At 47.9% G+C, this 144,179-nt stretch overlaps 1 protein-coding gene across 4 annotated transcripts; it reads right to left on the bottom strand.

Annotated features, from left to right (window-relative positions):
• Window positions 1-73,160: 73,160 nt before the first annotated feature.
• MISP (mitotic spindle positioning) lies at window positions 73,161-135,684 on the bottom strand. Of its 4 annotated transcripts, none has more exons than XM_066604641.1 (6): window positions 135,602-135,679; window positions 100,707-100,834; window positions 97,212-99,153; window positions 95,640-95,785; window positions 86,022-86,060; window positions 73,161-83,331 (listed from the first exon to the last, which is right to left on the bottom strand). In XM_066604641.1, exons 2-6 carry the CDS (start codon window positions 100,707-100,709, stop codon window positions 83,242-83,244), a joined length of 2,220 nt encoding a protein of 739 aa, XP_066460738.1. In that variant the 5' UTR covers window positions 100,710-100,834; window positions 135,602-135,679; the 3' UTR covers window positions 73,161-83,241. The 4 variants fall into 4 exon arrangements, with proteins under 4 accessions (XP_066460738.1, XP_066460739.1, XP_066460741.1 ...); XM_066604642.1 differs by having other exon boundaries at window positions 100,707-100,827; window positions 135,602-135,655; XM_066604644.1 differs by lacking the exon at window positions 100,707-100,834 and having other exon boundaries at window positions 135,602-135,684.
• Between the last annotated feature and the right edge of the window lie 8,495 nt (window positions 135,685-144,179).

Genomic DNA, 144,179 nt, shown 5'->3' with positions numbered 1-144,179 from the left:
CAGATCCCGCTGCGATGCAGTCCTGTGCCCCTGCAGAGGCCTGCGGCTCACCCGACTCTGAAGCTCTGTGACGTGCCAGCGCATGCACCGAGCGGAGCCGGCGGCTCTTCACTGACATTTCTGTGCGGGCCTCTGCGAGACCCACACATAAGTAGAACATGCTGTGTTTCCTAATTCAATCCTATGGCAACGGCCACGGGCGAAAAATAAATGATAAAAAAGGCAGCCGTCTTGTTGGTTGCATAACCTGAATTACCGACTGGCGTCTCCTTATATAGGTAGAAAGCAGTGTGAGTCACTATAGGTCTGTCCATGACTCCTCCAATGAGAGGCCTTTAGTGGGTGTGTATATTAGCATTGAAAAAGACCGCTAGTCAGTGGAAACACGTTGTTGCCGTGACATAAATGCTACTCTAAAATTTTAATGCACCGTCTCAAGCTTTTATGTAAAAACTTCTAATAAAGAAACAAGACTTTTTGCGCTACAAAGCGGGCTGCATCCACTTAATTGAAAGTAAAGTCTTCAGCTGTGCCAACTTGCAGCTAGCCAGACACAAGCAGAGCCCTCCTCCCAGTAACAGCAGCAGCACGTCTCTGGAAGCCCAGCAGACTGGGAAGCTCATTTTTTTCCTACATGTTGCAATGTGTATTAGTCCAACAATAAGGGGGAAGATGCATTAACGCGTTGTCATGGTATTACACTGTTCTCCGCCCCCTGTTGTCATAGAAATGATGACACTTACCATGTTCCATAGGTGACTAACCTCAAGTCGGGACATCCACTATACAATCCAACATCCCGTAAGACATGCAAGACTTTAACCCCTTCATGACATGGCCTATTTTGGCGTTGAGGACCAAGCGATTTTTTGGTATTTTTCCATCTCCATTTTTCAAAAGCCATAACTTTTTTATTTTTTGATGTACACAGCTCTATGAGGGCTTATTTTTTGCGCGACGAGCTGTAGATTTTATTGGTACCATTTTGGCGTACATACGACTTTTTTGATCACTTTTATTGCGTTTTTAGTGAGGCAAAATGCTAAAAATGAGCATTTTGCCTCAGTTTTTTAGCTTTTTTTTTAGCGTTTTTTTCGGTGCACAGTCAAAAGCATGTGCAACTTATTGAACGCATCATTACGGACGCGACAATACCAAATATGTGGTGTTTTTTTTTTTTTTTACCTTTTTTTATGCTAATCTGAGAAAAAGCATAAAAAATGGTTTTTTTACTCTTTTTTTTTTACATTTTTTTAAATTCATTTTTTAAATCTTTCTTTTTTTTACACTGTTTGTGTCCCTCTGAGGGACTTTAATCACTGCCCTGATGATCGCTGTCATAAGGCATGGCAGAGCTACTGCTCTGCCATGCCTTATCGCTCATACAGCGATCTCAGGCATAGGCAATACAGGACGCCAGTGTCTGGTGTCCTGTTGCCATGGTGACAGGCCGGGCTCTCGCGATGACATCGCGAGTTCCGGCCGGAGACACAGAGGGAGCCGCGCTCCCGCTGTGAACTCTTCCCCTGCCGCGATCTACTTAGATCGCGGCAGGGAAGGGGTTAAAAGTGGCGGGCGCATCTCCGATGTCCCCCCGCTGCTGCAGCGAGACGCCGGCTGTGACTGACAGCCGGCTCCCGCTGCGGGATAGCGCTGGATCACATATGATCCAGCGCTATCTCCAGGACGTAAGTTTACGCCCTGTTGCGGGAAGTACCCCGCTCCCAGGACGTAAACTTACGCCCTGCAGCGGGAATGGGTTAAAGAGAACCGTGCATATGTGAGCAGACGCGAGAAGTCAGACACAGAACCTAGTTCCTCTGACTTAGATCAATTCAAGGTAGAAGGCTCACGTACAGACGGGACTGAGCCTCTGCCTCGTCGTAATAGGGGCAGGTTTACCAACAGAGGTCAGGGAAGGGGAAATTTTTCTCAGGAGAGAGGTTTTTTAGGCCAACCAATAAGCCAATAATTTTTGACAGGCAGACAAAAGACTCAATTAAGCTAATGAATGATGGCACCATAAATCACCTTCAGGAAGAGGCTCCCTATGCAATGGATGCCACACAGGATGATAAGATGGGCATCATTAATATTTCTAGTCACGTGTTGTCCTCAGGGGAGGTTGGCGTTTTGGAGAGGTGGCTGTCCTTAGTCCCGACAGCGCAATTTGACTGCTTCATCTGGGCGAAGGACATCTCCCTCTACATGCACAAATTGAGATGGAAAAAATATTTCGCCATGCAAGACAGACTGAAGGTCACTGAGTTAGGCCTAGAACTCAGAGGTATGCCGGGTCTACAGACACTTCAAGATCTTGAGGAAGAAGCATCTAGATCAATTGGGGTTGGCCCCTTTACTGATTTCAAGCCTAAAAGCACCTCTAACCCTCCGTCAGTGTATTGCCTAGCCCTTGATATCAAATCAGAGCATAGTTATAAAACCCTCTGATAAGGGGGGGCAATATTGTAATTATAGACAGGGACAAATATATTGACATATGTAGGGACCTCCTCAATGACAATAATATATACCACATAGTGAAGGGTGACCCGACAGTATCATTTATGAGAGAACTCTACAATTCTGAGAAGAGCGCTTGACTTGGGATGTATTGATCAACCAGAGTATGACTTCATGCTCCCTAAGCATCCTACGATAGAGACCTATATTCTCCCAAAAGTCCATAAAAGGACTAACCCCCTGAGAGGAAGACCTATAGTCTCGAGCATTGACAACTTGACTCAGAATGTGAGCCTATATGTGGATAAAATATTAAGACCCTTCATCACAGTATTACCATCCTATATTGGTGACACGATGGATACATTAAGGCAGCAAGAGGGTATTTTAGTTAAATAGATCTGCATGCACTATTCTTATCCATATTTCATTTCACAGTGTCATTGTTGACACTAGTTACATTAAAGCCTCTATACCATATAGTATTAAACCAAGAAATCTGTCCAAGGGCTAAATCAAGAATCTGAATAAATATATCTGAACAAATAATGATGCATAGTGATGCTCAGTGCTGCTTATTCAGCTCCATAGAGGAGTAGTGGTGAGTGAGCTCCTCTGTGCTGGGTGTACTGCTACATTCCGTCGGAGGGGGTGGTGGTGTTCGCGGTGTCCCTGGATCTTGGGGAGCACATCCATAAGGCACAAGATTTGGTGCCTGCTGGCTTGCCTAAAGACAAACTTTTTGTTCTGCTACATTTGAGGTTTCAGGTACTTTCGGAAATGCGTAGCTCTGTTCTTGCAGGTCATCCTGGCATCAATAATACTCGTAAACTAATAATTAGAGCTTTTTGGTGGCCGTCTTTAAGACGTGATGTTTTTTGTTTTTTGTCTGTATGCAAGGTCTGTGCTAGAGCCAAATCGCCTTGGCATCTCCGTGTCGGTAAGTTGTTGCCTCTACCGGTATCGGAGAGACCCTGGACTGATCTGTCCATGGATTTTATCATTAACTTACCTTCCTTTGAGGGCAACACCGTTGGTGGTTGATTGTTTCAGCAAGATGTGTCATTTTGTGGCTCTGCCCGGCCTCCCTAACGCTAAGAAATTGGCTAAGCTGTTCATAGCTAATGTTATTAGGTTACACGGGGTACCATCTAACATTGTCTCTGATAGAGGGGTGCAGTTTGTATCTGGGTTCTAGCGTTTTGTGTGTCGCCAGTTAGACATACAACAGTTTTTTTCGTCCACTTACCATCCTGATTCAAAGGGCCAGACAAAGAGGTGTAACCAGAGTCTCGAGCAGTATCTGCGATGTTTTGTTTCGGAGAATCAGGATCGCTGGTCTGGGTACCTACCTCTGGCAAAATTTGCTCTGAACAACAGATCTTTAGAGTCTACAGGCACATCTCCTATCTTTTGCAATTATGGGTTCCATCCGTGTTTTGGTTCTTTTACTAAATTCATGTTGGAGGTACTGCAAGAGAGTGAATTTTCGTCCAGCCTCAAAGCAGTTTGGGAGTGGGTGCAGAGAAATATCAAGCGATTGGTAAGAAGCTATAAGAGGGTGGCGGATAGCAGTCGGTCAGAGGGGGTTAGCTTTCAGGTGGGTGACTTGGTCTGGTTGTCCACAAGAAACATCAAGCTTAAACAAACCATCTTTTAAGCTGGGTCAACGATTAATTGGTCCTTTTAAGATCACTGAGAGCATTAACCCGGTGTCCTTCAGATCGGAGATTCACAGATCACTAAAAATCACTGATACTTACTTAAGAAGGTGGTGAATCCCCGACTTGGGTCATCACCTCCTCCCCCCAGTGTTGGTCGACAGGAATCTGCAGTTCGAGGTCAGCCGCATGATTGACTCTCCTCGAGGCAGGAACTCGCTGCAGTATCTGGTGCATTGGCGGGGGTATGGTACTGAGGAGAAAACGTGGGTTCAAGCGGCTGAAGTCAATGCAGACCGTTTAGTCAGGAATTTTCATAAGTGGAATCCTGGTAAACCAGGACCTAAGCGTCCAGAGGCCCCTCCTCAGAGGGGAGGTACTGTCGCGGCTTGCTAGTCGCGACAGTGTTGTGGCATGGTGGCCTCGATGCAGGCCAAGACCTGTCACCTTGTTAGGCAGGACAAAGATTAATGCACCATGTGCAGCAACTGCTGGGTGCTGTATATATTTGCTGCATTGATGCATGCGGGATAAGTCATGCCTGAGAAAAGGTTGGAGGTGTGGTTCTCTAACTGCTCTGCCAGTCCTTAGGTGTAAAGTAGCTTTATACTTTCACCCCTCTCTTTGCACTGTGCTGCTTATTCAGCTCTATAGTGGAGTAGTGGAGAGTGAGCTCCTCTGTGCTGAGTGTACTGCTACTTCCAGTCATATTTCTGTTTTCATTATTGTTTTGCTTTGCTGTTCAGTTCATCTCTCCAGGGGCCTCTATAGGGACAATCAGGGCCCAGGAAGAAGACTGTGGGGCCGCCTCTATCGAGATGATTACTCCACTTCTAGGCAGGGACCCTTCACCCCCTGCTAGGTTAGGTACAGGTTTCCTTCTCGCTTCAGTGGTGCTGTTCAGCATAGCGTGGTGCACACTGTTCTACAGTGCATGGTATTGTCAACTGTAGTAGTTGTGAACATCACCCTGCATCTATGCTGTGCATGGTGCTTGTGTGCCACACGGACATGACACTGGCTATGAATAGTGAGCAAACTAGCTTCTAATGGTATGAACACAGTGAACTAGTGTGTGGGTAGTAGCGATAGTCACCTAGTGCTAACATAGTGAGCTTACTGTTATTGACTCAGTGAGTTACTGCAAGCCTATTAGCAATAGTCACCATCCTGATCTAAATATAGGGGGCGGAGGTCTAGTATTGGATGCCGGTTAATGGAATTTCCTCTAGTTGTGACTGAGGACTAGTTATCAACCATGCAGAGGTGCTACCAGTTGCATCTTTACAGTGAGCACCTGCATTTCCTACAGCAGATGCAGGGCGCTTCAGAAACCGAGGAGACTTCTGTATAAGATGTACGCAGTCAGATACGAGTACTGCTTCTACAAAATCTTAGAAACCTCTGCGGGAATCAAATATGCTGTTATCTAAAAGATCTGACTGGGGGGATAGAGGGCTTGTTATCATATATACCCACCCAGTGTCATTTTTTGTTCAACATACAGACCAACTTGTCAGTTTGGAAACCTTTGTAATTGACTCACAAGTGACATATCCCACCCCGGAGGTTCAAAAGACACTCCTGAGTGGGAATATACCTGGCACCCTGTAGGTGCTTTACACTTCCGGTAAATCTCCTCTCTTCTTCTTCACATCTAACCCAATATTATTCTTGGGTCCGGAGAGCGAAAGGAGGACATATCTCATTCCCACTAAACTCATTAGTAGCGGTTGTCTCATGTATCTATCTTGATATTTAATCTAGTTAGTATTACTAGATTGACCCGATGTTTGCTATGCGAACATAAAATGTTTCAAAAAATGGTGGTTGTGAACTTCTAAGTGATTCTTTAGAGCATGGGTGTCAAACTCATTTTTGCCGAGGGCCACATCAGCCTTATGGCTGCCTTCAAAGGGCCGATTCTAATTGCAAGACTGTATAGTAAAACTGAACCCCACAGTGGCCCGATTGGTAATAAGGTCCCCCATAGTGGCCAGTGGCGCACACTAATATATATATACAGACGCACACTATCACACACACACATAAACACCGACTCACACTATCACACACACACATAAACACAGACGCACACTATCACACACACAAACACAGACTCACACTATTACACACATATAACACAGATGCACGCTATTACAAACATATGCGCACTGACGCACACTATTAAGCACATATAACAAAGACGCACACTATTACGCACATATAACACAGACGCACACTATTACGCACATATGCACACAGACACATACTATTACGCACAGACGCACACCATTATGCGCACAGACGCACACTATTACGCACACATCCTCATAGACGCACACTATTACACACATATAACACAGACGCACGCTATTACACACATATAGCACAGACACACGCTATTACACACATATAGCACAGACGCACGCTATTACACACATATAACACAGACGCATGTTATTGCACACATATAACACAGACACACGCTATTACACACATATAACACAGACGCACTCTATTACACACATATAACACAGACGCATGCTATTACACACATATAACACAGACGCATGCTATTACACACATATAACACAGACGCACGCTATTACGCACATATGCGCACTGACACACACTATTAAACACATATAACAAAGACGCACACTATTACACACATATGCGCAGAGACGCACACTATTACGCACATATAACACAGACGCACACTATTATGCACATATGCGCACAGACGCACACTATTACGCACAGACACACACCATTATGCGCACAGACGCACACTATTACACACACATGCGCACAGACGCACACTATTATAAATATATACGCACAGACACACACATTATATATATACAGGTGCGTAACTATAGGGAATGCAGGGGATGCGGTTGCACCCGGACCCAGGAGCCTTAGGGGGCCCATAAGGCCCCTCTTCTCCATATAGGGAGCCCAGTACTACGAATAAAGCATTATAGTTGGGGGCCCCATTACAGGTTTTGCATTGGGGACCAGGAGCTTCAAGTTATGCCTCTGTATATATATATATATATATATATATATATACACACACACACACAAGGACACTTATGCCTTTTTATACTTACCTGCATTCAATATGGTCCCACTGGCAGGTATACCGGCTGCTCTCAGTCCTTCTTGGGCCCCTGATGTCTCCCAGGCCTGCAGCCATGAACAGATGGAGGGCCGGTGACAGAAGGTCAATGCTGACCAGGCTCTCACCCTGCAGCTGCTCCTCCTTAGCGTTGCTCTCCTCACTGCAGAGATCATGTTCTCTGCACTCTTCTTCCCTCCTCCGCGGCTGTTGTCAGTCTGCTATCGGCACACCTCTATTACTGTCTGCACTAGACAGTACAAGCCGAGAGAAGATCGCCTACTGACAGCAGCACGGAGGTGAGGGAACTTACAGCACAGCGGGCGCGCCACAGAAAATGAAGCGGCGGGCCGGATCCGGCCCGTGGGCCTTGTGTTTGACACCTGTGTTTTAGAGGGTCACTTTGCATTTGGAGCAGATTTCTAATGTAAAAATGCCTACAGGTCTCTATCTGTTTGTTTGTATGTCTATCTCTCTCTGTCTCCCTCTGTTTGTCTATCTCTCATTGAAAACAATGGGAGAAACTCCATGATCCTCCATTGTGGCTGTTGGCAATAGTGGAGGATCCCTTCTTCCCCAAGGTGATGTGAGGCTGTTTTGACATGAACACGCCTTGCATCTGTGGGGAATTCACATGGTGGAGAGTGCGATACGGGGGCGGGTTTCACGGTTCCATTTTGCGCTCGCCATTGTGAAGTTAGCCTTAGATGTAGATTTGCTGTGTGTTTGCTGCTGATCTTCCACTGTGAAGGATGGCAGTTAATATGCTCGTGTGAAGGTGCCCTTCGGATATGCAGGCATGGGACATAAAATTTGTGGATTCTCCATGTCGAATTTCAACTCCACACATCTGTAGAATTTGCAGTGCAAGCCATATGGAACAGACTTTACCAAGCGTTATCAAAATGGTGTGAAAATAATCTGTGTGGAATTGACAAGGGGGCGTGGATTTGAATCAGTGGCAGCTGTAAAACAGCCAACACCCAGGATCTATAAAGGGAGATCACCGTGCAATCACCCTTCATACTGTAACAAGAGGGCATCCGCTATATTTAGAGGAAAGCAGGTTTCATCACCAACACAGAAAAGGGTTCTTTACTGTTAGAGCAGTTAGACTGTGGAACTCTCTGCCTGAGGATGTGGTGATGGCAAAATCCTTAAAGGAGTTTAAAAGGGGACTTGATGTCTTTCTGGAGAGGAAGGATATTATAGGCTATAAATCTAAGATTATTTGTTAATCCGGGTATACAGGCAGGTAGGAACTATTAGGGGTTGATCCAGGGAACAGTCTGATTGCCATAAGGGAGTCGGGAAGGAATTTTTTCCCCAAAAGGGCTATTGGCTTATGCTCTTGGGGTTTTTTGCCTTCCTCTGGATCAACAAAACGGGAGGCTAACAGGCTGGACTAGATGGACATTGTCTTCATTCAGCCTTACGAACTATGTTACTATGTTACTATACACGTACTGCATCTTCACGGCGTAAAAACACTATAGGGTAGTCCCAAAGGGGTTAAATAGTCACTGATAAGTCACTGTCATGCAGTAATTTGGCATTGACATTAATGTCTAAAAACCCCACAGATTTTGTGGCTGTCGAAAATAAACAGTGATTCACACTCTAATACATTTCTGACTGATGGATTAGATTGATCATGTCGGTCAGATGTGACACAGTCCCTGACTGCTCATAGCCAAAACAATAGTTTCCAATTAGTTTCACAAAAAATTAGTAATACCGTGTTTCCCCGAAAATAAGATCTTGTCTAGAGATGAGCGAACCTACTTGGCCACGCCCCTTTTTCGCCCGAGCGCCGCGATTTTCGAGTGCTTCCGTACTTGGGCGAAAAGATTCAGGGGGCGCCGTGGGTGAGTGGGGGGTTGCAGCGGGGAGTGGGGGGGAGAGGGAGAGAGAGAGGGCTCCCTCCTGTTCCCCCGCTGCTAAGGTGTCTGAAACATTTTACAGGACATGTGAGGGCAGCAGTCCATGGCCTCAAGCTTATGACCGCTTATGTTGGTGATGCAAGAAGACAGTGACTCAAAGTACACAAATTAAAGAATGAGAAAACACATTTGCGGGGAGGAATGGTCGAAAATGTCTCAAGGTTGTACAAATCTTATTTGCAGCTACAGGAAACATTTAATGGAGCTGATTGCTGCCAAAGAGGAAACTACAGGCTATTGAATTCAAGGGTTCACAAAGTTTTTCTCCTTGCAGTGTGGGTGTTTGTTCATTCACCTAACATAGCGGCTGTTCAGTACTGAACGGCTGCTGTTTGCACTGAGCGATCATCTTTCAGATCATCGTTCAGGATTTTAAGTGGGAGGCCCAGAGTATAAGGGTGCCTTTCCACTAGCCTTTTTTTATCGTTGCGTTTTTTTTTCACGCGATTGTCAATGAGACTTTCTAATGTTAAAAACGCAATGCAATGCAATTGCGTTTTTGGTGCATTGCGTTGCGTTTTTAACATTAGAAAGCCCAATTGACAATCGCGTTAAAAAAATCTCAGCAATAAAAAAAGGCTAGTGGAAAGAAGCCCTAACTCATACAGAGATGGGAAATACCCCCTTGGGGTGCTTCACTTGCTGCTGACACGCTCTAGAGTTTTGTTCAGATCTGAAGGTCTGCCGGAGCCGGAAGCCCGCAGGGCTGTTAGGTGGAAGGCAGCATGATAGGGTTAACGGGGAGGAGGGGGTTAATTGTAGAGGAGGATGCTGGGAGAAGGCGGGGCCTAGCAGGGAGGGGGTTAAAAGAGCGGTTAGAGCAGGGAAGACCAGTGCAGCTGAAGAAGAGAGGAAGAAAGAAGCACAGAAGGTTAGAAGAATGAAGACAAAGGAGAAGCAGAAGATACCCCCGAAGTGCCAGCCAGACCTGAAGAGCCCAGCAGACTGCAGGAAAGCAGGAAGACCGGAGACCCGAGGTGCCCAGAAAAAGCAGCGGGAGCAGACTCTGAACATCAAGCGGGAAAGGAAGAGCCCAAAGACCAGCCACTTACCGGTAGAAGATGGAGGGAATCCTTGCGAAGATCCGGGCAGCGGCGGTGGAAAGGGGTCTGGACTGGCTCGAGCAGCTCTCCGGTGAGGCCCTGGGAGCAGCGGTGGGGTCCCCATCAGCGGCGGCAGACAAGGGGCGGCAGCAGGCCAAGGAGTGGCGGCGGGAGGTGCAGAGCCAGTCGGAGAGGTGCGGGCAGTGGGCCAAGTGTCGGCGATAGGTGCGGGGCCGGCGGCGGCAGCACCAGCGGGGCCAGCAAAAGAGCGGAGGCCGCGGAGGGTGCGTGCACCAGAGAGACTGAGCCCCGAGCACGCTCCCTCACGCAGGCAGAGAGTGCGGAGTTCCTCTCCGCCCCCTCCCCCCGTAGTAGGCTCCCCCCGGCAACACCAACAGGCAGGGAGAGCAAGGCGGGGAGGACTCCCGCCAAAAGAAGAGGTGCGGCGTCCAGCGCGAGGCCCCATGCTGAGAGGGGGGCGGGGCCAAGTGCTACACCCATAGCAGAGAGGCTGGAAAGGGCCGGGGGCTGCTCACCTGTAGTTGCACCGGAGGGGGAGCAGCCCTGCAGCAGTTCCAGAGATTGGCGGCCCACAGTACCTCGGGGTCGGTCGGCGGAATCAGCTGGAAGGCGTTCAGCGACGACAGAGGTGGCCCATTTCTAATCGGCACCAGGAAGATCGTCGGCGGCTGCGGTCCCAGCGGAGCGGTCACAGCCCGGCAGTAGCAGAGTCCAGGAGGAACAGCAATGCGACGGGACGGCGACTGGTGGGTACACAGCCCCTGCGCAGCCAGGTGAGTTATGCTCTATGTCTGGTGTGTCCAACAATGTTAGCCATTTAGCTTATGCGGGGAGTAGTATTGGTCAGTTTGCGGGGGGCAGCGCAGCGTTAGGTGGCGCGCTGGGTGTAGGCGGCGAGACAGGGGCATTGCTGGGGGTTATGTTAGAATTGTTAAGGAGGCAGGGGTAGGCTATGCCTCGCCGCCTGTCACAGCATGGAGCTCGCCATGCAGTGCGTCGTCCAGCATTGTGGACGGACCGCGAGGACCGTTGGCTGGTGGGACTGGGGTAGGACAGGCGGTTGGGGTGACGCAGCCTGGCCCTTTCGTGAGTCAGGCGTCAACGTGCTGTTCGCAGGCGGGTGCACAATCCACAGGGGAAAGTTCCTAAGTGGGGGGTGCTGCGGGGACCGTGGAGTTAGGTGGGACAGCCGGGGTGACAGTGGCGGTCCAGACAGAAAAGGGCGGAGAGGGGATTCGGTTAGACGATAAGGCAAAAGGCGAGGTCTACGTTTGCTTTGAGGGCCCCTGGGGGCCCACCTGAAAAAAGAGGTTAGGGAAAAGATTTGGAGGGACGAATATGTGGAGATATTCTCCCTCCTCCCCTTGGAAAAATTTAACTTAGACAAGGGGAAAAGGACAGAGTTCAAAAAAGAGGAGGAGGAAAAACGTAGGTGGCGCCTTATACCCCAGATGTTCGCAAACTGGCTGCAGGCGGTTGCCATTTTAGCGAGCATGATCGTCGAAAAAGCGCCGGACAATTGCTCCGGCCTTTTCTGCTATATGGACTCAATAGGAGAGGCATATCAGGTGTATGGGGGGCAGACCTGGCTGCGCTATGATGAGCAGTTCAGGCAGCGTAAAGCGGTGCGCCCATCTATCAGATGAGATCACAAAGATATAAGTCTATGGTTGAGAGCTATGGCCCCTGCGCGTTTTGGCCAGCCCTTTCAGGGCAGTGCCGGGTCGTTCGGCTCGGCCTCCAGTTCAGCGGGGGGACAGAGGAGTTCAGCGGGGGGGAGTAGGACCGGGTACTGCTGGCAGTACAACGAGCGTCAGTGCAAGTTCGGGGCAACATGCAAGTTCCGTCATGCCTGCTCCCACTGTAGCGCAGGGTCCCATGGAGCAGCTAGATGTTTTAAGAAGGGAAAAGGTCCAGGGGGTTTTACAAAAAGGGATAACCCCGGTGATTCTGGAAGAGATGGTACCTTATCTAAGTAGGTACCCGGATAGAGAGAAGGCGGAGTTATTGTTTTAGGGATCGTTTTCACATCCCGCCCCCGGTTCATGGGGTACCCTTTTCGTTAAAAAATTTGCGTTCTGCGTTAGAATATCCGGAAGTGGTGACAGAAGTTAATGAAAGAAGTTAGGTTAGGGCGCATGGCGGGGCCGTTTAAAGAACCGCCGGTGCATGATTTGGTGGTGTCACCATTGGGAGTGGTACCTAAGAAGGAGCCGAATAAATTTCGGCTAATTCACCATTTATCATACCCAAAAGGGGCGTCAGTAAACGATGGAATAGACCCCGAGCTATGCTCGGTAGTGTATACATCGTTTGATGCGGCACTTCAGTGGATTCGGAAATGTGGTAGGGGGGCGTTGATGGCGAAGGCTGACAGAGTCAGCTTTTCGCTTGCTCCCGGTAGCACAGGAAAGTGTGAGGCTCTTAGGGTGTTTTAGGGCAGGGAGCTATTTTGCGGATCGTTGTTTGCCCATGGGATGTTCCATCTCATGTGCGTACTTCGAAGCGTTTAGTTCATTTCTAGAGTGGGTAGTGAGGGACACGGCGGCAGTGCAGTCTGTCATTCATTACCTGGATGATTTTTTTGTGCGTGGGATCGGGGGGTTCGCCGGTTTGTGCGAACTTGCTGGGGAACTTGCAATGGGTGGCAAAACGTTTCGGGGTGCCTCTGGCACCTGAAAAGACGGAGGGGCCCACAACTTGTTTAAGTTTTTTGGGCATCACTATTGATTCAGAGGCAATGGTGTGCCGCTTACTGGAGGAAAAATTAGGAAATTTACAGGAGGAGGTAGGTGCAGCGCGGGTGGCGAAGAAGATCATGTTAAAAGGGCTGCAGTCACTGCTTGGCAAGCTGAATTTTGCCTGCAGAATCATGCCTATGGGCCGGGTTTTCTGTAGGCGATTAGCGTCGGCAACGGCAGGGATTCGGGCCCCCCACCACTTTATCCGTTTGGGAGCTAGTCACAAGGCGGACCTGGCAGTCTGGTCCGCCTTTTTGGAAAAGTACAATGGCAGGTCGGTAATTATGGGGGAGGTCAGTAACAACGTGGACTGGGAGCTCTATACAGATGCAGCAGGAAGCGCAGGGTTTGGGGCCTATTTTTAAGGTAGATGGTGTGCGGGGGAATGGCCGGAGCAGTGGAAGCAAGAAGGTTTAGTGCGGAACCTAGTACTGTTGGAATTATTTCCAATAGTAGTGGCTATCTCACTGTGGGGTAGCCACTTCCGAGATAGGAAGGTGAGATTCCACTGCGATAACATGGGGGTGGTGCAGGTAATTAACAACCTCTCGGCGTCATCCCCCCCCAGTGGTTAACCTGCTGCGTCAGTTGGTGCTAGATGCCTTGTCATTAAACATGTGGGTGGTAGCGGTGCACGTTCCAGGTGTCGAGAATTCAATTGCGGATGCTCTCTCTCGATTTCAGTGGGAGCGGTTCTGGACAGTGGTGCCGGGCGCGGAGAAACAGGGAGGGAAGTGCCCGCATCGAATCTGGAACGTGGTAAGCGAGCAGTGGGGGGCCTGATAGAGCGGCCACTGGCTCGGCGGACTAGGGCAGCATATTGCGCAGTGTGGTGCGAGTGGGAAGAATGGTTGAGGCAGTGTGGGGGGGGGGAGCGTTCAGAGGAGGATAGAGTGGGGTTACTGTTGAGCTGGTTGGGAAGGAGAATTAGGTCGGTCGGTGGCAAAGGTTAATCAGTTTATAGCGGGGGTGGCCTTTGGTTTTAAATTACGGGGGGTGGGGGACGCGACGAAGAATTTTCTGGTAAGACAGGCGCTGAAGGGTCTGAGGAGAGGGAATGGGAGGCAGGACACTAGGCGGCCGGTATCTTTTGATGTCTTGGAAAAATTAGGGGAAGCGGTCGATGTTATTTGCGGGAAGGAGTTTGAACGGTGGTTGTTTAGGGCGGCTTTTTCATTGGCGTTTTTCGGGGCCCTACGGGTAAGCGAGTTGGTGTCACCTAGCAAGGTCTCGGGGGGTGGCCTGCAGGCGGAGGATGTGCGGTTGGTGGACGGGAGGTTGGAGTTGCTTATCCGTCGGTCCAAGACGGATCAGCAAGGACGGGGTCAGGTGATTCGACTGGGTGAGGTGCCAGGGGCCAGTATGTGTCCAGTGAGTGCCTGGGAGCAGTACAGAAAAGGGTTAGGTTTTTGCACGGGCCCATTATTGCGTCATGAGAACGGGCAGTTTCTATCATTTTTTCAGTTTACAGCGGTATTTAAGAAGGCCTTGGAGGTGGCGGGGTTTAACAGTTCACAGTTCGGCTCACACTCATTTAGGGTGGGGGCAGCGACGGAGGCATCGGTAAGAGGCATGGAGGAGGAGGCGGTAAAGAGAATAGGTCGTTGGGAGTCAGGGCGTTTTAAATCGTACGTGCGACCCCACCTGCTTTAAGTTCAAGGCGGGGTTGACTGGAGGGATGTGGGGGACATTTTGGCGGTTATTAACGGGAGTACTGTTGTTGTTTTATTTTTGCAGATTGTCGTCCAGCCTTAGTTTGGATCATGGGACACTCCTATTTTTTTGGGGGAGCGGAAAGAGCGGGGGTACGGGCGAACGGTAGGCAATTGCGTTTACCAAGGAGCGAAGCAGTAGTCAGATGGATGGGGATTAGAGGTATGACTTGGGGTAGCGTATTGGAGGAAGTGGAAAGGAGGGTTAGGTGGGACAGGGCGCCGGATGTCTTGGTCCTACACGCGGGGAGGAACGATTTGGGGAAAAGGAGGTTCAGGGATCTGTCGAGAGATATAAGGCATGACTTTCTTAGACTACAAGCGTCATACCCGGGAGTAGTCGTAGTGTGGTCTGAAATAGTACCGAGGAAAGTTTGGAGGGGGGCACTGTCGGAGAAGGGCCTAAATAGAGCAAGGGTTAAGCTTAACAAGGAAGTGTCTCGATTCGTGGGAAGTAAAGGTGGGGTAGCGGTTCGGCATATAGACCTGGAAAAAGGGGTGGGCAATTACTGGAGGTCAGACGGCGTTCATTTAAATGACATTGGCATAGACTTACGGTTTGAGGGGGTGCAGGAGGGCATCGAGCGTGCTCTATTGGTGTGGCGGGCGGCGCAGGCTCAATGGGGTCGAGCCTCGCTTGCTGTGGCGGGGGAGGGGTCCTTGGAGCCCGTGTAGAAGGTTAGTGGGGGAAGGCAGGGGCTACATATCCCCTTCCCCCCCTTTTTTGTTATTGGTGAATCGTGGCCTGTCGCCTCCTGGGTTACAGGGCGGAGCCCTGGTAGTCGGTGGGAGAGGCTAGCCAGGGGTGGCTAGCCGGCCTCGGGGTCGGGAAAACAGCAGCGTCGCCTGAGTCAGCCAAGTTGCGGCGGGTGACCGGGATAGCTATTTCCTTGGTGGTGTGACGCGGCAGGAAATTTTTATAGGTGGGGGGCTCCAAGGTCCTCTTCTCAGGTTTGCCTTGGGGAAATGTTTGTTACGATGTTTTGACCAAAACATCTTCTACTGTGGCCAAATTTTATCCAAACAGATGGTGTCGGTGGTCTTTACGGGTAACGGTAGGTGGGGAGTTAAGGGGAGGGTCACAGCGGCGACGACTCCGTTATACCCGGGTCAAGGTCTGCCGGAGCCGGAAGCCCGCAGGGCTGTTAGGTGGAAGGCAGCATGATAGGATTAACGGGGAGGAGGGGGTTAATTGTAGAGGAGGCTGCTGGGAGAAGGCGGGGGTTAAAAGAGCGGTTAGAGCAGGGAAGACCAGTGCAGCTGAAGAAGAGAGGAAGAAAGAAGCACAGAAGGTTAGAAGAGTCCCGCCCCTGAGGAAATCGGGTGGGGGGGGGGACCAAGGGGTGAGCATTTTCGTCATAGTAGCGGGGGAGGGGTCCTTGGAGCCCGTGTAGAAGGTTAGTGGGGGAAGGCAGGGGCTACATAGCCCCTTCCCCCCTTTTTTGTTATTGGTGAATCGTGGCCTGTCGCCTCCTGGGTTACAGGGCGGAGCCCTTATAGTCGGTGGGAGAGGCTAGCTAGGGGTGGCTAGCCGGCCTTGGGGTCGGGAAAACGGCGGCCGGAGGTTAATTGGGAGTGTGGTTGGTCTCCCGAGTCTGCCGACCTGCGGCAGGAGGAAAGGTGTATGGAGATAGCGTCGCCTGAGTCAGCCAAGTTGCGGCGGGTGACCGGGACAGCTATTTCCTTGGTGGTGTGAGGCGGCAGGATATTTTTATAGGTGGGGGGCTCCAAGGTCCTCTTCTCAGGTTTGCCTTGGGGAAATGTTTCTTACGATGTTTTGATATATTTTAAAGGTTGAAATGCATTTTAAAAATTTGTATTAATGTTGTTTGTTTTAATAAATGGCTGCTGTGGCCAAATTTTATCCAAACAGATGGTGTCGGTGGTCTTTACGGGTAATGGTAGGTGGGGAGTTAAGGGGATGGTCACAGCGGCGACGACTCCGTTATACCCAGGTCATGGTTTTTGGAGGGTTCTGTCTGCAGACTTCTGGCTGTCTCCCATACATACCTCTGTATGTGTAGTATGGAGTGTGTGCCGCTGTACATGCTGATAGCTCATTCATTTATTGTTTTTCCCAGACGCCTGCATGCCACAACCCAACAGCATCTACCGTTAAGAAATAGAACATTTTAATTGCCATAATTAACCGCTTGTTCAAACGAGCGACTATGAGCAACTGTCAGCCTGTGTACCCGGCCCCACCAGGGCACTGTGCGAGAAGTCGCTCAGTAGTCGCTAGTCGTTCTCTTTCAGCAAACTTAAATGGAACAACTGCGGAGCGGCTTCTCGCTCGGTGTAAACAGGAGGCGTTCAGTCTTTGAGCAACTGCCTGTTCGCAGTGAATGGAGGCGAGCGGCTGGAAGAGATCTCCGTCCGCTCCACCTCTATGCTCTGATAGACTATCTCTTTGTGTAATTCATGTGACCACCAGTCGTATTGTGTAGAGGTACCTTTACCAAAGTAGAGAGCCAACAACCAAGAAGGACTTTCAATCCAGCTGACTCACCAGCCACTTATTACATGGTTACTCATTCATGGCATGGTTACCCTACGAAACCTTTTGGGGTGGATTCACACACTGGTCTTCCATTCGGATTTGTGTGGAAATGGTGTGAATACCTCTCCACAGAAATTCTGCGGCAAAATGCGCATGTAAGATGTGTATCTTTACGCCACGTGTAAATGAATGTCGTTAAGTGTGCACATTACAATACATGTACAGTGAATGTGCCCAGGGACAACATGGCATGGTCTCAGGAGCTGCAGCCACCCAATATGTGGCACGTGCTCGCCTGTATTTAATAGCTGACACCCACCTTCAGTGGTGAGGACCAGAAACAACTCCGATCTGACCGGTTAATTCCACAGATGTTGCTATAGGTCTAGCTGAGAGGTTAGTCCGAAGGAGCAGACTCTCTCGATGGTCCCCTCTACCACTGATGTGATCCCAGGGTGTCAAGTGGTCGTCATCATCATAGTACTTACACCTTGCCAGAGGTGTAAAAGCACACTTGTGAAAGCGGTTAAACAATCGCATGTTCAAGTCTCTGATGGTGCACTGTGATTTCCGAGCAGTGTCTGTCCTATTTTTGAGTGTTTAGCGCTCCTCATTAATGACGCTGCGGTCGAAACTGATTTCAAAGCAACTTTCCAGAACGCATGTGTGAGGGAGGCCTTATATAGGAAATTAAATAATGCCATTTTAAAATACGACTCATCCTGGAAAACATGAGCTCCCATGCGGCCCGGTCACCGGAGGCATTAAAGGTGAGGATGAAAAGACAAGAAGTTGTCTGTGTTCTCAAGGGGTTACTGTAAATATATGGCTAAAGGGATCTTTGCATGGAGCAAATCAGTCGTACGAACGATAATCTTGTGCTTTTGCACAGAGCAGTAATTGTTTGCCAAGCTCTCGTTCGTAGGGCATCCAAGCAAATCTGCTCATAGGTTGTGTAAATGCCAATGGCTGACATTACACCGGACATCTTTGGATCAACCAGCGACTATTTTTTGGTAAACTGAAACAAGCGGCTAGCGACTTCTCACAGTCACCCAGTCAGCGGCCATGTTTACACTGAGCAGCTAGCGTTTGAATTTGCTTTTTCAACCAATTATTTGGCAATAGTCGTCCCATGTAAAAGTACCTTAATAGCCCTTTTACACGAGCCAGTTACCGTTTAAATTAGCACACAAGTGAGTGACGTCACCGCTGATTCGTTTGCAGTTGTTCGCGCTCGTGCAGAGTGTTTAGACAGGCGGAGAATCGCTCACTTCCCGTTCAGTGATCACAATCCTATGTGAAGCACAGAGGAGAGCGTTTAAACATGAGGAGAAGTGAGGATATTTCTGCAGGCTATAACTGAGCAACCAACTAAAAGTGCAGGAGGGCTCGCCTTTAAACGTAGCTCCTATTGCGCACCTTCATTCCTTTGAGCGTCATTGTTACATGTAAATAGGTCTTTTAGGCAAACTCCATGAAAACTGCAGGGTAACAGGCATGTAAGAGGAAGGAGAAGTTCGAGACTCTAAGCCAGACCTGGAACAAGTAGATTCCTGTCCTGATGAGTCACAGTCCTTTTATATAAAGGTGGATTGTTACCAACCGTGCCGAATCTTCCTTGTTCTTCACACAAGGTTTGTTTGGTGTGTTTAAGGAACGATTGGAAATTGCTGTTTTTGATTAAATATGGCCAATGAATGGTAAACCATAAGACAGTGACACTGCTGCACTTAGGGTACCAATGACAGTGAGAGGTCGGTGGAAGGTTCTTAATGATTTTGGTGACTAAAGTCAGAAGCTTGGGGCAAGGACCTCAAAACTAGTGTTTCCTGAAATATTAATTGTACCCAGGGGCGTAACTATAGAGGGTGCAGGGGATGCGGTTGCACCCGGGCCCAGGAGCCTTAGGGGGCCCATAAGGCCTCTCTTCTCCATATAGGGAGCCCAGTACTATGAGTAAAGCATTATAGTTGAGGGCCCTGTTACAGGTTTTGCATTGGGGCCCAGAAGCTTCAGGTTATGTCTCTGTGCAGCATGGTTTAGGTATGGGTACAGGTACAGATACAGATAGAGGGGGGCCCCAGCTCGCCTTTTGCATCAGGGCCCCTGAGCCTTTACTTACGCCCCTGACTGTACCATAGGCCACACCAGAAAGGCGGTGGGTGATTAGGGAGGTAAACAAGTGGCTTAAGTGCTGGTGTATGACTTGTAAGCCCCAGCGGCTTGGGCTGGTACTGCAGGCTGAGTCCTGTTTAAGTGAAGGGACCCACCCAGGCCACTGCAGTATACGGAACTGCTAAGAGTGGAACAAGACTTTTAAGGGGAGTTTAAATTAACGCTAATCAATAGGATCGCCACTCGTTTAATGTTTACTTTCACACAGTCGAGAAAATCACACGTGGTTTGTGAGAGAGATGCACAAATCTCGCACGAATAAGAACCCCATTGTCGTATCTTTGGACGTTCCCTCGGAAAGTCCCACCTATTGTATTTAATAGGGCCGGAAAACAGATCGCGAGTGGGAAACATTTGCCGATCCTCCGACATGGCTTTCATGTGATGGAAGGCGTTTTTGACACAAAAACACTTTACATCCATGGAGATAAAGCACGAGCGTGCTATCAGGCCGAGTTTCATAGCCCGATATTGTGCTCGCACGTGTGAAATTAGCCTTAGTGACCACCATATTTTGCACCTTAACCCCCTTAAGGACACTGCCTATTTTGGGCTTAAGGATGCAACGATTTTTGGCGGTTTTTTATCTCCATTTTTCAAATGCCATAACTTTTTTATTTTTCCATTGACACGGCCGTATGAGGGCTTGTTTTTTACGTTGCAAACTGTAGTTTTTATGGGTGCCATTTTTGGGTACATAAGACTATATTGTACATTTTTTATTATTTATTTTTATAATAGCAAAGAAACAAGTGGTGAGGACAGCGCCTTGAAATAGAAAGTACAGGAAAAAGAAGCAAGCTTCTAGGGAGATCCTCTCCAAACCTCCTGTAATCCACTTCAGTGAAGAGCCGCATGTGTGGAAGAAAGTAAACCCCCCATCACAAGGTGGGGTGAAAGCCAGGTAAGGAAAGGGCAAGCAAATGCACTTAAAGCAAAAAAAGCCCAGAGGGTTAGACAGTACTCACTTGGGAGAGGGGAGAATGCCCAGTGGGTACTGGGTGAAAACTCCTCGCTCTAAATCCAGGATAGCCTTACTTTTATTCTGCAGGTCAATACATTGATGGCAATACCAAATTTATATAGTTTTTTAATGTGTTACTCTTTTTCTACAATAAAAACACTTACACATTTGCACATTGCATAATTTTTAATTACTTTGCATCGCCAATGTCCACGACCCTAAACATTTTTATTGTTTTGCCAAATGAGCCGTGGGAGGCCTTATTTTTGTGAATCGCACTGTGTAGTTTCTATTTGTACCTTTTTTGGGCACAGACAACTTTTTGATTACACTACTTCACTACTTATGTAGTACAGTGTAGAGTACTTCGGACGGATCAACAATCAAATCCTAAGGCACAGTCTGATAGGCTGGCAGACTCAGATACCTTGATCAGACTCCAACTGCCATGGGAACCCATCAGTTTAGCGGGGTGTAGATGGATGATAGGGTGAACCCCCTGCCCGTCATCAGCCTACATGCGATTGCTATTGATTGCAGTATGTGAGAGGTTAAGTGTTGGGACTGGAGGTCAATCTACTCCTGGCAATTAGGACCTATGCTGGCCATAGATTAGTGGACCGTAAAACTGCAATTGCCTAGCTTAAGGATCCTTAGTGACTGCCATAAAACCCTATATGGTTGGTTACTAAGGGGTTAAATTCATAATAGTAATGACAGATAAATTGCAGAAGCAGGTGATGCTTGAAACATAATTTTACTTTTCATAATACGCTGCAATGTACCCATGGGGAGTGACACTATTTCTAGCCATTATATAACTTGTAGCCATTATACAACTTGTATCCGTAGAGTGTACACCTGATTCTCAGTTCTCTCAGAACTGGTGGGAGGAGCCTGCTGATTTAATGCTGTGGGTGCTGTGTTCTATAGACTGTACACAGAGAACTGCAGCTCCTGCTCTGTTAATGTCTGTAAGACACACACACACACACACAACATCATGTTGTAGGACAGTGTTCAGCAAGAGTGAGCAGTGGAGATGTGATATCAGTAGCTAAAACAAAATAAAGAGTGACTCTGTGAGCATGCAGGTAATGTGTAAGTCTCTCCCTCCCCTCTGTGCAGGATGACTCATCCCCCTCCCCCACCCCTGTTCTAACATCTCCATGTCTCCTGTTAATCAATTGAGAGCAAATAGTAGACAGCAAGTTAGGAGGAAGGGAGACGGCACTTTAGAACGATCTTTCAGAAAGGTAAAAAAAAAGAGCAGTTTTGCTAATTATCATATAAGCACAGGCTGTGGGAAAGGCTAGGGTCCCTTTAAACTCCTAGTGCCGTGAGCATCAGACGTGGGTCTAGTAACTGCAGTAGTTGGTGGGTCGAAGTAGTAGAGAGCTGTGACTTTCTGAAACGTTTTCTGTGTTCCTTTCCGGCTGCGGTGGGGTTAATTGCTCCTGCGCCTGCTAGTAATTAACTTCTCATATTGTGAGACACAAACGTCAGTATATTTCTGTGCAGCAGAGAGGCTAAAAACTGCATGAGAAAATATGCAAGTGACCTTCCACCTGCACCCAATGAGACTATATCCATGTCTTTGCTCCTCCTCTTCTTTCCTCTTCGGCTGTTCCCCCTTCCTCTGGCCTCTGCTTCACAAAGTGGTTTGTCTCCAAACCTTGCAAAATACTTAGCATTCTCTGGCTTGGAGTGAACATTAATTCATACAAGTAAAGTCTCTTGCTCTTCCTCTTCATTCGAACGTCTCACGTATTCCCCCTACCATCCCCAGTTCTGAGATCTTACAGGCAGGGATCCTAAGAAGAACAAAAGGAGTATGTATGCCTGCTGAACTCTATAAACAGCCTGTATGTATCTTAAGGGTGTGACCTTTATACTTGGCTTCACATTCCTTACTTTTACTTTCATAGTTTCACTTGAAATAACTGCAGTCATATGAGGAAGTGAAACGTTCTGTAAATGCACGAGCCCCAAAAGTTCTAGCTCTCCATATTAGCCGAGCTTCTTATATACTGGTGACCCATCTGGTTATAGTGTAAGCTGTACCCCGTTTTCTTAAACTTAACCTGACTATAAATGAAAACTACCGTATATACCGGCGTATAAGACGACTTTTGAACTCCGAAAAATCTGCTCTGCAGTCGGGGGTCGTCTTATACGCCGGTAATACAAAAAAAAGTGTAAAAAAAAAATCATTACTCACCTCCCCCAGCGTTCTGTCGCGCTCCGGCAGGATGTCCCTCGCTCCTCGTCCCCGGCGCAGCATTGCTTTCTGAATGCGGGGCTTGAAATCCCCGCCTCCAGAAAGCTAATACACACGCCGTCAGCCAGTTACAGCCATTCAATGACAGCATTGAATGGCTGTAATTGGCTGAAGGCGCACGTGTGTTAGCAATCACACCCATTCAATGATGTCATTGAATAGTGTGATTGGCTGAAGCCACATGTGTTTTAGCCAATCACAGCCATTCAATGATGTCATTGAATGGCTGTAACTGGCTGACGGCGTGTGTATTAGCTTTCTGGAGGCGGGGATTTCAAGCCCCGCATTCAGAAAGCAATGCTGCGCCGGGACGAGGAGCGAGCGACATCCTGCCGGAGCGCGACAGAACGCCGGGGGAGGTAATGATTTTTTTTTTCTCCACTGTATTACCGGCGTATAAGGTGAAAGTTGGGGGGTCGTCTTATACGCCCTGTCGCCTTATACGCCGGTATATACGGTAAGTCTCATCAGTGTTTTACGAGTGCATCGGTCGCAGAAAGCTGCATGTGACTACATAGACAAGTAATGGATCTTCTTCAGGTCTTTATACGATTCCTTTATTGTGCATCGATAGCTATCCATTAGTGTAAAGGCACACCCCGACTGAATGACAAATGAGAATTCATTTTCTTCTCGTTCAGCATTCAGTTTCTGCATGCAGAAAAGTGAACAATGGATCGTCCCTTGTAAACAGGCAGCCATTCAGTTATGAACAACTGCCTGTTTACGGTGCATGGAGGTAAGCGGCAAGCATCTCCAACCCACTCCGCCCTCATTCACTGAGCAATGCTCATTCCTGAGAAAGCACAGGTATAATTATCACTGGGACGAGCTGTTGGGCATCTGCACTTGACAGATCATCTCGGGCCCTAATTGGGCAGAGACCCGATTGCATCAACCGACGAACGACCAAATGGCTATTCATCAGCTGAGCAGCCCGTTTATGCGAGCAGAAAAATGTTTGCTGATTGGTGGTACGTCTCCCCATATGAACAGGGGTTGTAGAGCTGTCATATGGGGACGAACAATTGTATTAGAGATTATCTCCATAAGACAATTCTCCATAATTACGCCGATGCGAGTCCGCTCATAGCCGGAGCTTCATGGCTGTTATTGAAGTCATTTAGAACCTTTTAGGTTGTACTTTCTTTTAGCCATTAGCCTCTGTGGTGGATTTTTGGTTCCCATTCACATACCAATTCGCAGACTAAGAATGGGAGCAGCAAGTAGCGGTAGTTTTACATCAGTCCTGGAATATCTGGGGAAGAAACATTTTTAACCCCTTAACGCCATTTGACGTAAAGTTAGGTCCTGAAAAATAAACGTTATTACCAAGAGCACTCGAATCAAGCTAAGTCTAGCGAGGCGGTCCATACACAGGCACTGGTTAGAGGTCTGAACCCCGATCTCAAAACAAGTCCAAATCAATAGAAAAGTAGTGGCAGCATCAATGGTGAGGTTTTAGATAAAAAAGAGCTTGAAAAAGGCCATCTGTGGCCGAAATGTAGATTTTTTAAGGATGGAATGAAAAGGCTCTTTTTTTAATCTAAAACCTCAGCATTGATGCTGCCACTGCCTTTGTATTTATTCTGGTAAGGTTACGTCATGTCAGCGGGGCACTTAATGCAACATGACGTGACCTTACGTCATGTGGATAGCGTGAGATCAGAAGAGATAGCCGGCCTTCCTCTGCAACAGCGGGAGAGCATCAGGGCAGCGACTCCCGCTATTAACCCCTTACATCTATGTAGTCATACAGACTCCTGTGTACCTCTTCATTTCCCTGACAGCTTGTCCCATGTAAATGGGGCTTAAGTCCCTAAAAGTGGTTCCCCTTTGGTCGATAAAAGGCTCTGGGAGGCTCCTTGTGTGCAGTGACCTCTTCTCCCGCTTGTGTAGAGCTTGTTGACCACTAGACGCCTCTGAGAGGGGACGCATTATTGGGATGTGAGAAGCTGGATGATCGTATTGATGAATTATCCCCCACCCAGACCGTTCTGACCGCACTGTTAGGGGGTGTTGGGACCAGTGGATGTGTGAGAGTACATAAGGTGACCGGGCTCAAGACGCCCCCTACAGACCACCAATAGAGAGGAGCGTCTGATCGTCCGAAAAGTACCAGCAGCTCCATTCGGTCCACAGTTGCTGTAACTAAGCCTCCAGATCGTACAAACTCCTAGGGTGTCGACGTTGGCGTTGACAACTACTTCTAGTGGCTTGATATTTTTTTGACAGAGAGTGTGTGTGTGTGTATATATATAATATACATGTCAGACGAGTGAGTTCTCTGGAAACAAGATTAATGCTCAGCGTAGTCAGTGGCTAGACACAATCAAGGTTGACACGAACATAACTGGAAAATCTGAAGGAAGCGGCCAAAGACAGGGAAGCATGGCATATGCCGATTCACAAGGTGACAAAGTCGGCAATGACTGAACGGATAAATCATCATCATCATATAAATATAGTATAGATGTAATCATATACCATAGAGAATAAGGAAACCAATGCATAATGGTATATGTACCACATGTTGAATGTTGCCAAAGTCAAATCCAAAAAAAGTTATGGAAATTCTGTTTTCTTTCCATCCCCCCCTTAAGAGGTCGGTCACTAAAGGGGTTGGGTGTTTTTTTTAAATAAATAGTTGCATTCTATGGTTTAGATTAGGATATCAGCTGCAGTCTTGTTTCTGGCTTCCTCCACACCTCCCCATATTGTATGCATATCTGGTTAAGGTCTCCTTTTTGTTTTGTGCCATTGTGTATTTTGTTTACACGTGACAACCTTTATTTATATGGCCTGCTGCTTCACAATTTAACCCCTTCACATCACAGCCATTTTCATTTTTTTCTACACTTAAAAAAAAAATCATAGCTTTTTTTATTTTCCCATTGTATTTTTCAATGATACCATTTATTGTACCATATAATGTATAAGAAATGTTTTTTAAAGAATGAAGTGAAATGGAAAAAAAGTGATTTTCCCATGGGGGGGGGGGAGGGTGGCGGTGTTTATGGCATTCATGGTGCTGTAAAAACGACAAAAAAAGTAGTAAGTATGACTGACCGCATCAAATCACTTTTTGACATTGTATAGCTTAAAAAAAAGAAATTACTTTCTGTTGCCATATTTTGAGACACATGGCTTTTTGATTTTATTGATTGGGCAATGCGAGGACTCGTTTTTTGCAGGGTGAACTGTAGCTTCTAATACTACCATTTTGGAATATATATGACTTTTTAATCACTTTTAATTCAGTATTTTCTTGGAGAAAGAGTAACCAAAAAAGTACAACTCTGGAATTTTTTCCCAGACGGCATTCACTGTACGAGATAAACAATGTAATATTTTAATGGACCGCACTTTTACCAATTATATATATATATTGTTAAACAATGACTGGGACAAGGAGTTTTTTAAACTTTTCAAATTCTTATGTAATAATTTACTAAAAAACTTTTTCTACTTTTTACATTTTTTTTTTAAGTCCCACTATAGGAGTTGAACTTGAGATCGTCTGATTGCGTGTACTATTATCATGGAATAAGATTTCTTGTAAAGGAGTTTAGTGAGACAATGACCCTGGATGTTGATGTGGATCACCTATGCTAGATGGAATATTGGCAGCCCTAGGAATTCATTTTGACCTCAAAAATGCCAAGCTGGTAACTTGTTCCCCCATCACCAGCTCCTCCATCTGTCTAATAGCAAGTGGGTCATCAGAAACCCTCCCCAAGTTCTTCCCAAGGCTCCACTGGGCAAACAACACTTCGGCAAAAATAAGCAGAGTGGATTGGTTGGGAATGGAAGGGCTGTATTCGTGTGTGGGCCCTTTAAAGGCGGGCTGGGCAAGTGCACTCTACGGGCAACAGTGATAGGAGCCCTGCCATAACAGATGATGTGATATCTACCTCATATGACAACTGGCGGAAATCAAGGACTGCAACCAGCCCACCAACCATAATACTCTATTTTCCAACCTTTGTGGTCGGTAAATTATTTTAACAGGCCTCCTACAGGGTATTATGTAATGTATATGCCCCAGACTCCTCACAATTGTCCTACATGAAATGTGTTCCTCCTAAACTCTCTCATCTTCTCCAATCCTCTTTATTTTAGGCTTGGACTTTAATTTATCCTTTTCTGAAATTGTTGACAGATATTTGGTATGACCTGGATGCTCCACCACTAACCTTACCTAGAAGCGCACCATTCTTCACACAGCAATGCACAAACACGATTGTTCAATCTCACAGCTGGACAAAATAGCTTTTCTTCTCACCCTCATCCACCCATATCCACATCGATTACTACTATTTTCTACAGTTGAAATTGGCCAGATTTCCTGTTCGGACCATGCGCTAGTCCTTCTTGATCTGCACCCTACCTCCACACCTGTACAGATCTGCCAATGGAGGTTGAACAATTCCTTCCTTCAATCCCCAACTCATGAAAAGACAATTAGGGAGCACAAACTTATTTTTCACTGAATAAAGATTTCATCCCTCTACTTTCTACAATTTGGGAGGCCCATAAAGCAGTTATAAGGGGAGAATGCATTTGCATAGCCTCTTACCTGAAACAACACATGGAGCACCAGTTTGCTACCCTCTTGGGGTAATCATCTTGCCGTGTAATGCACACAATGATTATCGCTCAAAAGACATCTTTTGAGCGATATTCATTGTGTCTAAATGGGCCTTAAAGGGGTTGTCCCGCGGCAGCAAGTGGGTCTATACACTTCTGTATGGCCATATTAATGCACTTTGTAATGTACATTGTGCATTAATTATGAGCCATACAGAAGTTATCAAAAGTTATTCACTTACCTGTTCCGTTGCTGGCGTCCTCGTCTCCATGGTTGCCGTCTAATTTTCGCAGTCTAATGGCCAAATTAGACGCGCTTGCGCAGTCCGGGTCTTCTGCTTTTCTCAATGGGGCTCCGTGTAGCTCCGTGTAGCTCCGCCCCATCACGTGCCGATTCCAGCCAATCAGGAGGCTGGAATCGGCAATGGACCGCACAGAAGCCCTGCGGTCCACCGAGGGAGAAGATGCCGGCGGCCATCTTTAGCAGGTAAGTAAGAAGTCACCGGAGCGCGGGGATTCAGGTAAGCACTCTCCGGTGTTCTTTTTTTAACCCCTGCATCGGGGTTGTCTCGCGCCGAACGGGGGGGTTGAAAAAAACAAAAACCCGTTTCGGCGCGGGACAACCCCTTTAACTCTGCATGATTCAGCAGAATGTTAACTAACCACTCTCATTCCCATGAATCATCCTTAGGTACCTTGCTGTCCCTCCCCTCCTTGCATTCTGGGATGCGGCCATTGTGTAGTGTGTGGTACAGTGACCACACAGGTGCAGGTGGCCCGCAGGTTTCTCCCTATCCCTGGGCAGGTGTGGCCTCCAGACGTCTGATGTCCTATGTGTGTTTCAGGGCTCCTATCTGTGTGATGGGTGATGCTTGACACTGTTCCCTATGTCAGCAAGGTGGCTGTCTCTATTCCCATGGAGTGAGGACACTTGGACTGGCTATGGTTTACCATCTGTATGCATGTGAGCTCTGGGTGGGGTTCCTGTTATGTTGTATGCACAACCATGTGTGTTGGTGTGAACAGTGACTTGTGTGGTATGTCTGTGCTGGTGGCTAGACATGAGGTGTGAACTGTCGTGTTCTATGTGGTATGTGTTACACTGTATGTAGATGTGAAAAGCGACATATGTTAGGTCTGTGCAGGGTGCCAGACATGTCCTTTATGTGTAGTCCTGTTCTGTGATTAGTGTGTGCGAACAGTGTTGTTTCCTGTGTGTTTAGTACTAGAGATGAGCGAGCACCAAAATGCTCGGGTGCTCGTTACTCAAGTCGAACTTTTCGCGATGCTCGAGGGTTCGTTTCGAGTAACGAACCCCATTGAAGTCAATGGGCGACTCGAGCATTTTTGTATTTCGCCGATGCTCGCTAAGGCTTTAATTTGTGAAAATCTGGGAAATTCATAAAAGTGATGGGAACGACACAGAAACGGATAGGGCAGGCGAGGGGCTACATGTTGGGCTGCATCTCAAGTTCCCAGGTCCCACTATTAAGCCAAAGTATTGGCAAGAGTGGGCCCCCCCTCCCAACAATTTTTACTTCTGAAAAACCCTCATTAGCAATGCATACCTTAGCTAAGCACCACACAACCTCCAACAAAGCACAATCACTGCCTGCATGACACTCCGCTGCCACTTCTCCTGGGTTACATGCTGCCCCCCCCCCCCCCTGCACGACCCAGTGTCCACAGCGCGCACCAAAGTGTCCCTGCGCAGCCTTCAGCTGCCCTCATGCCGCACGCTGGCCTCATAGCCACACCACACTCATGTCTATTTATAAGTGCGTCTGCCATGAGGAGGAACCGCAGGCACACACTGCAGAGGGTTGGCAGGGCCAGGCAGCGACCCTCTTTAAAAGGGGCGGGGCGATAGCCCACAATGCTGTACAGAAGCAATGAGAAATCCAATCCTGTGCCACCTCCATCAGGAGCTGCACACGTGGGCATAGCAATGGGGAACCTATGTGCCACACACTATTCATTCTGTCAAGGTGTCGCATAGCTCAATCCACACTGCAAGGGGAAAGCCGTCTGCACTCTGCCCCCTACCCAAGTCAGTCAGTGTCTTTGTGCCAGACAGGTCAAACACCGCGATGGGAGCTAAGTTTGCACCAACAGCATAGGTGGGTCCTAGGAAACCCAAGACATGAACCAAAAATTGATCTGACCGGCCAAACATGGCAGACTTGCACCGCGGCCACAACATAGGCCTCGGCCCCCAGCTTCTGCAATCCTAGGCAGGAAGCGGACTTTCACTGCACCCAGGACATAGGCCTCTGCACAAACCCTCAGCAATCACGGGCCTACAGTGGACTCCAATGCTAGCGTAGCTGTGCACGTCTCATTAGCGCTGTATTGCTCCTGTAGTTTGTCCCAATGCAGTGCCCTGGATAGTAGAGCTAACGTCAGATTAAATACCGGTGGGCTTCGGCCCACACTGCATGCCCCAGTCAGACCGGGGTTTTTTATAAATAGTCACAGGCAGGTACAACTCCGCAATGGGAATTCCGTGTGCACCGACAGCATGGGTGGCTCCCTGGAACCCACTGGCGGTACATAAACAAATCCCATTGCAGTGCCCAGCACAGCTGAGGTAACGTCAGGTTTAATGCAGGTGGGCTTCGGCCCACACTGCATGCCCCAGTCAGACTGGGGTTCTTTATAAGTAGACACATGCAGTTACAACTCCGTGTGGACCGACAGCATAGGTGGGTCCCAGGAAGCCACCGACGGTACATAAATATATCCCATTGCAGTGCCCTGGACAGCAAAGCTAACGTCAGATTAAATGCAGGTGGGCTTCGGCCCACACTGCATGCCCCAGTCAGACCGGTTTTTTTTATAAATAGTCACAGGCAGGTACAGCTGCACAATGGGAATTCCGTGTGCACCGACAGCATGGGTGGCTCCCTGGAACCCACCGGCGGTACATAAACAAATCCCATTGCAGTGCCCAGCACAGCTGAGGTAACGTCAGGTTTAATGCAGGTGGGCTTCGGCCCACACTGCATGCTCCAGTCAGACTGGGATTCTTTATAAGTAGACACATGCAGTTACAACTCCATGTGGACTGACAGCATAGGTGGGTCCCAGGAAGCCACCGACGGTACATAAATATATCCCATTGCAGTGCCCTGGACAGCAAAGCTAACGTCAGATTAAATGCAGGTGGGCTTTGGCCCACACTGCATGCCCCAGTCAGACTGGGGGTTTTTATAAGTAGACACAGGCAGGTACAACTCCCTATTGTGAAGTCCGTGTGGACCGACAGCATGGGTGGCTCCCTGGAACCCATCGGCGGTACATAAATGTATCCCATTGCAGTGCCCAGCACAGCTGAGGTAACGTCCGATTAAATGCAGGTGGTCTTCGGCCCACACTGCATGCCCCAGTCTGACCGGGGTTTTTAATACATAGACACTGGCAGGTACAAATCCCTAATGTGAAGTCCCTGTGGACCCACAGCATGGGTGGCTACCTGGAACCCATCGGCGGTACATAAATGTATCCCATTGCAGTGCCCTGCTCAGCAGAGCTAACGTCACATACAATACAGGTGTGCTTCGGCCCACAGTGCATGCCCCAGTCAGAGTGGTAATATGTACCTTAACAGTAACCGCGTTGGTGGGAATGTGGTGGCGACTGCGGACCTAGTAGCGCGGTTTTATTTAGTTGGTTTTCGGAATGTGGCCAGGATTGAGTGGGCCGTGGCGGGGGGATGGTGGGGGGGGCTCTCTTGTTGTGACGGTAAAGGTGAAATTCTTGGACTGCCACCAGACAGACCAATGCAAAGGTATTTGGCAAGAATGTTTTCATTGTTGGAGGAGGAGGGGGATGTTTTTGAGGCACTGCGTGTCCTCTCCACGTGTCCGTGGTTATATGCACCTTAACAGTAACCGCGTTGGTGGGAAATGGCCTTGCCACCATCATGTCTTTGGGAAGCCTCCGTTTCCACACCCCAGTGACATAGCATTAGCAGCGGTATAGGCAGAGCCCAGAATTAGTAACATTTCAGCGGTAGCATTAGGGACAGGCCCCAGTAACATATCACTAGCAGCATTATAGGGGAAGCACAGTATTAGTTCCATTTCAGTAGTAGTAGCAGTCAAGACAGGCCCCAGTAACAATTCCGAAGCAGCAGTATAGGGGGAGCACAGTATTAGTTCCATTTCAGTAGTAGTAGCAGTCAAGACAGGCCCCAGTAACAATTCCGAAGCAGCAGTATAGGGGGAGCACAGTATTAGTTCCATTTCAGTAGTAGTAGCAGTCAAGACAGGCCCCAGTAACATTCCCGTTGCAGCAGTTTAGGGAGATAACAGTCTCTTTCACATTTCAGTAGTTGCAGTATAGACAAGGCCCCAGTTACATTTATGTAGCAAAAGTGTAGGCCAACCCCACACACCTTGCTGTAGCATGAGTGCAGGCGAAGCCCATAAAAATTACTAGGATTACACTGTAGGCAAGGGCCCAAAAAAATTGGTGTACCAACAGTACTAATGTACCTCAGAAAAATTGCCCATGCCCAACCAAGAGGGCAGGTGAAACCCATTAATCGCTTTGGTTAATGTGGCTTAATTTGTAACTAGGCCTGGAGGCAGCCCAGTTAAAATAAAAATTGGTTCAGATGCAAGTTTCAACGCTTTAATGAGAATTGAAACGTATAAACATTGTTTACAAAAGTCATATGTCTGAGCCTTGTGGGCCTAAGAAAAATTGCCCGTTCGGCGTGATTACGTGAGGTTTCAGGAGGAGGAGCAGGAGGAGGAGGATGAATATAATGCACAGATTGATTAAGCTAAAAGGTCCCCGTTTTTGATGGTGATAGAGAACGATGCTTCCATCCGCGGGTGCAGCCTACGTATTGTTTAGGTATTGCTGCTGTCCGCTGGTGGAGAAGAGAAGTCTGGGGAAATCCAGGCTTTGTTCATCTTTATGAGTGTAAGCCTGTCGGCACTGTCAGTTGACAGGCGGGTACGCTTATCCGTGATGATTCCCCCAGCCGCACTAAACACCCTCTCTGACAAGACGCTAGCCGCAGGACAAGCTAGCACCTCCGGGCATACAGCGCGAGTTCAGGCCACGTGTCCAGCTTCGACACCCAGTAGTTGTAGGGAGCAGAGGCGTCACGGATGACGGTCGTGCGATCGGCTATGTACTCCCTCACCATCCTTTTACAGTGCTCCCACCGACTTAGCCTTGACTGGGGAGTGGTGACACAGTCTTGCTGGGGAGCCATAAAGCTGGCAAAGGCCTTAGAGAGTGTTCCCCTGCCTGCGCTGTATATGCTGCCTGATCTCCGCGCCTCCCCTGCTACCTGGCCCTTGGAACTGCGCCTTCTGCCACTAGCGCTGTCGGATGGGAATTTTACCATCAGTTTGTCCGCCAGGGTCCTGTGGTATAGCATCACTCTCGAACCCCTTTCCTCTTCAGGTATGAGAGTGGAAAGGTTCTCCTTATACCGTGGGTCGAGCAGTGTGTACACCCAGTAATCCGTAGTGGCCAGAATGCGTGTAACGCGAGGGTCACGAGAAAGGCATCCTAACATGAAGTCCGCCATGTGTGCCAGGGTACCTGTACGCAACACATGGCTGTCCTCAGTAGGAAGATCACTTTCAGGATCCTCCTCCTCCTCCTCCTCAGGCCATACACGCTGAAAGGATGACAGGCAAGCAGCATGGGTACCCTCAGCAGTGGGCCAAGCTGTCTCTTCCCCCTCCTCCTCATGCTCCTCCCCCTCCTCCTCAACGCGCTGAGATATAGACATGAGGATGCTCTGACTATCCAGCGACATACCGTCTTCCCCCGCCTCCGTTTCCAAGCGCAAAGCGTCTGCCTTTATGCTTTGCAGGGAACTTCTCAAGATGCATAGCAGAGGAATGGTGACGCTAATGATTGCAGCATCGCCGCTCACCATCTGGGTAGACTCCTCAAAGTTTCCAAGGACCTGGCAGATGTCTGCCAACCAGGCCCACTTTTCTGTAAAGAATTGAGGAGGCTGACTCCCACTACGCCGCCCATGTTGGAGTTGGTATTCCACTATAGCTCTACGCTGCTCATAGAGCCTGGCCAACATGTGGAGCGTAGAGTTCCACCGTGTGGGCACGTCGCACAGCAGTCGGTGCACTGGCAGATTAAACCGATGTTGCACGGTCCGCAGGGTGGCAGCGTCCGTGTTGGACTTGTGGAAATGTGCGCTCAGCTGGCGCACCTTTCCGAGCAGGTCTGACAAGCGTGGGTAGCTTTTCAGAAACCGCTGAACCACCAAATTAAAGATGTGGGCCAGGCATGGCACGTGCGTGAGGCTGCCGAGCTGCAGAGCCGCCACCAGGTTACGGCCTTTGTCACACACGACCATGCCCGGTTGGAGGCTCAGCGGCGAAAGCCAGCGGTCTGTCTGCTCTGTCAGATCCTGCAACAGTTCGTGGGCCATGTGCCTCTTCTCTCCTAAGCTGAGTAGTTTCAGCACGGCCTGCTGGCGCTTGCCCACCGCTGTGCTGCCACCCCGCGCGACACCGACTGCTGGCGACGTGCTGCTGCTGACACATCTTGATTGCGAGACAGAGGTTGCGTAGGAGGAGGAGGAGGGTGGTTTAGTGGAGGAAGCATACACCACCGCAGATACCACCACCGAGCTGGGGCCCGCAATTCTGGGGGTGGGTAGGACGTGAGCGGTCCCAGGCTCTGACTCGGTCCCAGCCTCCACTAAATTCACCCAATGTGCCGTCAGGGAGATATAGTGGCCCTGCCCGCCTGTGCTTGTCCACGTGTCCGTTGTTAAGTGGACCTTGGCAGTAACTGCGTTGGTGAGGGCGCGTACAATGTTGCGGGAGACGTGGTCGTGCAGGGCTGGGACGGCACATCGGGAAAAGTAGTGGCGACTGGGAACCGAGTAGCGGTTGGCCGCCGCCATCATGTTTTTGAAAGCCTCCGTTTCCACAAGCCTATACAGCAGCATCTCCAGGCTGATCAATTTGGCTATGTACACATTTAACGCTTGAGCGTGCGGGTGCGTGGCGGCGTACTTGCGCTTGCGCTCAAACAGTTGCGCTGAGAGACATTGCTGGATGGGGCCGAGGACAGCGGAGGTGAGCGTGTGAGTGCACGCCGGGAAACGGTCATGCCTGTGTCCTGAGAGGGGTGTTAGATCTCAGTGGCAGGTTGGGGCACAGGGGGAGAGTCAGTGGTGCAAACCGGAGGCGGTGAACGGCCTTCGTCCCACCTTGTGGGGTGCTTGGCCATCATATGCCTGCGCATGCTGGTGGTGGTGAGGCTGGTGGTGGTGGCCCCTGGCTGATCTTGGCGCGACAAACCTTGCACACCACAGTTCGTCGGTCGTCTGCACTCTCAGTGAAAAACTGCCACACCTTTGAGCACCTCGGCCTCTGCAGGGTGGCATGGCGCGAGGGGGCGCTTTGGGAAACAGCTGGTGGATTATTCGGTCTGGCCCTGCCTCTACCCCTGGCCACCGCACTGCCTCTTCCAACCTGCCCTGCTGCTGCCCTTGCCTCCCCCTCTGAAGACCTGTCCTCAGTAGGCTTAGCAAACCAGGTGGGGTCAGTCACCTCATCGTCCAGCTGCTCTTCCTCCGAATCCTCTGTGCGCTCCTCCTTCGGACTTAATGCCCTTACTACTACCTCACTGATAGACAACTGTGTCTCATCGTCATCGTCCTCCTCACCCACTGAAAGCTCTTGAGACATTTGCCGGAAGTCCCCAGCCTCATCCCCCGGACCCCGGGAACTTTCCAGAGGTTGGGCATCGGTCACGATACACTCCTCTGGTGGGAGAGGAACCATTGCTGCCCAATCTGGGCAGGGGCCCGAGAACAGTTCTTGGGAGTCTGCCTGCTCCTCAGAATGTGTCATTGTAATGGAGTGAGGAGGCTGGGAGGAAGGAGGAGCAGCAGCCAGAGGATTCAGAGTTGCAGTAGTGGACGGCACAGAATTCTGGGTGGTCGATAGATTGCTGGATGCACTTTCTGCCATCCACGACAGGACCTGCTCACACTGCTCATTTTCTAATAAAGGTCTACTGCGTGGACCCATTAATTGTGAGATGAATCTGGGGACCCCTGAAACTCGCCTCTCTCCTAATCCCGCAGCAGTCGGCTGTGATACACCTGGACCAGGAGCTCGGCCTGTGCCCACACCCTGACTTGGGCCTCCACGTCCTCGCCCAAGTCCACGTCCTCTAGGCCTACCCCTACCCCTCAGCATGGTGTATTACGAGATTAGCAGAAACAGAATGCTGTAATTAAATGTGCCGCTTATTGGCCTGTGGTTGGCGGCTGACTTCGCGTACGTAACGCACTGCAGAGGCAGGAAACAATTATGCGCAAGGCTGGGTATTAATTCACCAACTACTACACCCAGCAGAGACGCCGTAAACAGAAGTCACTGACAGGCAGGCCAAATCTTGCATATTTTTTAACTTCGTGGGAACAACCACACTGCCTGTGATGTGCACTGTATTTCGATTGCCCTGTTGGAGGCTGACTTCGCGTACGTAAGGCACTGCAGAGGCAGGAAACAATTATGCGCAAGGCTGGGTATTAATTCAACAACTACTACCCCCAGCAGAGACGCAGTAAACTGAAGGCAGTGACAGGCAGGCCTAATATTGTATTTTTTTGAACTTTTTGGGAAAAAGCCCACTGCCTATATAGCCAGTATACCTCTTTCCCTGCCTCACCAGTACTGCCCCTATACTGAGTAAAATGACTGCAGACTGAGGACGCAATGCTCTGCACGCCCGATATACAAAAAAAAATAATAATTGTGCAACACTGCTAAAAGCAGCCTCAACAGTACTGCACACGGTCAGATGTGGCCCTAAGAAGGACCGTTGGGGTTCTTGAAGACTAAAATAACACCTAACCCTCTCCCTATAGCAGCAGCAGCATCAGCAGCACTGTCCCTGATCTATGTCAGCATGCATCTGTGGCGAGCCGCGGGCGGGGCAGATTTAAATACTCGGGTGTCATCTGATCTCCCCAGCCACTCACTGTAGAGGGGTGGTATAGGGCTGGAACGTCACAGGAGGAAGTTGTAATGCCTTCCATGTCTTTCTATTGGCCAGAAAAGCGCGCAAATTTCTCAGAGATGAAGGTGAAAGTTGATCGCACATCGCGTGGTGCTCGTCTCGAGTAACGAGCATCTCGAACACCCTAATACTCGAACGAATATCAAGCTCGGACGAGTATGCTTGCTCATCCCTATTTAGTACCTCTCTCCCACTCCCTGATCAGGGATAGCCAGGTCCTAGAAGAAGACAGTAGTGCCGACCTTATCAGGATGATGACCCCGCTTTCAGGCAGGCGTTCCCCACTTTCCCTGGTTAGTAAAGGAGAGGGGTCCTTCCATCATTGCCTGGAGAGATGCAATTGGTCTATGCAACACTAAGTGAGTGATTGCGGTTTGAAAAAGGGCACAATCCCGCGTCCGTTTGGAGGAGTGGCGCTTTAGTGCGCCCAGTGGACGTAACAGTCTGCAAATCTGATTTCAAGTTCTATATGATGCAACCATTATAGCCAGTGATTCTGAACTGTGGTTGTCTGCTGGAAAGTTGCACTATTCCCTCTCTCCCCTGCAATAAAGAGTTAAAAATTGCTTTTATCTAAAGACTGTCTGCTGGATTACTTCCCACCATCTGCAACAACTACACTGAGGTACCACACAACTCTACAGGAATGTAAGGACTACTACCTCCATTTTTCTTTGTTTTGGGATTATTCCCGTTTTGTTTTCTTTTCATTTATTCTTGCCTGGCATGGGTCCACGTTTGGTCATGCTCGCTGCACAATGTGTTCATTATCATGGCCTTAATATATTCTACTGGGGGCCGATGCTCACCTGCTTCTGTGTCCCACACCTCCTGCTGCATTCAGTGCCCACATTGAAGCACCGCACAGGAACACTTGCCTCTTGGATCAGCAGCTCCTGAACTCTCCGCGTAAGTGGATGCATTACCTTCCGGGGACGGGCTACCTACCAGGTAGAGCAAACAGGATATGAGAACCACAGGATGGCATTCATCTGGATGGGCACCTGTAATACAACATTTTCCCTGCATGGAATTAGGCCGGCTGACAAGGCCTCCCGCTCATCGGTGCAGCCACTGCAATCTGGAAGGAGTTCTGTACAACAAAATACAAAAAGAAAATATACTGCACAGTTTTTTCAATTGGAGACAACAGCAAATGTATGTAAGTGCTGCTACGTCTGAGGCGTGCAATCAGCAGAATGCTTCAACATTTTTTGCGCAGATTAGGGCAATAAATAAACAAGTAAAACACTGCTGTCCCACCTCTAGGATCTGCACCGCTTTTATGCACTTGTAGTGGCTAAGTACGTCCATTTCTGGCCCCCTCCATTATGTCATGTATGTCATGTATTATGTTGGTGCGCTGTGCAAAAGTGTCTAGTCATTCTGTTATGTGTATTGCACAGCTGCAGCAAGTGAGGAGTTAAAGGGGTTGTCTCGCGGCAGCAAGGGGGGTTATACACTTCTGTATGGCCATATTAATGCACTTTGTAATGTACATTGTGCATTAATTATGAGCCATACAGAAGTTATTCACTTACCTGCTCCGTTGCTAGCGTCCCCGTCTCCATGGATCCGTCTAATTCTGATGTCTTCTTGCTTTTTTAGACGCACTTGCGCTGTGCGGTCTTCTCCCCTTCTCCTGGGTCCAGGCTCCGCCCCCTCCTACGTGTCATCGCGTAGCTCCGCCCCGTCACGTGTGCCGATTCCAGCCAATCAGGAGGCTGGAATCTGCAATGGACTGCACAGAGCCCACGGTGCACCATGGGAAAGGACCCGCAGTGCATTGTGGGTGAAGATCCCGGCGGCCATCTTGGTGAAGGAAGAAGAAAGAAGAAGGAAGACGTTGCAGAGCGGGGATTCGGGTAAGTAATATGTTTTGTTTTTTTTTAACACATCCCTTGTGGTTGTCCTGCGCCGAACGGCGGGCCTATGCAAAAAAAAAAAAAGCCCGTTTCGGCGCGAGACAACCCCTTTAAGTGTTTGCAAAAGCCTGAAGATTGCCTGTGAATGTATCAGTTGTCCTGTCACGTGATATGAGTGTGATGATAAATAAGAGTGTCTGAGAGCGGGAAAAGGCCCATGTCTTCCAGGTTCCTGACCAAGAGTGCCAGCTACATGAGAATACCTTCAACCCTCATGTAGTGAAGAAATGAAGAGGAAGAGAGGTTTCCTGGATTGACTGTTCTAGCATGAGAGAAGAGTGAGCCCCCAAGTGGAGAGAGAGTGTAAGCAAACTGTAAGCGAGTTCTTCCGAAGGCCCAGTGCAGAGGTACTTGTCTTTAATTCACACATCTGGCGTCCTGAAATCTGGGACCGCCGGGTGGAGGTACCCATCTTCAATTGTTCACACATGGTCGTTCTAAAGTCAGGGATCACCGTGTGGAGGTACTTTTACTCAAGTCTGTCTTAATGCCTGCACTTGGAACATTGTTTATTCTGACTTGTACTATTGAAGTTTATTAAAGTAAAGTTGTTCCAGGCCCTGACCGTTTCCAGATAGGTACATTATATGTATCTGCGGCTCCTTTATTCTCCCTTGAAGGTCATTCCGGTGTGTAGCGGAACAGTGGCGTCACCCGTGACAACTAATATCCCTGTTCTCCAGTTTATTGGGCGTCCCTCTTCTAGGAGTGTCCAGAAGAGGCCCAGCGCTGCCCTGGTTGAGGCTGGAAGCAGCAGCTGGAGTGGGGCAGGAGTCATGGAGAATGGCGTAGCACAGCCCACTTGGCTGTTTACATACCCCCAGCTGCTGTACTCCGCGGAGTATTGAGTTCTCAATCATGATTGGCCCAGACGGAAATGACCCTTTATAGGGCTTATCTGACTTTACAGAGAAAAAATGAAAAAAAACAGCTGCCATTTCGGTTAAACTAAAAAAGAAGTACCAGTACTTAACTCTTGCTTCTCCTGATGTTCCAGCATTGCAATTCTGATGGCCCTGGGCTGCTGATTACAAGTGAGCAGTGGCGACATTCTCTACTGCTGCTGACCGCTGCAGCCAATCAGTGGTCACACGCTGTACTCCAGGCATCATGGCTTCCATCGCTTAAGCTGCTTTTACACCGAACAATTAGTATTTCAATTTCCACAATCCAGTGAAAATCTGAATTATAATCCTTTGGTGTAGGGGTCCTCCATACGAGTATCGCTTTAACGCTCAGATAACTGCGCTAAAGCTGCGCTAAAACAGCGCGGCTATCTGAGCATTTAATCGGGCAAACTAATAGCAGCCGCAAGCACGTCATGACTGCTATTAGCGAGTATGCCGCTCCCTTTCCCTGGACGGCTCCCATAGGAGTCTGCGAGAGCCGCCAAAGCTGTGCCATCAAATGATAGGACATGTTCATGTTGACGGAGAGAGATCTCTTTTGACGCACGATTTTTCTCGGCAACAGATCGGCCGTGTGAACAGGTAGTAGCACATATGAACGACTGCCTGTTTACTGTGAATGCAAGCGGGTGGGGCAGAACGAATCCCGGAGCTCCGCCTACATTCAGTCAGTGATGCTCTTTTTGCCCCGAAAAAAACTGTTTCACATAAACGCACTGACTGGAAACAGATTGCTGGATCGGCGGGGTAGACGATAGGTGAGGACGGCTTTTTTTCTTTTGACTTACACAAATGGCAGCTGTTTTTTGTTTTTTTTTGGAAAGTTGGATAACTCCTTTTTTTCATGATATTTAATGCCAAGTATAAAATACAGAGTGTAACCAGATGTCCCAAATTTATCTTCAGTTTTACATACTTGAAAAAGTCACACAACATCCTTGAAGAATGTGACCCTCGCTGAACGCTCTGATTTGTACATACCGGTTATTAACCTCATATTCAGTTTTTACAGCTGTTTATGGTATTTAGATCCAGCAGCGCTCAAGAATTTCTCCTTTATTGAATTCCTTATGTGAGGTTCATATGTTCAGATTTCCTTCAATAAGACAGACTTCCAGATAATAAGTTATCTAGACCTCCGACTGAAACATGCAAACATACAGCATATCACAAGGAAGTGACTGAGAGTGCTTTTACACGGGACGATCTGACACCCAACAGATGTCGACAGCTCGTCCCTGCAATAATCCTTCCTAAGCTTTTACACAGGAACGAGCATCGCTGACTGAATGGAGTTGAGCGGCCGGGGATCATTCCTGCCGCCTCTATTTCTAGCAAGCAGTCCGTTGTTCATAAGTGACTAGTAATTATTAGGAAATTATAGTACTAGTGCTTCTGGTGGCGCAATGCACCACACAGCTGTGCTACATGCACGTCACACACATACAGCTCTGCTACATGCACCTCATACACACACAACTCTGCTACATGCACCTCATACACACACAACTCTGCCACATGCACCTCACACACACAGCTCTGCTACATATACATCACAAACACACAGCACTGGTACATATACATCCCACACACAGCTCTGCTACATGTACATCCCACACACAGCTCTGCTACATGTACATCCCACACACAGCTCTGCTACATGTACATCCCACACACAGCTCTGCTACATGTACATCACACACACAACTCTGCTACATGTACATCCCACACACAGCTCTGCTACATGTACATCCCACACACAGCTCTGCTACATGTACATCCCACACACAGCTCTGCTACATGTACATCACACACAGCTCTGCTACATGTACATCACACACAGCTCTGCTACATGTACATCACACACACAACTCTGCTACATGTACATCACACACACAACTCTGCTACATGTACATCACACACACACACACAGCTCTGGTACATTTATATCACACACACACCTCTGCTACATGTACATTACACACACAGCTGCATGTACATCACACACACAGCACTGCTACATACATTCTTGATCCCATACAACAGGGATCACAAGCAGCACAGCACTCAGGATGAAGGACCTGTGATTACATCACTGTCATGCTCCGCCCCTGATCACTTGATGGTGACGTCATCACAGGTCCTTCAACCCTGTGCAGATTACGGGTGGACTACATCCACTACAAACCCCTTGCAGCCTTAATTGATATGGAATACTAATGGACACCCAGCCGGACAGAAGCTGTGTGCGTACATGACCTGTGATGATGTCACTGTCATGTGATCAAGGGCGGAGCATGTAACTCACTCACTCATGGACGGACAGCTGGTCATTAGTATTTTGATACTGCCTGTAAATGCATGCAGAAACTGAGCGATGAATGAGAAGTGAGAGATCTCTCGTTCATTTGCTGCGCCTTTTACAATGAAGGATTATCGATAAGATTCTCGCTGGATTGCCGGACTCCGAACAATAACAATGTGCAACCAATTGTAAAACAATTTTCATAACAGAAGGTAATTGATACGTTTCTGTAAAATTAAAACCTGCTGATTCCACCGCTAAAATTGATTAGCGGCACCTCTCATTTTCAAGTTATTTAACCCCTTAGGGACAAAGCATTTTTTTTGTTTTAAAAAATCGTAACTCCAGTAGTGAACGGCCGCTGTGTTATCTCAATGGAGGGGAGCGGGGGAACCAGAGGAGAGAAATCTCCTGCACTGCCCTGCGAGCCAGCACCAGTAGCTTCCGTGTGAAAGCACAGGAGGGCGGACACACGGGGACAAGTGTCGCGCATCATTTGCCTGACAGTCATTCGTGTAAATGGACCTTGACTGATGAAACTCGCCGGTGTGGCCACACCTTCATAGATTAACACCTTGTACTGTAGAGAAAACTTTTCAGCAGTTATCTCATGATGATCAGGGGCCAGATTACAATGATGACTAAACACCTATATATATAGATAACAGATGATCCAGCAATCACAACAAGCGACAATCACAGCTTACCTACTGTCCTTCCCTGCATAATGACTTGACGGCGCATTTCCTGCAAGCTGGCTGCACGCAATAGCTGTGTACGCTCTATAATGCTTCCCCCAACAGTTGCTGTCAGAGAGCAGTAGGCCGAGTCCATAGATAAGGGATTGTTGGTAGGATCCAGAAGGATGGATCTCATGCTCATGGCGGGCTTTACAATTTGTAGTGTTGTTGCACTCCACCAAAGAAGTGTTCCACCCCTGCAAAAAACAACTCTTCTTTCCCCCTCCATTCCCGCAGCACCCGTAGAAGCCTCTGAGGTGCACCAGGGTGCCATTACAGTTGTACCCTACTAGACTGCAGTGTAAAATATGTGATAAAATGAGTGAATTATCATTCATTGTTCCTTATGTCAGGTTCTGCTCCTGGGATCTGTAGTTCTAGAGGATGACACTGCTGCAGGTGTGGTGGATTGGGCTGGCTGATGGTGTGGAGGTGTCCAGCCAGCCAATCACCACCGGTCTGCTGCATATAAATACCAGCCGCTCTTACTGGATGGTGTCGGTCATTTATACCTTTAGCATTTCCTAATGCACCTGGGAGTTGTGATGCATTCAGTGAAAATTTTTGTTCTGTCCGTCCCCTTTGTGGTCTGCATGCATGCGGTTCAGTTTGGTTTCTGTCTGAATTCTGTTCGATTTCGGATCCACCCGTCTGTTGGAAGTCAGACGCCGATTAATGTTTTTGTCCTACCTGTCCATTCGTGGGTAGACGCCCCAGCCTTGTCCTGTCCCCTTCATCTGTTGGTAGGCGGATGCTAGGGCCCTGCTCTGTCTGTAGGTGTGCAGACGCCTTGTGTAAACTATGGCCTGCTTGTTGGTTTGTTATCTTGTTTGTATTTGTTCTGTTCCGGCCTGTTACCATTTAGAACGAGCCAGGCCCCAAGGTCCCAGCGTGGGACCGTCCCTATTGGGACGATCGCCCCACTTGCAGGCAGGACTCCTGGGGTTAAGTTGTGAGAGTAGGGACTCACAAGGCAATGAGGACTCTTGATGTTGTCTTGTAAGCTTTTGTACTTTGGCCAAATGACTAATACCTTGTATGTATTAGCTGTTCCATCTGTGTGTTGGTAGTATGGGTAAGTGTTTGGGGGTCTGTCAGTTGTTGTTGGATGTCTGCTTTACTCTTCAGTTAGTTATGGTGTCCAGCGTGTATGCATGTTCCCCTGTCTCAAGCCTTTCCCTCCTTTCCCTCCAAAATCTAAAATTCTGCTCTGTTAGGGAACCATACCACAAGTGATTGTAATGATCGTTCTAATAAACATCACCCCAGTAAACGGCCCTTTGGGTGCTAGTACACCACAATTATTGGCCGCGGGTAACTCGTCTTAAAGGGGCTGTCCCGTGACAGCAAGTGGGGTTATGCACTTCTGTATGGCCATATTAATGCACTTTGTAATATACATCGTGCATTAAATATTGGCCATACAGAAGTTATACACTTACCCCCTCCGGCGCTGGCGTCCCCGTCTCCATGGCGACTCTGAAGCCTCTTCTCTGGTCGCACGAACAGTCGGGCTTGTGCACTGAAGGATTTCTCTTCTGTCTCCCTCCGGGCTCACGAGCTGCGTCCTGGCTCCTCCCTCTTCTCAGCGTCATCATAGCTCCGCCTCCATCACGTGGTGCCGATCAGCCAATGAAGTGGCTGTAATCGGCAGTGGAACGCAAGACTGGAGAAGAAAATCCACGGTGCACCGTGGGAGAAGACCAGTGGCGCCATCTTTGAAAGAAGAAAAGAAGAAGCTGCAGAACGGGGATCCAGGTAAGCGATTTTTTGCTAATTATATCGGGCTGCACCTACCCAGCAGGTAGTGGTGAGACATGTAGACAAGCTTTGTTGCATTAAGCCTCACACATTGTAAAGTGAATATCATCAGATAACACTTGCCGCCACGTACAGATGTCCACGAGTTGTGAAGAATGGTGGAACAAAGGCTTACACTGCAGCAACCTGTTCTTTCCTAAAGATTTAGCGATGGGATTTGCATATTTCTTTCAAGTTTGCTTCATTAAAGTTAATTAGTCTGTCTTACACAGGGGAGAGGGTGTGAACACCTCTCTCACTAGGGCCTCTCTAGCTACACCCATGTGAATGTATTCTACCTCTCTCCAGACCTCTGAGGGACCGTTCACACAGGCCGACTTTTTCTGCCGCTGTGAATTGAGCACCAAAATCTGCAAGACTGATTGTGGATTTGATACATAATTGCCAGCAGAAGTCAGCTATTCTCATGGCACATCAAAATCTGCACAGAGACATGCAGAATGCACCGCGGCTTACGGTGTGAATACTTACAAATTCCGTCCATGTGAAAGGTGACTTACAAGTGCACTCAAAATTAGCGCAGAAACATTTGTAATTGACGATGCCAGTCAAGAAAAAACACACTATGGGGACGGGAATTCACAAACTTTCACTTCAAACATCCAACCCGTAATTATTTTAGTATCAACTGTAGTATAATGAATCCTAAGTCTAGATAGTGGGCGGAGGAAAAGGACTTCTAAATACAAATATCATCAACCCCCTCATTAAAATTTGAAAAACTCATTTTTTTTCTATAGTTCATGGTATTCCGTTTACATTGGATTTTGGTGCAAATTGCACAGATTAAAAAAGTCACATCTGTAATTGGACCAAATTTGCGCCATTTCTAATTTTCACAGCAAAAAAACAAAACAGATGAGAAAAGTGGACACGGTCACGCTGTAAGGGTGAAGTCACACGAACGTATATCGGCTCGGTTTTTACGCCGAGCCGATATACGTTGTCCTCGTGTGCAGGGGGGGGAGGATGGAAGAGCCAGGAGAAGGAACTGAGCTCCCGTCCCCCTCTCCGCCCCTCTGCGCTATTTGCAATGGGAAGAGGCGGGGCGGGGCGGGGCTAATTTCCGAGAATTAGCCCCGCCCCCATCATACCTCTCCCCATTGCAAATAGTGCAGAGGGGCGGAGAGGAGGCAGAGAGGGGGGCGGGAGCTCAGTTCCTGCTTATGGCTCTTCCATCCTCCCCCCCCCCCCCCCCCCCCCCCCCGGCACACGAGGACAACGTATATCGGCTCGGCGTAAAAACCGAGCCGATATACGTTCGTGTGACTTCACCCTAAGGCTGGGTTCACACAGTGCGGATTTGGTCGGAGAGTTAACAGGTGAATACAGGGAGACCCTGTGGCATTCTATCCCATTACAGTTCACTCTCATTCCTGCAGTTTATGAGCTAGTTATCGCTGTCGATGGAGCCACAACGCATGCACTTCTAATTCAGGGCTCATTCACATGGGCGTGAGTTAGCCACGCAAAAAAACCCCGCTATCAAGTCTCAAGCTTAATTAGCGGAGTAATTGCCCATTCAATGATTGGGAGCTACGTGTTGCTGAAAAAAGCTCTGCTGCTTCGGGAGGAGGGAGAGAGATGAAGGAAAGCCCCGCGGGGCTTTTTTTCATCACTGGGGACTCCCTTCATCTCAGCAGGTATAGAGGGATTTTCCTGCAGGGGAGCTAGAGGGATATACTCCCTGTGGGGAAATCTCTTCATCTCCCCTTTAGGGGAATCCCTCTCTCCCTGCAGCGGGGATATCCCTCCAGTTCCCCTGAAGGGAAATCCCTCTCTCCCCGCTGGGGGTAAATCCCTCCAGCTCCATGGAGATGAAGGGAGTCCCCAGCGATGAAGGGGGTTCCCCAGGGACTCCCTTCATCTCAATCTCTCTCTTACCACTGCAGGGAAATCCCTCCAGCCCCGCAGAGATGAAGGGAACCCCCGGTGAGTCCTCTCATCCCTGCAGGGACTAAAAGGAGCATAGGAGTCTATGGAAACTCCTGTGCATCGCGCACCAAAGATAGGTCAGGTTGTGTCTTTTTACGTAACAGGGTATTTGAGTTGCGTGAATTTCAGTCACTGACGTCCCTTCTTTTTAGGTGCGACTTTCCATTGGTTCTAATAGTCACAATTTATTTGCGCATATAAGTTAGCTGTGTGAATCCCCTCCTGTGAATGAGCCCTCCAGGTACTTTTGTTAATTAAATACCCAATGGAATTAGAATAAACTTTCAATATGAATGGCAGCGAGACTGAAGCAGAATAGTGAGGCTCCTGTTAGACCGCAGCATCTCACCAACTTACCTTCATTTAAGCAATGTTTTGAATGATAACGTCCCATCTAGAAGCACCCTAAGGCCTCCCTCAGGCCTTAGTAGTAAACACAGCGTTTCTCAATGCTGCGTCTACTGCTGTTTCAGCAGCGCTGGCGTGCGTTATGCCAGTGTTTTGGCTGTGGGTTCAACACAGCTGATAATGCAGCCAAGGAAGCGGAAAAAAAATAAAATACAATTGTCACCTAGTGGGCGCCGTCCGCCATCCCTGCAGGCTTCCAGGCACTTGTCTGTGCCTGCAAAGCATCTGTTGCTGGTAACGGGGTTTCAAGAGCACACCTCCAGCAAGAGATTGCTCTGATTGGCTGAGCCGTGAGCCAATCATTCATTCCTTTAATGGCTGTGATTGGTGCCTCCAGCGCTGGATTAGCCAATCAGAGCAATCTCTTGCTGGAGGGGAGGTCTTTAAACACAAATAATCCTCTGAGAAGTGCCCGGAGCCCCGGAAAGCAGCGCCAGGTACCTGACAGCGCCGGCATCAGTGAATATAACTTTTATTTTTTGGTAGTGCAACTAGCGCTGCGCTTACCGCTGCCCATTCATTTCAATGGGCGACGCAGGGCTGAAAACGGTCAAAGATAGAACATGCATCACTGTCAGAGCGCAGGGTTGAAGAACAGCCCCCTTGAAATGAATGCGAGCCTTGTACAGCTTGAAAAAAAGGCAGCGCTAAACGCTGTAAAAAACCGCCTGTGTGAGGGCGGCCCGAGGCTTCCAGATTTCCTGCAAGTATTTACATCTGAATTAGTCAACCTAGCTTGGTGACTTCTCTGCATCTGACCAAAAAATGTAACTCTAAAGTGATAAACCTGTGAAGTAACTACTTCCCGAATATCTACTAGACTACAAGCAATATGGAAGGACTAAACCGTATTTAATGTTACTGATAAAGTGCTTTCTCCGTTAGTCAGCGGCACTTCTAGCGGGGAGACGCTTTAGATGTCGGAGATCCCCGTAACTTTGACATCAGCAGAACTTGTTATTTTTGTGATAAGCAGTTCTCTACAGAAGTCCCACACAATTAGCTCCAATTCTCCCCCACAGTTTTTTGAATTCATGTGACACAAAAATATTTACGTAATGAGACGGAAGCTGACGGGACCACCGGGTTACTGTTCTGTGCTGCAGACCGCTGCCAGTTCCCAAATGTTTGCTTGCATGAATAACTTGCAGGAAGTTTGTACAAGAGAAGTGAGAAGAGAAAACTTGTTTGCAATTTTTGAAAGATATTTGTGTTACATTTTTATTATTTATGACCAAAAACAAACCATACACAAACACAATGTGGATATTTACTTAGAGCGGGGCTTCACATATGTGGGGGGTGAGATGCGTCTTATGTATTAAAGGGGTTGTCCCGCGCCGAAACAGGGTTTTTTTTTTTTCAAACCCCCCCCCCCGTTCGGCGCGAGACAACCCCAATGCAGGGGTTAAAAAAGATCACCGGACAGCGCTTACCTGAATCCCCGCGCTCCGGTGACTTCTTACTTACCTGCTGAAGATGGCCGCCGGCATCTTCTCCCTCGGTGGACCGCAGGGCTTCTGTGCGGTCCATTGCCGATTCCAGCCTCCTGATTGCCTGGAATCGGCACGTGACGGGGCGGAGCTACACGGAGCCCCATTGAGAAAAGAAGAAGACCCGGACTGCACAAGCGCGTCTAATTTGGCCATTAGACGGCGAAAATTAGTCGGCACCATGGAAACGAGGACGCTAGCAACGGAACAGGTAAGTGAATACCTTTTAATAACTTCTGTATGGCTCATAATTAATGCACAATGTACATTACAAAGTGCATTAATATGGCCATACAGAAGTGTATAACCCCACTTTGTTTCGCGGGACAACCCCTTTAAGGGCTGCACACACTTCTTGTATCTTTGGCTGTCCATGCAGCAATAGCTGAAAGATCTGCACTATAGATTCCACCAACTTCTGGCATAAACTATAGTAAATCTGTTGGACTGACGTGGGTGCCCAGACCTTCTCAGCGAGCCACGTTCACCTTTCTTTCCACTTTCCAAAAGTGCAGAGGGAAGTAAATAGTTGCGCTTTTTAGGGCACAAAGGACATGTGCAAAAATCTGCAACTTTTCCACTCCTGAAAAATTAATGATATTTCTTTTTTTTTTATTTGAAGAGGCTCTATCACCACCAAACATACCTGTAAATAAATGAGGTAGAAGCCGATTTTCCGCATTTAAAGGAAAGAAATTCTTTCCTGACTCCAATCTGTCTCACTGCTCTGACAGTAAAAAAAAAACCTTCTATGTTGCGTAGAAAGCTTCTTTCCTCTAGATGTAGAGAGCGCCCCCTTGTTACTGATCACAGTTCTGGGTTTAATGGATCTTGGGAGAGATCTCTGTACAGCGCCCTGATATATCTTTAGATAGTTATTAGAGTGCCCCCTTCTTACAGTCCTGTGTATAAATAGATGATGGGAGAGATCTCTGTACTGACCCCTGATATATCTATACATAGTTATTAGAGTGCCCCTTGTTACAGTCCTGGGTATAATAGATGATGGGAGAGATCTCTGTACTGCACCCTGATATATCTATACATAGTTATTAGAGCGCCCCCTTGTTACAGTCCTGGGTATAATAGATGATGGAAGAGATCTCTGTACTGACCCCTGATATATTATACATAGTTATTAGAGCGCCCCCTTGTTACAGTCCTGGGTATTATAGAGGATGGGAGAGATCTCTGTACTGACCCCTGATATATTATACATAGTTATTAGAGCGCCCCCTTGTTACAGTCCTGGGTATAATAGATGATGGGAGAGATCTCTGTACTGACCCCTGATATATTATACATAGTTATTAGAGTGCCCCCTTGTTACAGTCCTGTGTATAATAGATGATGGGAGAGATCTCTGTACTGACCCCTGATATATCTATACATAGTTATTAGAGCGCCCCTTGTTACAGTCCTGGGTATAATAGATGATGGGAGAGATCTCTGTACGGACCCCTGATATATTAAACAAAGTTATTAGAGCGCCCCCTTGTTACAGTCCTGGGTATAAATAGATGATGGGAGAGATCTCTGTATAGACCCCCTGACATATCTATACATAGCTATTAGAGCGCCCCCTTTGTTACAGTCCTGGATATAAATAGATGATGGGAGAGATCTTTGTATTGCCCCCTGATATATTTATACATAGTTATTAGAGCGCCCCCTTGTTACAGTCCTGGGTATAATAGATGATGGGAGATCTCTGCACTGACCCCTGATATATCTATACATAGTTATTAGAGCACACCCTTGTTACAGTCCTGAGTATAAATAGATGATGGGAGAGATCTCTTTTCTGACCCCTGATATATTATATGTAGTTATTAGAGCGCCCTCATGTTACAGTCCAGGGTATAAATAGATGATGGGATAGATCTCTGTATTGACCCCTAATATATCTATACATAGTTATTAGAGCGCCCCACTTGTTACAGTCCTGGGTATAATAGATGATGGGAGAGATCTCTGTACTGACCCCTGATATATCTATACATAGTTATTAGAGCGCCCCCTTGTTACAGTCCTGGGTATAATACATGATGGGAGGGATGTCTGTATTAGAGGGGGGGGGGGGGGGCACAGGAACAAATAGAAATCTCTGTACTAGAGGGGTGTCAGGCTCGAAGATAGTTTTCTGATCGTATTGGGGGGATGATAGCAGTTGACATGTAGCAGATTATTGCGATCAGTTTTAGAAAACAAATCTGTCTCCAAACGAATCCCCTGTTTTATACCCAATACGTCAATGAACTGTAAAGTCTCACCTGAAGAAGGCAAGGTAAACTTTAATTCCAGCAGGAAACCATTTAGCTCATGGTGGAACGCTGACAACGCCAAATGAAAAAGACATCATCAATATACCAGGGGATACCGCGAGAGGAAGTGGAGATGGCGCGCTGACACGGCAGAGACGCCGGTGGTCTGTGGCGGTCCCAGGTGACCATTTGATCTTTTCTCACCCGCTATCATCATTTGAACTACCTATCAGGGATGTCTTATTTGGTGCATTATAATTGTATGTCATGTATTTAATGTGCAGTCACTCAGTAGTAGTGCATTGACTAACATGGTGTACTGGTTATGTTGGGGTTAGGTGTGAGGTCATGAGCTCAGAGGCAGTGACTGATCACATGACGGTGACATCACAGGTCCTGTAAGCACACGGCTGCTGTCTGGTTCAAACTGTAAGACCTCCCTCACACAGGCGTTTGCAGAAATGCAGCGTTTTTCAACACTTCATTTACTGTGGTTTCAGCAGCGTTGTCATGCATTTTTGACAACATTTTGGCTGCGTTCTCAGCACAGCTGAAAATGCAGCAAAGGATGCTGAAAAAAAAATCAATACTCACCTAGCTGCCGCCGTCTGGGACTCTCCAACTGTTCTCCAGAGCTCTGTGCAGGCTGCCGGGCACTTGTCAAGCCGAAAGAGGATCTTCTGCTAGTGACGGGGATTGAAATCCCTGCCTCCAGCAATAGATTGCTCTGACTGGCTGAGGCCGCTAAGTGTCAGCTGGCTTCGTCAATCACAGCAAGTGCTGAATTGGCTGTGATTGGTGCATCTAGCGTTGGCTGTGATTGGTGGAGCCAGCTGACACTTAGCGGCGCTCAGCCAATCAGAGCAATCTCTTGCTGGAGACAGAGAATTCAATCCTCGTCACTAGCAGAAGCTAGGTGAATATCACTTTTTTTAGGTCGTGCAGCTAGCTCTGGTGTTTAGCGCTGCCAAAAACGTGGAACCAAGTTGTGCCACGTTTTCAGCAGCGCTGAAACCACTGCCCATTCATTTCAATGGGCGATGCAGGGCTGAAAACAGCTAAAGATAGTTCTATTTCTGGTTTCGGCCGGACCTACCGCAGCGGATTGGCCGTCCCATGTAGACGAGATTTCTGAGAAATCTCGTCCACATGGCTGGCTAATCCCGAGATTAGCGGCCACGGCAAATCCGCCCTGTGTGAACCCAGCCTAACAGTTTCAGTGTTGACCATATCTGTCTCCGCTTGGACTGATGATATGCGCCATGTTAGATGACATGTTAAATACAGTAAAAGTACAGCAGATACAGGTATGTAGAGCAGCGATGTTCTCACTGTGCTGTAAAGAACTTTGGAAAGTTCCTCTCATCCACTGGCAGCACAGAAGGAAGGATGCGGCACGCCAATATTATTTGTGATAAGGAGTTGTAGTGGATGCAGAAGCCATGAAGGTTGGGTGACACAATAGCTGGTAATTTCCATGATAGAACTCCTTCCTGCAGACTGCAGACCTCCATTGTAAAGCAGCAGGTGTGCGGAGCCGGCAGCAGCTAAGTGGAGCAGTCATACATTATTGCTGAGCTCTCAGTATCCCCTCACCTGTCAGGTTACAGGTATCTCTTCATGAAACATGAGCTTGTAAACTTCCTTTGTTCCCGGTCTTGTGTTTCTAACCTGGATAGTCTTTGTTAGCGGCACAAGGGCGGCTCTGGTTACACCACTGCATATTGTATCCGTCCCAATACTTGCCTCGAAAAGACCACTCTGCTAAAATGAGAAAAGATAATCAAATATTATTAGGTGAAAGTATGTTGTCTCAGCTCAATTTTGTGTTCTATAAGACTGCATGCACTCGGCCACAGCGTGTGCGGTCCGAGACTTCTGGATCCTGGCCGTGTGCGGTCCGAGACTTCTGAATGTTGGCCATGTGTGGTCTGAGACTTTTGTATGCTGGCCGCGTGTGGTCTGAGACTTCTGGATGTTGGCCATGTGTGGTCTGAGACTTTTGTATGCTGGCCGCGTGTGGTCTGAGACTTCTAGTTGTTGGCCATGTGCAGTCTGAGACTTCTGGATGCTGCCTGCGTGCGGTCTGAGACTTCTGGATGCTGCCTGCGTGCGGTCTGAGACTTCTGGATGCTAGCTGCGTGCGGTCTGAGACTTCTGGATGTTGGCCATGTGTGGTCTGAGACTTTTGTATGCTGGCCGCATGTGCTCTGAGACTTCTAGTTGTTGGCCATGTGCGGTCTGAGACTTCTGGATGCTGCCTGTGTGCGGTCTGAGACTTCTGGATGCTGCCTGTGTGCGGTCTGAGACTTCTGGATGCTAGCTGTGTGCGGTCTGAGACTTCTGGATGTTGGCCATGTGTTGTCTGAGACTTCTGGATGTTGGCAGTGTGTGGTCCGAGACTTCTGGATGTTGGCAGTGTGTGGTCTGAGACTTCTGGACCCTGGCTGCGTGCAGTCTGAGACTTTTAGTTGTTGACCATGTGTGGTCCGAGACTTCTGAATGCTGGCTGTGTATACTCTGAGACTTCTGGATCCTGGCTGTGTACAGTCTGAAACTTCTGGATCCTGGCCGTGTGCAGTCTGAGACTTCTCAATCCTGGCTGCGTGAGGTCTGAGACTCCTGGTTCCTGGCCGTGTGCAGTCTGAGACTTTTCGATCCTGGCCGCCTGAGGTCCGAGACTCCTGGATGTTGGCCATGTGCGATCTGAGACCAATGCTTCAGATGGTTGCGAATTTTTGATGCGGCAAAATTAACGGCGTATATACGCTCATGTGAATAAGGCCTAGGTTGTACTGCCTCGGGAGCATCCAGGCAGCAAGTTACGAGAAGAGAAGTGGGCTGCAGTCAGAGCTGAAACTTCAGACAAGTTGACCAACAGAATGCCCCCCCCCCCCCCCCCCCCGCACTGCAAAGGTGGATACTTTAATGAAAGAAAAATGTAAGGAAATCAAGGCTCAATTAATATGTAAACAGCGGGGTATTTATCGTCAGGGCAATCCTTGACATAAGTTTACTGTCAACTTTTCTTCCCTTCTCTACTTTAAACATACAACAAATGTATCAAATATTCCACGATGTTGATACATTTGTTGCATCTTCTAGGGATGTGAAGTCACATCTTACACTACCCGGCTGCTGGAGGGAAATTGTGACAAATTTTACAAGTTTTTGCCAAGTTGCATATCATAAATATCTCTAACATCCTCGCTCCACTCAGCCTGCAGTACCTCTCGCCTCAGAATACCGATCCCTTCCGCCGTTGGTCAGGTGATGCGCCCACTTCTGCATCACCTTACCGGTAGCGGTTGCCGGGTGAGGGATGTGCGCTGCAGTGAGGGCTCCGTATTCCGAGGTGAGAGGAACGGAGTTGTAGGCAGAAATTAGCTGTGGATCTACAGATGAAACTGATTCGAAAATCAGCACCAATGACGAGGACTTTGACAAGGTTTTTGATGTGCAAATGCTGCAGATTTTGGCGCAGCTTTTTTGCACTATCCATTTTATTGGACATCCCCATTGGTTGGCATAAATAAGAAACCTGGGAGATTCACAAACCCTCCTTTGCACATTGTTATTTCTTGTAGCCAACAGACAACTCACCTTAGCAATAAGCCATGCAAGACAGTGTGAATGTAAATGTTTACTGATCCAATAGCCTTTAGGGTGCGTTCACAGTGCAGTTTTTGTTCAGGCTCTTGTTATGCAGTTTTGAAACCAAAACCTGGAGCCGATCTAATAAAAGAGCAGCAGCTAGATCCATCCTTTCTTCTCCACTCCTTTTATGAGCCTAAGGCCGGCTGCACACGGCTGGATTTGCATTTTGGAAACTGGAGCGGGTGTCTGCCTGCGGATTCCGCAGCAATTACCACCCATAGCATGCAATGGAATAGTGCTTTTTCCTGCACATAAGCAGAAATCAATAGCGATTTTCCACTCATGGGGATAAAATCTCATCATGCTCTATTTTTGTGTGGGCTCCGCACGGACAGCTTCCATTGTACTCAATGGAAGCCGTCCAACCTGCAGTCCTTCCACAATGAAATTGTGAAAAGGCTGTGGGCACCCGTGTCACCACCTAGTGAGGGCACGGGAAAAGCGGGGATTAAAAAAAAAAACTGGACTGTGCATGTCTGATGGCGAGCCGCGCGGACCATCCACAGTACAGGAAAAGAAAGAAGCAGGGAAGGTTGGACGCTGGCCAGGCACAGGGTTGGGTTCCGCTGTGGGACCCACATCCGGAATTCGACCCGTTTGTGTGGCCTTACCTGGTGCTCGCTTCAAACCAGCATGAAAAAACCTGAACAAAGCCTGAATGTGTGAACGCACCTTTGGACAATCTGGTAACGTTCTGGGTACGCATGGACCTTTTCAAGAGCAAACACCTTCCACCGGCGCTCCATTAGCTCCATCATGCTTTTTTGTTAACTATCATCCATGCTTGCTTCTAACGCTATGTAAATGGCAGCCTAAACTCTCTGGCTCATCCGTTGTATGACAGATAGCCCTGACGCCCGATGGCGCCCATTGACTTATAATGGGATGTGGTCCGCCAGGCTTTGCTGTGGTTTTCATTGATTTGACAGACAGAATAGCGCTGCTAACGGGGCCTATGAGAGAACTAGGAAAATGACGTATGTCCCCTAATACCAAGTGACAATGTCTAAGATTGGACTTGTCTGTTTAATAGTTGGACAATGCAAACTTATAGAGACAGTCTTAAAAAGCGCCAGTTTACCACAGTGACTTATGCTGAATGCTAAATTTGTCACGGGCCGTGCCGCCTTTCCCATGAAGTCATGTCCCTTTTTTTTTAAACTTGGCAAAAAAAGTGCCTAAAAGTGTTTACGTGCCATTTTACATCCAACAGGAATCTGAATGCTCATCATTCAGTGTAAATGCTGCCCTGACTGCTCAATGAATGACAATCTATTCGCTTCCCGTTTGGCGTTCAGTTTCTGCATGTAGAAAACTAAATGAAGATCGTCCCGTGTAAAGAGGCAGCATCACTGATGAACGCCGGCCGGCTTATTGTGAATGGAGGCGACAGGAATGATCCCCAACCGCCTCCGTCTCCATTCACTACTGATGCCCGTACCTGTGTAAGGCCCCCTGTCCACGGCTGTGACGGAATATCGCCAGCGATATTCCGCCTTGGGAGACGAGGGGGGAGAGCTGTCAAGTCTCTGCACTGAGCCTCTCTGACAGATAGGCTTACCGCTGAGAATCGTGGCATGCCGAGATTTGAATCCCGCGAGTGGAGAATCGCTATGATTCGTGGACGTCGGGGCTCGTGGACGTTGGGACTGCGGTTTCCATAGCAATGCTATGGAAAGCATTCATTGCGTTACCCGCAGCCAGATTATCCCCACTATCACCCATGGACAGGAGCCCTAAAAGCGCAGGAAGGACTATCGCTGCAACGAACTGTCAGGTATGTGCACCCAACAGGTCGTCCCGTGTAAAAGGCCCTTAACCCCTTAACGATGGCCCCATCGGGAAACTACGTCCTCAGTAAGTGGGCTTCAATCTTAGAGGACGTAGTTTTATGCATCCTCTTTGGATTAATGCCCACCTGCCTGAGGACGTGACAGCTCCATGCTGTCGGTGCCTGCAGGTAGCTGACAGCATGGAGCTATCATCCCAGGATGCGGGCAGTCCCCCCTGGCATTGCGATCGGCGCTATCCAATGGATAGCGCCGATCGCAAAAAAGTTTTAAAAAAAGCAGTGAAAAAAAGTAGTAATTCAGCTGCCCTGATGGATCGGATCCATCAGGGCAGCTGAAAATTCTCACCTGGCTTGTCGGCGGTGTCCCCTGGAGATCGGGTCCTCCGGACCCGCCGGCGGTCTTCTGCGCATGCGCGCCAGACAATGACGTCAAGCGCATGCGCGGAAGCCCGGGAGCCCCCGGCAAGTTTAAAATCTCCTGGCTCCCGGCTCCTGAAGGTAGCCGGGAACCAGGAGGTATTACCGGGGACCGCTGTGAGCAGTCCCCGGGCACGCGATCGCCGCTATCAATAGCAGATTTATCCGCGGACCTTACCCCAGCTTCTGCGCACGCGCTTGTCGCCAAAATGGCGGACGCATGCGCAAAAGCTGTGGATTGCCAGGATAATTCTCCCTGCTCCTGGCTACAAAACTTAGCTGAGAGCCTGGAGATTTCACGGGGGCCGCGGTGAGCGGTTCCTCGTCACGTGTTCGCCGTTATCCAATGGAAAATGGCGATCACATAAAAGTAAAAAAAAGGTGAAGCTTCATCTCCCCTCACCGATGCGATCGGTGAGAGGAGATGAAACTTTTTACCAGGGGCCTCCGTATTTGCACCCCGACGCGATCTTCCTCCGTGAACTTTCCCAGATCCCGCACATACGACCGCCGGCAAAACAGCGAACACATGCGCAGGAGTTGGGGAGCCCAAGAAATTCAAAATCTCCTTGCTCCCAGCGACCAACGGTCGCCGAGAGCCTGGAGCAGTGACGGGTGGCCTCGTTGAGCAGTCCCCGGTCACGTGATAAAAAGGTAGCGATCTACCTTAGGCCGGTCTCACATGACCGGATAGGAATTACGGATTCCGCATGCGTCTAATCCGCGGTAATACGCAGATCAATCGCATTGGATTACACAATTCGGCTCACATTAGCGGGTCGAAATAGCATAATCCACTCGCAGAAAAGAGAACGCAGCAGGTTCTATTTTACTGCGGATATCCGCAACATAGAGCCCATTGTGCTCCGTGGTCACGGATATACCCGCAGCCCATACGCAACTACATTGCATACGGGCTGCAGGTACCTGCGTCATCGCTAAGGGACGGTGCGGGAAATACAAATTTAAAAAAAGTAGTGCGAATGACCGCCCGTGTGAGTAGGCAGTTATGCGCAGTACATTACGCAGCCGTACGCAGGGTCACAGCCGGGATCCGCTGGGGGCCTCCGCAAGCGGATTCCGCCTACGGCTGCATGAGCCCGGTGTTATTCAGACCGCTACCTGTAATACGTATTTTACAAGAAGCCCGGGGAATGCTCGCCTTCCTGCAGTTCCAGGAGTAGCTTGTTGAGCGTCTTCTGTGCGAGACCGCCGCACCTCATCAAGCTTACGGAGACTCACAGAGCGCCACTTTTTACATCCCATACCCACCACTGAGGTCACGAAATACCCCCCAAAAAGCATGAGAGGAGGGGGGATACCCGGTTTTATTGCCCCATGTACCCATCCCAACCAGCCTCCGTAATTACCACAATCTTCGGAAATACCACACAGTTCACATTATTACTTTTATCTAAGATTTGGGCAATGCCGAAAAGGGTGCGGAGTGTGTGTGGGGGGGGGCGGGATTTTTAGGGAGTCAATTTTTATTCTGTACAAATGAACAATGGGGCCTGGGATTTATTCAGTTGTGCCCTGCAATCCAACGGGTGTTCCCTGCATTACAGGCCTAACCATGTGTCCTGTAAGTAGATTAGGGCCACAATGGGTATGATTTTGAACACGGGACAAACGGGGGTACCCATTTTGGGGTGAATGTATTCATTCCTATGTACACTGTACAAAAAAAACAGTTTTTAAATTGACAAAATTGTCCAAAAAATGAAAATCGTAATTTTTTCCTTCTGCTTTGCTTAGATTTATTCAAATACTGTGGGGTCAAAATACACAATACACCCCTAGATAAATTTGTTAAGGGGTCTAGTTTTTAAAATGGGGTCATTTGAGGGGGTTCTTTATCATTTTGGACGCTCAATGGCTCTACAAGTGGGCAATGGGGCCTGGAATTTATCCCGTTGTACCCTGAAATCCAATGGGTGCTCCTTCCATTATAGGCCTAGCCATGTGTCCTTTAAGTAGACTAGGGCCACAAGGGGTATGGTTCTGAACACGGGACAAACAGGGCTATCTATTTTGGGGTGAAAGTCTTCATTCCTATGTGTGCTGTACAAAAAAAACTGTTTTTAAATTGATACAAATGCCAAAAAAATGAAAATTGTAATTTTTTTCCTACTGCTTTGCTTAGATTTATTCAAAAATTGTAGGGTAAAAATACACAGTACACCCCTAGATTAATTCATTAAGGGGTCTGGTTTTCAAAATGGGGTAATTTGTTTGGGTTCTCTGTCGTTTTGGCCGCTCAAGGGCTCTACAAGTGGGCAATGGGGCCTAAATCACCTTCATACTAAATTTCTGTTCGGAAAGCCACTGACTACTTCTTTCATTTTGGGCCCCGTTGTGCATCCAGACAAAAGATTAGGGCCACAATGGGTATGTCTCTGAACACGGGACAAACAGGGGTATCAATTTTGCGGTGCAAGTCTTCATTCATATGTGTGCTGTACCAAAAAAGCAGTTTTTAAAACGACAGAATTGCCAAAAAAACGAAAATCCCATTTTTACTTTTGCTTTGCTTGAATTCATTCAAAAACTGTGGGGTCAAAATTGGCAGTACACCCCTAGATTAAATCATTAAGGGGTCTAGTTTTCAAAATGGGGTCACTTGTGGGGGTTCTCTTTGGTTTTGGCCGCTCAAGAGCTCAACAAAAGTGCTATGGGGCCTAAAACGCCTTCAAGGAAAATTTATGTTCTGAAAGCCACCGACTACTCCTTTCATTTTGGGTCCCATTGTGCATCCACACATAAGATTAGGGCCACAATGGGTATGTCTCTGAACACGGGACAAACAGGGGTATTCATTTTGGGGTGCAAGTCTTCATTTTTGTGTGTGCTGTACAAAAAAAGCTGTTTTTAAAACGACAGAATTGCCAAAAAAACGAAAATCACATTTTTTTCTTTTTGCTTTGCTTGAATTCATTAAAAACTATGGGGTCAAAATGGGTAGTACACCCCTAGATAAAATCGTTAAGGGGTCTAGTTTTCAAAATGGGGTCACTTGTGATGGTTCTTTTTGGATTTGGCCGCTCAAGAGCTCTACAAAAGTGCTATGGGCCTAAAACACCTTCAAGCAAAATTTATGTTCTGAAAGCCACCGGCTGCTCCTTTCATTTTGGCTCCCGTTATGCATCCAGACATAAGATTAGGGCCACAATGGGTATGTTTCTGAACACGGGAGAAACGGGGGTATCCATTTTGGGGTGTAAATCCTCATTTTCATGGGCAATATAGGAAACAAAAATGTATTTAAAATGACATATTTGCAAAACTATGAAATTTTATTTTTTCTCCTCTAAATTGAATTAATTCCTGAAAAAAACTGGTAGGGTCAAAATACTCATGACACCCCTCAGTTAATACATTAAGGGGTGTAGTTTTTAAAATGGGGTCATTTGGGGGGGGGGGTATCTATTATTCTGACACTCATGAGCCTTTGCAAACTTGGCTTGGTGCAGGAAACCAAAGTGTTCCTCAAAATGCTGATAAGTAATGTTAAATTTGTACGTCCTATAAATGGTTAAAAAAAACACAAAAGTTTTTCAAGTGTGCATTCAGAATAAAGTAAACAGATGGAAATATATATCTTATCAAAAATTTGTACAGTATGTTTGGACATATTTGAGATATTACAGTTGAAAATTTGAAAAAATGCCAATTTTTAACATTTTTCCAATATTGGTACTTTTAATAAATATACACAAATTATATCGGTCTCTTTTTACAACCAAAATGAAGTACAACAAGTGGCGAAAAAACCATATCAGAATCACTTGGATATGTAAAGCCTTTACGGAGTTATGCTACGTTGAACGATGCATGTCAGATTTCCAAAATTTGGCTCCGTCACTAAGGCGCAAACAGGCTTCGTCACTAAGGGGTTAAACACTTCATCAATGTTGCGCAAAGCCTGTAAAACAGTTTAGTGGTGGCATTTGCATCAGAAAGCTGGTAGATCTTCAGTAGCAAGCCTGCCCCATGTTATATACCCCGTGTAACACCGAGGCGGGTCCTTCTCCATACTGGTAGAATAGGGGGGTCTCTTAAAGCACTCCAGAAATCACACAAATGCAAATTAAGATTTTAACACATCTTTAGAACTAGACCAGCCAGCGGCCAGCTCTCTTCTCTAATCACTGCCTCCCAGGGAAATGCAGATACTAAAGCAGTTTTTCTTGATCTTATCTCAGGCCTTTGTACAGACATGACCAGAAGATTAACAATCTTACACTTCTGGAGCCCTTTGTGCTCATTAGTCTACATGGGAACACTTCTTGTGGGATTGTACCCTGCAGAAGGCCATCAATCTCCAAGTGAGTCTGTCAGCAGTCCTGCACTCCTGGATTGGGGCAGGGAGATAAGTGTATCTCTACCTCTTGGTATCAGAAACACAACAGATCCAGTATTTAACTGTCATTACCTTGATGCCGCAAGAGAAATGAGGGCAGGCCGTCCTCCTGAAGTGCCTGCGGCGCCCTACAGCTCTGATTGACATTGGTAGCCATCTACTGATTGGATGATAGGAAAGGCAAGAGATCTTATTGCTCTCAGTTACGGTGCGTTTACCCACAACGATTATTATTCAAGAAATCATTCAAATGAGCAAAACTGAATGATTCAGTCTAAACGCGAGCCAATGAGTGAACAACGAACGAGAATAGCGCACTTCTCATTCGTTGTTCACTTTCAGCCCCCATAAAAATCATCGCCGACTCGGACACTTATCCTGCAGTTTAAACGTAGGAGTTGAAACACTGAACGACTAGGGAACAAGAACTGAATGAGCGCGAATGAGTTTGTGAGGATGGCACCAGCTTGTTCGCTCAGGCAAACGGGGATCGTGAGATTCTCATTCTGTGTAAAAGGGGCATAAGAGAAACAAAATAAGTAGATATGATACATTTTAAGGGCTAATAAAAGAAATAATGTTAATCAGCAAGCTTTGGAGACCACCTAAGCTGTATTCATATCTGCATCGGAGGCTCCGTTAGAAGCTTCTCTCACGAATGAGGCACAAAGCCCTGGATGAAGTAGCGTAGCCGGCTCTCTCTTGTGTTTGGGTGCTTCAGATTTCTGTCTCCACTTTCTCATGAAATAACTCTTTCGGGATTCATTTTCTGAAGTATTCTTCCATATCTCTACATATTTCTGTTTCATCTAGAACCTTAGGTCAGAATGGGAGTCCCCTGGAAAATACATAAGAGATACTAGGAGCCAAGAAGAAATCTGACTGGACATCCCCACCTAGCCCCAATATCTCTTGAACCAATGTGTTGACCAAAAAAAAAAACCCATTCAACTTAATGTGCAGGAAAGAAGGGACACTGCGTCTTACTGGAACCACCAAGGGCAGTGAAATGTCACCTCAATGTGCTAACTATACTTTGACAACTGTGGAAAGTGACTTTTTGGCATCCTGGTTCATTAAGCCATTGGTCTACTTCAGCTACATAGAGGACATCCCAATTACATGGACTGAATGAAATAAAGAAATAAAGTAAAACAAAACTTAAAGACTCAATGAATTCCATTCCACGATAAACCTGACATTGAACTACTCATATACTTACATTTATTGCTTGACACCACCATTAAGATTTAGAACAACTCAATACAGACATCCCTGTACTGAAAATCCCTTGATCGGCCCACATACCTCAGATAAACACATCAAGAAGTCCATCGTCTGTGAGGTGCAGATGCCCAACAGCCACCCCAGTGAGAATCGTTCCTGTGCTTTTACACACGAACGATCATCACTAGTATATGGAGGCAGAGCGGGTCGATAAGGGAACGTCTGTCTGTTTACACAGGCTGCTATGTTAAGTCAATGGAGAGGGGCGGGGGAGCGCGAGGAGAGAAATCCCCAGCCCCGTCACCCTGCTGGCCGCTCTGTGAGCAATCCAGTGACAGTAGCTCCCATGCAGGAGCGCAGGAGCGAGGAGACACATGAGTGAGTGGCAGGCATCGCTTACCTGACATTTGTCCCATCTAAATGGGGCTTCATCTAGGTCCGTGAGTGAACAGCTGGGGTGTTCTCTGCGCTTACAGCCCGTGCCCAGCTGTGAATTCACAGCAGGACACAGGCACAAGGCACAGAGAATCTTATCAGTGCAGCCCACTGATAACAGCCTGCTCTGCTGATAACAGCTGATCGCTCAATTCTAGCAAGCTAGAATTCAGCGATCGACTCGTGCACGAAAACTGCACAATGTCAGTGCATTTATACAGAATGAGAATTTTGAGCGAATTTTGAGCGATTCTCGCTGTGTCTACATCAGCCTTAACACAGTACCAAACCTTTTTTCTTTTTCAGAAAGAGAAAAAACAGGAAGTGTAGTATAATGTGCTGCCCCGTTGGTATATCGCCCTCCGATAATAGCAATCAGCAATATTAAAACCAATTAGGTCTTTTCCCCTCTTTGTTTCTTTCCTCTGTTTGCATGAGGTTGCTCTATCATAGGACTTGTGGATTCACATAATTAAATATGTCACATTTACAAGACTTATTAGCATTGATATACTGACTGCATTAGGTTTGGGTTTTTCTAAAAGTGATGCCCATGAAAGTGCTTTATGCAAGTGTTGTCTATTGGGCTTTTAGCTGCTACAATCATCACTACTCATCAGTATTGTCGCGCTTTCATGCCAGCTGATCCTACAGCCTATTGCAGTCTTTTTCTGAGCCCCATCCATATCCACTTCTTGAAGGGTTCTTCGCACTCAAGGGTCTGTGGAACAAGGGGAGCTTTTATGTAAACAACAAGCTTTTTGTAAACCCAGATTGAGGATCCTTTGGAGAATAAATGACATTTCTTTCATTATGTATAGGAATGAGCTGGCTGGTCTACAGAATCCCCAGCTATCTCGTACCTACCTACCTCATACCTACCTGCAGGTATCCCTGAAACAAAATAATGTACAGAAAATTCACATAAAAAGCCACCTTATGCAAATGAGCCAAAGCAGTCAAAAGAGAAAAAAACATGCCATGATGTGCAACTTTTACACAACCGTGCAAGTATTAAATGCTCAGTATCTACCCTATACAGGGTTCCAGGTCCGTAAAGAGAATAAACACGATTCCTCTACAGGTGTATGTATATATAGAATTCATAAAACCAGAGCATCTAGTGCCTTGGATTAATAGGAATGACTTGCTAGAAAATAGGAATTGTATGAACAGAACCTATTGTATTTACCCCATACCATTCCCTTATTTTAGATAGAAGTATAAACCCCCCAAAAGTTTGTTAATAATAGTTTGGTGTGAAATCTGTAAATTTATACAAATGTTACTCTCTGACAGGAATTCTGCAGGATTCTGGAGTTTCTCCTGGTTGATTACAGGGGTCAGAGCCTCTTCTCGCCTCTGCAAGACTATCTAGAAGAAGCTGAGCTCAGCACCCACGTCTGTATCCACAGGGAGAGGTGGATAAGATACGGCTGCCAACATTTATTTCTGGGTTGGGCAGAGCATAAAACCTGTTAAGCTCCAACATGTTGAACCTTGACTTCCTGACCAGCCGAGACCAGGAGGCGGTGGAGCTGGGCTCACACACACTTGGCTCTGTTGATGGTTATGTTGCTCTTCTCACTACTGGAACAACAAAAACGTGGACAGAACTCCAGCGCACCTTATTAGGCCTCATGTCCACGGGCAAAAGAAGAATTAAAATCCGCAGCAGATTTTAACTCTTCTCCTGCCCGCGGATCCGCACCCCATAGGGATGCATTGACCACCCGCGGGTAGATAAATACCCGCGGATGGTCAATAAAAGGGATTTTAAAAAAAAATGGAGCATGAAAAAATCTGGACCATGCTCCATTTTCTTGCGGGTCTCCCACGGGGACGGCTCCCGCGGGCTTCTATTGAAGCCTATGGAAGCCGTCCGGATCTGCGGGAGACCTAAAATAGGAATTTAAAAGAATTTACTCATCCGGAGCGGGCGGGGAAGGTCTTCTCTTCCTCACGGCCGGATCTTTCTTGCTTCGGCTCGGCGGATGTGCCCGGCGCATGCGCGCGGCACGTCGGCGACGTGCCGCCGGCGTGACGAGTTCATCCGCCGGCCGAAAAAGAAGATCCGGCCGTGAGGAAGAGAAGACTTTCCCCGTCCGCTCCGGATGAGTAAATTCTTTTAAATTCCTATTTTCAGCGCTCATGTCCGCGGGGCAGGAGGGACCCGCTGCAGATTCTCCATGTAGAATCTGTAGCGGGCCTGATTTTCCCCGTGGACATGAGGCCTATAAGTCAGTCAGATGCCATTCTTCTGTACACTAAGGCTGGGCTCACATAACACATGTGCATTGTGTATTACGCGCGCATAATACGTGGTAAATGGCGTCAATGATTGATTTTCATTGTTCCACTCACACTTGTGTATATTTATTGAGTATGTTGTGCACGTAAAAAGAACACATGTTCCATTTTACCGTGTATTACGCACGTAAGAACCCTATTGTTTTTATGGCCCCCTGCACACGGGGGGAAATTCCGCAATGGGATTTCCAGCAGAATTTCTGCCCGTGCCCGCCTGCATACGATTGCATTAGAAAACGCAATCCTATACACACAGCCACGATTTGTCCGCGTGAAAACACGCACGTAAAACAAATCGCGGCATGTTCTATTTTTGTGTGGGTCTCGCAGAGGCCGCACAGAAATGTCAGTAGTGAGCGGGTGAGCCGCAGGCCTCTGCAGGGGCACAGGTCCGCATCCCGCTGCGAGAATTCTCACAGCGGAATACAACCCAGCCATCTGCAGGCGGCCTATGGGTGTGTTAGAAACGCAGCACATACACAATTATGTTGCATATATGTGCGGGTTTTTTTACACATTTGCTAGGCAACACGAAAAGGAAATTAATAACAAGAAGAAACTAGGAGTCCGATACACACAGGCATACGTGAGCAAAAACGCCACAATACGCAGTTCCATATGCCGAAAAAAGGCTGTGATTTTTACGCAGCGTATTACCAAACGGTCATGTGAGCCCGGCCTTAAGATGCTGGCAACTCCATCAATGCTTTTTGGCAACATAAAGTAAGGCCCGTAATGAGGCCTGCAGGGCCGTTGGGGGAGGCCCGGCATGACAGGGGTAACAGGGAAGTGGGGATGGAAGGGGTTAACTGGAAAGGAACAAAGGCAGAGTGGAAACGTGCGAGAAGAACAGTTAGTGACAACGCAAAGAGAAGAGAGCACAAGAAGAGAAGAAGGAAGTTCGGAGTGGTGAAGAAAAGGGACTTACAGATGGATATTGATCGGATGATAGAAGATTTTCGTGCTGCTGCGATGGTCTGCAGTGAAGCCTGGCCCCAGAGGACGATCCAGGATGCCGTGGGAACATCTGGAACTGCACCAATGATGCCGATTGCCCAGCAGAGAAAAGTGAGAAGAGCCTCTCCTCCAGCACGTTTGAGCCCGATGCATCTCCCAAAAGCCAGCTCTCATTTTGGAGCCCTTCTAAGGACCCTAAGGACAGGCCGGGTCTCTTCCGCTTCACCTGCCAGGGGAGAGATTTGACCTGTGAGGAATGCTGTTAGACACTCCAACACGTTTGAGCCCGGAGCATCTTCCAAGAGCCTGCCACCGTCTTGAAGCCCTTCTAAGGATCCTTCAGTTCGAGTCTCTTCCTCTTCACCTGGAGGGGAGAGATTTGATCTGGGAGGAATCCCATTAGATGGCAGGGCTCAGCACTCCGGTCTAGGCCTCACTCCAAAAAGGAGGCATGGGGGGGCGCTCACTCAGCGATAAACCGGTTGGGGAGCACCCTCACCGTGGTTCTGGAATGGTTGGAGAAGCAGGAGGTTCCAGAAGTCCATGTCTTTAGGGTCCACGAGAACAGGCAGTCGGGGGCGGACAACAAGCAGTCGATTCTGTTGTGCAGAGGATGGATCCGTCTGCAGGGAGATTGGTGCTGGTTTCAAGAGGTCCGGGAGTCATCATAAATGAGGGTAGTGCCCAAAAAAGAACCAAACAAGTTACGATTGATCCACTATTTGTCATATCCAAAAGGAGCATCGGTCAGTGATGGTATTGATCCTGAATTTTGTTCAATGGTGTATACATCATTTGATGCAGCTGTTAGTTGGATTAGAAAATACGGAAAGTGGGCATTGTTGGCCAAAATGGATATTGAGTCGGTTTTTCATCTCCTCCCAGTACATCCCAAAAGCAGTCGTTTGTTGGGGTGCTACTGGGAAGGGGAGATATTTTGCAGATAGGTGTTTGCCTATAGGATGTGTGATTTTGTGCGCATATTTTGAGTCATTCAATAAGTTTTTGGAGTGGGTGATAAAGGAAGTGGCAGGCAATGGCTCAGCGATCCATTACTTGGATGATTTTTTATGTGTAGGGCCAGCAAGGTCGCATTGGGTAGCACACAATTGGGTAGCACATCATTTCGGGATGCCCTTAGCCCCAGAAAAAACAGAGTTTTTTGGGCATGTCTGAGTTTTTTGGGGCATTACCATTGACTTGGAGGTTATGGAGTGTAGGCTGCCGAGTAAAAAAGTACAGGTATTGCAGCAAGAGTTGCGGAGGGCTCGGTAGGTAAACAAGGTTACTTTCCAGGAATTACTGTCATTGTTGGGTAAGCTTAAAGGGGTTGTCCCGCGAAAGCAAGTGGGTCTATACACTTCTGTATGGCCATATTAATGCACTTTGTAATGTACATTGTGCATTAATTATGAGCCATACAGAAGTTATAAGAAATTTTTCACTTACCTGCTCCATTGCTAGCGTCCTCGTTTCCATGGAGCCGTCTAATTTTCAGCGTCTAATCGCCGGATTAGACGCGCTTGCGCAGTCCGGGTCTTCTTCTTTTATGAATGGGGTCGCTCGTGCCGGAGAGCGGCTCCGTGTAGCTCCGCCCCGTCACGTGCCGATTCCAGCCAATCAGGAGGCTGGAATCGGCAATGGACCGCACAGAAGCCCTGCGGTCCACCGAGAGAGAAGATCCCGGCGGCCATCTTCAGCAGGTAAGTAAGAAATCACCGGAGCGCGGGGATTCAGGTAAGTGCTGTCCGGTGTTCTTGTTTAACCCCTGCATCGGGGTTGTCTCGCGCCGAACAGGGGGGGGGTTGAAAAAAAAAAAAACCCGTTTCGGCGCGGGACAACCCCTTTAATTTTGCATGTCAGGTCATGCCCATAGAAAGGTGTTTTTTTTGCAGAAGATTGGCAGACGTGATGTTAGGAATTAAATTACTATTTCATTTCATTTGTTTGGATAGAAGGCATAAGGAGGATTTGGAGGTGTGGTTGCCTTTCTTACAGTAGTACAATGGTAAATCGGTAATGATTGCAGAGGAGAACTTCAATTGTGAGCTGTTTACGGATGCGGCAGGCAGCTCAGGTTTTGGGGGCTTATTTTCAAGGTCAAAGGTATGTGGGGAGTTGGGCTGAGGAATGGGAGGAATCAGGTTTGGTTAAAAATTATGTCGTTATGGGGTGACTTTTTGTGGGACAAGAAGGTGTACTTTGTTAAATGAGGAGGTGACAGATGTCAGGGCTCCAAGGACCTCCTCTCGTATGGCAGGGGAAGATTAATTAATGTTGATGGTTAATTTTTGATTAATTTGATGTAATTTTTTGTTTCTAGTAAAATGGCTGCTGTAGCCAAAAATGATCCAAAGTCAGAAGTGTGTCGTTCTTCATCAGGTGGAGAATATATATTCTGGTTGGTAATGGGTAAGCTACAGCAGGCAACAACTTTGTTATACCCGGGTCATGTAATTCCAGCAGCATTGTGTAGTTGAAGAATCAGTACATGATGAGGAAGCAAATATTTACGAAGACATTCGACATTCTATGTAGCTGTGGCTTGTAGAGTAGTTTAGGAAACGTATTATTCACTAGATTATGTACGTTTTTATAATGGTTCTATTCACGCCACCATCGTTACTCCATCGGTATGTAAGATCTCCAGTAATGTTCAGCCCAAATGACTCTGGTTAGAAGCCACACTTGCGGGGAGCTTAGTAAGCTATGACAGACATCCGGTTTGCTATGTTTGCTAGAAAAATGGCTTACAGATGTGTCCATGCGGTTTACGGATGCACAATGTCTTCGTCTTTGTATCCCTCTAGTGGCCATCCTGTATATTACACATTATTATTGGTGAGTAACCCTTAGATTGTGTCTATTCAGGAGCACATTTAGGTAGTTCGCTAATGTCCACATCTGCAAACAGGTTGTTTTTGGAGCTTTTGGCCCAGATGAAATTTTAACAGCCTGGTGGGAGTCAGTAGGAGGCTGTTCAGGACTAGGCGTAGGCTCAGAAGGGTTAGCCACAGATGCAGCCAGGTTCTTACCCGTCTCTCAGATACGGGTCATCTCCCTCATTGTGATCTGCGGTCCCCTTTCAAATAAAAATGCCCACAAAATGATTAGTATCAAAGCATATCACCCCAGCGGTGTAAGTGCAGAAATCTGCAGTGTCCATCACTCCTCCTGCAGTCATAGAAAAATCGGAGTGAGTCCTGAGACAGTAAGAGAGAGCATCCCCAATTCTGTATATAGAGACCCATCATGCTAGTACCAGTTCATACCACACGTTTTCCTATGTGGCCGTCCAACTCCAGGTTACACCCACATGCCTGCCATGCCAGGTGTTATCACTAATTCCTAAGTAAATAATTGTTGCCAGAGTGTCTGTGGAGTGACCCCCTACCCCTCTTCCTCCTCCGGAGGGCTCTCAGTCCAGTAGTGGTACCGTACAGATAACCGGTTTCATCCTGTGTATCCTCCCTGATCTCGGAACTCTGTTCTGCTACTCTTTGAAGAATTGTACCTGCATTGTATTGAATCATTGTTTGACTAAGTTACTGCAAGTAAAGTTATACCGGGCCCTAACCTTTCCTGGGGACCCGAGGTACTATACACAAGTCTCTGTGTTCTTTTCACCGCTGCGTAGCATACCGGTGTGTGGGAACGGTGGCGTCACGAGTGATAACTACTAGTACTCCTCTCATCCCGTTCATTAGTATTCCCTATCCTAGGGGTGTCGAAGGTGGCCTGCGATCCTGCTCTAGCCTTGGCTACATGTCATTCCTCTGGGACCAGAGCCTGGTAAGTGCCGCCGTGACAAGCCAACACTCAACTCTCCCAGCTCTACACGTTGGTCAAGCATCCGGGGTCATCCCTCTGGGGTGTTGCAGATGGATATTTGCTGTGGAATCCATGGCGGGTGTCTGCACCGCGGATTCACAGCAAATAGCACCCATAGTATGCTATGGGGAATCGATTCTTCCTGCACACTTGTGGACACCAATTAAATAAAACCTTAGCCTGGACATGTATGTGAACATACCATGTTGCATAGATAGTTTGTCACACCTAAACACAAACAATATTTTACTAATGATATGGGATCACACAAACACAAAGGAAGTCCGAAGACCATGATATAAAATAAATACAACACTAGTGAAAAGCATCACAATACAGGAAACTACTGAGACGAGACGAACGCCCAAATATCAATTCAGTAAGAGTAACTAGACGTACACTAGGATTGCTAGTTACTATGTTAGGCATGGGGTCAGAGAGAGTATTTTCCCGTACTGTGCCACGCAGTGTTGCATTTAGACCACGCCCCCTTTACTTTATACTCGCCATTGCTTTTGAACCCACCTCTCACTTTGGCTCAAAAAGTGTCTTGAAAATCTGTTACAGAAACTGTTTTCCAAAAACGCACGACTCCAAGATCACAATAGCAAATCCTGGAGGAGTTGAGAAAGAACCCAACAGTAACAGCAAAAGAACCACAGATACGCTAGAAATTGCAAAAACTTCCGGTCATGTGTCTACTCTTAGAAAAAGGCAGAGAGTGGGCGGAGCTACCCCTTGGTTGGATATGTAAGGCTTTAGTGGCCTGAGTGGATCACAGACGTGCTGCCAGTCCAGTAAATGTGCCACGTCCACTGGGGGGTGGGGGTGGGGGGGTACTCATAGTGACTGGGAATTCATGTAATTTGACATACATGAAGAAAGTCCAAATTCTCCTTTATTAATTATTACCACACAAAAAGAATGTGTTTGCGGCAAACAAACCCCTTCCTCAGCTCAGCTGGGGCGCTCACTGTTCCTATGAAGGTTTGCAGTGTGTTCTTTCAGTGTCTGAAATAGGCAAAAAATGTGGTATCCTTTCAGACTGGGCATCTTATTATCAAGTGCAGTACACAGAATGGCCTGCAGGGGGCTGGAGAGCAGACACACTGAGTCCTAATTAGAGGGGACAACTGTATAGGTGTGGTTGGAGGAGATAAAACCTCCAGCCATGCTGCTGCTGGGAGTGCAGATAGCCAGAAGGAGCTGAGAGGGCTGCCTGAGGTCTGGTGCGGACCAAGCATTGGGAATACCATGAGTCTGACAGAGGAAGAAACCCTCTGAACTGACACCCTGGTTGGGTACGGTATCATGGACATTGCTATCATGTGTAGTGGCGCTAGGCCACTGTGTTAGAGAGAACTGTAATCCTATGTGAGTTAGCAGCCAGACAGCTTGGATGTATATTATTTAATGTATATGTGTACTGTGACTACAACAGCAGTGCAAAGATTTATCTATTATTTGCCCAAAATAAATTTACTACCTGAGTTTTGCCACCAAATCTGGTGTGGACCTGGTTTACTGAGGTGAGACCACCCATTTAGGGGGAGGAAAGATGGCGATCCTGAGTAATGACTAATCCCCAATATTCAAACATGCACACACAAACACTGATATGCTAAAAGTTATGGGACAGGAACTAATACAGTTTAAGACCCCTTCTGAATACCCACCCGCAGTTCTATAATATTTGGACTCGTAGGTGAAGGATCTCGGGTTTGAATGGACCTCTCCGCCACATCCCATAAATGCTCAATTGGGCTCATGTTGTATGAACTTTTAGGCTGCACCTCTTGTAGGAAGAATCTAGAATGCTCCTCAAACCAATTCTGGACAACTTGGGCCCGATGGCATTGCGCATTATGCTGCTGGAATGTCTCATTATTGTGGGGGTTACATGAAGTCCATGAAGAACAGTGGTCAATGATGTGTCTAGCTGAACCAGTGGACCCAACTCATACCATAAAAACATACCCCTGCACCAGTATGGACCCCCTACCAGCCTGCACAAAGCCTTATTGACAGCTGGGTGCATGCCTTTACGGGGTCTGCACCAGACTTGAACCTTACCAACAGCCTGAAACAGTTGGTACTGCGACTCACTGGACCACGCCACATGTTGCCTATCTTCTAAGATCCAGTTAACAACCTCATTTGCCTGAAGATGCTGTGTCCGCTGTCATGGTGATAACAGCGGCGTTTTGGTGGTCTTCTCCTCCCATATGCCATTGAAGCTAAAGAACGCAGCACTGACCTGCGGGATATACATGTGCGGCCTTCTGCTCTGAGTCACTTGTGTCTTTGAAAAGACAATTCTAGCCAGACGCCGCCGGTCATGATTATTAAGCACCTGTGGTCGGCTACTGTGCTCTCCACTGTGGGTGGTCATGCCTTCTATGATGTATTTCCAGGACACACGTGACACTGTGGATGGGGAAATGGAAAATGCCCGTACAACTTCAGAAATAGAAGGTCCCGTCCATCTGGCACCCACTGCCATGCCTTGTTCAAAATCTAATAGTTCACACATTGGCCGGTGTTCAGCCTCACTCACAAGATGACCCATCACAAGCTCTACAGGTGTGGATGTTGCTGAGCGCCCCCCGAGGTAACGCCACTTCATCATCAGTTTACACGCTGCTATCCCAGGACAGTTGGCATGACTGTGTGTAACTTACACTCCAAGTCGTGTCATAAGGTTGGATTCATATGGGTGATTTCCCATGTGAGTTTGTACGTTGCAAGACACACAAAACTCGCATGGAAATAGAAGCCATTGTTCTCTGATCTATTTACATGAGCATTATTCCTCTCGCAGCGACGCTCCAAGATGGAAAATCTGCAGCATCTCCTATTTTTTCTGCAAGATCGCAGAAAATGTTTACAATTATTTGCTACAGGCAAGTTAAAAATCGCATCACACTCGTATGTCACGGGCTTCTTGCTGTTTGCAGTTTGGTTAGCATGCACCTGAGACAGGTAGACACATTGTTGGCATGCACTGTATGTCTTAGAGCCCTTTTACACGGAAGCAGGAGATCAGTGGTGATGAAGGGGTCCAGAGCACTGGCATACAGCTAGGGGTCGCAATGGTGACCCGCCCCTTAGGGTCTCAGTAGCATGATCGGAGGCATGGCAACATCCGGAGTGTGGTAGTGCAGACAGGATCATCATCGCGGAATAGAGCAGGGAAGTCCAATATGATTTTTTGAGACTGTGGTGTCTCTTCCCGAATATGGTAGTGGTATGGTCGGAGATTGTGCCGACAAAAACATGGCGGTGGGCAAGGTCTATAGAAAGCTTGAATAAGGCAAGAATTAGGCTCAATAGGCACGTGTCAGTGTTCATGGTGAAGAATGGTGGGATTAGTGTTAGGCACTTTGATCTGGAAAAAGGGGAAGGAAATTATTGGTTGGCTGACTGAGTGCACCTTAATGGTATTGGGATTGATTTGTGGCCGTTGGCTGTTCAGGGCGTTGCTGCTTGTGGGTGCGGCGCAGGCTTCGGTGTAAACCGTGCTGGCTGTGGCGAGTGTGTGTGTGTGTGTGTGTGGGGGGGGGTCTTGAAGTCGGATGTGCATTGTTTGGGGGGGAGTTTTGGGATAAGGCCCCACCGGTTAATACTCCCTTATTTTTGTTAACGCATTTAGTGTCGGATGCTCTGGGATTCGGCTAATGGGGGCGGCTATCCCTCCCGGCCTCATGTATATTTTATCCACCCAAGGGCAGCTAGTGGTGCCCACAAATTGGTTGGTACGATTGTGGGCAAGGTACGTCTTCTATCAAAAGAAATTTAAGCATCCGTGGTGGGCAGACTTCGAGGATTGTGAAACCAGATGTGAAAGCAGGCAAGAAATGTGCGTGCAAAAGTGGAAAATGCGTGTGAAGCCATTGAAATCAGAGGCGTCTATTCTCTGCATATTGTGGACACAAATTTTGTGTGTGCAAATACGCCCGTGTGAAGGCGCCCTAATACTGATGTGGCCCTTGGTGTGTGACAGCCAACAGGGAGAGCGCTGTCTGCCCAGGCGACCCAGGTGGGAAGAGGCCGCTGCGGCGTCATTAGATGGCGCTCTGAGCTAAACAGAGAAGCACAAACTTCCAAAATCAGTCATTTCATCTTTTAATTAACATTCTGACACACGGGAACTTTACAAGATGTTTTTGTACGGTTTAGCTATGCTTGACGTTTTGATCACCGGTCACCATAGGTCCCCGACAGACGCGACTGCTCGCTATTTGCACCTTATGACCCTAAACAAGTCAAATTCACTCTCAAACCCACAGATGAGAAAACCGTTGATGTCCTAAAAGCAGAAAAGAGACAAGGATGTAGAATGTGCGGGTGCATTAGTGGGTTCAGACGTGGCAGACAGGCTGCAGAATGCCTGCGCAGACCCTCCGCATGGAAATGTCACGGCATTTACAGTAGCAGCAAAGTGGGGGAGATTTTGAAAATCTCATCCACAAGCTGCAAAACTCATCCACACAAAACCCGTATGGAAATTGAGATTCAACTCCTTCTCACACATGCAGTAATATAGAACATGCTGTACTGTGTGCGTATTTGTACACCGGAGGCCCCATAGAAGCTATGAGGGGAGTGCAAATCTGCACAGAATACACAACAGTGCGCACGGAATACAGCGCAAAACTGCTAGGAAAAGAACACATCTGGACCTAATGAGGCTAGATAGCCTTTTAACCCTTTGCAATCCAATTTTGGATTCAGGGGTTCCTAGGGGGCTTCCTCTTTCTGCCATTATACAATGGCGCCATCTGCTGGCTAGAGCTAGTACTGCGGTATGTGACATGCCAGAGAGGCCCCCCGACAACACAGCGGCCAGTAATCTACAGTAAGAATACCCTGCCGGATGTCTTCCGACATCGGAGCTGTACAGGCTTCAATCAGAATGTCTTTAGACGTCAGACAGTGGATTGGAAAGGGTTAAATCAGAAGTGGGGTCCTGCACCCATCTGAACAGGCCCTGCGTGTGAAAAAGTACAGTAAGATGCAAAAGCACCTTGTTCATAGCCCAAATATGTTGCGCTGAAGCATGAGCAATTGCACATACGCCCTTGTGAAGGAGTACTAAGGCTGGGTTAACACGGGGCGGATCTGCCGCAGAAATTCCGTCCGGAATTTCGCCGCGGCAAATCCACCTGCGGCCGCTAGTCCCGGGATTAGCCAGCCATGTAGACGAGATTTCTCAGAAATCTCAACCATAGGGGACGGCAAATCCGGCAGAAGCTGGCACTGCAGCGCAGATTAGCCGGCCGCAGCATGCTCATTCTTTTTCTTCCTCCGCTACGGCCGTGCTCTCCTCTATGGGAAGCCGGCGACTAATAACTGTACTTTCCTACAACCCGACCTTGTATACCTTCTCTTCTATACCCTGCGGCCGAGGGGGCGCTCTGGTCAATAATCAGTTTATGGTATAAATACCAAACTCTCCCCCAGCACAAGGAAAACCAGAGGCGTCTCTGGTGGCCACCCATGTATCACAATGGTAATCGTGACCAATGCAATTTGGTGACTTCCAGAGGGCGTCCGCTCTTTGCACCATTTAATTTTTTTAATCTAAATATGTATAAAGTTCTGAGCAGTTTACTTTATTGGCAGTCCGAGCTTTGTGGTTCTGTTGCAGAGCTATAGGGCTAAATGGTAGTATTGTGGCCCCCTGTAGCCATCACCAGGGGGGTCTCACCGCTTAATGCACATTAGTACATTGAACTTGAAATGTAGACCATAATCTCCCAAATTCCCCTTAGTGACAATTACCGGAAGACCTAATGCTGCTTTCACGTCTACGATGGAGCCTCCGGCTAGAGGGTCTGTCGCAGATCTGGCTAAAGATGCATCCAGTGCTTTTTCTTCCATCCAAAAGCTGTTTGGAAAGGGGGCGAACCCTATTATAGTCAGTGGCGTCCATCCAGAGACTGAACCATTCGACCATGAGAATTCCCCTTTCCTGATCCCCCAACAGAGCAGGAAAGTGGAATCCCCAATGTAGGTGTGAAACTACCCTAACTTTATCTTCTATGTATATACTGGAGAATTGGAATTCCGTACTGGAAAAACTGCTGCAACTGCTATGAAGATAAAGAATGGAATGGGCGCAAAATACTAGAAGTGAAAACAGCATTCTGTAAAAGTGCGGCCAACTTGTGCAACTTAGAAGAGTTACTTTTAAGCGCTGAACCAAAAGTTGCGTCCCAGCTGTCCTCTGCAGCTTCTCACAGGTAACAACGCATGGAGACGGACACAAAAGCCTTCCAAAACTCTTAAAATAATAGAAATAGAAAACAATCAATGGAATCCTGCGTTTGTAAGTACGGAATCAGTTGTCAGCCACAGTTTTATTAAAGTGCAATGGTCACCATAAATGATCACTTTCCATAAAAAATCTCCAGCTTGCCTATACAGAATAATCTGCCATATTTACACTTGTAGATGTGCTCATGTGGAGTGTGTGGTGCTCAGGGTGGATGATGCGAATGCTCTGCGATGGCCCTGGATGTTATATGTTGGTGGCTCATCTGGTGCACGGTAGGCCTCATGCATACAAACTGTTCTATAGAATTGGCAGCGTTGTCCAGAGAACAGAACTGGATCTCTTCTTTCATTTTTAACCCTGCCCTGCAAAAAGGAAATCTGGAATTGGATTGCTTTCAGTAGACAAGACTGGCACTTTATGTTAGAACACTCTAGACATATTTGGAGGAGCCGTAAAGGGAAAAGGGAGACCTAGAGAGGGACATGAGTCAGGCTGGACGACTACATTTAGTACAGGGTACAGCTGTAGATAGGGAATATAAAATGGCAATGGGAGAGGATTGGTGGGGAGGAGATAGAGGGTCTTGGTTAGACAAAAGGCGGACAGTTGGAGGGCAGGAAGATAAGGAGCGGAGGACAAGAAAGGTAAGAAAAACAGGCAGGACCCCCTAGACATTCTACAATAAGTAACCCAGGTAGGTAGGTGTTTACCCTCCCACCCATCCGTAGGTAGAGCAATAATGTTTCTAATGTTCTGCTATTCAGAATGTGTGTGGTAGTGTGAGGCGGAATCTGGGCACTTCTCCCAGCAGACTGATGGCACCCGCAAAGCCTTAGTGGCACTGTTATATCTACAGGACTGTTGCCTGTAGAGAGGCTATGCTGGCTTTCAGGTGGGCCTCAGGGGCCAATGGCAAACCAGACAGAGAGAGGCAATGCACACAACAGTTGGCCTGCAGGTGTGGCTTGACTTGCCTCAGAGCTGGGCAGCAGGAGTGGCCCGACTAGCCTCGGAGGTGGGCAGCAGGCATGGCCCGACTAGCCTCAGAGGTGGTCAGCAGGCGTGGCCCAACTAGCCTCAGAGCTGGGCAGCAGGCGTGGCCCGACTAGCCTCAGAGCTGGGCAGCAGGCGTGGCCCGACTAGCCTCAGAGCTGGGCAGCAGGCGTGGCCCGACTAGCCTCAGAGCTGGGCAGCAGGCGTGGCTCGACTTGCCTCAGAGGTGGTCAACAGGCATGGCCCAACTACTAGCCTCAGAGGTGGGCAGCAGGCATGGCCCGACTAGCCTCAGAGGTGGGCTGCAGACCAATCACATGTCGTGGTGCAGCCTTCTGTGGAGTGCGAGATGCATACTAGGCAATAAAAAAATATAAGACCTTACAGACCCAGCAAGGTTAGGGGCACAGAGCCTCAGAGTCCATATTACTGATCTATAGGCACTGTATATGTGCCGGCCCCGGGCACCATATTAACCCCTGGATACAGTGCCCTTGTATAGCAAACGATGGGTTTCTTACACATTCTAAACCTCTGTGAGCTTCTGTATGAGTTCAGAGAAACAGATGTACAGTAAAGGCCCACAGGGTTCTATGGGCTTCGTATGACTATCCATATAATAGTGCAGACCTACGGTATGGTTGTATGGATGAGGCCTAAAGTCATGTTCACTTCTGGTGGATTTTTGCTGCAGTCCAAACTTGATATGAATATAGATTGTCTAACTGAAATCGATAGGAATAAAATAAACTCAAAATAACCCAACCTGCAGAAAGCAAGCTGTGAGCCCAAGAAACTGCAAAGCATGCTGAAAATTACCTATATATTAAAAACTGCAGTGTGTGGATGGAAAGCATATAGTGCAAGTGAACACAACGAACCCCGTCCTAGTGCTCATAGGACTGCCCCAGATTGGTTTCCATTGGGTATCACCACTTTGTGTTTGCACTCGTTTTGGTAAATCAGTGTACATTCGCCTCCCAGAGAAGATAATTTACTGGTTATAAAAGTTCAGATTACTACAAATAATCCTGAAGTATAAGGAGATCGGGATGCCTTTAGGGATGCCTTTAGGATCGGTGCTCTACGTCAGGGGTCCCCAACTCCAGTCCTCAGGGACCACCAACAGGTCACGTTTTCAGGATATCCTGTGGTAAGAACACCTGTGGCAATGTCTGAGGCACTGACAATAATTACATCACTTGTGCAACACTAAGGAAATCCTGAAAACATGACCTGTTGGCGGTCCCTGAGGACTGGAGTTGGGGAACCCTGCTCTACGTCATCTACACGTATATTCAGATGTCCGAATGCATGAAATACTATTATTTAGGTTTGATAACTATAGATCAGATGGTACATTATAACATGATATCTGCCCAGTAGAGCTCCTTGGCTTCTATGTACACATAGGCTATTTTCCGCCACCTAGTGGTCAGGCTCCTGATAATCTGCTAACCTACAAAGTCAGGGCCAGATCAAGGCTGCCTACAATACGGAGCAGTTCATTATGACGGGCCCCTCTCAGCCCCCACGACTAACATGAGCCCCTCCCCCCAACTACCAAGGCTTCTACCTACCTATTATAAACTATAACCTACAAAATAAACATTTCGGCAAAACGTTTCTGTTGCAACAAAGCAGCTCCTGCCAGATGTTAGGCGAGGTTCACATCTGCATCGGAGGCTCCATACAGATCCACCCCAAATAATATAATGCAGCATGCTGCACTTTTCAGTCTCCCCAGATGCCAGAAGCTAAGCAGACCCCTCTATAGTCAATGGGGTCCATTTAGTGGCATCCGGAGAGCAGGCAACAGCTGGGCCCCCTGAATAATGGGGAATGTGGAGCCTGGGGCCAATACTGTTGCATTATCACATTTAAAGCAAACATAGAAAACCCGATCCGCCGATGCCTCTACCGGCGCACTGTCCTCGCTTCCAACACTTACATCGCACAAATTACTTCCCTCTTTATAACAGATTCTGGCATTTCCATCCAAAAACTGTGGCTGTATGTCTTCTGCTGCTCTAAATATCTGTTCTTTGTACATGTTTTACAGGAAAAGAAAATTAAAAAAGGACCCGGTCATCAACTATAAGTACTGCAAATGAAGTTCTGGTGCTTATACTGGAGCTGGAGTTAGGGGAGCCGTGTCTCGTCCTCCCCGGCTTCCCTGTTCCTGCGGTGTCTCTCCGCAAGTCAGCGCACTCAGCCAGCTTGACTCTCTTCTGAAGGCCGTGCATGGCTCTCCCATTCATCCCTATGGCAGTGTGCATGCGCAGCCTTATGAAAACCGTCATGTTGCTGTATGTGTGCTGTCTTCGCCCAGGGACATCGTGGGGACCGGCTGAGTATATAGGACACAGCTCCCTAGACTCCAGATCATCCAGACCAGAGGTTCCCAAACTTTTTCAGCCATGGAGCTCCTTTGGAAGCAAAAGTTTCTTGTGGAGCCCGAAAGCGGGACAGAGGGTGTGGTCAGGGGAGGGGTTGGGGGCGTGGCTTATCATTTTTACTTCCGTCATTATAAAAAGGACAGGGCCGTTCAAAAAAAAAAACAGGGAGGAGCGCTGCAGCGCTAGATGAGCTATTGATATACATTATATTTAAAATGAACATGCTGCGGAATTAAATCCCGCACCTCATGTCAGCGTCCACACGGGTTTTGTGCAGATTGTTTCCACAGCCGCAAATCTCATCTACTTTGCTGGTACAAGTACTGTGAATTCCACAGCAAATCCGCCCCGTGTAGTAATAGTGACCCCCTATATTGGTGGCCCCTGTAGTAATAGTGACCCCTATATTGGTGGCCCCTGTAGTAATAGTGACCCCTATTGCGGCTCCAGTAGTAATAGTATCCCCCACATTGGCCTCAGTAGTAATAGCGTCCCCAATATTGGCCCCAGTAGGAATAGGTGACCTCTATTGAGGCTCCAGTAGGAATAAGTGACCCCTATTGTGGCCCCAGTAGAAATAGGTGACCCCTATTGCAGCTCCAGTAGTAATAGGGTCCCCCATTGCAACCCCCACCATTGCTCCCCAATCTACTTCCCGCCACAACAGTGTCTGGGCAGGCTTTAGTGAGGAACAGGAGCTGCGGTGACATAGCAACACGGGTCACATGTCCGGCGCCATGAAATGCCACCGCAGGTCCTGTACCTCGCTAAAGCCTGTCTGAACTCTGCTACAGTGGTGAGTAGTGCTAGGAAACCTAGACCCTCCCTCAGAGCCCCAAGGACTCCGCGGAGCACAGTTTGGGAAACGCTGATCTAAAGTATAAGAGTATAATGCTTAAAGTTAATGAGAAGTTCACTTTAAACTTTTCCTTTTAGTCTACTTTTACTTGAGAAGGAATCTGTCACCATGGTTTCACACCCCTCTATGAGGGCACCATAAGATAGTACAAGTCACACTGATTACAAGGATTTGTCTGCTAGTTTAGGAAAAATTAGCATTTTATTAGTAGCAGCCACAGAGAAGACTACAGGAAGTAGTCCTGGATATTGATGAGTTGCAGCTAGCCCTGCCCAAACTCAAGCTACTGATTGACAGCTGTCTGCATAGGGAGATACCTGTCAATCAGTGGGTGGAGGGAGTAGAATGCAAGCTTCTCCCAAACTACTGCACAGATACAGACTGTAGACATATCGCTGTAATCAGCACGTCTTGTGCTTCTCTCAGGGAGGGCTGAGAAGAGATGGTGACAGATTCCTTGATTAAGGCTCTTTTCACATTAGTGTCATAGCTTCTGTTCATGAGAATGCCAGGACTGCTATACCAGATCAGTTTTGCAGATGAGTCCTGACAGACCGTAGTGACTTATAATAGGGGCCAATCAAAAATACTAGCAAGAATAACACTGCAGGCAGCATTATTAATGGTCAAGAATCCTGGAACCTCTGATGGAAACTTAAAAATGCGTCTTGTTGCTGCTGATTCTTATTTTCTATCTCCTATAGATGAGTCTAGCTCGTTATGGGCAGTATCAGTCACATATATACAAAAAATAATTTTTCTTTTTTCAAATATCCCAAGGCCTCATTTGCACAAACAGATCCATAGTGGCTCCTCGTATGGACCAAACTGTGGAGCCTAATGCTGATATGTTTCTCCTCATTCGTGTCTGTAGAGTTCTGGGTCATCCATAGTTTCTCCTAATATACCCGGTGTGTAGCGCTCGGCCAGGTCTACACGCCCATTAGAAGGCCAGGGTTTTCGTCATGTTAAAAAATCGGACAAAGATGAATTATTTCAGATTTCTTTCCGCCCCCCATGTGACCCGTTATCTACAATTCAATTGGAAGACAAACTGAAGTCATTTCGGGTGGAAAAATAAAAATAACAAAACTAAAATAATATGATTGCATAAGTGTTCACACCCTCTTATATTCGGGGAAGTGGTTGTATTCAGAATCAGCCAATCACATGTAACCTCCTGATAGACAGTAGTCAGCACTCCGCTGCCAATAATACAGGGATTCTGATGAAAAGACCAGAAGAAAATTTTTCTGGAGGCCAAGGGGCCCAACAGCAACATTAAAGGAGCTGCAGGAGTTTCTGGTAAGTTCTGGTTGTGTAGTCATGTGACAACCATCTCTCGTGTTCTTCATATGTCTGGGCTGTGGGGAATGTGTTCTATCTGATGGGACCGAGGGGGGAACTTGTTGGCAGGAATTCCAGAAGGTATGTTTGGTGTAAAGCCAACACTGCCATCACCAGAAGACCCTGGACCCGCAGTGATGATGCTGGGGGCAGCATTATGTGGGGGCTGTTCTGCTGATAGACCTGGGGCTTTAGTCATAGGGGGAGGGAATTATGAACAGTCCAAAATATCAGTCTATTTTGGCACAAAACCTTCAGGCATCAGCTGAAAAGATGAAGAGGAATTTCACCTTTCAGCATGACAACGAACCAAAGCAGACGGACAAATCACCAAGAGAATGGCTTCACCAGAAGATCAAAGTCTTGGAATGGCCCAGCCAGAGCCCAAACCTGAATCCCATTGAAGATCTGTGGGTGACCTGAAGAGGGCGCTACACGCCAGATACCCTTGTAGTCTGACAGATTTGGAGCTTTTGTAAGGAAGAGGGGGCAAAGATTACCAAGTCAAGATGTACCAAGCTGATAGACACCGACCCAAAAAAACTCAAAGAGGATAACAACAAAGTATTAGTTTTAGGGTGTGCAGATTTGTGCAACCACATCCTTTTAGTTTCTTTTTCTACCCTAAGGCCGGGTTCACACGGGGCGGATTTGCCGCAGAAATTTTGTGCGGAATTTTGCTGCGACAAATCTGCCTGCAGCCGCTAATCCCGGGATTAGCCAGCCATGTGGACGAGATCTGTCAAAAATCTCGTCCACACAGGACGGCCAATTCGGCATTAGCCAGCGCTGCGCCGTGGATTCCCCGGCCGCAGCATGTCAATTTTTTTTCTCTCAATGGGAGCGCCGGCCGTAACGGAAAAGCATGCGGCCAAGCCTCTCCAAAACCCACAGCTACGTGCCGCGGGTTTTGAAGCTGCACATTCCCGACGGAAATCTCACGTTTTTTTTGCTGCGGAAAAACCGCACGATTTCCGTGGGGATTCCGCCCTGTGTGATCCCAGCCTCAAGGATTTCAGTTTGTATGTTTCCCAGTGGGATTGTCCAGATAACGGGTCATATTGAAGATGGAAAGAAATCTGCAATGATCCATCCTCGTCACGTACAACAGGGCGTCACCTTTTATATCTACTGTATATAAAGACAGATGAAGAGGAGATTTCGGGATTCTTCATTGCGGTAAATGAGAAAATAGGAATGAAATCCGGACACTAAATGAGTAAAATCCATCTGCATGAGTAAAAGCTCTCCATAACATTCAGGCTCTGCTGAGACGGAGCTCATACAGACATTCGGGAGGACCCGCACCCCCCGACACGGCTGCTTCCAGAAATCCTTGGATTCCACATGGAAAAACCCCATTCTGGATCATCTTTTCTTAGAACTCTTCTTATTCCTCTAAGACATTTATGAAGAAAGTGACAACTGGATGTTAACTTTCTTCTTGACAAAAGGGTGTTTCCTTACAGTCTGCTGATACTGCCAACACCAACACTAGGCCACACCCCCCAGTTGGTAACACCCAGTTGACAATTTACTCATTACAGGGGTTGTACCAAGCTAGACTGTAGGACAGATGACAAAAGCCTGATGGGTGGGGGTCTCACTGCTGAGATCCTGAGTACAGGGGTCCCGTGTTCCCCTCTTCTCCCACCTGCAGGGAGTGACATTAGTTTTATGCAGAAATGGTCGCGGATGGACAGCGACACTTCCTTAATTTCAATGGGGCTGATAGAAATAGCCAAGTGCTTGCACCCCTCTACCTCCTGCAGTCCTATTGAAAATGAATGAAGTCGCACCACAAATGCGCAGCCATCACTGTGGGATCACTGCACCCCTCCGAGTGAGGGGGAGATTGAATGAAGTGACGAGACCCACATTCTCGGGGTTGGTGGGGTTCTGGTGGTGAGACCCTCACCCATCAGACTTTTATGTGGATGGATGATAAGTTTACCTTGGTAGAACCCCTTTAGTTTGTCTGAGGAATAATAGAGGAATGGGGCAATGCAGAATTATAGAAAGGATCCCGCGGAATTCTTTAATTCTAGAGTATACAACTATCTAGTAGGACCGCCGTGTCGGGAGAGGTGGCCATTCCTCCCTTGGCTTGTTTAAATAAGTTTTATGGCATTCCGGTAATTAAATCTGTCATGTATCATCACAACACGAAGAATTGTATCGCATAATCCTGGAATCTAAAAGCTTCAGAGACTTGAGGTCCCGGGACAGTGCAGCGACACGTCAGCCGCGGGGCAGCAGATTGTTCAAAAGTCCACACCCGAGGAACGGTAGGAAGAGCAGGGGCAGTGGATCTAATCGCCTTGTTCATTGGCATATAGACCGGCTTCCCAGCGGAGCGCCATTGTATTCTTGTGGCGATTTACACGGGTGGATTCCACAATCTGCAACAAAAAAGAAGGAAAATTCATGAGTTTTTGATTAAACACCTAAAAATATGGGAAAATATCTTTTTAAAACGATCCTCCAGTTTTGGGGACAAAATCCTGTGCAATATTATTTGCCAGCCTCCATTTGCGTCATTCTGCCTGTTCCTGAATTGCTCTTTGGTCTTCTCAGGCGGCCTGAGTCCATTAGTCAGAGACTCTTCACACTGCTTTCAGGTGCTGGCTAATCGGAGAGCAGAGTGTAAGGTCTTGGGCTGACTTCACGGCGGCGTATTTGCATGTTGATTTGTGCACGCAAAATTTGCATGTGCATCACACAGCGAATACTTGCAATACACTAGGAAATGCGTGAAACCCTGTGTAATTGTGCAGTGGGATAACTTAGTAGTTTGTGTTTGGTGATTGGCAGTGTTCTGCGAAGTACTGGTAATATTGTATCTTGTCACCACCAGGAAGGTAGGGGTGTGACAGGGCTCGGATGCCAGAACGCCCCGGTCACACCCCTAGCTCCTGATTGGTGACTTCGGAAAGGTCCCAGCAGCACAGAGTGTGGTGATTGTAGCCTTGGCAGGACAGTTAGGGATTCGTGTAGGTCTTATGCTTGCAGTATTCACTGAAAAGGCTTAGATGTATGAGAAGAAATATTGTAAGCCTAACCCCAAAACAGCTCTAACCCTAACCCTCCTGCCAAGGCTAAAATCACGCCAGTGTTTGGCCGTAGAGCATGCAGCTTCAACATGTTGGTGGACTTACTGTGCTGGGTGCAAAATGAGTCAGCCCCACCGGCGCTATTAACCCCTTACATATGCAGAGAAACGCCTTTCCGCGGGCTCCTTGCAGGCAGCAACAAGGGAGGGGACCCACGGATCTTCAGAGTGCTGCCAGCCGCTTAGACTTCCACTCCACCGGGAATAGTGACAGCGGCCCCGGAAAGTGGAGCCCACACTGAGTGCAGCACTGCAGCCGGCAGACCGCTGCCGCCGATGCAGGCGGTGAGACTGACAGCGGCCACGTGAAGCTGAGCCCACAGGCACTGCAGCGCTGCTGCTGGGAGGCCAGCCCTGGGGACACTGCAGCCACCAAGAGAGTGACAGCGGCGCCGGTAAGGGCAGCCCTAAGGCAGTGCAGCGCTGCTTGGGCGAGGCTGCCGCCTACACTCACAGCGGGTCCAGCAGCACACACGCGGTATACTCACATGAGGATACCACTGTGCTGTGCTGACTGCCAGGACCTGCTGTGAGACAGAGAAATGAGAGCCAATCAGGAATAGGGGGCGTCACCCCCTTTTAAAGCGCTAAGTATCTTGTCACCACCCACACTTCCGGTGGTGACAAGATACAACAATACCCGAAGTACTTTTCAAGCGTCCTATTAAAGTTTATTTAGAAACTCACGAGTTGCTCATCCTTGTGTGCTCTCTGCTAATTACCCCCTCACAGTTCGCTTTCATTGTATGTCTCAGTCTACTCTTAGACTTAGTGGCCGGAGTGAAAAAGTAAAATATTACAATTCCTAAAAAATATATATAGTTACATGGAGAACAAAAAAATTAATTGCCAAAAATTAAAAAGAAACAGACATATGTTTAACATAAAAGCTTGGTTTAAGCAGGATATCATGCTCTGATGACACCTTCCTATTAAAGGGGTTGTCCCGTGAAATCAAGTGGGGTTATACACTTCTGTATGGCCATATTAATGCACTTTGTAATATACATCGTGCATTAAATATGAGCCATACAGAAGTTATACACTTACCCACTCCGTTGCTGGCGTCCCCGTCTCCATGGCTCTGACTAATTTCTGCATCTTCTGGCTTCTTTAGACGCGCTTGCGCTGTCCGGTCTTCTGCTCTGTTGAATGGGGCCGCTCCGGCGTGCTCGCGCGGGAGAGCTGGTCTGCGCATCGTCATCGTAGCTCCGCCTCCGTCACGTGGTGCCGATCAGCCAATTAGGTGGCTGTAATCGACAGTGGAACGCAAGACAGGAGAAGATAATCCATGGTGCACCATGGGAGAAGACCCGCAGTGCACCATGGGAGAAAACCGCGGTGCATCCTTGGGAAAGGACCTATTCTGACTCAATAACATGGCTGTAAGCGTATCGGCTGAAGTAACTTCTCTTGAAGTTATGAACCAGTACTCACAGCAGGTATATGTTGTCAGACAGCATCCAACTCGACTGCAGAGGCATGTGAGAAGATTACAGGGTTTATTTAGGTAGAAATCTTGTAGAATGCACATTCAGCAGTAGGTAAAAAGAATGATGATGAGCCAAGGCACAGAGTAGAGACCTAACACGTGGGCTATAGACAGGAAACTCCCTAGCAGGAGGAAAGGGAGGAGTTATGCAACACAGGGGGTACAGAGAACCAGAAGGGACAAACTAAAAAGGCAAACACTTGCAGATACAGTACAGCTTATACATGTCAATGAATAGAGTCAGGTAGATGAGACATAACAGGACCGGCGGCCATCTTTAAAAGAAGAAACTGCCCGAACGGGGATGCAGGTAAGCGATTTTTTTTTAAATAACAAAGGGATTGTTTTTAACGGGTCACAATGTGTGGGTATGTAGAAAAAAAAAAATTTTTGATTTCGCCGCGGGACAACCCCTTTAAGGCATCAAAACAGGAGATTTGCTGGTGATGTGCGTGGACATAATTCTATACTATAAACCACGTACTTACCTCTGTGTTGACAGCATCACTCGGATCAATACCAGCATACTAAAAAAGATACAAATAAGAACATTTACCCTGAGATGGAAGGCCACAGAGAACGATGTTACAAAAGTCTAGAGAGGAGATGGTGAGGGCATGCACAACATCTGTAGACTCAAGCTTGTGGAAAGAATGAATTTGAGAAATGTTTTTAAGGTGAAGCTCGCCGGCTTACTAAAAGTTTTCTAGGACTGAACTATTGATGACTTACGGGTTCGGAGTGGCCCACCGGACAGCTGGTGAATCCCCCGGTCGGCCCCTGACTCTGACCTTGTTATCCTGTCTTACCGCTGCTGTAGCAGTGGCCTATGCATCCTTATAATAAACCATCATTATATGGACGCATCATACCTGATATGCGTCCACTTACCCTCTCTGCTGCTGATTCCCGGTGGACCTCCTTCACCTGGTAAGCCGCAGCCTCTCCCTACAAAGCTCTGGACAACCATAGGAGCTCCACATCATGGACTCCTCCACATAGAGCCAGGCTGTTGACATCTGTGCAGAACATCGGCTCCTCCAGATATTTAAGGAGGGGAAGGAGAAAGGGCAAGGCCAGGCAGCTAAACATCAGCATCAGTGGGGGACGGGTAAGAGGGGCCTGGGCGCTGTGAGTAAGGGAGAGATGAAGGGTCCTAAACCTGTGAGTGTGTGTGTGTGTCTGTGGGGAGGGGGGAAGGGGTCCTGGGTGAAGGGGTCCTGGGTCTTGTGAATGCTTTGCCTGATAATACTTTTATATATGAGTTCTGCTTTGTTGTACTTTTATACACTGGTGGAAAGTGAAGGTGTTCCATCCAGAAGGAATTGGTGGAACTCCATGAAATCTGGTAAATCCATACGGTCATCCAGAATACGTGATAGCAAGCTGGGATAAATCAGACAGTTTCAGTAAGACGTGCGCCCACCATGAGCATCTTTACGCTTTCGGATCCTTGTAGGCATTGAATCAGTAAGTGTTGGGGTCTCTCCCTACCAGCATGACTTGTGCAGTCAGTTGTTGTACAGTTTAGGGTGGGTCGCCATGTGATGTAATGCATCTATCTATGGAGTCCCATATATATATATATATTGGAAATAAACGAGTGGACTGTACGGGTCAATCAATAGTCGTGACATCTTGCAAGGCTTGTCTTGTGATAGCTGCAGTATGTAGACGGGCATTATCCTGTTAGAAGATACTATTTTGGATGATGGTCATGAAGGGTATGATAACAGGGGGTACCACTGTGTCCCCACATTGGGGGACTGTCATTGTGCCTTCAACAACCACCAACTCATTTGTGTTGTCGTACTGATTGCCCCCCAAACCACAACTCCAGGGGTTGGAGCAGGGTGGGCCCTTTCTCCAAAATGCCACCAGATACGTTGATGATCATGGACTCTTTACTAAGCACAACTGTTCTCCCTTCATGTGTCCAGTTGTGTCCAGCAGTACAGCAGGTTAGTTGTTGCTGGCAGTGAAATCTGGTTAACAGAACCTACTGTATGTGGGTCCGGGAATACGACCCAGCCTCCAGTAATCTATTTACAATTGTTAGTGGTGGTGACTCTAGGGGCCCATTTAGACACAACGATTATAGCTCAAAATTCGCTTAAAAGCCATCTTTTCAGCAGTAATGGTTGGGTGTAAATGTGGCCGTCTTTCAGTTTTCTGCCGAACGATGGTTTTCAGTTCTGCTTGAAAACCATCGTTTGGCAGAACAGCTGATAAGCAGGACAGCACACTGTGTTCTGCCAGGGAAGCACTGATTAAAGCTGATTGCTTTGTCTCAGCTGTTCTCAGCTGTCAGCCCCGTCAGCAGAACAAAGGGAATGTAATCAGGGAACAGCAGGTGGTCTGTTCCCTGAATACAGCTCCTGGTGGCTCACATGCTACTAATTGGTACTAACAGGCCATTAGCACCAAGTAGTAGTTTATGCAAGATGATTGCTCAAAAGCCATCTCTTGAGCAATCATCTTTGCAGTGTAAATGCACCTTAACTCCAACCACTGCTTGCATCTGTGCTGCAGTCGCCCGTTTATCAGCAATGTGGTGGTCTTCACGTGGCGTTGTCCTTCTACCAGGTCAGCGAGTACTGGAACCTTGCTGCATCCACTCTCTATACTGACATTGCATTAGTCCTACGGCAGATTTCACAATATGATGCCCCCATTTTGAACATGCCAATTATCCCACCTCTCTCGAAGTCAGACATTTGTATGTATGGAGTTCGAACTCTACAATCTGCCATACCTGGTCAGCGACAATCTGTGGATACAAAGGACCTTCTGGCATACTTGCAGTATAGGGGACCATGGTTGAAGGACTTGCGAGGGTCTGGCTCTACTGAAGCTGGGAATTGGGTCGGGTTAGGGGCTTTGGGGGTGGGTTTTCTATGATGTGATTGGTGGGCGGGGCTTTGGGCGGGGCTTGGATGAGGCAATTGCTTGGCTGGGAACCTATGTACAATAGTGACAGAAAAATGTGTGCAGAAGGGAAAATGAATGTATTTGTAATGAATCGGGTTTGTAAGGATGATTTATCAGCTATTGAATACTTGGGCAGCCACAAGATTCTACACAGGAAGGTAGAATGTATTCCTTGTCAACGGGAAGACTTACAAATCAAGGATTCCAGTAAACTTAGTGGTCATGTGTGGAGACGTCCGGCTGCAGAAAAAAGCAGTCCATTGTGGAAGATAGTTTGATTGAAGGAGCCAAAATTGCGCCCGCCAAATTCATCTATTTAGTGTTCTATTGGGCGACTGAAACGCCTCAGCAAACAACAATGCAGCATTTGGATATTGCGGCGCATACTGCAGTGGACTATTATCAATACTTCAGAGATGTATGGTCCTGGAAGTTATTAGCGGAGCCTATTGAGCTTGGCGGTGCAAATTGCAAATCTGTCCCGTAGCGTGCCAAATTGCACCTGTGCATCTGTGCAATCTGGCATGCTACGGGACGGATACTATATAGGAGGGTGACGTCAGTTATTCGTCACCAATTCTGCATTCTCTTACACACGACTTTTCCTCTCAATTTATAATACATATTCAATTGATATTTAATTCAGTCTGTCAGTCTCATCTAGGCTCCTGTATCCCCTGAAGATCCGCTATACTGGCGGTGAAACGCGTAGAGTTAGAGGAGCAACACAATTAGTTGGCAGAGTTAGCAATCGACACTATGAGCTGCAGCAATTTGGCAGCGTTAGTAATCGGAATTATCCGAACCATTGAGTGGACAGTAATATATTCTGGGTGTCTCCATAGTAGGCACCTTGAGTCTCTCAGGGTTCTCACCTCTCTATCCGAGCTGAGTGCTGTAGCTCTCCCCTTTATGTCTTGTCGCTGGAGTGTTGCAGTTTCCCTTACGTCTGGATACCCCACCCCAGCTGTCTAACCCTAGTTTGTATGTTTTTAGTAGGTTCTAATCAGAGGCGTAAATTGAAGCTTCTGGGCCCCAATGCAAAACCTGTAACAGAGCCCCCAACTATGGTGCAACTGCATTCCCTATAGTTACGCTCATTCATCTTGCTGGTCCCCGCCCCACCAATCACGTCATACAAAAGCCCCACCCCCAAAGCTCCTAACCCAACTCAATTGCTGGCTTCACTAGAGCCAGCCTTCCCCCAGGTCCTTCAACAAGGGTCCCCTTTACTGCAAGTATGCCAACCTTCTTACATAAGGCACTTTATGACTTATAAATGACGATGTAGTGTTTTGCATTACAAAGGGACCCATAATTTGCATACTAATACATGGACTTGCAATTTTAAATTATTGAATACCTCCATATGGAGAGACTTTGCTTCAACGGTCTGGGTGTAACGCTTTCAGTCTCCAGCCTTTGGGCCCTCTAAAGCTTTTGGGCCCGGTAGTGACTGCTACCTCTGCATCCCCTATACCTACATCCCTGCCCGACTTCCCCCGGCATATGAACACTCACTTCTGCCCAGCATTCATGTATTTCCAATGGGTATAGATAAGAAAGCGTCAGTCCGACAGGTTTGGGCGCTGCTTATCTCCAGACGGAACAGCAGGATGGGATGATGAAATGCCATGCGCCTGAACCACAAGAAACCCTCTTAAAAGGCTTTTTCTATTTTAGGCGTTTATGGCATATTCACAGGATATACCATAGATGTCTGTTAGATGCCTCGCCTACTGAGAGCGGGGGTCTACACTGTTCACTAATTCCTAGCCACTACATTCTTGATGTTCTTCATTGAAGCGCATGGACAATGCAGCTGCCAGAAATGAGAGAACGAAGGCCAGAGGACCCCCGGTTTATTGGTAAGTGAGGGTCTCAGAGTTTGCTATAATCCTACTCATATGCTTTATGTTATAATTTGCTTTAGAAAACCACAAAGCCTTAATGGTTTCATCCTCAGGCCCAATGTCCACGGGCAAATTAGATTTGCAGAACCTGCATGGGAGATCCACAAATCAAGCCACCCATATACAAGCATGGTGTCCGCACATAGATTAAAAGCATGCAGATTTGATTTGTGGACCTTTGGGTCCGTAAAACAAATCGCTGCATGCTGCATTTCTCTACAGATCCTGCAGGCACAGCTTCCATTGAAGTCAATAGAAGCCATCCGACCCGTGGCACACCCACAGCTGACAGTGCAGATGTGCCGCAAATCCACGGGAAAGCAGAAAATAAAAAAATAAAAACTGTACTGCGCATTTCCAACGTCGAACCATGAGGACCATATGCAGAACAGCGAACCTGGAAGTGGAGGGATCCGCGCAGATGCCACTGCCAGGGAAATCAGGTAAGCAGGGCTCACTGGCTGCGGAATCCGTGCGTGCCGTGGACATGGAGCCCTAAGGTATGTTCACGGGCAGAATCTGCATTGGCAGACATCCTTAGTTCAGCTGCAGAAACCTTTCCAATGGGCAAATACACATGCAGAATTCTGAAATCATCATCAAGAAGTGACGTCACTACTTTTTATCCGGAGATTTCAATTCCATGTACAGAAACAATCCACTGCGGATAGACTATGGCGCGGGATCCCAGTAAAAGTAATGTGGGGCAGATTAGACACACCTCATGCGTCATGACCGTATTGCAGGCTAAAATGCATGTGTTCAGTTGCATGAGGTCTAAGAGTCATTGTGATATTTCCATGTAACGCTAGGGTGGGCTCACAGAATACATTCTACTGGAGGGCCCAAGACCCTCCGATCCGACTCTGATGACTCAGGATAGGCTTGTCCAGAAAAAAAAGGCCATCAATGGTTGAAAGTTGGAAAAACAGCAGGCAAAGAGAGGTCACTCTAGAGGTCAGTAGAGAAATACAGACGGGCCAGAATCAACTAACAACGTAAAATATCCAATAACTGGCACGGACTTGTACGCTTGATTCAAATTGAACTCTGCAAACTGATTGGCCAGAAAGACCTCCTGATTGGCCAAGCAGCCTAGTGCTCTGATTGGTTGATCGGCCAGGTAAATAGATAGAGTCGTTACTATGCACATTGCGCAAGCAGCATCCTCCGGAGCCCCACCATGGACTGTAGCAGGTGGGGCATGGTAAGTTTAGGATAGAGGGCTCGGATATCTACTCTGTAGAGCAGGAAGGGGATAAAACCTTATGTTGTAGAAACTGAGGCTGTTGCACCCATAAAGGGGTTGTACATTAAAGGGGGTTGTCCGAATTGTTTTTTTAATTCATTCTCCTCATACTGAAACATGCGTTTGAGAATCGAGGTATGTGATTGGCTGCAGCAGTCTGTGATGTCCCACACTGCCTCTACAGACTGTAAATAGACCTGCATGCGGAGTATGTAGGGTTGGCGCTAGACGTGGGGAGCCATGAGAGGAGAGTATAGGATATTTCTCTATGTTCAGGCATGGGGAGATTGAATTAAAAAAAATCTCAGACAACCCCTATTGTACTAATTAGTGTGGGCATATTTTATTAAAGTGTACTAATATGTTAGGACAATATGCTGCGCTAGTTTAGGGCATCATATAATAACTTCAGGTCTTAAGGATTACTTAATGGCACAAAAAATATTATGCATTTGTCTGATAACCTTGTACAAAAACGGTTTTCGGTTGGAAGTTTCATCACAGTGCAGTGGAAAATAACCCCCATAAAAGCGCTGCCTGCAGGGCCAAAAGCCGGCCAGCTGGACGGAAAGTGGGTGGACCTTATCATAGTCAATGGTTCCGTCCATTCGGCCGTGGGTAGTCCCCTCTCCTGCTCCCTGAATGGAGCAAGGAAGTGAAATCCTCAGTACAGGTATGAAAGCATCCCATTCCTTCCACATCTGGAATATTCATAAGGAGAGTGTAGTGGCCCAGTACTACGGGGCCCCTCTTAAAAAGTGTGTAGGCTCAATGTTGTGTTGTCAGTGTGTTATGTGAGTGGAGTGCATTGCATAACCTGCAGCACAGCATGGATTATGTATCTGGGTTATGTATCTCTTTGTTGGTCACGTGACCGTACTTTGTATATATGTGTAGGCAAGGTGTGCTAGAGAGTCTGGAGCGAGATCTTTCAAGAGAGGCGTACAAGGCAGCTGTCTGTGAGCACCTTCAACCCATAGAAACGGAATGGAAGAGGCTGAAAGAATGGCTTAATGTGTGCGGGGATCAATATTCCCGAAGCTCGGCAGCGTGTTTTCTGCTTGTGAGTGTGGACCGGTAGAGACTGAGAGAGGAAGGCGTCGTACCGGGCCAGGAGCTACTAATAACCGTGGCTGTGGTTCCTCCTGCATCCCGTGAGTTCTCCCGGTCACATCACTTGTCAAGCTGCTGCTAAATTGTTATTTACTGAAAAAAAAGTTTGTAACCAAGTTCCAGTAAAACGGCCAGTTGCCTGTCCGTTTCTGGATGCCGTGTCTTAAACAGTACCCAGAAGAAACGGTGGCGTCACGAGACACAAAACAGGACTAAAGGTAATCCAGAATTGGGCTCCCGTTTATTAACTTGCCCTCGGCCCTTGGACATGTCACCGGGAGACAGTAGAGCCACCGTGACAAGGCCCAAACTGTACCCCGTTGTCTCCTAGGCTGTGACCCGCTTCTCCGACGCTGCAAGAGTGCTGCCCCCACCTAATCCCACCCTCCTCGAATCTAAGTGATAGCAACCCCTCCATATAGAGTAATAAGTAGATGTTACTTAGCAGTGAGAGGTGGCAGGCAGAGATGATGGAAGCGCTTTCTTCACTAAGGGCCCATTTATATGGGACGATCTATTGGGTACAGATGCCGACAGGTTGTCTGAGCGATAATAGTATATGTGCTTTATACAGGAATGATCATCGCTAGTGAATGGAGGTGGAGCGGGTCGGGGATCGCTCCAGACACCCACCTGCATTCACAATGAACAGGCAGTCGTTCATATGTGATGCTGCCTGTTCACACAGCCCATCTTTCGTTCATGCAGAAATTGATGAACAAGAAGCAAATAATTACTCGTTAATCGTTCAGTCGGGGCATCTACACTGAATGATATCGGTCAGATTCTCACTGGATCACAGAAATCCGAATGATTATCGGCCCGTGTAAAACGGCCCTAAGCCTTTCACTGCCAACGATGTTTACAATATGCCAAGACATTTCATGACTAAAATATAAGACACAGAGCTTTACTTTTATTATCAAATGATACAATTGTGAAAAAGTGTTTTTTTACAGCAGACCTATGCAAATTACCGGACTCCCTACAAGACTCTGGTCCGAAGTTCAAGTCAATAGGACCCTCAGCATGTTCCTGTGGTACTGCCAAAATCCCACTGCGCAGGAGCCTTGAGATCTCACTCGTTATAGCGGCATTTTGTGTCTCTGCCTAAGAGTACAGCATTAACACAACGTGGCACAGCTGTTCGACACATATATCAGGAAATGCACCCAAAACACATGCCACAGTGACACGTGCCACACATTAACATTCAAACTGCTTCTAGTTGCTTAAAACCATGTGTGTGTGGTTTTACTGGTGTGGGCGCGGAGTGAGTGCCGGCCGAGGAAGAGCCGGATGCTGGTATGCATGTAAGCACTGTCTACAAAGCTGACGGCAGGAGCTGATAAAAAGGAGTGTTGTGTAGCTAAAGGGCCACATTTGGATGATCTGCGGCCGAGAAGAGCTGTGATTGGCCTGAGAGACTGAATAGCCCGGAGCCTTTCCACTTGGCCAGGGTGGGCTAGTCTGGGATTGTGGATGGACTGAGAACTTGGAGTGACTTGTGGAATGCACAGGAAGCCATAGGCTGAGAGGCCAAGGTGTGTGTGACATGGAGCATGTGGAACACTGCCAAGCAGGTCTCCTGGCGCACTTTTGGGAGAACCCGCAGTGAGAGCTTTCACACGAACATCGCCGTACAAGACTTGGAGATTCCCAGACCAGATGGTGGACTGACCTGGGAGAAACATTGCTGCCTTAGTGTAGAGGGCTGGGATAGTCATAGCCATGGACGTCAGCAAATTACAGTTCTCTGCAGGATGCTACCAGGGCGGTGTGGCTGAGCTCATTTGTCAGCCTGAGGGCGTATGCATTTTATGTTCACCCGTACGCACCATCTAATCACATGAATGAATTTTTGACCCGATCGGACGCCGATCTTAATTGGCGTATTTCAAGCTATGTAACAAAAACACACTGAAGCGATGGCAACCAACGATCCGCAGAAATGCTCGGAATGTCAATTGATGCCTAATTAGGGCAAGCTGTGTTCTTTTTCCAGCGCTGTACTCAGGGTAACTCCCTTTTTCCAACTGCCATAGAAGTCTATAGGAGCTTTCTTTGCAACGCGGTGAAAGATAGGGTAAGACCTGTTTTTTCACGCGCCATACAAAATATATGGCCATAAAACATAGAGCAGGTCCTATTTTTTCTCATGCAAATATTTTGCGCTTGTTCGTCTGAATGAAGTAATTGAAATCCAATGCTTCGCATACAGTCGTCTGAATAAGCCCTGACAGTGGTCATTTTAGTGAGATCAGCTGGGAGCCAAAATGGGTTGGGTGATGTTAGACTCATACATGGGAAGGCTACTGCCGTGGGGAGTAGAGGAATGTTAGAGTCGGTGGCCTGTGGAGGGTTGGTGGACAGTGTGCAGTGGAACGTTGGCTGCCCTGAGGCCTGTAGAGTGGCCTGCTTGTGTTCTAGATTTGAAATAGAGTTATTAGTTAGCTGTGTCCAGCTATTGAAGGGAAAGCGTATAGCTGATGGATTCTACAGACTGTTCCAGTGTGTTCTGGAACATTCAAGCACTAGAATGTTGAGTGAACTGCAACCACCAAAATTCAGTCCCTTACACAAGATTTGTAACCTCCAAGCAGATTGTGCCTTTGTGTTTTGAAGAAATTTTTTAAAAAGGCTCAATTTTTCGTTCTAGTCCAATTTGGTCTCCAACTGCTTCTTTAAAGGGGAACCACTTGAATTCCACATTGCATTATGTGCTTTTAGATTAAGTGGAATATATTTGCAAACGTATGGAACTAAGATTCTCTTAAGTTTAGCCTGGAATCAAGTATGCATGTAATAGAGTGCCTGCACGACGTCTGCATGTGACAACGAGTTGTACGCCATTAGACCACAAAACTGTCTACAATCCTTTTCAAAGTCAAGCTACCTACCCAGTTTTCATGCTTTTTTAGCCTGTCTCCATCAGACTCACAAACTCCAAACTGGGGATACTCTTGTGGTCTAAAAGTATCATAAGATGGCGATATATTTCCCAGAGTTCCTTTCCACGGTGTAGAAGACCCGCTGTTTGAAACATCTAAGAAAAAATAAAACAAAACATTCTTTAAAAATAAAACTAAATAAAATATGATGTACATTAAATAGATAAACTAAGGCCGCGGGTCGGATTGCGCTGCGAGAATCCTCGCAGCAGGATGCGACCCGCGACCTGCGGCTCACCTCCTCCAGCGTCTTCTCTCTGCATTGCCATGTGTCGGCTGGCGCACAGCCGCACATGTGCAGAGCAGAGCTGGTGCATCAGCGGTGACGTTTCTGTGCGGGCCTTTGCGAGACTCCCACAGAAATAGGACATCATGCGATTTGTTTACCGTGCAAGTTTTCACGCGGTCAAATCGCAGCTGTCTGCATAGGATTGCACAAACCAATGCAATCCCATGGCAGCGGGCACGGGCGGAAATTCTGCGGGATTTCACCGCAGAATTTCCGCCCATGTGCATTCACCCTAAGGGCTCATGAGTGCGGAAGTGCTGAATTTAGGGATGTGACGCTGCGGCACACATCCTCAACACTACTTATGGGCACACACATGATGACAGGAGTAGTGCTTTGGAACGGCTCGGAAGGTAAGTATGTGTCACATCCCTGGATTCAATGCTTCAGCTCCTATGAGAACATAAGTTTAATGCTGCCTTTCCAGCGCTGCACTAAACACTGTACAACGCCAATCAGAGCCGGCGCTTGATGAACCAATCACAGTCATTCAGTGATGTAGTTCAAATGAATGGCTATGATTGGTTCATCGAGCGCCGGCTCTGATTGGCTGAGCTGGCACTCCTGAACCAATCAGAGCAATTTCTTGCTGGAGGTGGGGATTTCAATCTCCATCACCAGCAACAGATAGTCTATCAGCTCTGACAGGTGCCCGGCGGCCTTCCTGGAGCTCCGGGGAGCAGCGGCAGGAACCTGGACGGCACCTGCTAGGTGAGTATTACTTTCTTTTCCAGCTTCCTTGGCTGGAAAAGAAAGCTGAAAACGCAACCAAAACGTTGGCAAAATGTATGACAATGCTGCTTAAACCATAGTAAATGCAGCATTAAAAAACACTGTGTTTGCTAACTCCTGTGTGAGGGAGACCTTGGGCTATGTTCATACTGATATTCAGGTGTTACATTTTTCTGTTCCATCAAAGGAACAGAAAAACAAAAATACCTGGCACGGATCCATCTTATAATGGAACCAAATGGTGCCTGCCAAACTTCATTGACTACACTGGGGTTGATTGGGCTTCCGGCAAGTTGCCTGGTTCTTTCATGGGCGAAATAGTGCAGCATGCTGTGCTATTTCGGCCAGGTTTTTGTGCCAAATCTGCATCGGAGGCTCCAAATGGAATCTGATGCACATGTGAACAAAGCCTAGAATGAACATCATGCATTGCATAGTGAAAAATGCAGTGTATAGATTGATTGCATGTTAAGATCAAGTATAAAGTTAAATATTCATACTTGAGTTTAATGATGAAGTCCCATCTGTGTCATATCCATTAGGCCCAACATTCATTGAGGTGCTCAGTTCATTATGTATGGTTGATGGAAGAAGTCCACTTTTTCTTCTCTCTTCTTGAAGCTCACGATCCCTTTCTAATGCTTGCTGAATTTCCTGCTCAATGATGTTGGAAAGTGAAGGCCTCAGCCTTATGTTGTACCTCTCCCTATGGCCTATTGTGTGGTACCTTTCAACATCTCCATCGTTGACCTGAACGTGCAGCAGAGATTTCAAAGGCTCGACATACAAATCCTCTTTGCACGATGCAAAGGTTTTCTCTGAAGACTCCTTTTCTAAAAGATTGTCTACACTGAGCCTTCTGTTCCTGTAGACGTTAGACGTTGCTGGCTTCCACTTCATTCTTACACTGTAGGGCTGAGGAGAATCTAAGCCTGTCCAGTTCTTTGTGTCATTTGTTACCAAATCTTCCTGTGATACGTTGCAAGCTTTCTCATTAGTGATGACTTTGGTGCTGCTCCCTTGCTGCGGCTGAACAGGTATTTCATCTGGCTGCTCAAACATCTTTCTACGTTCATCCAGTTCCTGGGAATTACCTTTATCATAAAGTCCTGCCACTCTGCCTTCACTTTGTAGGTCAGCCTCTCTCCGGACCTCCCTTTCAATCTCCTTCTGTATGAATGAAGAGGCGTGAGGCCTGTTTTTGCTCCTCTTGGTGAGCATATCTGGCGAATTAGCAAGTACGGAATCTTTAGAAATCTCTACAATCTCCTTTGTTTTCCCTAAACTTAGGATCCCTCTTTCCTTCCTTAAAGTTTCCTCCCTTTGTAAGGCTAGACGAATTTCTCTTTCAATAGGTGTTTCATCCTTGGGGTTGGGAATGCTCTCCTCGTCTTCCTTGATCTTGTATGAGGACTTTTCTTGCTCTTCATTATCCATTAACAAGGACTTTAAGAACTGTTTACGGAGGAGACTTGAACTCCTCTCCGTTGTAGTAATTTCTCGGGTTACAATACAGTCATCTTTATGTGATTTACCTTCCGGGTCTTCCTGCTTCTTGGTCACCTGATAATTTTCATGTAGAGAGAGTGAATTTAGCTGAGATTGACTTGGCCGAGGACGAGGCGTTATGGGAAGACTATTTTTCTCCTTCTCCAACTTTAGAAATTGCTGTCTTGCAGATTCAAAATCTATCTGTTCTGTGTGTATATTGGGCTTGTTCTGTCTACCGTCTGCCCCGGTGAGATCTACCTGTGAAACTGAGCCATCGATCTCGTCACGTATATTCATCACGCTGTCTGTGTCCAAGCTTTGACGTTGACCTTGTTTTTTAATGATGTCTGTACGTTTTTTCTGAAGTTCTATTACTATTTCTGGGGTAAGCTCAGGAGATCGGGGTGCGACTTCATCGTCATCATCTCCATCACTATCATCTGCAAATAACTTTGTTGGACTCATTTTGGGAAGATGTGACCGTATTTCAAAACGCTCCTCCTCTCTTAAGAGCTTCAGATGACGATCAGGTGGAGGAACCCACATATCCTTGTTTATGTCAGTCTTTTCTGTTGCTTGGGTCTCCTCAGAAGAATTAGCTAAATCTTGCTGAGAACCATTAATACTTTGGGTTGAGGAAAAGGAAGAGAACAATCTTCTGGTGACTCTATCCATGGTTCCTTCTGAGGCAGCAGTGCCGGTCTGTGAGTCAGTAATGTTTGGCCCCTGTTCTTTGGGAATATACGTCTTGTCACTGTCTGCACATATATCAGTTTCTTGCAGGGAAGTGGGAACACTTTCAGTTATTGCCTCTTGTCCACCATCCGATAAATAGCTTCCCTCTGTTACCATGGATATAAGTTCCTTGGAGTCTGTGACATTCTGCTCCTTTGGCTTCTCTTTTATTAGATTGGATACATTAAAACTTCCATCTTCTCCATTTTCTTGCACCTGAAAAAAAAAAATATTGTTAAAGTTTTGATATTTAGGAGAACTTTGCGGAGCTTCACTTTACATTATCTGCAGTGTGATGCTAGATGTTAGTCAAAATAGGAAGTTAATGCCACTCTAGATATTATAGAGGCTCCTGTCAGAAATAACGGAAATCTACCAATTCATCTGGAATGTTAATCACTGCATCCAATGTAGTTGCTTAGATTATGCTCTGTTTTCTATTACTTTTTTACATATACCGTATTTTTCAGACTATAAGACGCCCCCGGGATTAAACAGCAGAAAACAGGAAAGAATATTTCACACTAACTAAAACGGCTCCAATGGTCCAACAAAGTGGAGGGGCTACCGGCATTAACTTATTGCTCTAGTATAGAATAGGGGGATAACAGCAAACAGTCATCTCCTGTTAAAACTGGTGTGTCAAGTCAAACAATGGCGCAAGCGCATAAGTTCGCATTATACACATACACAGCACTGCTGCATGCACATTGTACATGTGCACAACACACACAGCATACATATACACACAAACAGCTCTGCTACATATACACACACAGCACTGCTGCATGCACACAGCTCTGCTACATACACACACACAGCTCTGCTGCATGCACACAGCTCTGCTACATACACACAGCTCTGCTACATACACACAGCTCTGCTACATACACACAGCTCTGCTGCATGCACACAGCTCTGCTACATACACACAGCTCTGCTACATATACACACACAGCTCTGCTGCATGCATACAGCTCTGCTACATACACACAGCTCTGCTGCATGCACACAGCTCTGCTGCATACACACAGCTCTGCTGCATGCACACAGCTCTGCTTTTATTACTCTTAGGGCTTATTCACACGCAATTCTGGGCATATAAATCAGTTTGGGTAACAACGTGGGCAATAGAGTCATCCAGAAAAAAATGCTTTAAAAAGTCCGCCCCTCTGAGCCCTGCTGTATCAAACTGTGTCCCTGAGTTCCCAATAAAGTCAGGGGTCTGAAAGTTTTTGGGTAAATCCACTGAGCATCAGATGAGTCTGGGTCCTCTGCAGTGGGATGTCACGTTGTGCTCCTGGGACTTGTGGTTCTGTTGGGTTCCCAGGAGGATAATGCTGCAGGTGTGTTTGATTTGACTGGTTGACGGTGTGGAGTTCTACAGCCAATCACCATCGGTCTGCTGCATATAAATACCAGCCACTCTCACTGAAGGGTGCCGGTCAGTTTGTCATTTTTGCATTTCCCATGCAGTACTTGGTGTTATGCATGCTGTTAGTTTGAGCTGCTTTCCCCACTTTCCCTGAAGATAGTCTAGACACCTGATCTCCCTGTCTGTATGTTCTGCAGCCCTTCTCCCTTCCCGTTTATCAGGTGACACTTGGTGCGAACAGGTGCAGTGTCTGAGGCGTGGGCCCACAGCCAAGGAGTTGGTGGGGTCGATAAAGGTTTCTGTCACGGGGCTCTACCATCTCCCTGAGGGTAGCCCGGGACCCATCCAAGTTGCTACTGGGGGAGGTCACAGGTAAAGGGTATCTAGCGGTTACCATAAAGTTCTTTGTCACGCGTGACGCCACTGTTCCATCCTCTGCGGTGAATCCTGCAGTTGTTATAAAGTAGTCCACACAGGGATAACTCTCCGAGCAAACTGGGAACGGTCAGTAATGTCTGTTGACTTAATTCAAATAAAAGTCCAAGAATTAACAGCAACAGTTCAGAAAACACTTTACACTCTTAGAAGGTGGTGAGACAGTAAGGACTCTCAGGCTGGTCAATCCACAGTCTCAGTTATGTGTGAAATCCTGCTCCCGGCAAACTCTCTTCCTTTCTTACTCTCTAACGGTCATCACTCACTCTTCTGGTGTACTTCTCCTTCTCTCTCACTCAGTGCGGATAGCGGCACTGGCACATCCTGGGTAGTGTAGGCCAAGGATAGGCTTCAGACCATCGCTCAAGCTCTTCCATTCTGGAGCACACAAACCAGAAAGTGTCTGTGTGGCTCAATCACACGCTAATTGAAAAAAAACCTAAACCATCTCTCTCCAACATACCTACCAATATATATATCAAATGTAGTCACATGACATACAACAAGATACATTTCCCAGACATAACCCAGACATTAACCCATTCAGTGCTGCAGAGGTGCAATACACATAAAATGCATACAACATAGACGCTGACAAAATCATTGCACAAGACACACATTTAACAATAGAAGCCCTGTTTACTCTGGGCTTCTACACAGGGTCTCGGTCAGTGTATGTATGAAGGTGCAGACTACACTTGGTGTGAACAGGGTCTGGGTCAGTGTATGTCTGAAGGTGTGAATAACACTTGGTGTGAACGAGATCCTGGTTAGTGTATATCTGAAGGTATGGAAAACACTTCGTGTGAACGGGGTCCTGCTCAGTGTATGTCTGAAGGTGTGGACTACACTTGGTGTGAACAAGGTCCTTCTTAGTGTTTGTCTGAAAGTGCGGACTACACTTGGTATGAACATGGTCCTGGTTAGTGTATGGATGAAGGTGCGGACTACACTTGGTGTGAACGAGGTCCTGGTCAGTGTATGCCTGAAGGTGTGGAAAACAATTTGTGTGAACGGGGTCCTGCTCAGTATATGTCTGAAAGTGCAGACTACACTTGTTGTGAACGGGGTCCTGGTCAGTGTATGTCTGAAGGTGCGGACTACACTCGGTGTGAGCGGGGTCCTGCTCAGTGTACGGATGAAGGTGCAGACTACACTTGGTGTGAACGGGGTCCTGCTCAGTGTATGTCTAAAAGTGCAGACTACACTTGGTGTAAACAGGGACCTGGTCAGTATATGTCTGAAGGTGGGAATAACATTTGGTGTGAACAGGGTCCTGGTCAGTGTATGTCTGAAGGTGCGGACTATACTTGATGTCAACAGGGTCCTGGTTAGAGTATGGATGAAGGTGCGGACTACACTTGGTATGAACAGGGTCCCGGTCAGTGTATGTCTAAAGGTGCGGACTACACTGGCTGTGAACGGGGTCCTGGTCAGTGTATGTCTGAAGGTGCGGAATACACTTGCTGTGAACAAGGTCCTGGTCAGTGTATGTCTGAAAGTGTGGATTATACTTGGTATGAACGGGGTCCTGGTCAGTGTATGTCTCAAGATGCGGACTACACTTGGTGTGAACAGGGTACTGGTCACTGTATGTCTGAAAGTGTGGACTAAACTTGGTGTAAACAGGGTCCTGGTCAGTGTATATCTGAAGGTGTGGACTGCACTTGGTGTGAACAGGGTTCTGGTTAGTGTATGTCTCAAGATGCAGACTACACTTGGTGTGAACGAGATCCTGGTCAGTGTATGTCTGAAGGTGTGGACTAAACTTGGTGTAAACAGGGTCCTGGTTAGTGTATGTCTGAAGGTGGGAATAACACTTGGTGTGAACAGGGTCCTGGTCAGTGTATGTCTGAAGGTGTGGAAAACACTTGGTGTGAATGGGGTCCTGGTCAGTGTATGCCTGAAGGTGTGGAAAACAATTTGTGTGAACATGGTCCTGCTCAGTATATGTCTGAAGGTGCAGACTACACTTGTTGTGAACAGGGTTCTGGTCAGTGTATGTCTGAAGGTGCGGACTACACTCGGTGTGAACGGGGTCCTGCTCAGTTTATGGATGAAGGTGTGGACTACACTTGGAGTGAACGGGGACCTGGTCAGTGTATATCTGAAGGTGCGGTCTACACTTGGTGTGAACATGGACCTGGTCAGTGTATGTCTCAAGATGCGGACTACACTTGGTGTGAACAGGGTCCTGGTCAGTGTATGACTGAAGGTGCGGACTACACTTGGTATGAACGGGGTCCGGGTCAGTGTATGTCTCAAGATCCAGACTACACTTGGTGTGAACGGGGACCTGGTCAGTGTATGTCTCAAGATGCGGACTACACTTGGTGTGAACGGGGTCCTGGTCAGTGTATGTCTAAAGGTGCGGACTACACTTGGAGTGAACATGGTCCAGGTTAGTGTATGACTGAAGGTGCAGACTACACTTGGTGTGAACGGGGTCCTGGTCACTGTATGTCTGAAGGTGTGGACTAAACTTGGTGTAAACAGGGTCCTGGTAAGTGTATGTCTGAAGGTGGGAATAACACTTGGTGTGAACAGGGTCCTGGTCAGTGTATGTCTGAAGGTGCGGAATATACTTGGTGTGAATGGGGTCCTGGTCACTCTATGTCTAAAGGTGCGGACTACACTTGGTGTGAACAGGGTCCTGGTCAGTGTATAGAAGAAGGTGTGGATAAAACTTGGTGTGAACAGGGTCTTAGTCAGTGTATGGATGAAAGTGCGGACTACACTTGGTGTGAACAGGATCCTAGTCAGTGTATGGATGAAGGTGCAGAGTACACTTGCTGTCAACAGGGTCCTAGTCAGTGCATGGATGAAGGTGCGGACTACACTTGGTGTGAACATGGTCCTGGTTAGTGTAAGACTGAAGGTGTGGACTACACTTGATGTGAACAGGGTCCTGGTCAGTGTATGTCTGAAGGTGCAGACTACACTTGGTGTGAAGAGGGTCATGGTTATTGTATGGATGAAGGTGTGGACTACACTTGGTTTGAACGAGGTCCGGGTCAGTGTATGGCTGAAGGAGTGGAAAATACTTTGTGTGAACGTGGTCCTGCTCAGTGTATGTCGGAAAGTGCAGACTACACTTGGTGTGAACTAGAGATGAGCGAACGTACTCGTCCGAGCTTGATACTCGTTCGAGTATTAGTGTGTTCGAGATGCTCGTTACTTGTGATGAGTACCACGCGATGTTCGAGTTACTTTCACTTTCATCTCTGAGACGTTAGCGCGCTTTTCTGGCCAATAGAAAGACAGGGAAGGCATTACAACTTCCCCCTGCGACGTTCAAGCCCTATACCACCCCCCTGCAGTGAGTGGCTGGCGAGATCAGGTGTCACCCGAGTATAAAATCGGCCCCTCCCGCGGCTCGCCACAGATGCATTCTGACATAGTTTAGGGAAAGTGCTGTCTTGGTGGAGTTGCTATAGGGAGAGCGTTAGGAGTATTTTAGGCTTCAAGAACCCCAACGGTCCTTCTTAGGGCCACATCTAACCGTGTGCAGTAGTGTGGAGGCTGCTTTTTGCAGTGTTGCACATTTTTTTTTTTTGTATATCGGCCGTACAGAGCATTGCGCCCTGCAGTAATACTCCAGGGCCAGAAGTGGTGGTTAGGCAGGGACAGAAGACATATATTGTGAGGCAGGGACAGAAGACATATTTATTGAATATAGGCAGTGGGCCTTTGCAAAAACATTTGGGGGAAAAAATCTATTTGGGCTGCCTGTGACTGTCCTCAGTGTTCTGGGTCTGTGCTGGGTGTAGTAGTCCTCCTAATTCATACGCAGCCAGCTAAGTGTTACAGCAGGCTTGCGCAAAATTATTTCCTGGCGTTCCGTAAGCGAAGTCAGCCTCCAACCACAGGCCAATAAGCGGCACATTTAATTACAGCGTTCTGTTTCTGCACTACTGGTAATACACCATGCTGAGGGGTAGGGGTAGGCCTAGAGGACGTGGACGCGGGCGAGGACGCGGAGGCCCAAGTCAGGGTGTGGGCACAGGCCGAGCCAGTGTGGTGGCCAGGGGTAGAGGCAGGGCCAGACCGAATAATCCACCAACTGGTTCCCAAAGCGCCCCCTCGCGCCATGCCACCCTGCAGAGGTCAAGGTGCTCTACGGTGTGGCAGTTTTTCACAGAGACGCCTGATGACCGACGAACAGTGGTGTGCAACCTTTGTTGCGCCAAGATCAGCTGGGGAGCCACCACCACCAGCATGCGCAGGCATATGATGGCCAAGCACCCCACAAGGTGGGACGAAGGCCGTTCACCGCCTCCGGTTTGCACCACTGCCTCTCCCCCTGTGCCCCAACCTGCCACTGAGATCCAACCCCCCTCTGAGGACACAGACACTACTGTCTCCTGGCCTGCACCCACACCCTCACCTCCGCTGTCCTCGGCCCCATCCAGCAATGTCTCTCAGCGCAGCGTCCAGACGTCGCTAGCGCCACTGTTTGAGCGCGAATGCAAGTACGCCGCCACGCACCTGCACGCTCAAGCGTTAAACGTGCACATTGCCAAATTGATCAGCCTGGAGATGCTGCCGTATAGGCTTGTGGAAACGGAGGCTTTCAAAAGCATGATGGCGGCGGCGGCCCCGCGCTACTCGGTTCCCAGTTGCCACTACTTTTCCCGATGTGCCGTCCCAGCCCTGCACGACCACGTCTCCTGCAACATTGTACACGCCCTCACCAACGCAGTTACTGCCAAGGTCCACTTAACAACAGACACGTGGACAAGCACAGGCGGGCAGGGCCACTATATCTCCCTGACGGCACATTGGGTGAATTTAGTGGAGGCTGGGACAGAGTCAGAGCCTGGGACCGCTCACGTCCTACCCACCCCCCGAATTGCGTGCCCCAGCTCGGTGGTGGTATCTGCGGCGGTGTATGCTTCCTCCACTAAACCACCCTTCTCCTCCTCCTCCTATGCAACCTCTGTCTCGCAATCAAGATGTGTCAGCAGCAGCACGTCGCCACCAGTCGGTGTCGCGCGGCACGGCAGCACAGCGGTGGGCAAGCATCAGCAGGCCGTGCTGAAACTACTCAGCTTAGGAGAGAAGAGGCACACGGCCCACGACCTGCTGCAGGGTCTGACAGAGCAGACCGACCGCTGGCTTGCGCCGCTGAGCCTCCAACCGGGCATGGTCGTGTGTGACAACAGCCGTAATCTGGTGGACACTCTGCAGCTCGGCAGCCTCACACACGTGCCATGCCTGGCCCATGTCTTTAATTTGGTGGTTCACCGCTTTCTGAAAAGCTACCCACACTTGTCATACCTGCTCGGAAAGGTGCGCCGGGTCAGCGCACATTTCCGCAACTCCAAGACGGACGCTGCCACCCTGCGCACCCTGCAACATCGGTTTCATCTGCCAGTGCACCGACTGCTGTGCGACGTGCCCACATGGTGGAACTCTACGCTCCACATGTTGGCCAGGCTCTATGAGCAGCGTAGAGCTATTGCGGAATACCAACTCCAACATGGGCGGCGTAGTGGGAGTCAGCCTCCTCAATTATTTACAGAAGAGTGGGCCTGGTTGGCAGATATCTGCCAGGTCCTTGGAAACTTTGAGGAGTCTACCCAGATGCTGAGCGGGGATGCTGCAATCATTAGCGTCACCATTCCTCTGCTATGCCTCTTGAGAAGTTCCCTGCAAAGCATAAAGGCAGACGCTTTGCACTCGGAAACGGAGGCGGGGGAAGACAGTATGTCGCTGGATAGTCAGAGCACCCTCAAACAATGTTTATACGTTTCAATGCTCATTAAAGCGTTGAAACTTTCACCTGAACCAATTTTTAGTTTAACTGGGCTGCCTCCAGGCCTAGTTACCAATTAAGCCACATTAACCAAAGCGATTAATGGGTTTCACCTGCCCTCTTGGTTGGGCATGGGCAATTTTTCTGAGGTACATTAGTACTGTTGGTACACCAATTTTTGGGGGCCCTCGCCTACAGTGTAATCAAATTAATTTTTAGCCTACCTGCATTACAGCTGACGTTACATCAGCTGTGTTGGGCACTGCAATGGGATATATTTATGTACCGCCGGTGGCTTCCTGGCACCCACCCATGCTGTCGGTCCACACGGAGTTGTAACTGCATGTGTCCACTTCTAAAGAACCCCAGTCTGACTCGGGCATGCAGTGTGGGCCGAAGCCCAGCTGCATTAAGCACGACATTACCTCAGCTGTGATGGGCACTGCAATGGGATATATTTATGTACCGCCGGTGGGTTCCAGGGAGCCACCCATGCTGTGGGTGCACACGGAATTCCCATTGCGGAGTTGTACCTGCCTGTGACTATTTATAAAAAACCGCGGCCTGACTGGGGCATGCAGACACCTTGACAGAATGAATAGTGTGTGGCACATAGGTTCCCAATTGCTATGCCCACGTGTGCAGCTCCAGATGGAGGTGGCACAGGATTGGATTTCTCATTGCTTCTGTACAGCATTGTGGTCTATCACCCCGCCCCTTTTAAAGAGGGTCGCTGCCTAGCCGTGCCAACCCTCTGCAGTGTGTGCCTGCGGTTCCTCCTCATGGCAGACGCACTTATAAATAGACATGAGTGTAGCGTGGCATGAGGGCAGCTGAAGGCTGGGCAGGGACAGTTTGGTGTGCGCTGTGGACACTGGGTCGGGCGGGGGGGGGGGGTTGGTCAGCATGTAACCCAGGAGAAGTGGCAGCGGAGAGTCATGCAGGCAGTGATTGTGCTTTGTTGGAGGTAGTGTGGTGCTTAGCTAAGGTATGCATTGCTAATGAGGGCTTTTCAGAAGTAAAAATTGTTGGGAGGGGGGTTGGGCCCACTCTTGCCGCTATTGTGGCTTAATAGTGGGACCTGGGAACTTGAGATGCAGCCCAACATGTAGCCCCTCGCCTGCCCTATCCGTTGCTGTGTCGTTCCCATCACTTTCTTGAATTGCCCAGATTTTCACAAACGAAAACCTTAGCAAGCATCGGCGATACACAAAAATGCTCGGGTCAACCATTGACTTCAATGGGGTTCGTTACTCAAAAAGAACCCTCGAGCATCGCGATAATTTCGTCCCGAGTAATGACCACCCGAGCATTTTGGTGCTCGCTCATCTCTAGTGTGAACATGGTCCTGGTTAGTGTATGGATGAAGGTGTGGACTACACTTGGTGTGAACGAGGTCCTGGTTAGTGTATGGATGAAGGTGCGGACTACACTTGGTGTGAACGAGGTCCTGGTCAGTTTATGTCTGAAGGTGTGGACTACACTTGGTGTGAACGAGGTCCTGGTCAGTGTATGTCTGAAGGTGTGGAAAACAATTTGTGTGAACGGCGTCGTGCTCAGTATATGTCTGAAGGTGCAGACTACACTTGTTCTGAACAAAGTCCTTCTCAGTGTATGTCTGAAAGTGCGGACTACACTTGGTGTGAACATGGTCCTAGTTAGTGTATGACTGAAGGTGCGGACTACACTTGGTATGAACGGGGTCCTGGTCAGTGTATGTCTCAAGATGCGGACTACACTTGGTGTGAACGGGGACTTGGTCAGTGTATGTCTCAAGATGCGGACTACACTTGGTGTGAACGGGGTCCTGGTCAGTGTATGTCTAAAGGTGCGGACTACACTTGGTGTGAACATGGTCCAGGTTAGTGTATGACTGAAGGTACAGACTACACTTGGTGTGAACAGGGTACTGGTCACTGTATGTCTGAAGGTGTGGACTAAACTTGATGTGAACGGGGTCCTGGTCAGTGTATGTCTGAAGGTGTGGACTACACTTAGTGTGAACATGGTCCTGGTTAGTGTATGACTGAAGGTGCAGACTACACTCGGTGTGAACGGGGTACTGGTCACTGTATGTCTGAAGGTGTGGACTAAACTTAGTGTGTACGGGGTCCTGGTTAGTGTATGTCTGAAGGTGGGAATAACACTTGGTGTGAACGGGGTCCTGGTCAGTGTATGTCTGAAGGTGGGAATAACACTTGGTGTGAACAGGGTCCTGGTCAGTGTATGTCCGAAGGTGCGGACTATATTTGATGTGAACGGGGTCCTGGTCAGTGTATGTCTGAAGGTGCGGACTACACTTGGTGTGAAGAGGGTCCTGGTCAGTGTATAGATGAAGGTGTGGATAAAACTTGGTGTGAACAGGGTCTTAGTCAGTGCACGGATGAAGGTGCGGACTACACTTGGTGTGAACAGGGTCCAAGTCAGTGTATGGATGAAGGAGCGGACTACACTTGCTGTGAACGGGGTCCTGATCAGTGTATGTCTGAAGGTGCAGATTACACTTGGTGTGAACAGGGTACTGGTCAGTGTATGTCTGAAAGTGCGGACTACACTTGGTGTGAACGGGGTCCTGGTCAGTGTATGTCTGAAGGTGTGGACTACACTTGGTGTGAACATGGTCCTAGTCAATGTATGGATGAAGGTGCGGACTACACTTGGTGTGAACAGGGTCCTGGTTAGTGTAAGACTGAAGGAGTGTACTACACTTGCTGTGAACGGGGTCTTGGTCAGTGTATGTCTGAAGGTGCAGACTACACTTGGTGTGAACGGGTTCCTTCTCAGTGTATGTCTGAAAGTGCAGACTACGCTTGGTGTGAACAGGGTCCTGGTTATTGTATTGGTGAATTTGTGGACTACACTTGGTTTGAACGAGGTCCTGGTCAGTATATGGCTGATGGTGTGGAAAACACTTTGTGTGAACGTGGTCCTGCTCAGTGTATTTCGGAAAGTGCAGACTACCCTTGGTGTGAACATGGTCCTGGTTAGTGTATGGATGAAGGTGCGGACAACACTTGGTGTGAACTAGGTCCTGCTCAGTATATGTCTGAAAGTGCAGACTACACTTGGTGTGAACAGCGTCCTGGTCAGTGTTTGTCTGAAGGTGCGGACTACACTCGGTGTGAACCGGGTCCTGCTCAGTGTATGGATGAAGGTGTGGACTACACTTGGTATGAACGGGGACCTGGTCAGTGTATATCTGAAGGGGTGGACTACACTTGGTGTGAACATGGACCTGGTCAGTGTATGTCTCAAGATGCGGACTACACTTGGTGTGCAGGGGACCTGGTCAGTGTATGTCTCAAAATGCGGAGTGCACTTGGTGTGCACATGGTCCTTGTCAGCGTACGGATGAACGTGCGGACTACACTTGGTGTAAAAGGGGTCCTGATCAGTGTATGTCTGAAGGTGTGGACTACACTTGGTGCGATCAGGGTCCTGGTCAGTGTATGTCTGAAGGTGCGGACTATACTTGATGTCAACAGGGTCCTGGTTAGAGTGTAGATGAAGGTGCGGAGTACACTTGGTTTGAACGAGGTACTGGTCAGTGCACGCCTGAAGGTGTGGAAAACAATTTGTGTGAACGGGGTCCTGCTCAGTGTACGTCGGAAGGTGCGGACTACACTTGGTGTGAACATGGTCCTGGTTAGTGTATGGATGAAGGTGCGGACTACACTTGGTGTGAACGAGTTCCTGATCAGTGTATGTCTGAAGGTGCGCACTACACTTGCTGTGAACGGGGTCCTGGTCAGTGTATGTCTGAAGGTGCAGACTACACATGGTGTGAACAAGGTCCTTCTCCGTGTATGTCTGAAAGTACGGACTACACTTGGTGTGAACAGGGTCCTGGTTTTTGTATGGATGAAGGTGTGGAGTACACTTGGTTTGAACGAGGTACTGGTCAGTGTATGCCTGAAGGTGTGGAAAACAATTTGTGTGAACGGGGTCCTGCTCAGTGTATATCGGAAGGTGCGGACTACACTTGTTGTGAACATGGTGCTGGTTAGTGTATGGATGAAGGTGCGGACTACACTTGGTGTGAACGAGGTCCTGGTCAGTTTATGTCTGAAGGTGTGGAAAACAATTTGTGTGAACGGGGTCCTGCTCAGTGTATGTCTGAAGGTGCAGACTACACTTGTTGTGAACAAAGTCCTTCTCAGCGTATGTCTGAGGGTGCGGACTACACTTGGTGTGAACCGGGTCCTAGTCAGTGTATGTCTGAAGGTGGGAATAACACTTGGTGTGAACGGGGTCCTGGTCAGTGCACGGATGAAGGTGCGGACTACACTTGGTGTGAACAGGGTCCTAGTCAGTGTCTGGATGAAGGTGCGGACTACACTTGGTGTCAACTGGGTCCTAGTCAGTGTATGGATGAAGGTGCGGACTACACTTGCTGTGAACGGGGTCCTGGTTAGTGTAAGACTGAAGGTGTGGACTACACTTCGTGTGAACGGGGTCCTCCTCAGTGTATGTCTGAAGATGCGGACTACATTTGGTGTGAACATGGTCCTGGTTAGTGTAAGACTGAAGGTGTGGACTACACTTGGTGTGAACGGGGTCCTGCTCAGTGTATGGATGAAGGTGCAGACTACACTTGGTGTAAACGGGGTCCTGCTCAGTGTATGGATGAAGGTGCAGACTACACTTGGTGTAAACGGGGTCCTGGTCAGTGTATGTCTGAAGGTGGGAATAACTATTTGTGTGAACAGGGTCCTGGTCAGTGTTTGTCTGAAGGTGCGGACTATACTTGGTGTGAACATGGACCTGGTCAGTGTATGTCTCAAGATGCGGACTACAATTGGTGTGAACGGGGTCGTAGTCAGTGTATGTCTGAAGGAGCGGACTACACTGGGTGTGAACATGGTCCTGGTTAGTGTATGACTGAAGCTGTGGACTACACTTGGTGTGAACGGGGTCCTGGTCAGTGTATGTCTCAAGATGCAGACTACACTTGGTGTGAACGGGGTCCTGGTCAGTGTATGTCTTAAGATGTGGACTACACTTCGTGTGAACGGGGTACTGGTCAGTGTATGTCTGAAGGTGTGGACTACACTTGGTGTAAACGGGGTCCTGGTTAGTGTATGGATGAAGGTGCGGACTACACTTGCTGTGAACGGGGTCCTGGTCAGTGTATGTCTGAAGGTGCGGACTACACTTGGTGTGAAGCGGGTCCTGGTCAGTGTATAGATGAAGGTGTGGATAAAACTTGCTGTGAACAGGGTCTTAGTCAGTGCACGGATGAACGTGCGGACTACACTTGGTGTCAACAGGGTCCTAGTCAGTGTACGGATGAAGGTGCGGACTACACTTGCTGTTAACGGGGTCCAGATCAGTGTATGTCTGAAGGTGCGGACAACACTTGGTGTGAACAGGGTTAGTGTATGTCTCAAGATGCAGACTACACTTGGTGTGAACGGGGTCCTGGTCAGTGTATGGATGAAGGTGCGGACTACACTTGCTGTCAACAGGGTCCTGATCAGCGTATGTTTGAAGGTGCGGACTACACTTGGTGTGAACATGGTCCTGGTTAGTGTATAGATGAAGGTGTGGACAAACCTTGGTGTGAACAGGGTCTTAGTCAGTGCACGGATGAAGGTGCGGACTACACATAGTGTGAACAGGATCCTAGTCAGTGTATGGATGAAGGTGCAGACTACACTTGGTGTCAACAGGGTCCTAGTCAGTGTATGGATGAAGGTGTGGACTACACATAGTGTGAACATGGTCCTGGTTAGTGTATGACTGAAGGTGCATACTACACTCGGTGTGAACGGGGTACTGGTCACTGTATATCTGAAGGTGTGGACTAAACTTGGTGTAAACGGAGTCCTGGTTAGTGTATGTCTGAAGGTGGGAATCACACTTGGTGTGAACAGGGTCCTGGTCAGTGTATGTCTGAAGGTGGGAATAACACTTGGTGTGAACAGGGTCCTGGTCAGTGTATGTTTGAAGGTGTGGACTATATTTGATGTGAATGGGGTCCTGGTCAGTGTGTGTCTGAAGGTGCGGATACACTTGGTGTGAACAGGATCCTAGTCAGTGTATGGATGAAGGTGCAGAGTACACTTGCTGTCAACAGGGTCCTAGTCAGTGCATGGATGAAGGTGCGGACTACACTTGGTGTGAACATGGTCCTGGTTAGTGTAAGACTGAAGGTGTGGACTACACTTGATGTGAACAGGGTCCTGGTCAGTGTATGTCTGAAGGTGCAGACTACACTTGGTGTGAAGAGGGTCATGGTTATTGTATGGATGAAGGTGTGGACTACACTTGGTTTGAATGAGGTCCGGGTCAGTGTATGGCTGAAGGAGTGGAAAATACTTTGTGTGAACGTGGTCCTGCTCAGTGTATGTCGGAAAGTGCAGACTACACTTGGTGTGAACTAGAGATGAGCGAACGTACTCGTCCGAGCTTGATACTCGTTCGAGTATTAGTGTGTTCGAGATGCTCGTTACTTGTGATGAGTACCACGCGATGTTCGAGTTACTTTCACTTTCATCTCTGAGACGTTAGCGCGCTTTTCTGGCCAATAGAAAGACAGGGAAGGCATTACAACTTCCCCCTGCGACGTTCAAGCCCTATACCACCCCCCTGCAGTGAGTGGCTGGCGAGATCAGGTGTCACCCGAGTATAAAATCGGCCCCTCCCGCGGCTCGCCACAGATGCATTCTGACATAGTTTAGGGAAAGTGCTGTCTTGGTGGAGTTGCTATAGGGAGAGCGTTAGGAGTATTTTAGGCTTCAAGAACCCCAACGGTCCTTCTTAGGGCCACATCTAACCGTGTGCAGTAGTGTGGAGGCTGCTTTTTGCAGTGTTGCACTTTTTTTTTTTTTGTATATCGGCCGTACAGAGCATTGCGCCCTGCAGTAATACTCCAGGGCCAGAAGTGGTGGTTAGGCAGGGACAGAAGACATATATTGTGAGGCAGGGACAGAAGACATATTTATTGAATATAGGCAGTGGGCCTTTGCAAAAACATTTGGGGAAAAAAATCTATTTGGGCTGCCTGTGACTGTCCTCAGTGTTCTGGGTCTGTGCTGGGTGTAGTAGTCCTCCTAATTCATACGCAGCCAGCTAAGTGTTACAGCAGGCTTGCGCAAAATTATTTCCTGGCGTTCCGTAAGCGAAGTCAGCCTCCAACCACAGGCCAATAAGCGGCACATTTAATTACAGCGTTCTGTTTCTGCACTACTGGTAATACACCATGCTGAGGGGTAGGGGTAGGCCTAGAGGACGTGGACGCGGGCGAGGACGCGGAGGCCCAAGTCAGGGTGTGGGCACAGGCCGAGCCAGTGTGGTGGCCAGGGGTAGAGGCAGGGCCAGACCGAATAATCCACCAACTGGTTCCCAAAGCGCCCCCTCGCGCCATGCCACCCTGCAGAGGTCAAGGTGCTCTACGGTGTGGCAGTTTTTCACAGAGACGCCTGACGACCGACGAACAGTGGTGTGCAACCTTTGTTGCGCCAAGATCAGCTGGGTAGCCACCACCACCAGCATGCGCAGGCATATGATGGCCAAGCACCCCACAAGGTGGGACGAAGGCCGTTCACCGCCTCCGGTTTGCACCACTGCCTCTCCCCCTGTGCCCCAACCTGCCACTGAGATCCAACCCCCCTCTGAGGACACAGACACTACTGTCTCCTGGCCTGCACCCACACCCTCACCTCCGCTGTCCTCGGCCCCATCCAGCAATGTCTCTCAGCGCAGCGTCCAGACGTCGCTAGCGCCACTGTTTGAGCGCGAATGCAAGTACGCCGCCACGCACCTGCACGCTCAAGCGTTAAACGTGCACATTGCCAAATTGATCAGCCTGGAGATGCTGCCGTATAGGCTTGTGGAAACGGAGGCTTTCAAAAGCATGATGGCGGCGGCGGCCCCGCGCTACTCGGTTCCCAGTTGCCACTACTTTTCCCGATGTGCCGTCCCAGCCCTGCACGACCACGTCTCCTGCAACATTGTACACGCCCTCACCAACGCAGTTACTGCCAAGGTCCACTTAACAACAGACACGTGGACAAGCACAGGCGGGCAGGGCCACTATATCTCCCTGACGGCACATTGGGTGAATTTAGTGGAGGCTGGGACAGAGTCAGAGCCTGGGACCGCTCACGTCCTACCCACCCCCCGAATTGCGTGCCCCAGCTCGGTGGTGGTATCTGCGGCGGTGTATGCTTCCTCCACTAAACCACCCTTCTCCTCCTCCTCCTACGCAACCTCTGTCTCGCAATCAAGATGTGTCAGCAGCAGCACGTCGCCACCAGTCGGTGTCGCGCGGCACGGCAGCACAGCGGTGGGCAAGCATCAGCAGGCCGTGCTGAAACTACTCAGCTTAGGAGAGAAGAGGCACACGGCCCACGACCTGCTGCAGGGTCTGACAGAGCAGACCGACCGCTGGCTTGCGCCGCTGAGCCTCCAACCGGGCATGGTCGTGTGTGACAACAGCCGTAATCTGGTGGACACTCTGCAGCTCGGCAGCCTCACACACGTGCCATGCCTGGCCCATGTCTTTAATTTGGTGGTTCACCGCTTTCTGAAAAGCTACCCACACTTGTCATACCTGCTCGGAAAGGTGCGCCGGGTCAGCGCACATTTCCGCAACTCCAAGACGGACGCTGCCACCCTGCGCACCCTGCAACATCGGTTTCATCTGCCAGTGCACCGACTGCTGTGCGACGTGCCCACATGGTGGAACTCTACGCTCCACATGTTGGCCAGGCTCTATGAGCAGCGTAGAGCTATTGCGGAATACCAACTCCAACATGGGCGGCGTAGTGGGAGTCAGCCTCCTCAATTATTTACAGAAGAGTGGGCCTGGTTGGCAGATATCTGCCAGGTCCTTGGAAACTTTGAGGAGTCTACCCAGATGCTGAGCGGGGATGCTGCAATCATTAGCGTCACCATTCCTCTGCTATGCCTCTTGAGAAGTTCCCTGCAAAGCATAAAGGCAGACGCTTTGCACTCGGAAACGGAGGCGGGGGAAGACAGTATGTCGCTGGATAGTCAGAGCACCCTCATGTCTATATCTCAGCATGTTGAGGAGGAGGAGGAGGGGGAGGAGCATGAGGAGGAGGGGGAAGAGACAGCTTGGCCTACTGCTGAGGGTACACATGTTGCTTGCCTGTCATCCTTTCAGTGTGTATGGCCAGAGGAGGAGGAGGAGGAGGAGGAGGAGGAGGATCCTGAAAGTGATCTTCCTAGTGAGGACAGCCATGTGTTGCATACAGGTACCCTGGCACACAAGGGTGACTTCATGTTAGGATGCCTTTCTCGTGACCCTCGCGTTACACGCATTCTGGCCACTACGGATTACTGGGTGTACACACTGCTCGACCCACGGTATAAGGAGAACCTTTCCACTCTCATTCCCGAAGAGGAAAGGGGTTCGAGAATGATGCTATACCACAGGGCGCTGGTGGACAAACTGATGGTAAACTTCCCATCCGACAGCGCTAGTGGCCGAAGGCGCAGTTCCGAGGGCCAGGTAGCAGGGGAGGTGCAGAGATCAGGCAGCATGTACAGCGCAGGCAGGGGACCATTATCCAAGGCCTTTGCCAGCTTTCTGGCTCCCCAGCAAGACTGTGTCACCGGTCCCCAGTCAAGGCTGAGTTGGCGGGAGCACTGTAAAAGGATGGTGAGGGAGTACGTAGCCGATCGCACGACCGTCCTCGGTGACGCCTCTGCCCCCTACAACTACTGGGTGTCGAAGCTGGACACGTGGCCTGAACTCGCGCTGTATGCCCTGGAGGTGCTTGCTTGTCCTGCGGCTAGCGTCTTGTTAGAGAGGGTGTTTAGTGCGGCTGGGGGAATCATCACGGATAAGCGTACCCACCTGTCAACCGACAGTGCCGACAGGCTTACACTCATCAAAATGAACAAAGCCTGGATTTCCCCAGACTTCTCTTCTTCACCAGCGGACAGCAGCGATACCTAAGCAATACGTAGGCTGCACCCACGAATGGAAACATCGTTCTCTATCACCATCAAAAACGGGGACCTTTTTGCTTCATCAATCTGTGTATAATATTCCTCCTCCTCCTCCTGCTCCTCCCCCTAAACCTCACGTAATCACGCCGAACGGGCAATTTTTCTTAGGCCCACAAGGCTCAGTCATATAATTTTTGTAAACAATGTTTATATGTTTCAATGCTCATTAAAGCGTGGAAACTTTCACCTGAACCAATTTTTAGTTTAACTGGGCTGCCTCCAGGCCTAGTTACCAATTAAGCCACATTAACCAAAGCGATTAATGGGTTTCACCTGCCCTCTTGGTTGGGCATGGGCAATTTTTCTGAGGTACATTAGTACTGTTGGTACACCAATTTTTGGGGGCCCTCGCCTACAGTGTAATCAAATTAATTTTTAGCCTACCTGCATTACAGCTGACGTTACATCAGCTGTGTTGGGCACTGCAATGGGATATATTTATGTACCGCCGGTGACTTCCTGGCACCCACCCATGCTGTCGGTCCACACGGAGTTGTAACTGCATGTGTCCACTTCTAAAGAACCCCAGTCTGACTCGGGCATGCAGTGTGGGCCGAAGCCCAGCTGCATTAAGCACGACATTACCTCAGCTGTGATGGGCACTGCAATGGGATATATTTATGTACCGCCGGTGGGTTCCAGGGAGCCACCCATGCTGTGGGTGCACACGGAATTCCCATTGCGGAGTTGTACCTGCCTGTGACTATTTATAAAAAACCGCGGCCTGACTGGGGCATGCAGACACCTTGACAGAATGAATAGTGTGTGGCACATAGGTTCCCAATTGCTATGCCCACGTGTGCAGCTCCAGATGGAGGTGGCACAGGATTGGATTTCTCATTGCTTCTGTACAGCATTGTGGTCTATCACCCCGCCCCTTTTAAAGAGGGTCGCTGCCTAGCCGTGCCAACCCTCTGCAGTGTGTGCCTGCGGTTCCTCCTCATGGCAGACGCACTTATAAATAGACATGAGTGTAGCGTGGCATGAGGGCAGCTGAAGGCTGGGCAGGGACAGTTTGGTGTGCGCTGTGGACACTGGGTCGGGCGGGGGGGGGGGGGGGGTTGGTCAGCATGTAACCCAGGAGAAGTGGCAGCGGAGAGTCATGCAGGCAGTGATTGTGCTTTGTTGGAGGTAGTGTGGTGCTTAGCTAAGGTATGCATTGCTAATGAGGGCTTTTCAGAAGTAAAAATTGTTGGGAGGGGGGTTGGGCCCACTCTTGCCGCTATTGTGGCTTAATAGTGGGACCTGGGAACTTGAGATGCAGCCCAACATGTAGCCCCTCGCCTGCCCTATCCGTTGCTGTGTCGTTCCCATCACTTTCTTGAATTGCCCAGATTTTCACAAACGAAAACCTTAGCAAGCATCGGCGATATACAAAAATGCTCGGGTCAACCATTGACTTCAATGGGGTTCGTTACTCAAAAAGAACCCTCGAGCATCGCGATAATTTCGTCCCGAGTAACGACCACCCGAGCATTTTGGTGCTCGCTCATCTCTAGTGTGAACATGGTCCTGGTTAGTGTATGGATGAAGGTGCGGACTACACTTGGTGTGAACGAGGTCCTGGTTAGTGTATGGATGAAGGTGCGGACTACACTTGGTGTGAACGAGGTCCTGGTCAGTTTATGTCTGAAGGTGTGGACTACACTTGGTGTGAACGAGGTCCTGGTCAGTGTATGTCTGAAGGTGTGGAAAACAATTTGTGTGAACGGCGTCGTGCTCAGTATATGTCTGAAGGTGCAGACTACACTTGTTCTGAACAAAGTCCTTCTCAGTGTATGTCTGAAAGTGCGGACTACACTTGGTGTGAACATGGTCCTAGTTAGTGTATGACTGAAGGTGCGGACTACACTTGGTATGAACGGGGTCCTGGTCAGTGTATGTCTCAAGATGCGGACTACACTTGGTGTGAACGGGGACTTGGTCAGTGTATGTCTCAAGATGCGGACTACACTTGGTGTGAACGGGGTCCTGGTCAGTGTATGTCTAAAGGTGCGGACTACACTTGGTGTGAACATGGTCCAGGTTAGTGTATGACTGAAGGTACAGACTACACTTGGTGTGAACAGGGTACTGGTCACTGTATGTCTGAAGGTGTGGACTAAACTTGGTGTGAACGGGGTCCTGGTCAGTGTATGTCTGAAGGTGTGGACTACACTTAGTGTGAACATGGTCCTGGTTAGTGTATGACTGAAGGTGCAGACTACACTCGGTGTGAACGGGGTACTGGTCACTGTATGTCTGAAGGTGTGGACTAAACTTAGTGTGTACGGGGTCCTGGTTAGTGTATGTCTGAAGGTGGGAATAACACTTGGTGTGAACGGGGTCCTGGTCAGTGTATGTCTGAAGGTGGGAATAACACTTGGTGTGAACAGGGTCCTGGTCAGTGTATGTCCGAAGGTGCGGACTATATTTGATGTGAACGGGGTCCTGGTCAGTGTATGTCTGAAGGTGCGGACTACACTTGGTGTGAAGAGGGTCCTGGTCAGTGTATAGATGAAGGTGTGGATAAAACTTGGTGTGAACAGGGTCTTAGTCAGTGCACGGATGAAGGTGCGGACTACACTTGGTGTGAACAGGGTCCAAGTCAGTGTATGGATGAAGGAGCGGACTACACTTGCTGTGAACGGGGTCCTGATCAGTGTATGTCTGAAGGTGCAGATTACACTTGGTGTGAACAGGGTACTGGTCAGTGTATGTCTGAAAGTGCGGACTACACTTGGTGTGAACGGGGTCCTGGTCAGTGTATGTCTGAAGGTGTGGACTACACTTGGTGTGAACATGGTCCTAGTCAATGTATGGATGAAGGTGCGGACTACACTTGGTGTGAACAGGGTCCTGGTTAGTGTAAGACTGAAGGAGTGTACTACACTTGCTGTGAACGGGGTCTTGGTCAGTGTATGTCTGAAGGTGCAGACTACACTTGGTGTGAACGGGTTCCTTCTCAGTGTATGTCTGAAAGTGCAGACTACGCTTGGTGTGAACAGGGTCCTGGTTATTGTATTGGTGAATTTGTGGACTACACTTGGTTTGAACGAGGTCCTGGTCAGTATATGGCTGATGGTGTGGAAAACACTTTGTGTGAACGTGGTCCTGCTCAGTGTATTTCGGAAAGTGCAGACTACCCTTGGTGTGAACATGGTCCTGGTTAGTGTATGGATGAAGGTGCGGACAACACTTGGTGTGAACTAGGTCCTGCTCAGTATATGTCTGAAAGTGCAGACTACACTTGGTGTGAACAGCGTCCTGGTCAGTGTTTGTCTGAAGGTGCGGACTACACTCGGTGTGAACCGGGTCCTGCTCAGTGTATGGATGAAGGTGTGGACTACACTTGGTATGAACGGGGACCTGGTCAGTGTATATCTGAAGGGGTGGACTACACTTGGTGTGAACATGGACCTGGTCAGTGTATGTCTCAAGATGCGGACTACACTTGGTGTGCAGGGGACCTGGTCAGTGTATGTCTCAAAATGCGGAGTGCACTTGGTGTGCACATGGTCCTTGTCAGCGTACGGATGAACGTGCGGACTACACTTGGTGTAAAAGGGGTCCTGATCAGTGTATGTCTGAAGGTGTGGACTACACTTGGTGCGATCAGGGTCCTGGTCAGTGTATGTCTGAAGGTGCGGACTATACTTGATGTCAACAGGGTCCTGGTTAGAGTGTAGATGAAGGTGCGGAGTACACTTGGTTTGAACGAGGTACTGGTCAGTGCACGCCTGAAGGTGTGGAAAACAATTTGTGTGAACGGGGTCCTGCTCAGTGTACGTCGGAAGGTGCGGACTACACTTGGTGTGAACATGGTCCTGGTTAGTGTATGTCTGAAGGTGCGCACTACACTTGCTGTGAACGGGGTCCTGGTCAGTGTATGTCTGAAGGTGCAGACTACACATGGTGTGAACAAGGTCCTTCTCCGTGTATGTCTGAAAGTACGGACTACACTTGGTGTGAACAGGGTCCTGGTTTTTGTATGGATGAAGGTGTGGAGTACACTTGGTTTGAACGAGGTACTTGTCAGTGTATGCCTGAAGGTGTGGAAAACAATTTGTGTGAACGGGGTCCTGCTCAGTGTATATCGGAAGGTGCGGACTACACTTGTTGTGAACATGGTGCTGGTTAGTGTATGGATGAAGGTGCGGACTACACTTGGTGTGAACGAGGTCCTGGTCAGTTTATGTCTGAAGGTGTGGAAAACAATTTGTGTGAACGGGGTCCTGCTCAGTGTATGTCTGAAGGTGCAGACTACACTTGTTGTGAACAAAGTCCTTCTCAGCGTATGTCTGAGGGTGCGGACTACACTTGGTGTGAACCGGGTCCTAGTCAGTGTATGTCTGAAGGTGGGAATAACACTTGGTGTGAACGGGGTCCTGGTCAGTGCACGGATGAAGGTGCGGACTACACTTGGTGTGAACAGGGTCCTAGTCAGTGTCTGGATGAAGGTACGGACTACACTTGGTGTCAACTGGGTCCTAGTCAGTGTATGGATGAAGGTGCGGACTACACTTGCTGTGAACGGGGTCCTGGTTAGTGTAAGACTGAAGGTGTGGACTACACTTCGTGTGAACGGGGTCCTCCTCAGTGTATGTCTGAAGGTGCGGACTACATTTGGTGTGAACATGGTCCTGGTTAGTGTAAGACTGAAGGTGTGGACTACACTTGGTGTGAACGGGGTCCTGCTCAGTGTATGGATGAAGGTGCAGACTACACTTGGTGTAAACGGGGTCCTGCTCAGTGTATGGATGAAGGTGCAGACTACACTTGGTGTAAACGGGGTCCTGGTCAGTGTATGTCTGAAGGTGGGAATAACTATTTGTGTGAACAGGGTCCTGGTCAGTGTTTGTCTGAAGTTGCGGACTATACTTGGTGTGAACATGGACCTGGTCAGTGTATGTCTCAAGATGCGGACTACAATTGGTGTGAACGGGGTCGTAGTCAGTGTATGTCTGAAGGAGCGGACTACACTTGGTGTGAACATGGTCCTGGTTAGTGTATGACTGAAGCTGTGGACTACACTTGGTGTGAACAGGGTCCTGGTCAGTGTATGTCTCAAGATGCAGACTACACTTGGTGTAAACGGGGTCCTGGTCAGTGTATGTCTTAAGATGTGGACTACACTTCGTGTGAACGGGGTACTGGTCAGTGTATGTCTGAAGGTGTGGACTACACTTGGTGTAAACGGGGTCCTTGTTAGTGTATGGATGAAGGTGCGGACTACACTTGCTGTGAACGGGGTCCTGGTCAGTGTATGTCTGAAGGTGCGGACTACACTTGGTGTGAAGCGGGTCCTGGTCAGTGTATAGATGAAGGTGTGGATAAAACTTGCTGTGAACAGGGTCTTAGTCAGTGCACGGATGAACGTGCGACCTACACTTGGTGTCAACAGGGTCCTAGTCAGTGTACGGATGAAGGTGCGGACTACACTTGCTGTTAACGGGGTCCAGATCAGTGTATGTCTGAAGGTGCGGACAACACTTGGTGTGAACAGGGTACTGGTCACTGTATGTCTGAAGGTGTGGACTAAACTTGGTGTAAACAGGGTCCCGGTCAGTGTATCTCTGAAGGTGCGGACTGCACTTTGTGTGAACAGGGTTAGTGTATGTCTCAAGATGCAGACTACACTTGGTGTGAACGGGGTCCTGGTCAGTGTATGGATGAAGGTGCGGACTACACTTGCTGTCAACAGGGTCCTGATCAGCGTATGTTTGAAGGTGCGGACTACACTTGGTGTGAACATGGTCCTGGTTAGTGTATAGATGAAGGTGTGGATAAAACTTGGTGTGAACAGGGTCTTAGTCAGTGCACGGATGAAGGTGCGGACTACACATAGTGTGAACAGGATCCTAGTCAGTGTATGGATGAAGGTGCAGACTACACTTGGTGTCAACAGGGTCCTAGTCAGTGTATGGATGAAGGTGTGGACTACACATGGTGTGAACATGGTCCTGGTTAGTGTATGACTGAAGGTGCATACTACACTTGGTGTGAACGGGGTACTGGTCACTGTATGTCTGAAGGTGTGGACTAAACTTGGTGTAAACGGAGTCCTGGTTAGTGTATGTCTGAAGGTGGGAATCACACTTGGTGTGAACAGGGTCCTGGTCAGTGTATGTCTGAAGGTGGGAATAACACTTGGTGTGAACAGGGTCCTGGTCAGTGTATGTTTGAAGGTGTGGACTATATTTGATGTGAATGGGGTCCTGGTCAGTGTGTGTCTGAAGGTGCGGATACACTTGGTGTGGACAGGGTCCTTGTCAGTGTATGGATGAAGGTGCGGACTATATTTGATGTGAATGGGGTCTTGGTCACTGTATGTCTAAAGGTGCTGACTACACTTGGTGAGAAGAGGGTCCTGGTCAGTGTATAGATGAAGGTGTGGATAAAACTTGGTGTGAACAGGGTCTTAGTGCACGGATGAAGTTGCGGACTACACTTGGTGTGAACAGGGTCCTAGTCAGTGTATGGTTGAAGGTGCGGACTACACTTGGTGTGAACGGGGTCCTGGTCAGTGTATGTCTGAAGGTGCAGACTACACTTGGTGTGTACGCGGACCTGGTCAGTGTATGTCTCAAGATGCGGACTACACTTGTTGCGAACGGGGACCTGGTCAGTGTATGTCTCAAGATGCGGACTAGACTTGGTGTGAACGGGGTCCTGGTCAGTGTACGTCTGAAGGTGCGGACTATACTTGGTGTGAATGGGGTCCTGGTCACTGTATGTCTGAAGGTGCGGACTACACTTGGTGTGAACAGGGTCCTGGTCAGTGTATGTCTGAAGGTGTGGACTACACTTGGTGTGAACGGGGTCCTGGTCAGTGTTTGTCTGAACATGTGGACTACACTTGGTGTAAACGGGGTCCTGCTCAGTGTATGGATGAAGGTGCGGACTACACTTGGTGTGAATAGGATCCTGGTCAGTGTATGTCTAAAGATGCGGACTACACTTGGTGTGAACATGGTCCAGGTTACTGTATGACTGAAGGTGCAGACTACACTTGGTGTGAAGAGGGTACTGGTCACAGTATGTCTGAAGGTGTGGACTAAACTTGGTGTAAACAGGGTCCTGGTTAGTGTATGTCTGAAGGTGGGAATAACACTTGGTGTGAACAGGGTCCTGGTCAGTGTATGTCTGAAGGTGCGGAATATACTTGGTGTGAACGGGGTCCTGGTCACTGTATGTCTAAAGGTGCGGACTACACTTGGTGTGAACAGGGTCCTGGTCAGTGTATAGATAAAGGTGTGGCTAAAACTTTGTGTGAACAGGTTCTTAGTCAGTGCACGGATGAAGGTGCGGACTACACATGGTGTGAACAGGGTCCTAGTCAGTGTATGGATGAAGGTGCGGACTACACTTAGTGTCAACAAGGTCCTAGTCAGTGTATGCATGAAGGTGTGGACTACACTTGGTGTGAACATGGTCCTGGTTACTGTATGACTGAAGGTGCGGACTACACTCGGTGTGAACAGGGTACTGGTCACTGTATGTCTGAAGGTGTAGACTAAACTTCGTGTGAACCGGGTCCTGGTCAGTGTATGTCTCAAGATGTGGACTACACTTGGTGTGAATGGGGTCCTGGTCAGTGTATGTCTCAAGATTTGGACTACACTTGGTGTGAACGGGGTACTGGTCACTGTATGTCTGAAGGTGTGGACTAAACTTGGTGTAAACGGAGTCCTGGTTAGTGTATTTCTGAAGGTGGGAATAACACTTGGTGTGAACAGGGTCCTGGTCAGTGTATGTTTGAAGGTGTGGACTATATTTGATGTGAGTGGGGTCCTGGTCAGTGTATGTCTGAAGGTGCGGACTACACTTGGTGTGGACAGGGTCCTGGTCAGTGTATGGATGAAGGTGCGGACTATACTTGGTGTGAATGGGGTCTTGGTCACTGTATGTCTAAAGCTGCTGACTACACTTGGTGAGAAGAGGGTCCTGGTCATTGTATAGATGAAGGTGTGGATAAAACTTGGTGTGAACAGGGTCTTAGTCAGTGCACGGATGAAGTTGCGGACTACACTTGGTGTCAACAGGGTCCTAGTCAGTGTATGGATGAAGGTGCGGACTACACTTGCTGTGAACGGGGTCCTGATCAGTGTTTGTCTGAACATGCGGACTACACTTGGTGAGAACATGGTCCTGGTTAGTGTAAGACTGAAGGTGTGGACTACACTTGGTGTGAACGGGGTCCTGCTCAGTGTATGGATGAAGGTGTGGACTACACTTGGTGTAAATGGGGTCCTGGTCAGTATATGTCTGAAGGTGGGAATAACACTTGGTGTGAATAGGATCCTGGTCAGTGTATGTCTGAAGGTGCGGACTACACTTGCTGTGAACGGGGTCCTGGTCAGTGTATGTCTGAAGTTGTGGACTACTCTTAGTGTGATCATGGTCCTGGTTAGTGTATGACTGAAGGTGCGGACTACACTTGGTATGAACGGGGTCCTGGTCAGTGTATGTCTCAAGATGCAGACTACGCTTGGTGTGAACGGGGTCCTGGTCAGTGTATGTCTGAAGGTGCAGACTACACTTGGTGTGTACGCGGACCTGGTCAGTGTATGTCTCAAGATGCGGACTACACTTGTTGCGAACGGGGACCTGGTCAGTGTATGTCTCAAGATGCGGACTACACTTGGTGTGAACAGGGTCCTGGTCAGTGTATGTCTGAAGGTGTGGACTACACTTGGTGTGAACGGGGTCCTGGTCAGTGTATGTCTGAAGGAGCGGACTACACTTGTTGTGAACGGGGACCTGGTCAGTGTATGTCTCAAGATGCGGACTAGACTTGGTGTGAACGGGGTCCTGTTCAGTGTATGTCTGAAGGTGCGGACTACACTTGTTGTGAACGGGGACCTGGTCAGTGTATGTCTCAAGATGCGGACTAGACTTGGTGTGAACGGGGTCCTGTTCAGTGTATGTCTGAAGGTGCGGTCTACACTTGGTGTGAACATGGTCCTGGTTAGTGTATGACTGAAGGTGCAGACTACACTTGTTGTGAACAGGGTACTGGTCACTGTATGTCTGAAGGTGTGGACTACACTTGCTGTGAACGGGGTCCTGGTCAGTGTATGTCTGAAGGTGTGGACTACACTTGGTGTGAACATGGTCCTGGTTAGTGTATGACTGAAGGTGCGGACTACACTTGGTGTGAACGGGGTCCGGGTCAGTGTATGTCTGAAGGTGCGGACGACACTTGCTGTGAACGGGGTCCTGGTCACTGTATGTCTGAAGGTGCGGACTGTACTTGGTGTGAACGGGGTCCTGGTCACTGTATGTCTCAAGATTCGGATACACTTGGTGTGAACGGGGTCCTGGTCAGTGTATGTCTGAAGGTGTGGATAACAATTGGTGTGAACAGGGTCCTGATCAGCGTATGTCTGAAGATGCGGTCTACACTTGGTGTGAACGGGGTCCAGGTCAGTGTATGTCTGAAGGTGCGGACGACACTTGGTGTGAACGAGGTCCTGGTCAGCGTATGTCTGACGGTGCGGACGACACTTGCTGTGAACGGGGTCCTGGTCACTGTATGTCTGAAGGTGCGGACTATACTTGGTGTGAACGGGGTCCTGGTCAGTGTATGAATGAAGATGCGGACTACACTTGGTGTGAACATGATCCTGGTCAGTGTACGACTGAAGGTGCGGACTACACTTGATGTGAACAGGGTCCTGGTTAGAGTATGGATGAAGGTGCGGAATACACCTAGTGTGAACGGGGTCCTGGTAAGTGTATGTCTGAAGATGCGGACTACACTTGGTGTGAACATGATCCTGGTTAGTGTACGACTGAAGGTGCGGACTACACTTGGTGAAAACGGGGTCCTGGTCAGTATATCTGAAGGTGGGAATAACACTTGTTGTGAACAGGATCCTGGTCAGTGTATGGATGAAGGTGTGGACTACACTTGGTGTGAATAGGGTCCTGGTCAGTGTATGTCTGAAGGTGGGCACTACACTTGGTGTGAACAGGGTCCTGGTCCGTGTATGTCTGAAGGTAACATAGTAAGTAAGGCCGAATGAAGACAATGTCCATCTAGTCCAGCCTGTTATTCTCCTGTGTTGTTGATCCAGAGGAAGGCAAAAAACTCCAAGAGGCAGGAGCCAATTAGCCCTTTTCGGGGGAAAATTCCTTCCCGACTCCCTAATGGCAATCAGACTAATCCCTGGATCAACCTCTAATAGTTCCTACCTGCCTGTATACCCGGATTAACAATTAACCTAAGATTTATATCCTGTAATATCCTTCCTCTCTAGAAAGACATCAAGTCCCCTTTTTAACTCCTCTCTGGGTTTTGCCATCACCACCTCCTCAGGCAGAGAGTTCCACAGTCTCACTGCTCTTACAGTAAAGAACCCTTTTCTGTGTTTGTGATGAAACCTGCTTTCTTCTAGACGTAGCGGATGCCCTCTTGTTACCGTTGCAGTCCTGGGTATAAACAGATCATGGGAGAGATCCTTGTATTGTCCCCTCATGTATTTATACATAGTTATTTGGCCGCCCCATAGCCATCTTTTTTCCAGGGTAAATAATCCCAGTTTTGATGCCTCTCTGGGTATTTCAGTCCCTTCATTCCATGTATTAGTTTAGTTGCCCTTCTTTGAACCCCCTCAAGCACTGCAACATCCTGAGCACCGGTGACAAGAACTGTGCGCAGTATTCCATGTGGGGCCTGACTAGTGCCTTATATAATGGAAGGATAATGTTCTCGTCCCTCGCCCCTATCCCTCTTTTAATGCACCCGAAGACCCTATTAGCCTTTGCAGCAGCTGACTGGCATTGGTTACTCCAGTTAAATCTACAATCCACTAGTACCCCAGGTCTTTTTCCATATCATTTTTCCCTAGCAGTACCCCATTTAGTGTATATTGATGACAACCGTTTCTCCTTCCCATGTGCATAACCTTACATTTTTCAACATTGAACTTCATTTGCCATTTTTCTGCCCAAGCCCCCAGCTTATCCAGGTCCATTTGTAGCCGCACATTGTTTTCCGTTGTATTAATTATATTGTATAATTTTGTGTCATCTGCAAATATTGATATTTTACTGTGCAGCCCCCCTATCAGGTAGTTAATAAATATATTAAACAGAATGGGGCCTAATACTGAACCCTGTGGCACCCAGGTGCAGACTATACTTGGTGTAAACGGGGTCCTGGTCAGTGTATGGATGAAGGTGCGGACTACACTCGGTGTGAGCGGGGTCCTGGTCCATCTGCAGGTGTGGATAACACTTGGTGGGAAAAATATCTTGTTCTGTGTGGTGTTCCCTCTATGTTGCAGTCACTTGTTTAATTGTGTATGCTGTATTTCCCCCTGTCTGGTGTTCCTGCCCATTACCATCTAGGACAAGCCAGGCCCCTAGGTTTAGGCATGGGGACGATAATCCCAGGAGTCCTGCCCTACAAACCAATACCTCATATGAACTTATTCATATTTATATCAGTTGTAGTACATTTGGTAAGTATTTTTAAAAGTTCTGCAGAAATATATTCACAAAAATACCTAAAAACCAAAGACCTGCACATGTGTGTTTTCTTAAAGGGGTACTCCAGTTCCAACAAGTTATCTCCTATGCACGGACCGGAGATAACTAGCTGATTGGTGGGGGTCTGACAACTAGTTATCCCCTATCCTGCAGATAGGGGATAACTTTTTGGAACTGGAGTATTCCTTTAAGCAGTAGTAAGTAGTAGGTTCATCTACTTTCGAAGTCTCTGAGGGCTCCTTCATATGGCCGTAATTGCTTGTACAATATGCAGATAATAGAATCTATATCAATGGGTACATTGCGCGTCCCTTGTTCCTTTATTTTCCTGTGCATTTTCACACCAAAGGTCCCCACAGAAGTCAATGGAAGGTGCACAATATGCAACAGGATACAAAGTTTCATGGGAAAAAGAATATTTGGAACTCATTAGGCTAAATTGCCATTTAAATCGGGGCGTTTACAGGCCCAAAAAGTACAGTAAAATACGCTAATATACACACAAAGGAAACTCGTTCATACCGCAAATATGATGCGTTGAGTCACGTGCAAAAACGCATACTCTTGTGTGAAGCCACCCCGATAGAGAATATGTTGGTATTCTAGGGCTTATAATAAGACTAGTAATTATTAGAAAATTATAGTAACAGTGTTTCTGGTGGCCACACAGCTGTACTACATGGTACATCCACAGCTTTACTACATCAATCCTGACCCCACACATCACACAGCTCTACTACATCCACCCTGATTCCCAGACATGACACACAGCTCTACTACATCCATGTTGATTCCCACAAATGACACACACAACTCTACTACATCCATGTTGATTCCCACACATCACACACACAGCTCTACTACATCCCTCCTGATTCACACATATGCCACACACAACTCTACTAAGGCTTCACATAAGCACGATATCGGGCCATGAATTCCGCCCCCATATTGCGCTCCCCCCCATGTGAATTCCGCCCTCATATCGCGCTGCCAGGCATGTGAATTCTGCCCCTGTATTGCGCTCCCCACCATGTGAATCCCGCCCTCATATCGCGGTCACCACCATGTGAATCCCGCCCTCATATCGCGGTCCCCACCATGTGAATCCCGCCCTCATATCGCGGTCCCCACCATGTGAATCCCGCCCTCATATCGCGCTCCCCACAATGTGAATCCCGCCCTCATGTCGCGCTCCCCACCTTGTGAATCCCGCCCTCATATCGTGCTCCCCACCTTGTGAATCCCGCCCTTATATCGTGCTCCCCACCATGTGAAGCCCGCCCTTATATAGCGCTCCCCACCATGTGAATTCTGTGCTCATATCATGCTCCCCACCATATGAATCCCGCCCTCATATCACACTGCCCACCATGTGAAATCTTCCCCCATATTGCACTCCCCACCATGTGAATCCCGCCCTTATATTGAGCTCCCCACCATGTGAATCCCGCCTTCATATCGCGGTCCCCACCATGTGAATCCCACCCTCATATCGTGCTCCCCATGATGTGAATCCCGCCCTCATATTGTGCTCTCCACCATGTGAATCCCGCCCTCATATCGTGGTCCCCACCATGTGAATCCCGCCCTCATATCGTGGTCCCCACCATGTGAATCCCACCCTCATATCGCGGTCCCCACCATGTGAATCCTGCCCTCATATCGCAGTCCCCACCATGTGAATCCCGCCCTCATATCGTGCTCCCCATGAAGTGAATCCCGCCCTCATATCGCGGTCCTCACCATGTGAATCCCGCCCTCATATCGCGGTCCCCACCATGTGAATCCCACCCTCATATCGTGCTCCCCATGAAATTAATCCTGCCCTCATATTGCGCTCTCCACCATGTGAATCCCACCCTCATATCGCGGTCCCCACCATGTGAATCCCGCCCTCATATCGCCGTCCCCACCATGTGAATCCCGCTCTCATATCGCCGTCCCCACCATGTGAATCCCACCCTCATATCGCGGTCCCCACCATGTGAATCCCAGCCTCATATCGCGGTCCCCACCATGTGAATCCCACCCTCATATCGTGGTCCCCACCATGTGAATCCCGCCCTCATATCGTGGTCCCCACCATGTGAATCCCGCCCTCATATCGCGGTCCCCACCATGTGAATCCTGCCCTCATATCGCGGTCCCCACCATGTGAATCCCGCCCTCATATCGTGCTCCCCATGAAGTGAATCCTGCCCTCATATTGCGCTCTCCACCATGTGAATCCCGCCCTCATATCGCGGTCCCCACCATGTGAATCCCGCCCTCATATCGCGGTCCCCACCATGTGAATCCCGCCCTCATATCGCGGTCCCCACCATGTGAATCCCGCCCTCATATCGCGGTCCCCACCATGTGAATCCCGCCCTCATATCGCGGTCCCCACCATGTGAATCCCGCCCTCATATCGGGGTTCCCACCATGTGAATCCCGCCCTCATATCGCGGTCCCCACCATGTGAATCCCGCCCTCATATCGGGGTTCCCACCATGTGAATCCCGCCCTCATATCGCGGTCCCCACCATGTGAATCCCGCCCTCATATCGTGCTCCCCATGAAGTGAATCCTGCCCTCATATTGCGCTCTCCACCATGTGAATCCCGCCCTCATATCGCGGTCCCCACCATGTGAATCCCGCCCTCATATCGCGGTCCCCACCATGTGAATCCCGCCCTCATATCGCGGTCCCCACCATGTGAATCCCGCCCTCATATCGGGGTTCCCACCATGTGAATCCCGCCCTCATATCGCGGTCCCCACCATGTGAATCCCGCCCTCATATCGCGGTCCCCACCATGTGAATCCCGCCCTCATATCGCGGTCCCCACCATGTGAATCTCGCCCTCATATCGCGGTCCCCACCATGTGAATCCCGCCCTCATATCGCGGTCCCCACCATGTGAATCCCGCCCTCATATCGCGGTCCCCACCATGTGAATCCCGCCCTCATATCGCGGTCCCCACCATGTGAATCCCGCCCTCATATCGCGGTCCCCACCATGTGAATCCTGCCCTCATATTGCACTTCCTGCCATGTGAATTTCACAAGGATGTGAGGTGTTTTCATGCCAAAACAGCCTCGCACCACCTTGAGGAAGAAGCAGTCCTTCAGCGCGGCTGTCAGCCACAGCAGGATGATTGCTGGGTTTCTCCTATTGCTTTCAATGGAAGACCTTGTGCTGCTGCCGACAGCCGCACTGACAGCAATGGGGCTGCAATGCGAGATCACGCAGGGAGATAAAACATGCCGCACTTTGTCTCCATGCATCGCATCGAATCTTGTAGAGCAAAAAATTCTCTTCCAAATAGAACAAAAATGAAAAAAAAATGGAGTACATTCCGATTTTCGCCTTTGAAAAAGAGAAAAATTTGCATAAAACTGTTTTTTGCCATTTTTGACTCATTGTATCTTAAAGGGGGTGTCCCGCGGAGAAACGGTTTTTTTTTTTTTTCAACCCCCCCCCCCCCCCCGTTCGGCGCGAGACAACCCCGATGCAGGGAGGTAAAGAAAGCTTACCGGAGTGCTTACCTTAATCCCCGCGCTCCGGTGACTTCAATACTTACCGCTGAAGATGGCCGCCGGGATCCTCTGTCTCCGTGGACCGCAGCTCTTCTGTGCGGTCCATTGCCGATTCCAGCCTCCTGATTGGCTGGAATCGGCACGTGACGGGGCGGAGCTACACGGAGCCTGCATTCTGCACGAGCGGCTCCATAGAAGACTGCAGAAGACCCGGACTGCGCAAGCGCGGCTAATTTGGCCATCGGAGGGCGAAAATTAGTCGGCACCATGGAGACGAGGACGCCAGCAACGGAGCAGGTAAGTATAAAACTTTTTATAACTTCTGTATGGCTCATAATTAATGCACAATGTACATTACAAAGTGCATTAATATGGCCATACAGAAGTGTATAGACCCACTTGCTGCCGCGGGACAACCCCTTTAAGAGCTATGCATCCTTTTGGATCCATAATGGGAATAATGAGAACCATTTCTATGGAGTACACATTGATAAATTCAGAGCTGAGTTGGATTGCATTGATTAGGAGTTATTACTGCTTAAAATATGAGTTTTATTTTGCGCAATAGAATTTTTCAGCTACTTTGACATGCAATGGTGGCAGAATGATGATAAGAGGGGCAGTCTGAGGAGCTTAGCTGGATTCAGCACCAAAAGTTCTCCTAGTGTGTGAAGTTTCATTGCTCTAGAGTCATTGGAACTGGCTTGGCAATGGATTGAAATCGCCACTTTTTTCAGGTTGCGCGCTGTAATCACATGACAACCCCCTGGATTAAGACCTGTAGGCTGTAATCACATGACAACCCCCTAGATTAAGACCTGTAGGCTGTAATCACATGACAACCCCCTAGATTAAGACCTGTAGGCTGTAATCACATGACAACCCCCTAGATTAAGACCTGTAGGCTGTAATCACATGACAACCCCCTAGATTAAGACCTGTAGCTCGTGAACCAAAGCACTTTGAAGCCTAATATTCTGGCTATCTTAGTTTAGGGTCAGGGTCTATCTTTGTGCAAAGTTTCATTGAAATCTGAGATGGTCGACCGGGAGCGTTGGTTGAACTGACACGGAATGACCCACCTGCTTTATTATGATCCCGCTGGCACATAATGCGCCAACACAGGAATTTTTGCCAGTAATGATGTGGAATAAATCTCTGGTATAATTTACACCAGTTTTGCTCCGCCCCCCCGCCCTCCCAACAAGGCATGGAGTCAGGCAGGTGCCAAAAAGGCACAAGATTTTTGTGCAAGCTAGTTTAGGATTTTTTTCTACTTTTTTCTAGTAGATAACGCGCCCCTCGTAGTCCTTTTTAGGTGTTTTGTGACTGATGCCTGCATTTTTTTTCCCGGGTATTTTCATGGTGTCGGTTTTCAGTCTTAGTTTTTTTGTTGTTGGGCATTTTCCTTTCCTATAGAGACACCTATGAATAAAACACCAGAAAAAAAGAGGAAGGACAGTACAAGGCTGATCTTCTGCACAGCATTACGGCGGGCGTGCGATGAGGAGCAGTCCAGTAGCTGCACGCCGCTGATAACACGTTTACTGATAATTCCGGGAATGTCCAAACTCAAACACAAACATGCAACTACACAACTGAAAACAAGCCCCATGCGCCGCCTTCACCCCCCACGGTTTGTGGATTTGCTGCGTTTTTGTCACACTGTGACAAACTCAATTTTCAAACATCAACAAACACGGATTAAGGGCAAATACGCAGATCAGAACCCATTGAGTTCATTCACATCTCTTTTCTTGCGCGTGCATTTCTCTTATTGTGTACATGTGCACACCAAATGTGCCCATAGAAGTCTATGGAAAAACTGCAGGGAAAAGAACATCAGGCCCCCATTAGCCTTTCATATGAGGGGGGGGGGATGTTGCAGGCACATATGAACAGGCCCTGCGTGCGCATAAAGTACAATACAATTTGCAGACATGCACGCAAAAGCGCCTCATTCATGGCATAAATGTGCTGCGCTGAGATGCGTGTAGAAATGCCTCCGCACGGTGACGGAGCCCATAAAGCAGATTCAGTGCGTTCGCCCGCATGATTCACAGTATAGTAGTGTTTGTAGATTGTGGTGCAGTTTTTATGTTCTCCATTCATTCTCTATGACAAACTTCTGCTGCGTTTCACCGCATTTCCTACAACATAATTAGAAAAGGTGCAAATTCAGAATCTGCGGTGTTTTCAAATTTCTTGCGTATCCGCAGCAGAAAAGGATTCGTAAATCTCCTTCACTTGGCTTGTAATGTAAACGCTGTGGAATGTGTGCAGCGGAGATTCTACAGTGCTTACTACTTGTGTGGAAGCAGCCTAAGGCCGGGTTCACATGGGCAGATTCCGCAAGCGGAAGAAAAATCGAAGCATCCTCTATTTTAGCGTGGATTCTGCGCAGATGGCCTCCATTGAGTGTTCCTTCACCCATATGCAATTGACATTGTGTACGAGCAACTAAAACGCTCACAACTTCAAAGCAAAATAGATAGAACGCGGGAATGTCGGCCGGAGGGGAGAGATCTTTCTTCCACACGGACGATACACGGATTATCTGGACGTCCAAGCGGAAAGGCACTTGCATCCGCGATCATTTGCAATTACTCTCTGCGAATCATCGCAGGTCTTCGGAAGCGCTGCGGAATAAGTTGGCGCTATACAAATAAAGATTATTATTATTATGTCTTCTGCTGTGGAATATGAGCTGTTGGTGTGAGTCGTCCGGAGACCCTACAAACACAACCACACTGTCAGTGCCCACAGGAGACGCATCTACAAGGGCCGAGCCATGAAACACTCCATAATCATGGAACATCAACATGAACAGTATTCGTTCCGTGGACCGGAAGATCAGTGATCTGACTACAGAAGAACAACGCCATGTGCTCTCCGCCTTACAAACTGCAAGAATGTATCTCAGATGGTTACTGCTGACCCTGATAAACTGTTACAGTGTCAACACTTCTGTCCTCTTTTGTTTGGTCGACTGTCCCTTCAGAAGTCACCAACTCCAACCTCTTATAGATTCTACTTTTATTTTTTTAGACTGTTGTATGCCCAGTAGTATGTAGTATATTCAGTTTATAACATGCAGTATACTCCGTATATAAAATGCAGTATACTCAGTATATAGTATAATCAGTATATAGGATGCAGTATACTCAGTATATAGTATAATCAGTATATAGGATGTAGTATATTCAGTATATAAAATGCAGTATACTCAGTATATAGTATAATCAGTATATAGGATGTAGTATATTCAGTATATAAAATGCAGTATACTAAGTATATAGTATATTCAGTAAATTGTATGCAGTATACTCAGTATGTAATATGTAGTATATTCAGTATATAGTATGCAGTATACTCAGTATATAGTATATTCAGTAAATTGTATGCAGTATACTCAGTATATAGTATGTAGAATATTCAGTATATAGTATGCAGTATACTCAGTATAAAGTATGTAGTATACTCAGTATATAGTATGCAGTATACTCAGTATAAAGTATGTAGTATACTCAGTATATAGTATACAGTACACTCAGTATATAGTATGTAGTATACACAGCATGTAGTATACTCAGTATATAGTATACAGTATAATCAGTATATAGTATACAGTATACTCAGTATATAGTATACAGTATACCCAGTATATAGCATATAGTATACTCCGTATATAGTATACTCAATTTATAGTTTACGGTATACACAGTATGTATTATACTCAGTATATGGCATACTCAGTATCTAGTATGTATTATATTCAGTATATAGTATACTCAGTATGTAGTATGTATTATATTCAGTATATAGTATACTCAGTATGTAGTATGTATTATATTCAGTATATAGTATACTCAGTATGTAGTATGTATTATATTCAGTATGTAGTATACTCAGTTTATAGTATACTTATTGTATAGTGTATGGTATACTCAGTATATAGTATACCAACAGCGCTGCCCTCTGCTCATATCACAGGCCACTTGTTTCTTCTCTGCCCTTTCTATCCTCCCTCTGCAGTCTGCTGTCTAATCATCACTGTGCCTGTCTCTTTCTTTACACTTATGTCCTGTACTTCTAAACTGTCTCTCACCTTCTAGTCCTGTGATACTTCTTATTCTCTCTGGCGCCCATTCAGCTACTGTGAACTTGCAAAATATGTACGTTTTGGAACCGTTAGGCAAAGTCCAGGGCTCATAATGTTGGTGACACACCCAGATAGAGGAGGGGCCTAAAGACGGGGAACAAGGTGTAATCTGCAAAGTTTGAACTGTTGTTTGAACTCTTCTGGGATGAATACAAGTGGCTGCGGCCAGGATGGGGCAGAATGTGCCGGACAGTGGATTGGACTGTCCATGTAGCTGAGCACGCCGCTGACGATTCTAATACCTCTTAGGCCTCATGTCCACGGGCAAAAGAAGAATTAAAATCCGCAGCGGATTTTAACTCTTCTCCTGCCCGCGGATCCGCACCCCATAGGGATGCATTGACCACCCGCGGGTAGATAAATACCCACGGATGGTCAATAAAAGTGATTTTAAAAAAAATGGAGCATGGAAAAATCTGGACCATGCTCCATTTTCGTGCGGGTCTCCCACGGGGACGGCTCCCGCGGGCTTCTATTGAAGCCTATGGAAGCCGTCCGGATCCGCGGGAGACAAAAATCAGAATTTACTCACCCGCTCCGGTTCTTCCCTTTGCCGCGGCTCCATCTTCTCTCTGTCGCGGCCGGATCTTTTTTTTCGGGGCGTGTCACCGACGTGCCCTGCGCATCCGCTGAGCCGAAGAAAGAAGATCCGGCCGCGACGCAGAGAAGATGATGCCGCGGCGAAGGGAAGAACCGGAGCCGGCGAGAGGTAAGTTTATTCTGATTTTTATGCCTCATGTCCGCGGGGCAGGAGGGACCCGCTGCAGATTCTCCATGGAGAATCCGTAGCGGGCCTGATTTTCCCCGTGGACATGAGGCCTTAGGGCTCCTGCACACTTGCGTTTTTTTCACGCGTTATAGCTTGCCTTTTTTCATGCTATATTGCTGCTTTTTTTCACGCGATTGTCAATGGGACTTTCTAATGTTAAAAACGCTTTGCAAGTTGGTGCGTTTTTAACATTAGAAAGTCCCATTGACAATCGCGTGAAAAAAAAGCAGCAATACAGCATGAAAAAAACGCAAGTGTTCAGGAGCCCTTAGTGGACAGTGATCCGCGCTGAAGACGTCATGATATAAATGTACTCGCTGCCACAAGTTACCAACACAAACATCACAACACGATTCCACTTACTTGTTCCCTCCTCTCTGGATTGCTGAACAGCACCTGCCAAGGAGAAGGGTATCTAAACATGCTGCCGGCTGCCAGTGATGTCAGGAGAGTCAGCGGTGCTCAGAATGTGACAGGAACAGCAGCAAGGAGTTGTCAGTCCTGTAGAAGAGATCTCAGGATGAAACTGAAAGATGGAGAGAGCCGTGAACTTGTGCCCAGACTGCAGCTCACCCCATCCCAGCGCCCTTGTACCAAGAAGAAAACTATGCACATACCAACCATCAATAAAACAATTCAGGCGCTATCTTGTATCGCTGGCTGGGTTATAAAGAAGTTATTTATATATTAACCCCTTAGTGACGAAGCCTGTTTGCACCTTAGTGATGGAGCCAAATTTTAGAAATCTGACATGCGTCACTTAACATATCATAACTCCGTAAAGGTTTTGCATATCCAAGTGATTCTGACACTGTTTTTTCGCCACATATTGTACTTCATTTAGGTCGTGAACATAGACCCATAGAATTTGTGTATATTTATTAAAAGTGCCAATATTGGGAAAATTTTGAAAAAATTGTCTTTTTTCACTTTTTCAACTGTAATATCTCAAATATGTGCAAACACACTGTACAAATTATATATATATTTCCATCTGTTCACTTTATTCTGAATGCACGTTTGAAAAACTTTTGTGTTTTTTTTTAACCATTTAGGAGATGTACAAATTTAACATTAATTGTCAACATTTTGAGGAACATTTTGTTTTCCTGCACCAAGCCAAGATTGCAAAGGTTCATGGGTGTCAGAGTGATAGATACCAGCACTAATGACCCCATTTTGAAAACTGCACCCCTTAATGTATTCACTGAGGGGGGGGGGTCTGGAGGATTTTGACTCCACAGTTTCTTTTCAAGAATGAATGCAATTTAGAGTAGAAAAAATAAAATTTCATATTTTTGCAAATACGTAATTTTAAACACAGGATTTTTTTCTATAGTGCACATGAAAATGAGGATTTACACCTCAAAATGCATACCCCCGTTTGTCCTGTGCTCAGAAACATACCCATTGTGGCCCTAATCTTCTCTCCGTATGCACAACGGGGCCAAAACTGAAAGGAGTAGTCGGTGGCTTTCAGATCAGACATTTTGCTTGAAGGCGTTTTAGGCCCCATTGCTAACTTGAGCGGCCAAAACGCGGAGGACCCCCACAAATGACCTCATTTTGGAAACTAGACCTCTTAGTGCATTAATCTAGGGGTGTGCTGAGTATTTTGACCGAACAGTTTTTGAATAAATCAAAGCAAAGCAGAAGTAAAAAATTACGATTTTTTTTTTTTTATCAATTATGTGATTTTAAAAACTGTTTTTTTTGGACAGCAGACATATGAATGGAGGCTTTCACCCAAAAATGGATACCCCCGTTTGTCCCGTGTTCAGAAACATTCCCATTGTGGCCCTAATCTTCCGTCTGTATGCACAACGGGGCCCTAACTGAAAGGAGCAGCGGGTGGTTTTCAGAACAGACATTTTGCTTGAAGGTGTTTAGAACCCATTGCCCACTTGTAGAGCCCTTGAGCGGCCTAAACAATAGAGAACCCCCACAAATGACCCCATAATAAAAACTAGACCCCTTAACGCATTCATCTAGCAGTGTACTGCATATGTTGACCATTTTTAAATGGATTGAAGCAAAGCAGAAGGAAAAAATTACGATTTTTGTTTTTTTGGCAATTATGTCATTTTAAAAATAGTTTTTTTGTACAGTGTACATAGGAATAATACTTTCACCCCAAAATGTATACCCCCATTTGTCCCGTGTTCAGAAATATACCTATGGTTGCCCTAATCTTCTGTCTTGATGCACAACGGGGCCCAAACTGAACGAACGTCAAACTTTACCTGTCTTTTAACTTTTACGTGATCGCCATGATCCATTGGCGGCAGGGCCGGGGAGAAAGAAGAAGATGCCGGATGGTGCGGAGGACGGAGGGGAGATAGATTCTCCTCAGTTTATACACATAGAGGGGAGGTAGATTCTCCTCAGTTTATACACATAGAGGGGAGGTAGATTCTCCTCAGTATATACACATAGAGGGGAGGTAGATTCTCCTCAGTATATACACATAGAGGGGAGGTAGATTCTCCTCAGTTTATACACATAGAGGGGAGGTAGATTCTCCTCAGTATATACACAGAGGGGAGGTAGATTCTTCTCAGTATATACACAGAGGGGAGGTAGATTCTCCTCAGTATATACACATAGAGGGGAGGTAGATTCATCTCAGTATATACAAATAGTGGAGAGGTAGATTCATCTCAGCATATACACATAGCGGGATGGTAGATTCTCCTCAATATATACACATAGAGGTGAGGTAGATTCTCCTCAATATATACACATAGAGGTGAGGTAGATTCTCCTCAGTATATACACATAGAAGTGAGGTAGATTCTCCTCAGTATATACACATAAAGGTGAGGTAGATTCTCTTCAGTATATACACATAGAGGGGAGGTAGATTCTCTTCAGTATATACACATAGAGGGGAGGTAGATTCTCCTCAGTATATACACATAGAGGGAAGGTAGATTCTCCTCAGTATATACACATAGAGGGGAGGTAGATTCTCCTCAGTATATACACAGAGAGGTGAGGTAGATTCTCATTATATACACAGCGGTGAGGTAGATTCTCCTCATTATATACACATAGAGGGGAGGTAGATTCTCCTCAGTATATACATATAGAGGGGAGGTAGATTCTCCTCAGTATATACATAAAGAGGTGAGGTAGATTCTCCTCAGTATATACATAAAGAGGTGAGGTAGATTCTCCTCAGTATATACATAAAGAGGTGAGGTAGATTCTCCTCAATATATACACATAGAGGTGAGGTAGATTCTTCTCAGTATATACACATAGAGTGGAGGTAGATTCCTCTCAGTATATACACATAGAGTGGAGGTAGATTCCCCTCAGTATATACACATAGAGTGGAGGTAGATTCCCCTCAGTATATACACATAGAGGTGAGGTAGATTCTCCTCAGTATTTACACACACAGAGGTGAGGTAGATTCTCCTCAGTATATACACATAGAGGTGAGGTAGATTCTCCTCGGTATATATACATAGAGATGAGGTAGATTCTCCTCAGTATATACATAGAGAGGTGAGGTAGATTTTCCTCAATATATACACATAGAAGTGAGATAGATTCTCCTCAGTATATACACAGAGAGGTGAGGTAGATTCTCCTCATTATATACACATAGAGGGGAGGTAAATTCTCCTCAGTATATACACACAGAGAGGTGAGGTAGATTCTCCTCAGTATATACACATAGAGGTGAGGTAGATTCTCCTCAGTATATACACATAGAGGGGAGGTAGATTCTCCTCAGTATATACACATAGAGGGGAGGTAGATTCTCCTCAGTATATACCCATAGAGGTGAGGTAGATTCTCCTCAGTATATACACATAGAGGTGAGGTAGATTCTCCTCAGTATATACACAGAGAGGTGAGGTAGATTCTCCTCAGTATATACACAGAGAGGTGAGGTAGATTCTCCTCATTATATACACATAGAGGGGAGGTAGATTCTCCTCAGTATATACATAAAGAGGTGAGGTAGATTCTCCTCAATATATACACAGAGAGGTGAGGTAGATTCTCCTCATTATATACACAAAGAGGGGAGGTAAATTCTCCTCAGTATATACACACAGAGAGGTGAGGTAGATTCTCCTCAGTATATACACAGAGGAGTGAGGTAGATTCTCCACAGTATATACACACAGAGGTGAGGTAGAATCTCCTCAGTATATACACACAGATAGGTGAGGTAAATTCTCCTAAGTATATACAAGTGAGGTAGATTTTCCTCAGTATATACACAGAGAAATGAGTTAGATTCTCCTTAGTATATACACACAGAAGTAAGGTAGATTCTCCTTAATATATACACAGAGAGATATGGTAGATTCTCCTCAGTATATACACACACAGGGGGAGAGAGATTCTCCTCAGTATATAGACACAGAGAGGCGAGGTAGATTCTCCTCAGTATATACACACAGAGAGGTGAGGTAAATTCCCCTAAGTATATACAAGTGAGGTTGAGGAGGATCAGTAGGGAGTAGTCACCCCTCGATTTGTCAGTCAGGAGATCGTTTGACACTTTAGTCAGGGCGGTTTCTGTCAAGTGTAGGGGGCGGAAGCTGGACTGTAGAGGGTCAAGAAGAGAGTTTTACTGAGAGATAGCTTATAAGGCGAGAGTAAACCAGGCGTTCTAGTAGTTTGGAGATGAAGGGGAGGTTTGAGATGGGTCAACAGTTGGCAGCATCGGTCGAGTCAAGAGTCGGTTTCTTTAGCAGCGGGGATATCATAGCGTGTTTAAATGAGGAGGGGAAAACGCAGGAGGCATGAGGGAAGAAGGTCGCTAGCGCAGGTGGTGGGGCGAGCGGAGCAGAGCAGTCCGGAGGCTTCTTCCTCTGTCGTTGGTCTAAGTACAGAGAGTGAACAGGAGCTAGATGCAGTACTGACGAGACTAGGGTTGGGGCCTGTCTGAGATTGGGAGGTTATTTCCTGCCGGATATCATCAGTTTTCTTTTTGAAGTAAGCAGCCAGCTCTTCTGCACTGAGATCTGTCACGGGAGGTTGCAGTTTTGGGCTGAGAAGGCAGTGAAAAGTGTCAAAGAGTCTTTTAGAGTAATGGAATATTGAGGAGATGAGAGAGGTGAAGTAGACTTGTTTGGTATGGTGGATGGCTAGGTTGTATGTTCTGAGCATGAATTTAAAGTGGAGAAATTCTGCGGGCTTTTGAGACTTTCTCCACAGCCGTTCAGCACACCTTGAGCACTGACAGATAAATCACGTTTGAGGCGTGAGCCAGGGTTGCCACAGTCTATATCGGATGGCTTGGGTAATGGGGGGCAACCCTTCATCCAATGCATGTTTGAGAGTGGTGTTGTGATGTGCGGCAGCCAGATTGGGGCAAGAGAGTAGAGAGATAGGAGACAGAGAAGATTGTAGAGAATTGGCAACATTTTTGGTGTGAACGGCCTGAAGGTTCCTGTACGGGAGGTAGGTGGGTCTGGGGAAATGTTAGGGAGCTTTACAGAGAAAGAGAGGAGGTTATGGTCTGAGAGCGGGAGAAGGAAGTTAGTGAAGTTGGAAGCAGAGCAGAGATGGAAGAAGACCTGATCCAGAGTATTGCCATCCCTGTGAGAGGGAGAGGCTGTGAGTTGTGAGAGACCAAGGGAGGAGGTGAGCGATAGAAGCTGAGAGGTAGATGTGGAGATGGGGTCATTAGTGGGGATGTTGAAGTCTCCTAGCATGAGGGTTAGGATTTCGCAGGAGAGAAATGGGGGAGCCAGGCGGCAAAGTGGTCCAGAAACAGGCGAGGAGCACCTTGGGGGCCGTAGGTAACTGCTACTCGTATGGACAGTGGACAGATAAGTCATAGCGCATGTACCTCGAATGATGGGAAAGTGAGAGAGGGTAAGTGGGGGATGACCTGCAAGGTGCATTGTGGGGAGAGGAGAGCACCTACTCCTCCCCCTCGCCTGTCTTCCGGTCTTGAAATATGGTAGAACTGTAGGCCATTGCGCAGCAGGGGAGGCTGTGTCAGATTGCTGTATCCATGTTTCTGTTAGAGCTAGCAGGTTTAGGGATTTAGCAGTAGATTATATATATATATATATATATATATATATATATATATACACACACATATACATATACACACACACACACACGTTGTCAGTAATATTATATATATACACACACACGTACAATCCTTGTCAGTAACATCCCCCCTCTAGTGGGAGTTCACATACATACACTCAATGTCAGTAACATCTCTGCCCTAAAAAGGAGTGAGTGTGTGTGTGTGTGTGTGTGTGTGTGTGTGTGTGTGTGTGTGTACACAGTCATTGTCAGTACTATTCCTCCCCTGGAAGTATAGTTGTCAGTAACATCCCATATTATTTATTTATATATATACACATATATATACACACACACACACACACTAGTAATTATTAGGAAATTATAGTACTAGTGTTTCTGTAGCTGTGCTACATGCTACATCCATACCGATCCAGACATCACACAGCTGTACAACATCCATCCTGACCCTACACATCACACAGCTCTACTACATCCATTCTGCTCCCCAGACATCACACACACAGCTGTACTACATCCATGTTGATGCCCACAAATTACACACACAGCTGTACTACATCCATGCTGATGCCCACAAATTACACACACAGCTGTACTACATCCATGCTGATTCACACACATTACACAAGCAGATCTACTACATCCATGCTGATTCCCACAAATGACACACACAACTCTACTACATCCATGCTGATTCACACACACCACAGCTGTGGTACATCAATGCTGATTCCTACACATACAGCTCTACTACATCCATGCTGATTCCCACAAATGACACACAGCTCTACTACATGCATCCTGATTCCCACACATCACACACAGCTCTACTACATCCTTGCTAATTCCCACACATTACACAAAAAGCTCTACTACATGCATCCTGATTCCCACACCTTACACAAACAGCTCTACTACACCCATGGTGATGGCCAGACATTACACACACAGCTCTACTACATCCTTGCTGATTCTCACACATTATACATACAGTTCTGATACATCCATCCTGATTCACACATTGCACGCACACCTCTACTACATCCATAATGATTCCCACAAATGACACACACACAGTTTTACTACATGTATCCTGGTTCCCACACATTAAACAAACAGCTCTACGCCATCCATTCTGATTTCCACACATCACACTCCCAGCTCTACTACTTCCATGCTGAATCCCACACATCACAGACAGCTGTGGTACATCCACATCCATCCTGATTTCCAGACATCACCAGCATAGCAGACCCCTGAATACAGTGATCAGCCTCTAATCGTGTGATCCCTGACTCCACCCACACAGGTCATGACATGATGGTGACGTCATCACAGATCCTGGTAGTTTCTGTCAGCTTATCCAGTATTCAGTACTTTCTACCAAACTCCAGAATGGCTCCTCCCACAGCAGTGACTTCACTGCAAGTTCTTCAGTCCACCGGATCTCTGTGGTCTTCTGTCAGGACTGCTGAGTTGTGTCTGAGATAATAACGGCTTAGTTGTATTCTTATTTTGTTATTTTTGTCCTCCCCTTCCAAGAGCCCTAACTTTGTTCTTCTTCTGTCGATCAGGCTTTGTATTTTATATACACTGTATGACCTGCAATGACATCACCAGGGGGCGAAGTGATGACATCACCAAGGGCAGAGCATGAGAAAGCACCCACGCACATACATATAATAGACAAGTGGTCATTAGTAGTTTGATACACTC

The sequence above is a fragment of the Eleutherodactylus coqui genome, chromosome 5 (assembly GCF_035609145.1).
Source record: "Eleutherodactylus coqui strain aEleCoq1 chromosome 5, aEleCoq1.hap1, whole genome shotgun sequence".
NCBI lineage: Eukaryota > Metazoa > Chordata > Amphibia > Anura > Eleutherodactylidae > Eleutherodactylus > Eleutherodactylus coqui.
This window is presented reverse-complemented; position numbering and strand designations above follow the sequence as displayed.

Excerpts from the sequence above, each read along its gene's own strand:
- MISP (XM_066604641.1), bottom strand. Across the intron at positions 86,061-95,639 it reads TAAAAAAGCATGAAAACTGG|TATGCTGGTATTGATCCGAG; the intron begins GTAGGTAGCTTG and ends TATCTTTTTTAG. Across the intron at positions 83,332-86,021 it reads GTGATGCTGTCAACACAGAG|ATTGTGGAATCCACCCGTGT; the intron begins GTAAGTACGTGG and ends TTTTTGTTGCAG.